The sequence below is a fragment of the Pieris napi genome, chromosome 6 (genome assembly GCF_905475465.1).
Source record: "Pieris napi chromosome 6, ilPieNapi1.2, whole genome shotgun sequence".
In the NCBI taxonomy this organism is placed as follows: Eukaryota; Metazoa; Arthropoda; class Insecta; order Lepidoptera; family Pieridae; genus Pieris; species Pieris napi.
Genome location: NC_062239.1, coordinates 8,837,865 through 8,976,023, shown reverse-complemented (window position 1 = coordinate 8,976,023; position 138,159 = coordinate 8,837,865). Strand labels below are relative to the sequence as shown.

Here is a 138,159-nt window from a genome sequence, read left to right as displayed (position 1 = left end):
AACACTGATGCTTCAACTAACTTTAATATTTTCATATATTACCTTCATGTGCCAAAGTATTTTATAATTATACTAGAAGACTAGGCCAAGCGTTGCTGTGGCTAAGGTTTTTTTTATATGACATAGTAGTAAACTATTCAAGAGAAACGGTAGGAGAACACCCGACATGGGGACCACCATACTTTTGGTGGTTATGCCATTAAATTGTAGCTTATGTGAAACGTTGGTACTTTCAACGCAGCGCCTTCTATTAGAATTGTGACTGTCGAATAATATACAAATAATTTGCAATAAAATAATAATGCGGGTATAAATTGAGATGTAAGCTATCCTATCTTTTAAGTTGGATCAAACTATACACGGTGTGCAAATTTGATTGAAATCGGTTCAGTAGTTTAGGAGTCCATAGCGGACAAACAACGTGACACGTAATTTATATATATTAAGATTACAGGAAATTCACACTTAATTGAGTTATTACATACTGTAATACACACTTTGTATGATATGAACTAGTAAGTACTAAGTACTAGAACACACTAGTGTGGTTGCATATTCCGTAAATAGAACGATCTTAGAGGATAATAAGTAAGAATCTCTCAGGCAAAAATAACTATCTACCTGCAAGCAAAATTATTTAGTATAAGAATCCTTGTTGGATGAATGTGTTAAATTATATTGAACCACGTGATAAATGAATGAGAAAACCTAAAAATATTCAGGTATTGTCTGCTTTTGATGATGGCTTGAACTATTTGTACTAAAAACTTACGATATATTACGATACATTGCAATAAATCGGATACCACTCTCTTTAATGAATGATATTTTTAAATCGTAAAAGGAAACAGCTCGGTTTTAATTTAAAGGTGCATTTTACAGCAAATAGGTATTCGTAATTTAATGAGATAAATCGATAATTCAAATACACTGTATATTCGAATAAGGTTGGCTTCTAATAGCAGGTTTACTTTCTGAATTCATAATTTAAAGTACCTTTCCAGTATTTTAATGTATAGAATTCGTATGTACTGATTTGGTAATAAAGTATGATGATAGTCAAAATAGGTAGCTTATAAATACACGACAAGTTAGTTTAAAAAGTTTTTTTTTCTAAATGTAATACAGATTAAAATCTCTTAGGTTCATTGTGATTCCCGTTTGTCCAATACAAATACGTTTTGGATATATATAATATATAACATTCTCATGTCGCAGTGTTTGTAAACTCCTCCGAAACGGCTTGACCGATTCTCATGAAATTTTGTTTGCATATTGGGTATTTCTGAGAATCGGACAACATCTATTTTACATCCCCCTAAATGTTAAGGGTAGTCAGTCCACCCTAAAAAAAAATTTTAATTTATTTTTTGATTTTTTATGATACAGCATTAAAAATACATACAACCCCTAATTTACACCCTTCTACGATCAACCCCTATTTTTTAATATAAATGATTTACATGGCAAAACGACGTTTGCCGGATCAGCTAGTATATTTACAGTTAAGTATTGACTGGATAGTAGCATAAACTATCACTTTGTTACAAGTTTTCCGAATTATCTCGTTATGAGCTGCTGTACGGTCAAAGTTATAATGTTAATTCAAAACATTGATTAGTTACGGTTAACTATATTTAAAATAAATCACAAATAATATAAATCTGCATAATAAAATACAGTTTAACATAATATCTGACATTCAATCCCTAATTTGTAAGTCGAGTGCCAAGTAAAAAACCAGTTGGCACGACGCCAAATGCAACGTTCACAGAATGCAACGATATTATTCTAACATAGCTCCACTCACTACTTTATAGTTCGTATTGAGAATAAATTGTAGTTTTTTAACCCCTAATACAACGGAGAAAGGAATTATTCGTATAGAATACGGATAAAGGAATAAAAACAAATTTCGTTAACAAATTATGAGGATATTGATATTTTCCACCCCACCAAAGAAGATGTAAGGATATATTTGAAGAGGCGAGAAGACTGACTTTGTATAGCAGTATCCATTAAGTTATTTCTTTGAAATATTAAGTATTAATTTTTATCTATTAATGTACTTACTTGTTTTCTGTTTCATCTATATATTGTTTATCAATGTAATCTATTTTGGCTTTGTAAGTGTTTTGTTTTATAAACAAAGTAAGCTGTAAGATTACTAATAAATAAATATTAATAATATTATAATTTGTTATTACCTCACAGATGAACGCATCTTTAAGAGATCCAACGGTACTTAAATAATAAACCAAATTCATCGTTAAGATTTAATGCAGAGACTCACAATACGCTTTTATATCTTTTACGACCAGTTAATTTTAAATAGCGTTTAATTGTACAACAAAACAAAGTTCTATTGTTTATACATCGTTCAGTTAAATGGAGTTATAATAAATACTAAGGCATATTTAATCAGTAAAGGCTTTAGACCAGTTTGTTATGTAAGTAAATAGTAATAGTAGTAGTGATAACTTTAAACATTTTTTCTTAATTCTGCATGTTTGACGCGTACATTTAATTTTAGCATGCCTTGTATTTCTGCAGTGCTTACTCTCCTGCAGTCGTAGCTTCGAACCCTGACTGTGCACCAATAGACTTTCTAAGTGCGCATTTAACACTCGCTTGAACGGTAAAGCAAACAGATACAGAAATCCGAGGTCCATTCAAAAGGTTTGTATTTATTCGGTGTTATTAATGAGCTCTTCATGTATATGTAGATTTGGTCAATATCAAAATGCATTCCGCAATCTGTACGTGATTTGATCTATAATTGTTTAGTCAAGCAACATTTCATATACCTAATTGAAATATGGGGTACAGCATGCAAAAACAAAATTTCTAAAATACAAACACTACAAAATAAATTAATAAAAGCACTATTTAGATACAATTTTTTAACACCTACTAATAAAATCTACCAAGAAACCAAAATTATGACGATTAAACAACTATATGTTTATAGCACCTGTATCCTTATTAAAAAAAATTTAAATAAAAATTAACTCTACATAGTAACTTATCATTTAATAAAATCAAATACACCACTACACGCAATACTCGTCGAGCGAGTTTGTTTATCTTTTCTTTAGTCGCGCACAAATTATTTAAAGAAATCTATTAGGTATGAGGGTGTGCAATTGTTTAATCAGTTGCCGTCTAAGGTTCGTAACATTTGCATTAGCGTGATTAATCAGTTCAAAAGGGCATTAAAGATACACATCAGAATGAGCCCATTAGACTAAAATTGGGCTAGCTGATGGCGACGTGTATCTCGTTCGTATATACTAAATATTAAATTTCTCATGTAAATAAAAAATATTTTTTTGTAATGAGAAATAAAGTTCTTTAAACATTATTACTGCGAGTGTGTGTGATGTGATGTGTTTTTGTAACTACGCTACGCAGCGGCGCAATCATTGCATATAGAACTAGTGGGAACGATCCCGACTAGATCTTCTATTATACGTTTGTACCATAGAATTCAAATCCTTCTAGTATCCAGTGATCTGAATTTCGAATATGTTGAACTAAGGCCATAATTCCATAATCGTAAACCTCAAATATGAGATTGGCACCTTGCCATGTGCATCATGAGATTAAATTATTATTATAACGTCGCTGCTAAGTACGAGGGAATGTCTTAACCTTTATATTTTGAATATTTTTCTACGTTTTTGTGATAAATTATTTATTTCGTAATCCTACAGCTAACAATCTTAATATATATAAATTACGTGTCACATTGTTTGTCCGCTATGGACTCCTAAACTACCCAACCGATATCAATCAAATTTGCACACCGTGTGCAGTTTGATCTAACTTAAAAGATATTGAGATGAGATAATTGAGATGTATCAATTTATACCCGCAATATTATTTTATTGAAAAATATTTGTTTCTTATTTAATAGTCACCATTCTAACAGATTTCGCTGTGTTAAAAGTACCAACGTTTCACATAATTCTTTCAACGTTTCTACAATTTAATGGCATAACCACCATAAAGCATGGTCGTCCCCATGACTGGTGTTCTTCTACCGTTTCCCTTGAATAGTTTACTACTTTGTAACATAACAAAAACCCTAGCCACAGCAACACTTGGCCGGTCTACTAGTAATATATAAAAACAAACAATTACACTAAAAATATTTTCAACGATGATGTATTCCACATAGTATTAAAAAAAGTTTACAACAGGGAAAAAGCAATAAAAATGATTCAATACATTTAACTAAATAATACCTAATAGATATCTTAAACAAGTCAAGGCTTAAATATTGGTCGTTGTATGTCCGGGCAGCGCGATACAAAACTGTATATTTTGCATTTTGTTTTTGGATCGATATAAATTAGAAAATGTCTTGGCAGTTGACATCGAAATGTATGATGGTTGTAATTTTATACTACAACTAGTATAGCTTCTTTGACTCTAACCATTCCATAATTTATGCAAAAAATATAAAAGTGTCAGTGGTCAACATACGGTGCCTACCATAATTTTCCATTTTTAGCCCATTTCATGATCAGAAGAGCCTTGCGATTCTGTAACTCACTTTTCGAACTCTCACAGCGGTTTTCACAGAGGTCGCGCTCAAATCAGTCGTGAAGCAGTCATTTTACGATTTGCCATTCTGATAAACAATAAACTACAAGCTCCCTCCTTATGTAAATGACGAATAAAGCTGAAATCTGAATTCTTTTCTGACTTAAAGGCAGCATTTTTATAAAACATTTTATTTACGTAGTTAAAGCGTTAAGATAAATCTAAAATACTGCTTTTTTAAGTAAACTACCCAATAGAAATAAACACTGAAACATTTGTTTATTTATATTTATTTATTATTATAGAAATACATACATTATCCTTGCAGCCTAACGGCCAAAATTAATAATGTATCCTCAATCTATGATTATAACCAATCTTGGACTGATTCATATCTAAAGACCGATCTCCAATCTGCATGCCAATAAACATTTCTGCAATACGATTGTTTATTTGACAAAAGATTGACAGCAATCTTTTGCGTGATCCTTCCCTCTCGACCGCGTTTCGTTCAATGCAATATGTTGTGTTCAAGCATACCAAAAGTTTGCTGTTTTTGGAACGAAATAAAATAAGTAAGACTTAGGGTCTGTTTCACAATGTATGGATAAAGTAGCAAATAGCTATGCAACGTTTTTTTTGTTTTTTTGTTACGAACAAATAAAGTTACAAAATTCTATAGAAAAACATAGAACCTTAACCTTTTTGTTTGTCATTTAATATTACTTGTAACGAAACGGGCTGTCATTTTCATATGGTATTTTTGTTTGATAGGTTATTGAGTATTTTAGTACATATTATTACAAATATAAATTTTCTCTGAGTAGTTTGTGTAGGTTGTTTTTGTGATTCGAGGTTGGTTCTTTAACTTAAAAAAATGTCTACGCAAAAACGTGAAAGAAGCGTCAATTTCAGCCGGGAAGAAGTTGACCTTCTAACTTCGCTTGTTGCTGACCATAAAAATATATTAGAAAATAAAAAGACTGACTCAGTCACCTGGCAGGAGAAAGTGCAGTGCTGGAAGACGCTGGAGGCGCTGTTTAATAGCACAAGTGGGGTAAACTTTCGCAGTGCTAAAGCTTAAAGAGGGCTACAAGAAAAAAGTCTGCCTTGATACATGCTAAAACATATCGTACAGGAGGTGGCCCTAGTGCTGCTACTCCTCTTACTCCCTATCGAGGAAAAAGTCAAAGACATGATATTGTTGTATGTCGAAGGAATTGAAAGTCAATTGAAAGGAAGAGCTTCTAAATAAGAGAAAGCAATGGGCATTTGAAGAGGAAGAAAGAGAGCATAAAAGAGAATTATGGTTCATAGAAAAAAATATATTGTTAAATAAATTAGAAAAATAATAGATTTTGTGCCTGGAGCGAGGATCTATTGTATTAAAAAATTTGTATTTTTATTTATATAAAAGCATTGAATTTTTATTTTATTTATCTCAAAAATGTTGTAATTTATAAAATATTATAGTAATAAAGCAAAATAATCACTTATAAGATTACTTCGCACACTTGCATTTCCCACGTTGTCAATTGCGCTTTGATCAGTATCATCAGCTGGTTCATCTACTTGTTGCAGTAGTTCTAAATGTTCATCTCGCATATCAATAGCAATATTGTGCAACACATCACATGCCACTATCACAGCTTGTACACGAGATACTTGAAGCAAAACCTTTTTTGACAAACCGATTTTGGGGAACCGATTTATTCCAAACACCATAATATGTCCTTTCCACCATTCCACATTTCTGTTTCGTATTTGAGATTCGTTATAAAGATGTTCTGCTGGAGTCTTGAGCTTTTGAAGTGGAGTTAGTAAATAGTATCAATAGTAACAAATATTTTTGGTTGTAGCTAATATTTAAAAAAAAGTTACAAAAGTTGATGAAAAGATGAAACCTGCAAGAAGTCATATATGATAGACATCACTTTGTGTAAAAGTGTCTCCAAAGCTTCTTTTGTTAACCTAAATCTAAATGTGAATTCGGCTTCATTCAGGCTCTGGATATAATAAATTCTTGTCTTCTTATGTCTTCTCACAGAAGTACGTTGTCTTCTTCCAGCTTCAGAATTACTATCCCAATAGGATAATTGCATTTATCCGATTGGGATCTATCACTAGAACTGGAAGATGACGAAGATGAATAAATTTTCCCAATGAATATTACGTTAGGTCGCAATCCCAAACCCAAATCATACCAGTTTCACCGATAGCAATCCGAGATTGATTTGGCCAATCGAAGCAATAGTCAAAATGGACAGATAGGTTGTTGGCATGAGTAAACATTCATTTTCATACAGAGGGCAATCTTCAATCTCTTATCCGCCCTCTGAACGATTGGTTGAATAATTAGATTGGTATCTCAGTCCATGTATTGAATATTGGCATGCTTTTCTTTAGAAATGGATTGAATTGTCAGTCTATGACAGCTAAAATTGGATTGATATTGCATATTGGTTTTGGCCGTATGCCAATACGATAACGTCGTGAAACATTAAATAACATATAATAAAGTAGGTACATATATAATATTACACACATAATATACACAACATCGCTACTGTGAATTCACTCTGCGAACATATAAATATGTCGATAGTGTCAAAGACAGCATTCAGCATTCACATAAATTACACGAGTATGTTTATCAATATACACTGAAGCTCTGGCGGATACGCAGGAATAGTTTAGTGTAATTTTAAGTTTAATATAATTAATATACATCACGTACAAGTACGCGAAGTCACGGGTAATAACTAGCTGTTTATAAAGGACTAGCTGACCGGGCAAACGTCGTTTTGCCATTATATCATTTATAATAAAAAATAGAGGTTGATCGTAGAAGGGTGAAAATTAGGGGTTGTATGTATTTTTTAATGCTGTATCATAAAAAATAGAAATTAAAAATTTTGTCTAAAAAATAAAAATAAAAATTTAGTGGTGGACTACCCCTAACATTTAGGGGGATGAAAAATAGATGTTGGCCGATTCTCATAGATACCGGATAAGCACAAAAAATTTCATCAAAATCGGTCAAGCCGTTTCGGAGGAGTATGGCAACGAAAACTGTGACACGAGAATTTTATATATATAGATAGACTGTCTCGCTTTATTGCTGAAACGTGTTTGATGTACCCTCATAAGGAGTTAGGATATCAAACTAACCAGATACACTATATTATATTGGCATCTTGCCAGCTCTTGACTGAAGGAGACTTTAAAGAGTTCTTATAACATTATACCGCTGACTCGTCCCACCCTGATTGGTTGAGCTGTGACGTTTATAAAGCTCAAGTTCACTAATGTGATAATAGTTAAACATATGTTTGTTCCAGCACATAACATAAATTAAAAAAAAAAACAAAGACTTGTCCTCTATCAGCAGGAGGCATGGTGAAATAGGAGTACGCACTTACATTCTCGTGGGAACAACACGCAAACACATATTAATAGGATATAAAGTAAGTTGAAAGTAAGAACATAACACTGTTATCCCATATTGAGCTTGAAATTATCCATATGTGTTATGCTGCCTAATCTATTTTTAAAATTAAGTTATTCTTATATAAAATACTAGTGGACCCCACAGACGTTGTCCTGCATGATATTTCAAGCTATTAGGATATTAAAGTATGAAAGTACCGACTGCAGCGCCACCTGCCGGGCTGATTTGTGAATCTAAACCATTCCCAGATCCCCTTGAACACACACAAAAAATTTCATCAAAATCGGTCCAGTCGTTTGAGAGAAGTTCAGTGACATACACACTCACAGAAGAATTATATATATAAAGATGTATAATATAATCAACAACCAAAAATGGTTTACTACCGTGAAAGATTTTAAAAAGTTAACTGTAATAGATATGCAGAAATCGTCCGTATTTAACTATAGTATACAGCTATCTTAAGACGTACTAATCAACAAAAAATTGAGAGTATTGGTGAAATATACTCGTTGCATGGTATTGGAGATCTATAATTGACATTTACCAATAACATGCAATTACGTACGAACAAAATAAATCAGGATTCAAAGTTATATTAAAGTTATTTTTAGTGCGAAGTGGAATTTTAATTAAATTGTTCATTACGCGTCGCCTCAGGCTGTTTGGTTTTAGTCTTGAGGGCTTAGAATGTTATTAGATCACTGTTTATACTATCTCGTGACGATCTTTGAAATAGTCACTATTTACCTTGAGAAAACAATATTATTAAATTTATTTTAGTTTTCTATGTTTCCATTTTTAATTATAAAATATATGTATACTAATATACTTTGAATAAAAACTTAACAAAAGTATTTATGTTTAAGAGAATCTTGATCTGTTGGTTTAATTATTTTAATTCCGTAATTAAAATAATCTGTTTATTTATTTATCAAGATTTTTTTATATTACATGAAGTTTTTAAGAAAGCGTACTCTAATTTTCTATCCCAATAAATATTTTATAATAGCAGCACTAAATTTCATTAAAAACTGTTCAACACCATAAACGAAACCTTAGAATTAAATTTGGACATAACATTCTCGTGAGACAGACACCATATTAGCGGCTGATAACAATATAAATATAGTTCCAAAAATAATGTGAAAGAAGAACAATACTGAAAGTTATTATTAGAAACACTTTCTAGTCTTCAGTGTTGAAAAGGCTCCTACATTAGAAAGACAGGTAGTAACAATGTGTAGTGACGCCATTGTAGCTCTCGCTCTGAATGCACTTATATCAAGTTTCAATTTCCATTAACGTCATTGTTAGCATGTAACTTTTGAAATAGTTAAGGAAACTATCTTAAATACACTTTGTATGGGAGTAATATCGGGTAAATGTATATATAGTATATATAGAGGAAAGATTTGATTATTTGTTAGCCTATAATAGGCTCCAAAACTACTGGATTGATTTGAAACAAATTTTCAGCATTAGAATCTAATATTAACCTTGATTAATGTAGGTTATAGAATATTTTCAAAAAAGTATAATGCAACCTGTTCGATCACGTATGTTTTAATTTTAAATAACTCATAGTAAAATTTTGTTAAAAGTAAACACGTATTCTCTCTTCACTTCATTTATATTTGTTTTAAACTTAAAGCTTTACATGATATTGGACGTAAACTTCTTACTTAACTTTATACAAAAAAAATAATGCTTTAACTTTAGAATAGTGGACTGTATTCATAAAAACGCATGAAAACTATATTATATCCTTCTCCTTTGGTAACATCAATACCTTTGATACTAGTCCCTTCAATGTGTTGTTATCTTTACATCTTAAGGCATTTGTTACCAAGGCATTACTTCCGGGATGGACTTCTTTGACACAACCTAATAGCCATTAAGTAGGTGGTAAGTCGTCTTCTTTACTAATGGCAATGTATTCAATATTTGGGGCTGAATTAATGTTGTTTTGCCATTTATATCTTTGCTGCATGGTATTGAGATACTCGGTCTTAAATCTTCAAATATCTTGAATCATCTTTTGTGTCTTATACCATCCGGGAACAATCTTCTGATAATCGTAATTAACATCAGGAATGCTTATTAGGGATTTGCCTATTAGGAAATGATTATAGTTAGTAGCGTGAGTGTAAAAATATCTGTACTACAAAAACTAATAAAAATATCGCATACGCTGCGGAAAATCCTCATTACTTGTGGACCCAATCTGAACAATTACATTGTTATAACATAGTATTCGATAATGCTACGAAACTTCGTAGGCTGTCAGCCGTAGCTGATATGCTACAGAATTTGGGTGACTAAAATATAAATAATACTCATCGAAGTTACGTATATTTTTGTATTAATTTATCAAATGTAACAAATACTCTGTATATAAAATCAATTTCATTAATTTTTATTACCTTTTTTTTTACCTTAGACTGCACTTAAATCATTTTATCCGTGCCTGACACAAGTCATAATTTTTTAGGACATGTCAGCTTCCTCACACTATTTGCCTACATCGTATGAAATAGCGTTCAATGTATACATAAATACACCCATTCATGCAGTCATAATGATACTTGTCACAAGGCCAACCTGCGTAATGCAAAATATTATTTAGACAACCGCAACGATTTAAGGGAAAATGGGGAAAGTGAATTTGCATTAAATTTATATTTTCTTCGTATGTACTCTTGATTTCAAAAATAGAATAATAACTCGCTTCAAATGTAGTATACATGTAAAACTAAATCTTGCAGACACTAAAATAGGTCTACTGCGAATGTTTAACATTTTCACAGCACAATGCGCCGCTGACAGCCCATTGTGAAATTGAACGTACTCTTTGTGGCGATATTGGAAGCCTTTTGACACGTTTGACAATAAAACGCAATTGATTGTTACGTCACAAAGTTAATACCATGTAAAAGTAACAAAGCTGATGTGATATTTATTTACAAAATTGGTCAATCACGAAGCCTGATTGAAGACAACAATTTTCCGTTCATTATATCTTTGGGAGCGTTCAAGTATTACGTTACGCAATTTTTGGAAATTTTTGCCCCCCCCCCCCCCCATGTAACGCGCCGTAACGTTTTTCTGTACCCAAGTATAGTAAAACGTTTCGTGACCACCTAGTGACTCTTTATACATAAAAGTTACCATTATGTGGTAAAGTACTGGTCAAGTACTGGAAAGTCAAAAATAATATTAACAATAACGCGTAATTCAATTCTCGCCTCGCAACGTAACGTTTTACAAAACGACCTCCCCCCCAAATTCGTTACGTAATACTTGAACGCTCCCTTTGATACTAAAGGTATTAAAATAATTAGCATTTGATATGTACCATTAGGAACGGTTCGGTGGCCGTCGATGCACAATTCATACTAAAATAATAAGTCCTGAATACATACCTCCTCTTTCAGAATCTTTATTTGAAATTTCTTAAATATTAATAGTTTATTAAATATTGGCAAAAAACTAAATGCCATTTTTTTTTCATCTTTAATTGTCTATAACTTTTGCAATTTTTTATGTGCTAATACACGCTTTTAGCACATTTTTCTAGACGTCATTCCGGATCCAATGAGCTATCGCACATAATTTTAAGAGCAGTATCTCTATTTTGTTCCATTTTCAACTTGTCGACTAGACTAAAAACGTGGTACTTTAATAGACTATTGCAAACTGTCATGTGACAGTGGAAAATGAAACACATATTATTCTGTAACAATTCTGTGAACCTAAATAGAATATTACGTGCAATTTCAATGTCTAGAGTACACAATAGCCAGGTAATATATGACCTGCTTTACATAAATTGTTATTCTCATTGCTCTCGCGAGAAGCCTTAGAGCGTCTCATACGTTTTCACTAAATTAATATCGAATTACACTGATATTGATTTGTGTACGTAACCTACTAACGGCTTTATGTCTGGTGATTCTGCAACCTTTGAACCTTAACGTAGGGTTGTCAACATGTATTTAATAATTATATGAGAGAAAGGTTTTATAAACTTATTGTATGGTGTAACACATTTTTTGTACATTGCTGATGTTAATAGTTTCAATGTAGAGACGTCTTTCAATCACAGTATTTGCTATACGTTTACGTTATTAACAGATCCCACACTCTCTGCCCGGCCTAGATACGTCTATAAAGTTACGAAAAAGTAGCAGATTATAGGTATCTTCTACGCTTAAAAATATCGCTGAATTTATGGGTGTTGAAAAGATAGACAATGTGAAGGAGAGCAGCAAAGAAGCGAGCGAAAGAGGAATGGCAGCTAAGAGAGAGAGGACCACGGTTTATTTTTCCATTGTAGCTTTTTTAAAGTTCTATTTGCAGTAATGTCAAGAACTCGTAAGGATTTATTCATCGTGCTCTTGTCGTAACTGCATTAATTATTTTTCTCATCCTCCATGAAATTAACTTAAAAAGACTTAAGCAAAATACAAGTGTTAACATAATGACACCCCTAGCAGAGGTTTTATTGAGGACTAAATCATGTAAGGCTGTAATCTGGATTACAGCTTCAACTACACCTAATTTTTTAAAACCCCGTACTCAGACAATTATCCACCTATCTTGATTTACTACACTTTAAATTAATTATTATGTTGCTGTAAATAAATCCTTCTAAACTTAATTCAACAGAATAAAAGGGATTGACAAAGCTTAAAAAAATTAAAATAAATATATTTATATGATGACAAAAGTAAATAACAAATGAGTAGGTGTGCATGTAAACCATAAATACTGTGTCATTATAAAACAATCAATACAAATTCTATAATATATTAAAGAATAAGAACATTCATAGAACCTTAATTTTGAATTACGAAAACCTTTGTGATTTGCCCCTAATTTCAGTATGACCGTTGTCAAACTTTGGAAAGGGTTCAACAAAAACAGCTTATATATTAAACGAAGTAACCCGATCCCTTTTCATAATGGCGCAGGTATATGGGTTGGGAGGCTCTTCGGCAATAAAGGTCGCTGACCTCAAGGTCGTGATCGATCGAACCCTCCATTATGTCAGCTGATTTAAATGAAATGGAGTGGAACTAATGAAAAATGTCTATCATCCCATTTGCTTATTAATTACGCTGCGGCTTTTAATTAGAGAATACTGATGGTATAACTTGCCTGTTTTCAATTTATTTTAATATTTATATGTTGTATTTTCATTGAGTGTCCTATTCACCCCGGACCCTTCTTTCTGAATAACTATTTAAAAGAAGAAAAATGCGTTTCAAAGAGCCCAAATTTTATTTTTATACCTGAAATTTGCAATATTTAAATCTTGATATAATAATGGCGCGTCTAAACGGGCCATGTTTTGCTGCAATTGATGGCTGCACTGTTGGCAACTAATTGTCCGGCCATTAGAAAAATATTTTAATGCAGCTGATGGCCGAACAATCTATGGCTGGGCAATGTGTTGCAATATGTCTGCAATAGTATGGCCCATGATGCAGACTCCTAAACGGGCTACACAAACCGGCAACAATGGCTGACGAAATCACACTTGTCCCAGCAGCTTATATTGTTTTAAAAAAGAAACAGAAAAAGAAGAGATTGTGGATTCGACCTTACTTAAATAGGCGTGAAACTGTAGACAATTTGAGTCTAGAAATATGTCTTGATAATAAATTATTCAAGAACTAGAATGTCAAAAGCAGTAATTTTTACGTATCGCCAAATACAGCTGATCGCAAAACACAGAATATAGCAACAGGCACACTTCACTCATAGCAAACGTCATGTCGCGTAGAAAAGGATACACTGTGCCATAACAAAGAGAGTGACTGAAACAACAATAGAACTGGCTGTGCAATATTGCAGTTGAATTCGATAGCCTAGCGATCCAAAACCAGCGGACAATTCCCAAGACGCCTAGAAACCTCGATACTCTGGGATATGCTAGATTGGGATCCATGGCATCTCCGTGCACAAGACCTAAACGAGGACATGCTGCGTCGACTCCGTGAGATGCACATCGAGGATCTAGAGACCCCTGGTGGAGCCTACCTCGGATACGGACAGCACAACCCCCTACTAACTAATACTAGATTAGGTGAAATAGATTATGTATCAAAAAAAGACAGGAGTCGGCTGCTCAGCAAGCGAACGACCGCTCCGCGTCCCCATAGATTATAATTAGCTGTAAGTAGGATAAGACAATATATAACAACATTATAAATTTATTCCGCACAATTTAACAAGCTCACAGCACACACTGCACGACACTTATATAGATCTCTCTGAGACAAACATATGTAGTCTGTAAGTAGCTGACACACCCACAGGCCGAATACACCATCGACCTGTGGACATAATGTAACATATTAAGAACTAGGGAAATAAACATATTTCTATTCTATTCTATTCTATTCTATGCCTAGCGATCGTCCGGCCATTATCGGCCATATGTGGCTATACAAAACATGTTTGGCTATATGGCCGGGACATTACTGCAATATTGCATAGTGTGGCTGCTATTGTTTGCAATGTTGCCGGCCACAGTGTTGCAGCCATCAATTGCAGCAAAACATGGCCCGTTTAGACGCGCCATAAGAGAAACTTGATCTTATCGAAAAAAGTCCCTAAATATCGATTTTTATTCATTAACAATAATTGTAAAGCATCTGTAACTATAACGAATAATCACATTATTATTATTCTACTCAGTACGTGCCAAAAGAGGAGCGTGATATGTGGCACTGCAATTTCTTTATATACATTTCGTTGCATTTAGAGTAGTTAATGGGGGGGAGTAATTTAAAACAAATTATTTATTTATTTTTATTTATTCGCTTAATTATGATTATGTTTGACTGTAACAGGATAAATAAACGTAATAATATGTTGCGTGTCTACTCATTCGAATATAAATGCTGTTGACTACACAATCATACTTTACGTATCCTAAATGTAACGGAACTGAAATGATTTAACAGTTACTCTGACCAGTCTGATTCTAAATAGCAGATTTGGGCGCAAATTTGTAATATGGTGCATACCGGAAATAACTATTGCAGACAAATCATTGCCGACTGTATCCTATTTGGACGTCTGCCAGGCGGAAAGACGCAGTGTCCTGGATACTCGTCAGAATGAAATAATAAATAATACAACTTTATACACCATAATTAATGTAACTAATAGCAATATATGTATTTTAATTAGTTATATTAATAAATTAATCGGTAATAATATATATCCACTGGCGCACACACACATAAACACTAGCGTTGTAGACTGCATTTGTTTTTTTATAATTTATATTAATTAGACATAATCACAACGCCTTCTATGCTATAACATGTCGTAATTTTATGGGTCTAAGACATGATAGTTCACTCACAATGCTTGCTTTTACCGTATCAAGTGTTAATTGTGCAAATAAATCCATTGATTGCGAGATTAAAAGCCTTCGGTTGAATTATAATATGCACTATTGCACTGCTAATATCCTAAAATATATGTTATTTTTATATCATCGAATATCACATATGTTTAATCACATATGTTTGATCACATATAAACAATAAGTTTGGAAGTAATAAGCATTTTTTATAAAGAATGTATTATTATTATTCCTATAAAATGTTAATACACATTTATAGTAACAGATATAATTAAGTATATTTGATTTATAATAATGATCATAATTATTATTATCACGATTATGACGATACTATAGTCCATACAGATTTCTGTTTAAACGTGATATTGGTCCAGTACTGCATCCATAAGTGGGTTACCACCGAGGCGACGGATCTGTAATAAAGGAATATTTTAGTATTGTAGAACAATAGGGTGTACCTTATATAACACGATGGCCCTATATAAAACCAATTGGAGTTCTACCACGGTTACGTTAGTAATGTGAGACGAGATAAAGATCATCCTTGCGATTCTGTAACTTGCACAGCGGTTTTCGCAGCGGCGGTCGCGCTCAAACCAGTCGTGATTTTTACGAGGCATTCTTTTTCATTTTTCATTTCAGATTTCATTCATTTCAAAGATTTACTGATCCGTGGTTTTTAAATAATTTAATTAAAATTAAAAATTCCGATGTTATTCCAAAGCTTGTTACCCATTGTTAATAATAGATATTAAATATAACAAAGTAATAAATACAGACACATAAATACTGTTTTAAGAAATAACAATTTTATATAAACTTACTTCGCTTCGCAAATGGGCTTCCAAGTCTCGAATAAGCTTTTCTGTGTACTCCAAACTGCCAAGATCCTCCAAAACAGACACGCAGTAACGTTTTAAGTCTAAATTAGTTGTTTTCTGTTTAAGTATACCTTGAGTATTAGTTAAGAAATATTACTTGAATATTAGGAATTAGAAATCACACATAGAGTACACATCTATTATGCAATCGTGGTGCGTGCATTTCAATAAATTATTAACAAAGCCTGCATAACTTTAAATTATTCCACATATAATTATTATTAACTGGCAATACTAATATCCATGACAGCAACGCTCTTACCGGTCAAGAAAACTATGTGGCCAGTGACACTGTACTTCGCTGACAGGTGTGCTAGAATCGTTAACATTGTATACTAAGAAGAGTGTTCGGAAGAAATGTTTGGCTTGATCCCTCCTGCCTCTTTTTAACACCGTACGAGCCGTACGAGCTCTAAATTTCACCAACATTATCTTGATGGTTGGAGGTCTTCCACAGTCCGTTTCACAAGACATTTTCTTTTGCGAACTAGCGAACTGTGGAATCGACTCCCAATGGGGATCTTCCCTCAGAGATACGACCTCCAAATTTTTTAAAATCGAGTGTCCTCCCTAAAAGGCCGGCAACTCACCCACTAAAAATGGGCTGCGAAGACTGCCCTTTTTGGTCGTCCTGCAAGCTCGTTTGCCCCCCTATTATATTTAAAACAATAAAAAAATTGTAAGTAATAAAGTGACAGAAATTGTCTGTGACGAAAAAATGTTTGGGCGGCTAAATTATAATCGCCCTCAACATTTGAGGTGAATGATATTTGACATTCAGGCGACTAGAGCTAACCTAAATTCATGTTAAATCCCTTAAGACTGAACTTAGTTTTTTAAATATTTATACAAGATATCTGTTTAATAAGTAATTCGAGTCGATAACTTAAAAGCGAGTCATGGCCAAACAAAAGACGAAACTTAATTAATTAGGATTAAAGTAAGTTTTCGAGTTTAAAATTCTAAACTGTAACTCCTTCGATCTTCGTAGTTAGTTTTAAAAGGATACTCGAAACAGCCTCTCCTTTACCGGTTCTTATTGCGTGTATTATAGGTATTGTGAACTTTCCTTCTGTCAAATCCATGTAATAATCTTGCAACACCTAAAAATATATTCCTTATTTAGTAACATAATATATTATTATCTATAAGCCTATTTTTGTTTGTGATTTGTCTTCGAGATTATTTCTAACTAGCGGACCCAGCGAACTTCGTTCCGCTTAACATTCTAATAATATAGTTTAAACTTTAGTTAAACTTAATTTAGGATTTATTTGAGGTAATAACATTAATACAACTTTTTTCCAAATACAGAAATGTTTTATTGCTTGCCATTGCGAAAAAAGAATGACGGTTTTACACTTTAGGCCTCCTCTCTCTAGCGCTAATATTGCGAGACTGCATGTTAAAGAACTTTTTGATATACAACATTTTTTGTTTTGTTATCCGGCGCAAGAAGAAAGTGATAGGTTTCTTTTATATCCGTAATTTTGTCAACAGATGGCACCACATGCAGTTTGCATTCGTAAAATTAATTAATTATTTTTTTTCTTATTTGATAACTTATCCGATATTTTATTACTTATTCTGCTATTCGGAGCGGAGAAGAATCCACTAAAAAGAGATAACTAACATCGGTCCATCCGTTCTCGAGTTATAAGTGTTGTAACAAACACGACTTTCTTTTATATATATAGATTACTTTTCCCTGACAACCTTTTGTGGTCATAAAATGATAGCCAGTTTGAATAAAGGGTATTTTAGAGAAGAACATGAAAGATATCTTGCGGTGAGAATTTTTCTCCGACTTTTCTCAAAAAACTTCGTAAGTTTACTTGTTACTCTAACATACAACGTGGTATTAAAGTACACGTTATCTTACCTTATCAGGGCATTCTTCTAACTTCTGAAAAACAAAAAAATAAATGTCAATAAAAAAATTCTGTCTATCTAACGACAGTCTATAGACCAGTGCAGATAGCCTTTAAAATAAATAAAAAGTGAAAAAAATACAGTAGGATGAAACCCATTAGAAAAGCAGGGGAATATGATCAAAATGAAAGGAAATATAAATTACGGTCGATCTGAGGTCGGGAAGGGGTAGGGGGTCCCCCCCCCCTACCCCTTCCTTGGTTTCATCCTACTGTAATTTTTTTAGGTTTCAAAAATTATCGGCACTGGTCTACTAATGAATGTCAATTCTGAAAGTTGTTGTTGAACAAACGCAATTTAAAATTCTCTGGGGAGACTCCTGTTCGTTTGCCCTTTCTATAAAAAAACCAAAGCACTGACAGTTTTTATAGGGATTAACTTTAGACTAAATTGGAGTTGAGAGGTCCGGCGTCAATAAAATAATTAGTAAACTATGACATTTAAACCAAAAATCGTTAAGATTTATTTGGACTAAAGTGAAAAACCAGACCAACGTGTTCCGCTGTACCCGGATTTAGAACCCGACTTGTTCTAATAAATAGCAATTGCATGTTACGGTTTTAACAAGTTAGACAAATTAAAGGCACGATTTCAAGTCAAGTCAAAAATCATTTAATCATATAGGTAACACAATGTACACATATTTAATAGTCAAAAAAGAAATGTATATGAAATCCTTATAACTTTACATTTAGTGCCAGTTCTCAAATCAATGGCGTAGAACGGAAGAGAAAAACTGGCAATAAACTCTCCGCCACTCTTTTTAAGATATTTGATTAACACAAAAATCTACCAAATTGTAGGTGAAAGGCACAGAAGCCTGGTCACCTACTGGCCTATATAATATAATATGAACTGATTCAGAAACCCTAGCCTAGTTTTTGTATTCAAAAAGTTTCGTTAAAAGTGTTTGAACTTGCGAGTACTAGGCATTTAAATAACATTGAACGGACAAAAACTGTGACTACATAATATTTTATCAGATATAAAACAGCGACACGTTGGTATGAAAATAATTCAATTCAATTATTATAAAAAGTGTAAAAACATGTGTCTGTACTTATATACACGCGTTAGAAGTAATACTTCTTTAACATGACAAGATAAAAATCTTTTTAAAAATGTTATTTTTCGCCTTATTCTACGTTTGTTGAAAAACTAACAAACAATAGAAAAAAGGTACCTATATACTTATACTAATACATTGAAAGTTTTTTATAACGCATTATCTAGTTAAGTAAAGTTTATTTAAATATCCCAAAAAAATATTTGTACATAATTAAAGAAATGGACGTTTTTTATTTTAAAATGTTGACTATGCTAACTTCAGGGTGTCGGTTTTTTGTGACGGTGTGCGCACGCATCGTAAAGAGTTACTCTCATAATTAAAGAAAACACTTTTAACGGATTGAAGCTATGTATTACACCTTTTGTCTTCAGTCACCGTGACCACGCACGCTGCAAAGCACGCAAAACTTCGGAAAAAAATTTAAATTATGTAAAATATTAATAAGTTTATAATAATACATAGCTTCAATCCGTTAAAAAAGTGTTTTCTTTAAATGTGTAAAAGTTATGTTAGTAAAAGACAATACTATACTCTCATAGTTTTTCCCTAACGCGCCAAACGAAGTATAACTTCAAAAATTACAATTAACATACCTCAGTTTGTCCAATATTGCAGTAGTCATCAATTAATTGAAAATAGTATCCGAATTTCTTCCCTAAATCCGTATAATCATTAGTATCCTCACTGAAGCTCTGCATCAGTCTAACGGCTATGTTCAGCATTCCTCCTGTTTCTGCAATAATGGTACTGGTAATATTATAGATTTCACTATTTCGTACAACCGAATTTAGCAAATATGTTCCATAGTATATTGACATGCACAAAAATATAATAACGGTATCTATTTAGTGTCGCAAAACTTTGCTAGAGGCAATATAGGAAGAATGCATAGAAAAAAAATATGTGTGCGTGTACTAGGTGTACACACGTAAGAAGTGAAACTTCTTTATGACCTTATTTTTCGAAAAATGATCTACTATATGCAACTTTACAGAAATTGGTTAAATAAAGTTAAATTAGATACAGTTTAACAAAAGGCTTTTATTATCATAGACATGAATACAAATACAAATATTTCATTTTAACTTATTACTGTACTACTATGTAGTACTAAGATTATTACAGAATTTCATTAATTGTAATAGAATTATTAGTATTACTATCATTGTTATCGTTATTATATATTTTTGTTACTAATGACTTCGAATCTCTTCGGATCAACCGTGGTAGGGACAAGAAAAAGATGGCGCGTAACCGAAAAATGTGACAAATGTGTGTAAATTTTTTTCCAACGCCGATAAAGAAGTTTGACTTCAAAAAGCAACATGGCGCGTAACCTGCTACAAAATTTCTCCCATTCGTCGATAAAGAAGTTACACTTCAAAAGATGGCGCGTAACGGAAAAATGTGACGCGTAACGAAAAAATGTTACACTAAATTTTTTTCCAACCCCGATAAAGAAGTTTCACTTCAAAAGGTATAAGCAAGCAATACAGCTAGTATTTTATAAACGAAACCTAAAAACCCAAAAATATTAAGCATTAATATTAATAAATTGGCCCATACTTTGTTCTGTCATCCTCCTATACTCAGCTTCTGTGGGGCAGACAAACATGTCTCTCCAATATATTTCTTTACCTTGACCTCTTACTATTTTGAGTGCTTGTTCATTGAACACTTTCAGTGCCTGGTAATAAAAATCGAATAAGTGAAACATGAAATGCTATTTTCAACTACGGGCATATGTGAAAAGAGACCGCTCTCTTTTTTGCTTACGATTGTTTACCTACTGTTTAGATGTTCAGAAGTATTACAACACTTCAGCCTTGCGATTTGTCACTCACTTTTCGATCTCTCACAGCGGTTTTTTCAGCGGCGGTCACGCTCAAATCAGTCGTGAAGCAGTCATTTTACGATTTGGCATTCTGATAAGGAGGGTGCTTGAAGTTTATTGTTTGCGCGACCGCCGCTGCGAAAATCGCTGTAAGAGTTCGAAAAGTGAGTTACAGAATCGCAAGGCTGAACATCTAAACATTCATACATGAATACTTAAACAAATCCCGACTTTAACCAAAGTGAGCCGTAAATTTTATCACACTCTAAAAACTCACAAAGTTACAGAATCGCAAGGAAAAGTCGATTCGCACTCGAAAAGTGAGTTACAGAATCGCAAGGCTGTACAAAAGTGGTTTTTGAATTTTAAGTAAAATACTTTAAATTTTCCATCAAAAAGTCACGTTATTCAAAAACGTAAAAGATTACAGCAAATCGGTAGTAATATGAAATAAAAATACCTCTAGACCAAATTTAGAGCACCTTTCCATAGCCAGGACAATGATATGAAGGGCAGTATTGGAAGCCATGGGAACTCCATACACGCTATGGGCAGCGGGAATTCCACGCCTTACATCTACGGCATCTTGTATGTCGTCTAAACTGAGAGATGGAAATATACTTTTAAGTGAGAAATTGGCGAAGTTTTCGATTAGTTCTTCAAACAGCCGTTGTAAATATTTCTATAAACGTTTGTTAACATGTTCTATTATCTTACTGGTATCCACTGTATTTATCTCCTTCGTGAATAAGGACGCATTTTTGTTATATCATTCACATTTCAGACCATTAAGTAGTAAATAAGTATCTTTCAAATTAATACCCGTTTTTCTCTTGAAAAAGATCGCATGAAAATGTTCCCATAAATATGTAAAGGACTATGGCAGGCTATGGCCTCAAAGAAAGGACATATTCTTAGTACTTTAAGCTTAGAGAAAAATAGAAACAGAATTCTATATTAAGTCTAGCTTAAATAAAAAATGGGTGCGTGTACTTATGTACGCGCGTAAGAAGTTATACTTCTTTGGCATTATTAAAAATAGTTTTTGATTGCATGCAAATAATTAATTACAATTAAATAACCAAAGACTGGAAAAGGAGTCAATAAAGTTCAGTTTACATTTGAAAAATTAAATAAACAAATATTTATTATTCTTCTCTTACACTAAGTGTAACATAAATTCTATTATTATTCGAATATTGTTTTTAAATTATGTCCAATGCCGTAGCATCTTCCGTGGGCAACTTCATTCTGTTAATTTTGTGTCACGGTGCGCGCGCATCGTAAAATTTCACTGTCATAAATTTTTCATAACGTGCCTAAAGAAGTATAACTTCAAAAATATATATAAATTTACATTTATTCATGTATCCTTAAAAAGTCAACTTACATAAGTGTACCATTATGGCACATTGCCATAATATCAATTATCTCCTTCATCTTCTCATTAGGAATCTTTAGCCAATGGTTAAAGGCCTCAGCTATTCGGTTTCTTATTCCTTTGCTCTTCACTTGAATTATATGGGAGTAGGGGAGGAGGATTTCCTGAAACAACGTGCGCAGATTAGATTCCAAAATTACTATTTTCTTTGTACAATACCAAACTGGATTTTAAACGTGACTCTAATTACTGGAAGCGAAAAAAAAGGTTTGAATCTATATACGTTTGCTATAAATTACCTCCTGAAACCTCGAATTTTAAATTCATTTGTACAACAGTTACAAAAAACTACAAATTTCCAAGCATAATTTCACTATCATGTCTATTTCGAAAAATACGATGAATTTATATATATTTTTATTTAAAACCGAATCCCCTTAATAAACTGACTTTTTTTATCTTCAATTACTAGATACACTTAATACACTATTTGCTAAATCATACAAAACTGGCATATAATGTGACATTTATTAATAATATATTTATATTTTTAATTACAGTTGCAATAACATTTGATTTTTTTTTTCTCATGCTCATAAATAAATCCTTTATACCCATACTAAAATCGTCAGAGAACTGATCACTTATTTTAAATGGAAAAGCACTTTTATTATTAACGATATAATTTTTATATTAAAATGGATTCAATATTGGTCAGATTCGTATAATAAGTTATACATGTAAGAAATTGAGTGTTCTCTAAATATGATATCCGTTTGTGTGAACCAGGAACTACTTTCAGCTAATATTACGGAAAGCTTCATCGTTTTTGCCAATAATCCAATTAATTATCGTATCGTAGTCACACCGGCTCTTAAAATAAACTATTTTTTACATTTCAATAAAATAACTACTGATTCACAGTGCAAATAAATGCTTAAATAAAAAATAAAAAAGAAGTTACATACCTCTTCCAAATCAGGAATGTTTTCTTCTCTGGACATTGTTAAAATATTATTACCCACTTTGACAGAATAACTTAACTCTGTTAAGAGTCGAAAAAAAATTTAGCTTATTAAAATATGTTTAAATTTGAAAAATATTGTTAACCAAGTAACCGTGTCTTCACATCAAAGCCTAAATGGTAACAGAGTGTTCAAACGCCACGTATAACTAATTCTTAGAATATTAAAGTTAATTAATAACTTTACTATGATTATACTCGTTACCACGCCAATACATCTTAAATTCACTTTATTCACACGCTATTACAAATGACCATTAAGTGCGACATTTCTTTAAAAACAATCATGTTTTAAACTATGATACCACACCTGTCATTTACGTTTTCAAGGAAAATTTACCAATAAATATTATCGAAAAGTATTAAAAGGCTTTTAAGAAATTTTACTCAATGTAGAGTATAACAAAGTTTAATAATACAAATTGCTATCAGATACACAAGATTTTTGGATCGTTTATACACCAGCTTATTTGGACCAATTTACATATGTAATTTATTTAATTCGGGCGACAAAGACTTTAAAGCTAAGAGATTTTTGATACTGCAATATACTTAGTTTTAGATAAAAAAGAGGAGTAAAGAAAGACTTAGAACTAATTATGGATCCCATATATCAAAAATTTCAAATGATTTTGACGAAAGTCATAGCTATCTATGACTTGACTCTTAATCTTACCCGAAGAAGAAAATCAAGGAACAGCTATCTATAAACAAATCTTGCCAGGCCATTGTTAGGAACAAAACATAAAAATATAGTAAAATATATCTTTAATATAATGATAATAAAGTCTAATAGTATTTTTATTTTATTTAGTTATACAGGGTGGCCAAAAAGTCGTGGATCAAACGCAAATAGGGGATAGATGAGGTCATCAGCGGCAAAAAATTGTTCTACGGGAGGTCTCTAAGGTAGAGGTATGCAGAGTTATGATTTATTTTGGTATTTATATGAAAATTGACTTTTTTTTACTAATTCTTCTTAAAATTCGAAAATATCTACATCCTGTATCTTTCTTATAATATCCACTAGATTGGTACTGATGAATTCTTGCGTTAGACATACTATTTATTGTTGTTTATTGAGTGTATTCAAGATAATATGTGATACGATATAACATTTTTTCAAATCATAAATTTTTGATTGGACCCCACTGTGAAAAAAAATTACTCCACCGAAAAGTGGCCCTATACTACAAGTTTTGGCGCATTTAATAGGGATTCTGAAAAGGTATTACACGTGGCTATGAGTCGCTTTAATATCTTTCTAGGAAGAATTACAAACAACGTAGAACAATTTTTTGCCGCTGATGACCTCATCTATCCCCTATTTGCGTTTGATCCACGACTTTTTGGCCATCCTGTATATGTACAACAACCGATAATTTAGTCACGTGAATATTAATTGTTATGCATAGTCACGAACAGTTAAGTTCGAGTTATGTTGTTAAACTATAAAGGCACAGGGAAACAATACACAGGAAAATGTTAATAATACCTAATAGTCTAGTCGACAAGTAGAAAATGGTACAAAATAGAGATACTGCTCTTAAAATTATGTGCGATAGCTCATTGGATCCGGAATGACGTCTAGAAGAACGTGCCAAAAGCGTGTATTAGCACATAAAAAAATGCATAAGCTATAAACAATTAAAGATGAAAAAAAAATGGCATTTCGTTTTTTGCCAATATTTAATAAACTATTAAATATTTAAGAAATTTCAAAAAAAGATTCTGAAAGAGGAGGAAATTTCCAAAAAAATGTTTAAATAATGGTCGTAATAAATTTATGCTTCGTAGAGCCTTTCTTACATACATACTTAACAAGATCGTGCCATAAAAGTTAAAAAAGTCAGATAATTATCTATAAAAAATGTATGTCACGACACTTTTTTGCTATTTGCTATTGTAATACACCGGTTCTCGTCCGATCACCGAAGTTAAGCAACGTCGGGCGAGGTCAGTACTTGGATGGGTGACCGCCTGAGAACACCTCGTGATGTTGCCTTTTTTGTAGGGATAAGAAATGAAAATTATTTTTGGAATCACTTAACTAAATTAGTCTTGTTGAAACGAAGTTATCGAGCGGTGCGAAAGGGGGCTAGACGGAATAAATTAAGACCAAAAGTTGTAACGACACTTTTTGCTATAGTTGTCATATTTTACGTTTTCGATTTAGCTATGGCCAACGTCCATACCACGTTGAATACACCGGTTCTCGTCCGATCACCGAAGTTAAGCAACGTCGGGCGAGGTCAGTACTTGGATGGGTGACCGCCTGGGAACACCTCGTGATGTTGGCTTTTTTTTCGTCGTAAGATTGGTATCGAGAAAATCTATCATACTGTTATGATACCAATTAACATAAATTAATCGAAAGGAATTTCGTTCCATCCGGGTGTCCCTTGACACCTCTAAAGTTTTTTTTTGTAATTTACACCCCTTTCATCATTTTCAACCCTTGTCAATATCTACAGTTATTCAATAGTTTCAAATTAAACAGAATCATAAAAGATCAGTAGAATAGGCCTACCGGGGAAACCACATTAAAAAAAAAGCGCTAAGTACACTACCTCAAAGGTGGCGTGGAAACGTGTGCATATTATGACGATTACAACTCTTTCAACTTTTTGAATCGTGGTATCTCAAAAACGGTGGCTCTTAGGAAAAAAAGTATTTAGACATTTTTTATAGATAATTATATTCTGATCTACAATTTTTGTCTAAACTAATTTTATTATGATAAAACTTACCATTTTGCTGAAAATCGCGAAAAACCCATTTTTGTGATCTTTGACCCGGAGTAAATTTTTTTGCACGTGCCGGATCGATGAGGACTTTTCACATTTCTTTTATAATAGTGTATTGAGCAATCCTACCAATATTCAGCCAAGTGCGAATTATTGTAACCTTACCGCTAAATTTTAGGCTAATTTGACCGGATTAATTGATTAACGCAATTTATTCAACCACAAATATTAATTCGTTGCGATTTTGTTTACACGAACTGCACTTTATGCTGAAATTACATTTCACTACTGACAACTCTGAGCAGACACTCCATTATATATAAAATTAAAATCAATATACAATTTGTTTGACTATGCAGCATTAAGTATCCGCTAATTATGAATATGTGTGAAGTACCACGAAACTCTTCTCTAGGGGAGTTATATACCTACTTATTATAAATAAGAAATAAGGAAGCAGTTTCTGTTTTAGCTACTTTTATAGTTTGAAATATATTTGTTAGAAGAAAATTCAAACGAAAACCAAATAATATTTCTCAATGAATATTTATACCCATTACTTAGTGTTACAATATTAGATAACTATTAAAATTAATATCCTAACTAGACAACTATTTTATGTGATCGGGTTTCATATATCTTACAGTTTATCAAAAACCATTAAATGTTGCAGAGAACCACCATAAATATATGTATTACAAAATTAACTTTTTAAAACTCTAGTATGCTCTCTTATGTAAATGTAGTTGAGGTGTCACTATAATAACCTAGCGCACTGAAAACTAGTGTTGTTGATATCAGAAACTAAAATGAGATGGGCTCATTTTTTTGTAAGAGTATATGTTTATTATATTGCTTAGTTTAATTAATTGTTTTATGTTAAGGGATTAAACAATCTGTCATCCTATAAAATAGAACTTCCTTGTCTGCTAAAATCTAAAATCATTCGAATGTTATAGGGATCTTCGATTCTACAACTAAATAGCGAAATTATTCTACGACAATGTACATTATTAACATTGTACAATATTTAACACGAGCTACAAGCTAAATATAAACTTATAATACTTAGTTGCACGTAATAATACCAGTATAATTAAATACTGTTTGCTTTCCTACCATCTCTTCACCTTATTTTACTATAATTGAACTATCCAAGTCAAAATATAGTAAAATTCACTACTTTCGAACGAACGGATGAACGGAAAAAAGAGTTAACAGGCGTAAAACACGGTAGCGCATCTAATGAAAAAGGCAATTAAATGAATTTTCACAGTTTTCCACGAAAACAGAAAAGTGTCGGCTCGTGCAGGTATTTGATATGGGGCCAATAAAGTTTTATTATAACCGACCGAGTGGCGCCCGGCTCAGTTCAATGACTTCCTGAAGCTTTTATGACGAGCTTCCGCTTTCGGCTTCACCTGCAGTGTTCGAAGTACTCGCGGATAATGCAGCTAATTGTTTGAACATTCAGCTTTGTCCCCGAATTCGCCGCGAAGCGAATGTTCCTTGAAATTATAATCAATTTAATAATTAGTTAAAATACCTAAAATATAAAAATTGAAGATTAAAATATCAATAAAATTATTAAACGATTATGTATTATTATGACATTAAAATTAATGAAATATAAGACCGAACTTATTGTCAAAATCCATAAACAATTTGACAGTTGAGAGAGTTCACACTGAAACTGAGGCCTGAAGTAATATATATATGTATCACATTTGTCTAATAAAAGTTACGAAATGAAGGAGGAAATCTAGAACTGTTCTTAGGAATTGTGTCTCCAAACCATTGTCAGATAACTTTGCCTCATTAGCCAGCCATAAAGATTTTACCAGATTCCAGGAGCCTATGTACATCAAGTTAACGTATAAGGAATCTTCTAGTGTTTACCTAATCTCAGTAATGGCTGAACTAACATTTCTCAAGTAAACAACAAGCAAACTCACAGCTAACAAAGTTGCTCCCTCAGCTTTCTACTGCAAACTTATACTAGGATATTATAGTTCAAAACCTCAGATTAAAGGCTTCATTATAATCATCAATGTTTAAAACTATAAAAAACAAAACGTAAAAGTACATATTTCTATGCTTGTACGAGTTTGAGATTTGCCGCCAATTCACAAAAACAAATGAATGCAATATACTACATTAGGTTACCAAAGATTTCTATAATTGAAATTCAAAAAAGTTTTCATTAGCAATGTTTCTAACTGGCCAGTCCTAAACCTTTTTAGTGTTACCTAGGTAACTAAAAGACGATAGGATTTGAATACTGTATCCACACGGTTTAATAAAAATTTCCTTATTTTTGGTTACTGCCAAAAATGTATTTTCTAGTCGCGTTATTTTTCCGTAGTCCTTAAAAGTAAAGTAAAAGTCAAAAAGTCAAAATTTTCTCCGCCACTCTTTTTAATCGCCATTTTTTTGTTTAACAAAATGTTTGTAAGGAGCTGCAACCATTACACCATGTTCCATGTGACATTTTAAGTAATTAATAATAATAACATAAATTAAAAACAAAGATTTGTCCTCTATCAGCAGGAGGCATGGTGAAATAGGAGCACGCACTTACATTCTCGTGGGAACAACACGCGAACACATAGTCGAAATAACCAACATCACCGCATACACGAATTCAAGTCCGACCAGTCACCACAAGCAGCACCCGTTCACGAGCATGACGCATGGCCAGCCATCGGCCCCCTCGCCATATTTTAGGGAGAGAGACAACCCGACGAATGGACGCCGCCACAAGCAATGACATTTAAGCGAGCATGACGATCCTTGAAATGTGAACTTGGCATACTTAATCATTGCCTTTATGGAAACGGACAGTGCTAAATTGTGGTCCCAGGTGTCTGTCTGGTCAACTAAATAGTTGATAAAACATGATCCTTGAAAAAAACAGATATGTAGCCGTACTACATTGGAGCCTTTCGGAATTAATAAATTATTCTACTTAGGTGTTGTAGCACAAGGAACGGTTGTAATAATAAGCCCTTAATACACACCTCATTTCGATATATTCTTAACATGAAGAAAGGTACACAATTGTCAGTAAGGATAAGGATAAAATTAGTAAGGGAATAATGAGAGAAGTTAGACTGATAATATGGTAACTAAAACTTTGCCTATAAATAGTTCAAAATACGCACAAACACTCACTAAAGAGTTATAAGGGCGTAACTTATAAATAAAATTTGATAAAATTTAATCCATTTCTAAATGCGTCTAGCATAACCCAAGCGATACAAAAAATAAGTGAATCAAACAGCTCTCAACACATCAGCTCATAGTCTAGCTGACTGATTGCAAGATAAAGAATTATATTAAAAAAATCTGAATCAAATGACAATCGCCAAAGTTTAAATATTAGGGAATAAAAAAATATCTATTTCGGATAGGTGCATAATGTAAGTAATAAATGCGGTTGGGTACACTCAATTAATGTCAATTCAAACAAAAACAAAACACCATGCATATCTCAATACACATACAATATTAAATCTATTTAAACAAATACATGCTATTCAAATTAAAATTTCATGACTTGTTTAAAATCGATAGATTTAAGTTAATGGCTTTTTAATTTGTAGATACGACAACGTTGGTTCTTGGAAACAATACTGCGGTACTGCATTCACCTATTTACTTAGATTTATATCTCAGGTATGCCTTATAACCTTTACAAAATGGACTTGTAGACTGAATGAGACAAAAATTTACGCATAAATAGGTTATATTTACTAGATTAGGAACTTTAGCCAAATCAGGTGTAATAGGGAAATTATTAAATTGGACCTATTGTCATTTAATACATAATGCGACTCTCATCGCTAGGGTCGTAGGTTCGATCCCCGGCTGTGCACCAATGGAATGTCTATGTGCTAATATAACACTCGCTCAGACGGTGAATCGCATCGTGAGTTACACGGGCATGCTTTACCCAAAAAAATAGACGGTGTGTGTCAGGCACAGAGGCTGATTACTTACTTGCCTATAAGAAATGATCACGGAATAGATACAGAATTCTGAGCCCCAGACCTAAATGGTAGTAGGTGTAGTAAATTGATATATTAATATGAAACGCTTTTTTTGGAAGAATCAATTTCGATGATCAAACAACATGTTCAAGAACGAACCTATTTTAAATGATTGGCTTACCATGTGCTCTTCTTGCGAGCCTTTCGACAGCATACAACTGATATGCATCGCTTATTCATACCATGACATCGAAAAACCCAGCCAGTTGAGGTTATCAGATTACGTTCGTTCAATTTGTATGAAAATTCGGACCAAGACCTCGTGACGTTATCTAAATTTGACCGTTTAGCCGTCAAACGGTGACAAAATAACCGGTTCTGAATAAGTTACTATTTATTAAACTTAGTTTAGAATATATGAAATTTATTATTTTAATTAAAACTCGCTAATAAAGTAATATATACCAAGTATAATATACTATAACAGTATAATTTTTAGATTTCGGATATTTAAGTATCTAACTGTTTTATTTTGTATTAAGTGTGATTATGAAGACATAATGACTGATGACGGAGAGAAGAAGAAAGACAGACTCCTCCTACCGACTTCGAAGATGTTAAGTTTATAATTTACTATGGATCAACGTACCAAAAGTCCATTGAAGATTTTTAAGTACCTACAAAGATAAGAAGACATAAATCGCGATGGGCTGGACACATGATAAGAGAGAACGTCAAATGGAATATAATTGTGACACGATGGTACTCTAAGGAAGGCAAAAGGAGTAGAGGAAGACCACAACAAGATGGGAAGACAACATCAGACAAGTGGCAGGAGTGATGTGGAACAGAATGGCCCAAGAAAGACATGAATGGTTGGAGGAGGGCTTTGCAGACTGGCAAACAGATTTGCAGAAATCAAGCAAGAACCAAATATTAGAATACAAACACTTACAAAAACACAGGAAATCCCACAATCCCTACTCCCTCATTAACAACAAACCCCAAACAATAGAATCCCTTCTAAGCATGGTCACTAAAATTATAGACGCTATCAAAGACTAGAATAATCCACAAATAACAGGCTCGTAATCCACTCCAATCCAATCGTTATTTTTGTTATTTTTACTATTACCATATTATAAGCCTTTACTTTACATGTACAATATTCTCCTCTTGCATACATAAAAATATTGTTATTACAGAGTATAATGTACATTATATGTGAAGTTAAACTTATACAATAATTGTTAAATTTTAAAACAACCTTACATTAATACGTTAATCATAAGACCTTGGATTTTTCTTGTATATTTACTTTATCATTGTATTCATTCATCATAACATATTTAATATCAATCTTACAACAAAGAAATGTATTAGCTCATTTATGATTTTTGTAATTAGCTTAGAAACCTTAACGTAACTTAATCAAAATTGTAAACAAATTCACTTATAAAAGTTACACTTAAAAATTTTACTATTATAATTGCTTTCTAAAATATTAATAAAACTTTGTAAATTTAGTTATTTATATTATTAATTAGTTTATAAGACGCGGACTCTACCAAGGTGGCTGTGGGAATGTCATTGTATCAAATAGCAAAACTGACCCTCAACCACCTAACCCGTAATTATATAAATTATAACAACAATAAATTCATATCTCAAATTCAAGTTTCTCATCCACAAGATTTAAAAAAAAAAAAAATATTTGTCGAAGTTCACATTTACTATAGTCTAACCTATTGCAACAACTTTTTTTAGATTCTACCCTCATTTAGTTTTATAAACAATAAAAATATAACCCGCATAAATATTTAATGACAAACAATCTAACTAAATTGTTAAAGACTCTGGAAGGAACTAGCGTTTAAGATACAGGCTAGGCCTAGTTTAATCGCTAGTGCACATAGAATTATTTTATGTTCGAGGTTGACCAAAATTAATAGTGAAAAACAACGCTTCGTTGCATGTTCGTTGCATATTGTATGTTTATAACCTTTAGAATGTAAGTACCAAATGTTTTTCGTCAAATAAAGTGATTTTTATTTTATTTTATTTTATTTTTTTTATGTCCAATTTAAATATATTTTTTAAATAAATAATAAACACACTGTACTGAAAAAAAAATATTAGAATAGTTTTTTCTACCTTCTAATACCTACTTTAATATAATGATCTTTATGTGTGTACCTAAGTCGATCTGAATAAAATTATTATTATTACATACTATTTCACGACGTATGTTTAATTACGTATATATTCAATGAATTAAGTATAGATTGTATAACAAAAACAATTCTTTAAAATATGATGTTTTAATTTAACTAGCAATCGCCCACGTATTTTGCGACACTAAATCAGTTGCGACGCTCCCAATTCTACATCTTACGCGCGAACTCTCTCGATCGTATTGTATGTATAGGCCTGGCTGACCTTTTTATTGGAAAATTTTCTTGTTTTCAAGTTGAATGTGATTGATTTTCTGTAATAGAAAATAAACCCTCAATAAATAATAGGTTATTCAACTTAAATTATTTCAAAAACTAAAGTAATAAAAATTACCAAGATATATTGCTAAAGGGATGGGACTCGATATCACCTAATGCGTATGAGGTGAAATGATATCGCCGCCCAAGGACATTCTCAATGACTAAGGACTCGCGAGTGCGTTTCCGGCCTTTAAAAAATTGGTACGCTCTTTTCTTGAAGGTAAAGGCTTACGACTTTGGACACCAGTTTGTTCCGGTACCAGGGCCGCGCCGACCCCCGTCAGCGCCTGTGTGCGAAACCCATGAAGCGCCTCCTTTTTTTTATAGGGGGCAAATGAGCCTGAGGGACGGACAAAAATGGCAGTCATCGCAGCCCATAGACATTTAGCGGGTGTGTTGCAGGCCTTTGAGGGAACTATTTATATTTTTCGGCCTATTTTTTACCAATCTTCAAGTTTCAATGTATTTTTTATTATTTTTTAATTTTTACCGAAAGGAAAATTTTCTTTAGTTTAATATACTTACTTACTTAAATAACCTTTTTTTAAATAGGTAAAACGTCCGCTTGCTAATTGCCGTGAAAAATAAAACGCGAATTAAATTGTTACATAGTTAATTTATGATGTTATATCGAACGTTTTTAAGGTCAGATTTATGACATATCTTTGTAATAAATCCCATCTTTTAGTAGAGGACGAAAAATATTTATATAATTCTTGCACAATATTAAAAAACCCAATCGTGTATGAGGTTGGCAGCGTCGTTTACTATTAAATTTAAACTATGGCTAGCGCACGGTACATAAAAAGCGCGGAGATTTAGATCCAGCAATATTCTTAACGCGGATATTTGAGTCATTATCATAGCCTTGTCTCCTTAAGTTGTTTATGTCCAAATTAATGTCGTTTAGTTTTTCTATTATAAATGACGTTACTCCAGCGCCAGTTGTATCTATGATTGGACAGAAAGCTAGGAAATGCTCTCTTATTTCCAACTTTCTAGTTTCCTTGTTAAAGTTGACAAATCTTATTATCATACTAATTTGCTCTTCGTGTGAAACGTCAGGAGAACAATCCAGTATTATTGAAAAATATTTATTAATTAGACATAATAGAAAATAAAATGTTGAATTTGGTTACCGAGTATAAAAATTAGTTTATTTTCGATTTTATCAAGGTATGTCGGCATATTATTGAAATCATAAGACATAAACACACTCAAAAACTCACGGCGCAGCGGCCTTTCTTTTGATTCGTTAAGCTCTGAGTAATTAATGTAAACTTAAACCCAAAGCGTAAAATGAAACTTCAAACATACGTAAGAATATTGTAGTTAAGTGTAGTATAAATAATTTCGGTGGCGGCGCCCTTATTGTCTTAGCGCCTGTGTGCATCGCACACTTCGCACACATGGGCGGCGCGGCCCTGTCCGGTACTGATCGACATGTCTGCCTGAGACATACCTGTACGGCCAGTGTAAAGAGTATTCCCAGTGCCATGTCATTTCTATGCAGATGTAGAACTTTTTTCATGACATGTAATAAAGAAATGTTTCATGCAAACATGATGTGTTCATACATTATTTATCTTCTGTTAATCCTTAACATAGAATCTTTATATCCTTTCCCACCATTTATTAATCTTCATAAAGGTCCTCTTGCGAAGCTTTTAACGAAAATCTTCGCTAATAAATTCAAATTCAAAATTCAAATTCAAAAATCATTTATTCACGTAGGTAACACAATGTACACTTGTGATTCGTCATTAAAGAAATAAATATTAATGCTTCTAATTTTACATTTACTGCCAGTTCTCAAATCAAGGGCGTAGAACGGAAGAGAAGAACTGGCAATAAACTCTCCGCCACTCTTTTTAATCGCCATGTTTTTTTTTTGTTTTTTTTTACACAACGTTTGTAAGGAGCTGCAACCATTACACCATGTTCCACATGACATTTTAAGTAATTAATAATAAGAACATAAATAAATAAATAAAAACAAAGACTTGTCCCCTATCAGCAGGAGGCATGGTGAAATAGGAGCACGCACTTACATTCTCGTGGGAACAACATAGACAATTATAGACAAAATATGTCAGATAAGCTAATGGGAATGTGTTACTCTACAAAGTTTGTATGTTAAAAATATGTTTAATATGAAATATTGTGCACTGAGAAAGCAAGCCTAAATGTGTAAAATATATAATACGGCGACCGAAATAAATGAAGAAAAAATAACCAATTTAACATGATATAATGGATACTCATATCAATGAGAAAATCCTTTCTTATACACAAAATTGTAATAATTCACGGTAAATCTAGTCGTTTTAAATCTTCATGAAGGACATGCGCACTGAGATTGTTCAATACGTAGGTAGAGTCCTACTGTGTAATAAATGTATTTTTAGCAGTTTTGTCTATTTTTTTAAATTACGATTACCAACATAATTACAATTTACAAAAAATATAAAAAATAAAGCATTTTTATTAATGTTCAACACTGCTAAGAACTTCCATCTTCCATTGTATGTGTCCTAAATATGTTCTAATTTTTTATCTCTAATACCTTCGGAAATGAATATAACCAATTACTTTCTCACCTACTTTTAGCTTCTTTCTTTATGCACGTTTCTTTAATTAATATAGATATTGCTACACTATGCGACACCAAGCGTTTCCTAACGAAACTAATAAAACTGTTGTACATAGTAAAGACTAGATGGCGCTACGCATGGCATAAATGCGACTAAAAAACTCAAGTGTAATAATATAAACATCGCTTCTTACCATTACATGCAATGACGTTCCGTAGCTTGGCCAGTGTTACTGCTTTTCTATACATTTTTGTGAATTAATTAAATAGTTAAAAATTCGTTACTCCGCCTGGTATGCGAGTGTACTGTGCAGTGTGACCAGATTTTAATTGACGAATCTACTGCTTGTGGAGGTTAAAAACTACTGAATTCTACCGAAAGGAACGAGAAAATCTATTATATTTTTTTGCTGTTGTCTTACATCGTAAAACATGAATGTTTTCTTGATAAAATGATAGAATAATAAAAATAAGAATTTAATTTAAAAGAAACCAAGTTTTTTTTCAAATTAAATTCTAAAAAATGTATAAAATGATACTTAAAGTAAAGATTTTTCGTCTTTATGTTGAGTAACATTGTCATAAAGCAATTTTCAGTCCATTAACTTGAACATACTTCTGTCAGATCTATTGACTGAAGCGGAGTAGTTTTTATAAAATTTATCTTCATAAAGCAACTCAAAATGGAACTCATCATGTTTTGTATGTCTTTTTCAATTTTATGAATAAGGGTCTGATCACTTTGAAAAATAACGTAAAATTTTGTAGATTTACATAACCAACTTTAAATAAGGGATTTTGCTCCTATTCATTGCGATATCCTTGTGTATATTTATGTTTCATTTAAAACTCGATCATATAAATTCTCAATAAAGGAATTCCCACATCACATTCTATGCTCACGGCACGAATGGTAACGAAAAGAATGAACATTAAATAGTTATAATCCAATCGATGAAAGAGGAATACCTCGCTTTTATTCGATATGCCAAAAAAAGTACTAGAATAACTGAAAAGCGTGAATTCTACTAAAATATACCAAATAATTTTTACATACTAAATTCTGTTGACAGTACCTCAAAATCTACCAAAAAAGTAGAAATCTACTAAATCTGGTCACACTGGTACTGTGGCCACAATACTTAAGCCAGGCCGCAAGGCAAAAAGACAACGAATTTGACAATTGACAGTTCATTATATAAAAAATATCGAGTCCATTGTTTTAGAAAATCGATTTCAAAATGAAATTTCATAGGTCTTAGTTTTGTAATAAGGTTTATTAATAAGTCCTCTCTTTTAATACGACACGTTTTTTGAAAGTGGTTTTTTTGGTTTCGATGGTGGCTGGAGAAACTGGATTATTATAATGAAACATGTCTTGCAATGGCTCCGTATACATCGGAACAAAACGAAAGTGTCTTGTAGTTGACCGTGTGTAAACCTTAGAATAATTTAGTCTATTTAAAGTATTTGCGATGGCGCAAACAGTAAGACGTCCCATCGAAGCAAGGTATCCATCCTGCTATGTACCAAGCAGAATACAAGAAAGAAGAGCAAAAGCAAGGGCGCTCAGGTAATTTCATATAAATAATTATTTTGAGATCAATGACACGAATACGTGACCTCATATTTTAGTCGGACCTCATATTTCTTGTATGTCTGTTTAATGAGGATTTAAAAATGTTTCAGATAACATTTTTTAAAAATTACATTTTAATTGCTAGATCTATGTAAGGTATTGATGACAAAATTGCTTCATAATTGATCATCAGATTTTCTGGAACATCTATAAAGTATGTATGAAAATGTACCTACATATAGATTGTTAAAAGTTGGATTTGATATTACATTACGGATACAACAAATATAACATATTTTTTTTATTTGTTTTTAAGATTGGAACAACAACGTAAACCGGAAAAGCCTGAAGATTTTGTATGCTACTCAGATAGTGATAGTGAAGAAGAAACCCCAACTGAGCAACATAAAACACTTTGCACATCATATAACTTTGTTGACTATGTGCGTTCTAGAGAAATACAAGCTCCTGAGGTAATTTACATAAAAAGTATTTTAAATTGGGAAACTATTTTTGACTATATATCGCTGTTTCATTTACAAAACATTTCTTATATCATTTTATATCGGTGACTTTATACAGCTTATAATAATTAAATGCATTGATGTTTATCTTAATTGAAATTGCCTTATCCTTTCAACCATTTTGACTGTGTAAATATGATTAATCAATTATTTTCATTTCTAAATGACCGCTCCAAGGATGACTTTGTCCTTTATTGACATTTGATACCAGCTATAATTGATAAAATATGATGAACTTTTACATAATTTATCAAAGTTTATCTTATATGAACTAAAATTATACTTTCAAAACATGAAGTCTGCTTTTAATTATAAAACAATGCAATAGATAATTTTAACAAAAAAAAAATACCTTTTAGTCTTACATATTATCAATAGATCTTTATATCAACAGCCTCGATCGGTGGATCAGTCGTATGCTACGCGCCATATGCTCACGCACGACATGTTGCGTGAGACGCCAGTCAACCTTGGCACAGTGAACAAAGTGTTCTGCTCACAGTGGTTATCCGATAGACAGATTGTGTTCGGGACAAAGTGCAATAAATTGCTTGTGTATGATGTTCGGTCTCGTTCACTTGACGCCATTCCCACGCTCCGTCCTCGCACTCCTTGGCCCGGCGCTGAATATCAAACTGGCATACACGCGCTGCAAATAAACCCGTCTAGAACACTGTTAGCTACTGGTGCGCGTAACTCATGTGAACTGGCCATCTATCGGTTACCCACTTTGGATCCTGTGTGTGTCGGAGAGGCTCATAAAGACTGGGTAACTGAATTTTTATTAATTTTATCCTTGTAAGTAACTAGAGCCGTCTTTACAAAGCCTATATAGAATGTAGAGGTGCAAAACAAAGAAGTTTTCTAATATAAAATATTATTCCTATAGATTAAACAAATTGGTGTCTTTAAGTTTATATTTTACAAACATTATTCTCCAGTTTCAGCACTTAGTATCCTGTTAGTGAAATATGACTAATATCCACTAACTGAACTTCAAAATTTTTACAGATCCTTGACATGTGTTGGTTAGATGATGAGTTCTTAGTGACAGGGTCTCGGGATTCCAAACTTGCATTGTGGCGAGCACCTGATACACCGATTACTCAAGCTACCCCTCAACACAATTATATATCACCAGTTGTTACTAGGGAATGTAAGGCTGGTAAGTATTGGCTAATTTATTAAACACATGTAGTCTTGTTATTAAACATGGATAAAGGAAGATAATACCATTCTTACATTATTATTTTTTCTTTAGTGAAAATAATGTGTTCCATGTAACTCTTAGTAATTTGTTATCTGCATTGGTTGTCTAAATTCCATTTATGTCAATTAATTGAATGCAAAACATCTAAAGCCTTAACTCTAAAGAAACGGTAAATTAATTTGTATAAATACAAAATAATAGAATGGATTTTTGTAATGAAAAACTTGAACAGCGCTCCGTGGACGTTTTTCGAACTAAACGGACGCATGAACATCGAATAGTATTCATGTGTTCACTGGACAAATCTTTATATATATAATTCTTCTGTGAGTGTGTATGTCACTGAACTTCTTCAAACGACTGGACCGATTTTGATGAAATTTTTTGTGTGTGTTCAAGGGGATCTGGGAATGGTTTAGATTCACAAATCAGCCCGGCAGATGGCGCTGCAGTCGGTACTTTCATACTTTGTTTAATATCCTAATCGCTTGAAATATCATGCAGGACAATGTCTGTGGGGTCCACTAGTTATATGGATAATATGCTTTCAAGCTATAGGGTATAAGGAAATTGACATTAGCCTGATAGCGTATACAAATACATTTAAGATTTTTTTAGAGTACGCCATAAAATAAGATTACTTCCTATTTAGATTTATGTGATCGGTCGAAATCTGTATTCCAATATGGCAAAATCTCTTTAAAAGATTATCTCTCTTAAATCTCTTAACAATCCTATTTAAAATGATAGGTTGATTTGTTACTATTATACTATCCTATCCACAGCATAGATTGTTAAACAATTAGTTTAAGGGTCTGTTTCACAATGTACGGATAAGTTCTACATAAGTTCCAAATTAGCTATTTATTACTTATTGGTAGGATAAACACTATTGTTGCGTTTCACGACTGTCAGATAGCGCTATTCGTCACATAAAGTCCATCATAAGTTATGAGTTTGATGAATGTCAAATAGCACAATTTATCTTCCAAATAATTTATGTGTTGCATAGCTATTTGGTACTTTATCCATACATTGTGAAACAGAACCTAAATATTATAACGGATTGATATATCAGTTCAAAAATGCTGTTTGTTCTTCCAAAGATCGTTTACACAACAGATTAGCTAAATATTGATTGAAATATATCGTTAAAAAATTAAAATTGAGTAGAAAAAGTGATTCACTGGTAAAATCTCAGGTCAGAAGGTCCGGGCGCTAACCTTCAACCGTCGTTGGCGCGAGATCGCCGCGCTGACCCTCAACGGGTACATCCATGTGTTCAATGCAGCGACCTTCAGACAAACCCTTTCACGAAAGTTACCTTCTTGTCAGGACCTCGTTTGCCTCGCCACACAGGTAAGAGATATATATAACAAATTATCTTGCAGTGCATCGTAGTTTCAATAATCTAAACCAGTATTTTCATAAAAATATTTTTTAAGCTATTGCATAGCTTCTATCGCGGGCCTCGAGCGTGGAGACCGAATCCTGAAATTCCGTAACGAAAAAACCTTACGCGTTAGAGCGGGACAGAACGCATACTGCGTATTCACATCTCACTGACGAGACCGGTGCAGCCGGTGCGCGTTAGAGTGAGACAGACTATATAGGCGTGTTAGTGAGTCTGGTAGAGAGATTGAATTAATTTATCAAAGAAAAAACTTGAATTAATATCAAAGAAATAAAAACACTGCATAAATAAATAATTATTGCATAAGTTGAAATAAAAATTATGCGATAGCTTTACCGCGGCAGTCCCCGAGTGCCACATGTTTTTTTTTTCATATTTACTATGATATCCGTACAACATTTTTATGCATTTGCAAAATTTATATTTTTATTACATCTAATGCGTGGCCAAATTTATGCGCATACTATTACGCGTGCAACATTGGTATGCTTTCTATAAAACGCATATAAATCAAAGCAGTCTTATTATTTTACATTTTAAGTAAAGAAATTACGATACTACTATCGATTTAATCAAAAATTTTAATAAGTTGTCTATCAATTGAAAATAAAAAAAAGAGTGTGTGTACTTATGTACACGCGTTAGAAGTTATACTTCTTTGGCGTATGGAAAAAAAATTACTAAAATGCAGTAGTGATTAACGATAAATATTAAAATTAATCATATGTAATACCACAAGAGCTTCAAAATTATCGGGTATTTCCCGATAGGTTCGTTGCAAACAATTAATATGGTCGACCATATTTGTTTGCAACGAATACCTTGAGGGAAATACCAGATAATTTTGAAGCTCGAGTGGTATTCGGGGGATTATTTTTCCGACCCAAATGTCGGCCAATAGAATTGCACCATGAGACGAAATGTACAGTTAACAAATAAGAATTTCATAATGAATAAAACAACTACTTAATACTTTTCTTGAAGCAACGACCAGAGAAAATTTTCACAAAAAATTTTCAGTATAATACCATGTAGGTTGTACCACGTGACGTCGAATGGTGCAATTCTATTGGCCGATATTTGGGTCGGAAAAATAATCAATAAAATTATTATTAGTAAATACTATCACCGTCGTATATGAAATTGATTTAATAAAAACACCAAAATACTTAATATTTATTTATTCACACTGTTTAATTGTACTGTTACGAAACACGTGTTCTAAATATAAAAATACTAGAATATACAACTTGAACATAGTTATTATCGATTTTCATGCCACCTAGAACTAACTTCATTCTGTTAATTGTGTAACGGTGCGCGCGCATCGTAAAATTTCACTCTTATCAATTTTTCATAACGCGCCTAAAGAAGTATAACTTCAAAAATATCGGTTTAATTCATAATTATTTGCCTAGATTCATATTATGCATGTCCCTTACAGACATTTGTAGATGTAGAAGTTCAGACTGTTCCCGAAGTTGAAATATACCTGATTTAAAAACATCAGAATTGAGAATACTAGTTCCGATTGTGTCAATAACAACGCCCCTTTGGCCGGATGCAATCCTCGTCTTTTTTTTAAATCCCACTTTAAATAAATGTATTTTAAAATTTTAGGAAAGCGGTATATACGCGATCGGTTGTAAGTCGTACACGTTACTTCTGGATTGCCGGACGCTACAGTCTGTTAAGAAGATAACGTCTCGTTACAACGGTTGTGGGATAAGATCGGCGACGTTCCGTGGTGACCTACTCACTATTGGTACTGGACTCGGTGAGCAAGCCACGCTTTATTTAATCTTGACACTACACAGACATCATAAAAAATAGAACTTACAAAAATTATATCTAATATATAAAATTCTCGTGTCGCGGTGTGTGTGGTTAACTCCTCCGAAACGGCTTGACCGATTCTCGTGAAATTTTGTGTGCATACCTAATAAGGTATGTCTGAGAATCGGACGACATCTATTTTTCATCCCCCTAAATGGAACAATTTTTTTTTTTAGATATTTTTTTCTGTTTTTATTTTTTATGATACAGCATTACAAATACCTACAACCCCTAATTTTCACCCCTCTACGATCAACCTCTATTTTTTTTATACATGATAAACATGGCAAAACGATGTTTGCCGTATCAGCTAGTTTGTTATTATAAAAGTTGGATTAAATATACGTGTTACCATGGCAACAACGTTTGCATGCAAAATTAATAGTATTATACGGCCGTTCGTATTTGTAGTCTACATATATTAACATATTTGCAGGTCTTCTCATGTTCTACGACCTAAGAGCCGGCAAATACCTCGAGAGCAATATACATTCAACAAAAACTGTAGCACTAAGGGCTTCCAGAGGGTATGTGTTCCCGGACGAAGGAGTGGACGGATACCAACAAGTGAAATATGTACCGGCCATTTATACACATTGCTATGACGACAGTGGGACGAGAATATTCACAGCCGGTGGGCCTTTACCTGCCCCTCTTATAGGGAACTACGCTGGCATATGGCAATAAAATTATAGTATAAACAAATATTGTTGAATGGGACTGATAATCTTACTAATAAATACTAGGCCAAAATACAGTACCAGGCGTTACTATAAAACTATATGAACGCTTGGATCACGGGAAGCAATATATTTTTGGTGGGGACACCAAATTGTGTGTACCTTTTATAAAATTGCATACTTAGCTGGTACAGCAATTCAAAGTTGCAACGAATTGACACAAATTTAATATGTAATCTTTAAAACTTCCTCTTATAATGTTGTTTTTCATAACCAATTGAGACCACATCAAAAATAATTTGACCATACCATGAGTTACTTACAATACATGTATGTATAAATTGAAACTGTGTCAGAGTTAAGAATAAGTGGCAAACAGGATTTTTTAAAATTATTAATCTCTAAGCCAAAGCTTTGCCTAAAAACAGGATTTTTCAAATTTTTGTTCTTGTAATTACTTTCAACAAGATATTGTAGTGTATATTAACCAGAAAATAATCCTAAATTAAAATTATTAATTACTAAATGAATATAGAGATTTTATTGTATGAATCAAGTGTTACAAAGAACCTCTTCAACAATCAAATGAGACTCAGTTGTGCAATAAAACCCTTATTGAAGTTGTGGTAAACAAGTTTAAAATTATGCAACTAAAAGGCCATATTACCTCAACTTGATGTTGTAGACTTAGCTGAAAGTCCAAATGCATATAAACATAGCAGTATTTTCTTTAGCAGTTTTATTAACCATTAAATCCTTTAAAAAAATACTGCACTATGTTAATGCTACTACAGGACATATAATAATTACACATTTAGAAATTAATGGATTGTATGTGATTTAAAGCAAAAGATATATGTCAAGAGTTTTTATAAATCTCTAGCATAAGGTATGGGTTTGAGGTGGATTCTATTAAGAAGTTAAGTTAATATGTAATAATTCAAAATTTTATTTAAAAAGATGTAACATTGACATCCAGACTGCTAAAAACATGGTTAAATCTCGATCAACACATGTAAGAAAAACATTATTTTTCTAGGATTAAGGTTTTTTTTATGTGTGTACAAAAAAATTGACGCATTTAATTTTTAACTATGAAATAATTTATAGATTGGAATATTGTATGTGTTGGTGTGTTTTTACAAATATTTCTTAAAAAATTGATAATATTGAAATACGATTTTGTTGTTTTAATTTGAACCCTGATTCGGAGGTATATTTTGCATAATTTAAGAAGCCATAGGAAAAATATATTATTTTAAAAAAACATTCATCATCTAATCAGTGGTAATAGTTGAAGATGTCTAAATGACAGACAGAAATATTGGTAATGAAACACGATTTTTATAATAAAAATTCTTTAAAGCAGTACAAATATAATGTTATTATTAAATGTACAAAAAGCAATTCAAATGTTGACAACCCAACCAATAGGTAATGTACTTCCATCACTACTTATGTATGCATCCCATTGTTTCCTGAAACAAACATCAAATTAATTTCCTAAGGAATATGCCATATTTCTAATGTTTTTAAGGTTATTAACATTAACCAAAACCACACCTACATAGTGGTTCTAATCACAAAGGTTGTAGTAAATTGATTACTTAGGAAGGCATACTAGAAGGTCTACTCAGGAAGACCTAATATATAATGAAAATTCTGTACATAGAAATTAACTAGAAACTGTTGAGTCAATTAAACTCACCGCACAGCAATAAATCTTTCAACATTTCCCCCAAAATTAACTTGTGGGTTGATCCCTCCAAAGAGAACCTCTCTCCACTCATCTAAGATATTGTCAATATTTGTGGTTTCATTTAACGGTTCGTCTTTTGTAGATGTAAGTTGGCTTTGAAGAGTGCTTTCTTCTTTATTATAGATCTCTAGTCTTTGAGTCCATAATGACTTCAGTTTATCTGAAATTATACATTAGGAAATGTTATGTTGTTCCTACCATGCTATTAGTCTGAAATGTTAGTTCCTGTCTATTCACCAATGGTTCATTCCTATATTAAATCATAATAAAGTACCAATATTTAAAAATCTATTGAATATTCCTTGTTACGAACCACACTACAAAAACCTTTCTCGACAGTCTAGTGGACTTTTTGGTTGATACTAATTGATATAAAGTAGTTTAATTTTTTTTTAAACTTTTGATATGTACTATACATTTTAATTCAAAACAATGTGTTTTTTATTTATTTATTAAAGACATATGTCTTTATATATAAAGCTGGTATACATCTAAATTTACTATTTAAAAACCATGTTGGTTTTTCATGAAAGTGACTTAATATAAACATGTTGCAATGTTGCATGCATATTTTTGTTAACACTTTAAATGTATTAGTTGTCTTTGTGGACCACAAGTAATTCTTACCAATATTCTTTTCAAACAAAATAGTATCTGCTTCTGAAATATTGTGACCTCTGCCTTTAGCTGTGTTTTGCCTTGCTTGACGCAATTTTAACAGGGCTTCTAACTTGTTTAAGCATTTTTTTGCATCATTCTTTTTCCTTTGAACATCTTTAAGAACCAGGTCTGCATTTACTTTGGCCTCTTCTTTCTATAAAATTAAAACCAAAATTGTTCACCTGATAATTTAAATCTGATATGAATGAGATAAATTTAATTAATAAATTGTAGTTTATGATCTTGATGATCAGGAATTATCTTAGAAATAAAATAATTTAAATACCTTCTTTTCTTTGAGATTATAATCTTTAATTTTTTGCAGGTTCTCATCAATTTTACTAGACTTTTCTTTCATTTCTTTGATCCACTCTAATTTTTGTTGTTTTCTTTTATTATTCAATCTTTTCAGTCGAAGCCTCTTTGCTGTTCTTTTTGCTAGATATTTTCTAGCTTGTTCCATATATGAGCCATTAAAGTCTTCTATACTTTTTTTAATCTCTTCTTTCTTACAAGCAACATCACTCATTATGGATGTCCACTCAATATTGGTGAAGTTATCAATATTTTTTGATAACTTCTCATATTGCACAGTTAATTCTCTATGGCTTGTTAGAAGACTCATTAGTTTTGCTTTTAATTTTGTAATTGTGATATTTGGCTTAATTTTAGGTAAGCTTTCATTTAAGTTTCTTTCGAAAGTTTTGAGAAAATCTTGATCTGATATTTGTGAAATTGGGGCATAAGACGGGTGAAATGCTGGTGGAGGAGGTATTGGGAAAGACAAAGGGTTATGACATTGGAATGTAAAATTATTTTCTTGAAAATTGTTATAAAAGTTTTGATTATAAGCCATGATTGTTTATAATAAATGTTAAAGTTATTTATAAAGTTAAATTAAACTGGTTCAGGCAGTTGAGCCTCAGCGTCCTTTAAGACCTGCTGAGCAGTTATATAGTCTTCGTTTTCATTCAGATCTGCCTCTGATTCTAATGTTGTTTTTAAATCAGCAAAAGCTTTTACTAGTCTGAAAAAATTTATGAATTAATTTATTGACATGTACTCCTTGCGAAAATATTATTATTTTCAATCAACACCTTATTTTTGGACACTTGCAAAGACATGTGGCGAGATATAATTGCCGCAGAAATAAATATAACCTTAAAACACCTGTGTAAATAAGTAGAACTTAAAGAAAATATGTAACTATATTTATCCCAAGGCATATATTTTCAACTTGATTGGTAGTGTAACTTGTGATATTAAATATTACTTACCGTCTCTGACAGTCTGGGACCATCATAAGAGACTCCTGCAAGACTTCCTCTTGCTTCCTAATGTTATGTTCGTCTTGGCCCTCGTCTTTTATTTTTTGTATTTTATTCTTTTGCTGCTCCGCTTCCTTTTCGTATGCTACCTTTTCTTTAGCAATGCGTTTAACAACGCCTGTTTTTATTTTTATTTGCCTTATGCGAGGATCCGCCATTGTTTTCTAACGCGCGCTTCTTTTTTTTGTATTCTATTTGAACTTTGAAGTACCTATATATATAGTGCGTTTTCCAATTACAGAGCATTTTGCGACTCAGTGCCGCATAATGCCGCATAATGCTGAAGCTTAATTGGAACGTGAATTAGTTTTCAAATGCATCAGCAGAGTGCGCTAAGTCAGTGTTGAAAAAAAAATGTTCTGAATAGAGTTAGCAACCTCATTAATGTATAAATAATGTGGTTAACAATAATAATTGGTTGAAAACTTTTTACGCTTATTTTAATAATCAAATTATTTCATTAACATTTTTTTTACTGAAATAAGAGAAAACCTTTAAAGAATATAAGGTTTTAACAAGCTAAATTAACAGTAAAGTATATAGTTTCATGTAAGAAGTTTACATCATTTACGTTTTGAGCAATTTTTTAAAAATGATTTCTAAAAAAATTATATACTTTTGCAAAACCATTACAATGTTTACAAGAGTATAATCCTGTAAAATAAATTTGTTTACAGATCCGAATTTAAAAATAAAATTGTAATCATATTTTAAATGTGGAATATAAAAAAAGTAACTATTTATACCTTCATCCATACTTATATTTTTTTTTTTAGCAGTTTGAAATAACTTTAATTATTTTCAAAATTTACGACGAAACAAATTTTTCAACAATAAATAATATTTACTAACGAAAATTTCGATAAATGCCAACTTAAAAAAAAACACTGGTCAATTTTCTGTCACTGTGTTGGTATTTATTACGAGAAGCACGCGAGAGCATTCGTTTTGGGAGTGCTCAATTGTGCGAAGCGTTGCTGTAGTTGGAACATTCAACGTAGAGCATTATGCCGCTAAATGCGCTCTAGTGCTGTAATTGGAAAACGCACATATTATATACAGAAGATTCTAATAAATTGTTTAACAGGTTCGTGAATATACAATATCTACTCTGCAGTCTGCGTTATTAAACGTCAATAAGTGTCAAAGGGTAAGTTCATATTTGACAATTGACACTTAACGGACAGCGGCAGTTGGCAGATCCATAGCAAGGTAATAGGTTTTTATATAATATGTTCCCGCGCGCAATTGGTTATTGGACTTGATAGTTTTTGATAATTCCAAAGACAATTAAACTAAATTAATTATTGTCCCACTTAATTTGTCTTTGATACTTCTAAGTAGTGTTTTTCTAATTCTATTTTTTACTAGATTGGCGGTAGGCTATAGGCTTAATAATTGCCGAAGACGAATGACAAGAAATGTTGAATTATTTAATTCTTTATATAGAGATAACTGTAGTCTATACTAATATTATAAAGAGGAAAGATTTGATTTTTTGTTTGTTTGTTTGAAATGAATAGGCTCCGAAACTACTGGACCGATTTCAAAAATTCTTTCACCGTTGGCAAGCTACACTATTCCCGAGTGACATAGGCTGTTCATTTTCAAAAAAAGGTCGATGCTTACTAAAACTTGAATAATCTAACCCAAGGTGTAAAAAAATAAACAAACAAACTTCCTTCAATCGCGTGCGCTGCGAAAACTATTAATGATAAAACAAAATGATGTATGTATTAGATTTTTTCAGGACACGTCACTATCTATAAAAAATGTCGCGACAGCATGTCTCTATCTTTTATAGTTACGTCGCAATAAGCGTCCTTTTATTCGTTTTTTTTAAATTAAAATACCACCGCTAGAAAAGGCTCTTTATTCGTACCTAGGTATCGATCCTTATCAAAATAAATACCAACGTTTCACATAAGCTATAATTTAATGGCATAACCACCAAATAGCATGGTGGATTGGTGTTCTCCTGCCGTTTCTCTTGAATAGTTTACTACTATGTAATATAACAAAAATCTTAGCCACAGCAAAGCTTGGCCGAGTCTACTAGTAATTAATAATTAGTGCTACTCTCCAGAGCTTCATATCTTATTTGCAGTGCGTGCCCATTATAGACTCCACAGTCCACATCCTAGTTTATGTTTATGCAAATTGTTTTTTTTAGTGTCGCCTTATAGGCTAAGATAGAAATTAATACATGTATAAACTCTCCGGGAATTATGAGAATTAAAATCATTGATCACTTATAACAAATAACCATATTTAAAATAGGTACTTATTACGTTTTTATATTGTTAACACAATGTTTGATTTTTTCGTGAGATGTCATTTGTTTCTTATATAATTGTAATCACTGGATGAGGATGCAAACACTTGAAATTGACGTAATCTAATCGCAAGAGGAAAATAGTAAAAGATCCATGTAAAATATAAATGATAATTATAATAAATAATAAATCCTCCGTTTCTTGACAATACTACCAATCTTATAAACACGTTAATAACTTCCAAATTATTTAAATTTTTAAATTGTAATACGACACAACTTATTTATAAAAGATATCACAAGTTTATATATGTTAATTGTTAACGTAAAATTGAAAAAACCGTTAGATTGTAATCAATCTCGCGAGATTATAAACTGTCGAAAGATTGTGAACCTCAGCGTACTGCTTACAATTTAACGTATTATTATTCGGTAGATTGTAATCTATCGAAGTGAAACCGTCAAATTGTGAAACGGCCATTTTCTACTTTTCTATTGGTTATAAGAGATGTGACATTCTCGTTTTCTATTGGTTATAAGTGATGTGACATTCTCGGTAAATTAATCGAATCGATTATTTCCTCATTTGTTAATTTTAAAGTTAAACCTAATTTAACCATTACTTGTCAAATGTACATACATCATATTAACTTCATGTTTCAATTAGTGTAGGGTTCCGAAAATTTTGAATTATTCAAATATAATCGATTTTTTAAAAGTGAAAATCGATTTTTGTATTCGTTTTTGTATCCGATTTCGAGTTTCAGTTGAACAGTTATTAAAAAAAAAAATTAATATACTAACCTAACCTAACCGAATAATAATACATTTTTGGACAGCTCCGGCGCTACTGGAAATGCAGCCCCTCCACCCTTGCGTACCAAAGCACAGGCAATTTATTCAAGCCTCCGCAGCTTTGGCTTTTTGGTCGCCTTCGGCGACCAGCCTTAGCCGCTACCGCTTGCATAATGCCTGTGCTTTGTTACAGCGGGTGGGGGCTGCTCTTCCTCCGCGCCTCCGATTTTTTATATACACTCTAGGGGTAGGGCAGACAAGACCAAGTGGATAGTGGGGTGCTCTGATTCGGATTTGGGTACTTTTTGAATAATTTCAAAATTTTCGGAACCCTACACCTACCCTATTGAAACATGAAGTTAATGTAATGTATGTACATTTGACAAGTAATGGTTAAATTAGGTTTAACTTTAAAATTAACAAATGAGGAAATAATTGATTCGATTAATTTACCGAGAATGTCACATCACTTATAACCAATAGAAAACGAGAATGTCACATCTCTTATAACCAATAGAAAAGTAGAAAATGGCCGTTTCACAATTTGACGGTTTCACTTCGATAGATTACAATCTACCGAATAATAATACGTTAAATTGTAAGCAGTTCGTTGAGGTTCACAATCTTTCGACAGTTTACAATCTCGCGAGATAGATTACAATCTAACGGTTTTTACAATTTTACGGTGACATATACGCTAGAATACTTGTAGGTATATATAGAAAAGCTCGAATCGGACGAGGTCGCCAGGTATTTTCCGTTAATATGTTTGTTATCAAAAAGGGTGCGATTTTCTTAAACTAGGATAAGAGATGAGATATAAAGTCAATGTAGAGTCAGATAAGGCATGATACCGAGAAATAATAAATTGATCCCTACAGATGTGAATAGATCATATCTTAACAAAACCAAAATGAAGTGGCTTGTCTTGTTGGCAGGTGAGTAATATATTACTTAACAGAAATCGAATTCCTTATAATATTATATAAGAATATTCAACTCTTACCTGTAAGTTAATTTAATAATTATTTAAATAGAAACAGTTTTACATTATCACCATTATATTTTTTAATCAATTTATATGAGTACCTTTAATGGAATCTTAGCTCTATTTGCCAATATTGTTTTTAGGGCTTTAATATAAACTTTTTCTATAGTCTTACTCTTTTATCTATAATAATAGTAAGTGTACGGCAGGTCCTCTAAAATTTTCGCTGTTTAATTTGCGTCATAGAATTAGATTAATTAAACGAGATTTTTGATTCGCTTATATAGATATATATTGCATTTAGCTAATGCCGCATCTTTATTGTCATCGGATGTATTAAGTAACTTATGTGCGTATAGAATCATTAGCAAACTTGTAACTAGTATGATTAAGTACTACTTCTGTTTACAACTTTGTTAAACAAAATTTAATAGAAATGTTTTCGTAATTAGGCCTTTCAGTAGTACTGGGTGCTGCACCCAGAACAACGGTCCTGCGAGATTTCTCAGTTGAAGATAGCGACGATGGTGGCAAAATTTTTGTCGCTAAGCTAAATAGCGGTAAGTTTATTATAAATTAGTAATAAAGAAAACTTTATTCATGACAGAAATATGGTTGAGACAAATTGATATAATGCTAGTCCCCAGTTCAGTGAGCCCCTGTGTTGTGGGTAACTTTAGATTTAAATTTTTCCGTGGTACATGGTGCATGTTTAAAACATTTAAAGAAAAAGAAGCCTTAGTGTTACATTTAATAAAACAAAATTCGTATAAGACTTTAAGTGTCAATGTATGACTACTTGAATGGGTATGTGTGCGTATAATTATATTTAGTAATAAATTTTATGATTAATATTAATCAAGTCAATAATCGTAGTTTAAAACAATGGGAACCATCGTGTAATTGAGGATGCCATCGAGGCCTTCTGGAAAATTTATTTAATATTTTTATTTATTTACAATTAAAAAATAAGTATTAGATTTATATTTATACTAAAGGCATATACAGGGTGGCCAAAAAGTCGTGGATCAAACGCAAATAGCAGATAGATGAGGTCATCAGCTGCAAAAAAATTGTTCTACGGGAGGTCTCTAAGCTCAACCCCTGCCGAGTTATAATTTATTTTGCGTTTTATAAGAAAATTGACTTTTTTTTACACCCTGTATCTTTTTCATAATATCTACTAGATTGGCAGTGATGAGTTCTTGCGTAAGACATACTTATTAAAGTTGTTTATTGAGTGTATTGAAGATAATATTAAGTTATACGATATAAAAAAATTTTATACGATATAAACTTTTTGTTTACTTCGGCCCCCACTGTGAAAAAAAGTTACTCTACCGAAAAGTTACCCTGTATTACAAAATTTGGCGCAATTAATAGAGATTCTAAAAAGGTATTACACATGGCCATGAGTCGCTCATATCTTTCTAATATGAGCGACTCATAAATATAATATAATATCTAATAATGCAACTTTTACAGATACGAAAGAAGATTTTGTTGGGCATATTGGACGCCAGGTTTCCGGTGATGATGATGTTTCTTTTGATATGACATCAGAGTATCACGAAGATGTGAATGGCTACAAGGTGTCCATTTCCTGGGATGGACCGAGTAACAAAGTCTTTGAAGATTGCTTTGAATTTGGTATGCTTTCTGCTTTTTTAAATTCAAATATTAATATTCTGGATAGTTTATTTTATCGTAATATGTATTAATTTCTTTTAAAATATCTAGGAAAATCCAATCGTGATCCAACAGGTCTGTAATTCAATCATTTTCCATAGGATCTTCACAATGGTTCGGCGGACCAGAACAAAAAGAGCAATATTGGCCTATACAAAAATCAAAACTTGAAAATTACTCCATAATTTCAAAAGAATTAGACAATGCCGCTGTAGCAGAGAGATATTGGCTGAATTCTAACGGTATATATATTTATGTCCACCCCGAAGCTCCACTGTTTGTCGACTATCACAACATCTTGGACAACCACATATGTTTAATCGCTAACGTAGCTGACCCGTACTCCACGAGGAGAACTCACAACGTCCTTAAATACGATATATGGTTCTTTTCGGACGCCAAAGTTGCCCACCAACATGCTGTTGACACGTATTTGGGAAAGCCTTCAGGCATCCCGGACTACAGAATGATTCAGTACCCAATCTGGTCTACTTGGGCAAGGTATTCCAGAGAGATCGATCAGGAAAACCTATGGGCTTTCGCCAATGAGATCAAGGATAGTGGCTTCCCAAATGCCCAGTTTGAGATTGACGATTTGTGGGAGATTTGCTATGGTTCTCTTACTGTCGATGAGAGAAAGTTGCCGAATTTAAAACAGTTGGTACAAGATATTAAGGGACTTGGATTTAGAGTTGCAATCTGGGTTCATCCGTTTATCAACAAGGATTGTGAGCCTTGGTACTCTGAAGCTTTAGGAAAAGGGTAAGATCTCATTTATTCTAAGAGATTCCTTCTTTCTACTCTTACGTCTGTACATAAAAAGAGTCCCTCTAAAAATTGTGGTCGCTACCTGATAGAAGATAGAAGAACATAATAAGCATAATATCAAATTATTTTAACGAATTCTAATTTTTTTTGCGAAATTAGTAATAAAACCCTAAAACACAATATTTTTGTGTTTATTACAATAAAGACTTTTGCAGCTACTTGGTTCTCAATGAAGAAGGAAGTCCTGACTCCTCGTGGTGGAACAACAATGGATCCATTCCTGGATACATCGACTTTACAAACCCTGAGGCATCTGCATGGTACACATCTAGAGTCCAAGAAATTATTGACACCTATGACATTGACACTTTAAAATTCGATGCCGGAGAATCGAGCTGGTCTCCACAGGTAAACAATACTATTCTAAACTCTATGAATGTTAAGACGGCTTTTTAATAATCTGTGTGGATTTTGATCTCCTGATTTTAATTGGATTATTTAAAATAAAATAAACTTTCGTATCCCAAATCAGATCCCAGTCCAAAATGGCGACATTGATCTTCACCCAGGTCACATCGTTCAGTCTTATGTGCGGGCTGTGGCTGAGTTTGGATCTATGATCGAAGTTAGGTCTGGAATGAGGTGCGTATACCCTTATCAGCCACTTGGTAGAGCGGTCGCGGTTGACCTTGAACTGATGATCCTATGTTCCCTATGTGTTATCATATTCTTAATTTCTTCCGACTTTTTACATAATTTACCCATAATACAACGACAGTGAGATTTATGCACTTTAAGGTATTTCCGAATCAATTTAGCTTAGCTTCTTTCAAACTAGCCAAAAACTTATAGGTTGGTAACGTACCCGCGAGCCCTCTGGCCCAATGTGACAGTATCACGATGACGTTATCGCTTGACATCAAGAGACCCTTTTGCTCTATAAAAAAAGACTACCTATTGCAATCTTGATGTTGTTTAAAGATTTTGAGAAGTTTAGATAATGCTTAAAAAGGCTTAGGCTGAAACTTGTTATGGTCTAAGATCCCGATATACAACGACCTTCACCGAGATGCTTATTTAATGAAACGTATTTTATATTTAATTGAATATGTCAATAAATTAAAAAAAAAATATGCAAATTATAAAAAAATATTTTTTATAATTTACAACGACCTTCACCGAGATGCTTATTTAATGAAACGTATTTTATATTTAATTTAATATGTCAATAAATTAAAAAAAAAATATGAAAATTATAAAAAAAAAAAAAATTTAAATATTAAATTAAATATAAAATACGTTTCATTAAATAAGCATCTCGGTGAAGGTCGTTATATATCGGGATCTTATACTATTATAAGTCTAATAAATATGAAAATTTCTTTAGAACCCAGGATCTACCCGTATTCGTTCGTATGGTTGACAAAGACACGTACTGGGGCTTTAACAATGGCCTCCAGACCATGATACCGACCCTCTTAGCCATGAACTTGAATGGCTACACCCTGGTTCTGCCAGATATGATTGGAGGCAACGGTTACAATGACAAACCAAGCAAGGAACTGTTCGTGAGGTGGCTCCAAGTCAACGTGTTCATGCCGACTTTACAATACTCCTTTGTGCCTTGGGATCACGATGACGAGGTATTTAATTTATATCAATTGTTAAAACCAGACTATTTAGCACTTAAAAGTAAAAAAAGTTCAATTGTACATATTTATAATAATACATCCGAGATTCGCCCAATCGTGGTAAGGTTTTAATTCAATAATTTGTATTTTGTTTCACTATCATAGACCATCATTACATATTATATATCTCTTTCTAATTTTTCATGATAAAATATATGCCTTAATTTACATAGCTATAAATACCACATACCAAAATTCTTCATAATCGCTTCCGAAATTAAAAATATAAATAAATTAAAAATATAATAAAAGAAAATTTTCTAATATTGTTGTCATACATGACAGAAGGGTTTGATTCCTGGCGACACAATAATTGTTTTGTGTAAGCAATCTGGCCATTAAAATCAATGATATAAATGAATATGGCTTGTACCCTTTTGACGGATGATGGGAGTAGAAACCCACATGCTTATTAATGCTCTGTATTTAAGTTTAAATAAATATATCGTTGTCAGGCTGTGGAAATTTGCCGAAAATACACACAAATTCACGCTGATTATGCTGATGAGATCGTCGCAGCCATGGAAGCTTCCGTGAAGGACGGCACTCCCGTCAACCCTCCCATCTGGTGGTTGGATCCTACTGATGAACAGGCTCTTGCAGTGTGGGACGGTTCGTATTTCGCCTATACAAACGAAAAAATTATCTTAAATCTTAATGAATTCTTTTGCAGTGATGTCTTTCCTTTATTAAATTATCGTAACGAGAAAATCGATATATTTGCGTATATGTCATTTCCTTTCTTTGCAATAATTATTCGTATATGGCGGTTTCCAGTTTTTGACAGGCAAATAATATTTTTCCATACAATTTGTGTACTTAGTTTTACTACAGCTAAACCATTCGATACATGTTTTTCATGCAAGCGTCTATCGTTGCTATTAGGATATCTATTTTGAGAGTTTATATTAAGACTAAAATTTAAATTTAAATTAAAAAAAAAATATAAATTCCCGTTAATAGAGTCAAGGGGAATAAGCATTAAGGAATGCATAGCGATATCTTCGGTTAAAATAAACTACTACGAACTTATACCCTGAATACATGAAATATACAAGTACCTACCCAACCTTCGCTATTTGGACCTTCGGGCCCGGGGCCAGTCAGGTAGATTGATCCGCTGTGTACACATCTTCTCTTCTTCTTAATTGCAGAGTTCCTTCTGGGCGAGCGGATACTAGCTGCCCCAGTTGTGGAAGAAGGTGCCGTGTCACGTGACATTTACCTCCCACGGGGTACATGGAAAGATGGCAACACTGGTGACATCTACACTGGACCCACGACGCTGACAGCCTACCCAGCGCCATTGGATATCCTTCCTTACTTCATCTTAGAAGAATAAATTTAATTATATTAAGTCAAAATAAATGTTTCATCCTACTATTTTGTTTTTAAATGTGATAACGTTCCCTTTTTATTAATTACCTACGTTATAAAAACCGCACTAAAAAAAAAAAAAATTATCTATATTATGTACCTAAGTACATAACTATAACTATAAATGTTTAACTAGTATGTAACCAGTTACATGATATATGTGTGTGTAATTTCGTAGCAGATGTCGAGAAAATGTGATTTTTTTCTTAATTAATCAGAAGCTGAAATATTAATTACATATATATATATACCTATAGTATTTCCTGAATGGTTTTTAATTGACACTGTTACACACACAAAGGCACACCAACGTTTTCGAGTTCTGAATCGGACGCCTAATGGTGGTTCGTAACGGAACTAATGTAAATCTAAATATTCCATTCGAATAAATAAATTTTAATGATCAAATGTACCATATTCAACAGACAATATAATCCAACAACAGATTGTGTTTTGTATTTAAAAGGAGAGGCGCCACAAAATGTAGTCATTTTTAAATTATAATAAAAAATTGATTTGGATCGAAAAAAATGGTTTACTAGAGACACTCATTAAGGTGCAGTTTAAGCGGCTTTAGGCTTTTGCTGACCTGCTGTTTGCAGAGGCGCAGGTCATCTTTAATGACAACAGTGCGGCTCTCCTTGGATCAATTGCAATTAATAAGTGATGGAGTGAGATTTCCGCTGCGAACCTCGCAGGTTTGCAAAGCTCATTAATATCATGTCTTGTACTTCTTTTGCATTCAATTCACACTCGACGTGGTAAGCGGGCGCAATTTCATGCAGAGCCGCGAGCGCGTACAAATTTAATCTCTGAAGCTCCATTTCCGTGTGTCTTGCGCACCCTGAATATTATTGCATGTGAGACGGATATATTTAGTTGCCCACTGGCTGAATTCACAAGAATTGCATGATTTATAAAAATGTTTAGGCTTTATGGTTTCTTGTTTTGTTTATAATATGTTCTTTGTTTAATTTTTATATTAATAAGTTTTCTATTGTTATTAAGTTAATGTAAGAATAGAAAATAAGGAAATAAATAAACATAATATGTAGCTTTTAATAGGTACATTAATCAACAGACACTATTGTCTGATGTAAAAAAGTAATGATAGGTTATCCGTAATGGATTTTTGATTAATCAAAATTAAATCAATAACGGAATCGAATCGAACACAAAGTCAACAGCAGAATAAATTCATCAAACTGAAAATAATTGTTTTATTGTTGAAGATCGTGTGCAAAATATGCAATTTTCATTAAAGTTCTAATGATACGAAGTTCTTAAAAATATCTTAACACATACTATGCTAAAGAGAATTTGGTATTTTAGGAGCTTAGGCTTACGTAATGCTATCTATATCTTTACAAACGATGATGCAGGCGTATAAAATTAAATAAATACAAATATGTTAATTACAATCGACGTAGGTTATGGTCTATGTGTAGAAGTATCCCCTAGATGTATAATCTTCCTCAGACGGAAATCATTACTACCTACACTAAAAAATTAATACCTTTCAAAAGTTATTTTTTGTTTCAAGTACGTCTTGAATCCCGTCCTATCTCCATCGATACTGTCAACGGTAGTTTTGACTTTCGATAAATTTCGAGAGCATTCGATAAGTTGTGAAAGATAAAAATCACGAGGCAGTTAGTTGTGCTGTGAAGATGGCAGGTCTGACTCTACTCTTCGGTATGTTCTCTATGTATTTATCATTTTAAAATTTCACATATTATATTGATATATGATTCACAATCCGAGTAGAAAATCGGATACTAGTGACTACATTGGTTTTAGGAAAATGCACGCAAATGCATTACAATTCCGATACCGATTCCTAAAAGGCCGGCAACGCACTTGCGAGCCCTATGACCTCCTGCCCCTTTTGCCCGCTGTTATATAAAAAAAAAGTATTTTTACTACAATTTAATGGTTTTAATCTCGAATAACTCATATTCCTTAGAAATCGTCATCGTTACGTCGTCACGTAATCTATTTCGAGTTAAAGTAAAACAAAAACTCACATCTACTTACATGTATTCAAAGTTCGTTACTTTAAGATTAGATATAGTACTTATGGGCGAGGTCTTTTCAACATGTTATTTACATCTAATTTATAAAATTCTCGTGTCACAATGTTCGTTCCCATACTCCTCCGAAACAGCTGGAACGATTCTTATGTAATTTTATATTCATATTCAGTAAGTCTGAGAAACGGATACTTTCTATCTTTCAAACCCCTAAGTGATAAGGGGTGTCCAGTGTCCACCCCAAATTTTATGTTTTATTTTTTAGATTTTTATTTTTTTTATTTTTTTATGATACAAAAATACATACAACCCCTAATTTTCACTCCTCTACGATCAACCCCTATTTTTTATTATTGTAGATAGTTATTTTTATGGAACTAAAAAAAAGGTTCCTAGAAATAATATAGGTACATGGCAAAATTACGTTTGCCGGGTCAGCTAGTACATTCTATAATTATTGCATTATTGAGTAAAATTATTGAATTGTTTACTAGGAGTCCTAGCCGTTAGTGCTTTGGGACAAACCCAGACCATAGAAGTACGACATGGAGTCGTTGAGCTTACCTTGGAACCGCAAATCACTGGAGGTTTCTTACTGGCGATGACCGAAGGTTAGTTGTATTCTTATATCCAAAATATAGGCAGTTGTATTTTGCTATGTAGAATGGAGGGCAAGTGGCGGCTCCTTATGAAATATGTACGTTTTATTTGGATTGTAGGATAAAAGCATTTTATTTTTTTGGTTTCTGATGATATCGTAGAACAATGTCGGGTTTGAAAAAAATCCAAGTTTCACTTTTTATCATATTTGGATACTACATAGACTAAATATAACAGCTACATTAAAAAAAATTGAATGTGTTTTAAATTTCAAATTAATCAGTCGGTAAAGTAACGGATTTGATAGAAACATGTGATTTTTCTAGAAAACTGTGTAATTTAATGTTATTATTTTTATTTTGTTTCAAAAAAAACCTTCTGTTTGCTTGTATGCCAATTTTCATAATAACAGAATATGAATTAAAATAGTTATGACAAAAACGAACATGATTATATTATTTTGAAATGGCTGCCCTGTAAAGTTTACTATTTGTCAGATCCGTCACTATTCTACGACTATGACGATATGTTCTTTACTAAATAGCTTTCCAGTAAGGGGGCGTCCATAAATTACGTGAGGTGTTTAAGGGGGGAGGGGGTCGAGTCAAATCTCATTTAATCTTACGATGGAGAGAGGGGGGGTCTCGGCAAATATCACGCAATTTTCTTTCTGGTTGAAAAAAAAATAAGGAAAACGGTTGACTCTAAAGGCCATCTCTGCAACTTCCCGCTAACTCCATACCTAAACTCTCAACATTTCACCAAATTTTGAAAAATCTCACGTGAGATTGGGGGTTGGGGGAGGGGGTTGAATAAAATCTCACGACATCTCACCAGGGGGGAGGGAGGTACAGAAAATTTAAAAAAACACCTCACGTAATTTATGGACGCCCCCTTAGTAAAATGAGGTGGAGATTGTTTTAAGGACTTTTGTCGCCTATTTTAAGCATTTTCTCTTATGTATCTATAAATTAAGTTAAAACATACATTCTCTTAATCTTTGAATTTGTAATCAATTGTTTTATTTACAGGGAACGATAGAAAAGTTTTGGGCCAGATTGGACGTACTCAATACTCCGTATATACGTCTGAGGAGATAGAGGGCGGAGTTCTTATTCGTATTGGGTCTGCTAATCTAACTGTTCGAACCTTATACGACGATGTAATAGATGCAAGAGGCATTAAAATCAAGTGGGATACTAAAGAGCCACTCCGTTTTGAAGATTGCTATGATTTTGGTAGGGAATATTAATTATATAAGAAAATATAAATTATTATATTTCTCTTTGGTGTCTTTATCTTAATAATCTAAATAATCTTTAAGATTAACCTTCTTAAATCTTTTGTAGGAAAGAGATATAATATTTATATATAATACATATATATATTTATAATTTTATTATTGCGTGTTGTTCCCACGAGAATGTAGGTGCGTGCTCCTATTTCACCATGCCTCCTGCTGATAGAGAATCTTAATGTATTATTATTAATTACTGAAGATGTCATATTGAACATGGTTTAATGGTAGCTCCTTACAAACATTGTGTAAAACAAAAAACTCGGCGATTAAAAAGAGTGGCGGAGAGTTTATTGCCAGTTCTTCACTTCCGTTCTACGTTCTTCATTAGAACTGGCTGTAAATGTAAAATTAGAAGCATTTAATGTATATTTCTTTCTTGACGTTCATAAGTGTACATTGTGTTATATGAATGTTTTTGATTGATTGAATAACACTTTGTAATATTTTAGGCGACAAGCATTGGTATGGCGGACCCATGCAAGAGACACAAATATATCCCATACAGGATGCCAATCACACATACACGGCCTACGTTACTCGAGAAGCCGACAACGCCAACATAGTCGAAAGATACTGGCTTAACTCCGCTGGAGAGTACATCTACGTACACCCACAAGTACCACTATTTGTAGACTACAACCAACTGAATCCGAATCACATATGCTTCGGCGCACAAGTAGCTGAACCTTACTCATCTAAACGAAATCACACTGAGCTCTCCTACGACATCTGGTTTCTATCAGATGTTAAAGCAGCGCACAAGCATGCTGTAGCAAATTATCTTGGGAAACCGTCAGACTTACCGGATTACCGAATGGTTCAACATCCGATTTGGTCGACGTGGGCTCAGTATTCTTATGACGTGTCTGGACAAGATGTTATCGATTTCGCTGAACAGATAAGGGCGTACGGTTTTAATGATTCACAGCTGGAAATCGACGATCTCTGGGAGACATGCTACGGATCTCTTGAAGTGGATACAAATAAGTTCATGAATTTAACTCACTTGGTTGAGGAAGTAAAGGCGCTCGGATTTCGTGTAACCATTTGGTTGCATCCCTTTATAAATAGTAACTGTGAGCCTTGGTATAGTGAAGCTTTGGAAAATGGGTAATGTATATTCTAAATATATAATTTGTAGCTATCCTATTAATATCTTTATACTCTTCCAATTTAAAATACCTTCCTTTGATCACAATTTATATTAGTCTAAGATCCGGCTGCAAAATCTCTACGTTCATCTATATTATTCCAGAAATAAAGAATTAAGAAATCTGATACGTAGCCAGTTATCTTATAACAATTTATTTCAGAAACTAGATGATATGCAAGATAACTATTATATTTTTCAGCTACCTGGTATTGAATGAGGATGGCAGTCCAGAAGGAACATGGTGGAATACAAATGGAACAAGTCCTGGACACATCGATTTTACAAATCCCCAAGCAGCTAATTGGTGGTCTAAAAGAGTTAAGAATCTTTTAGAAACCTATGGCATTGATAGCGCCAAGTTCGATGCTGGACAGAGTAGTTATACGCCTCAGGTAATAATGACTTCATACATCTTGGTAAGTAATTATATGATCGGTCTTAAGATCTTAGTTTTTTAGATACCGGTGCAAAATGGAGACATAGATTTGCACCCACACCACATAGTACAGGCGTTTGTAAGGACCTGTGCTGAATTTGGAGATATGGTAGAAGTCAGAGGAGGATTTATGTAAGTATATGCAAGTGAACATATACCGTTAACATATTCCATTACAAGACCATTCCTACTTACGTGTAATCATAAATCTATTGAACTAACAAATTGAAAATTCGCTGCCGTTGGTTGGTGGTAAAGAAGTGCTGCCCTGCAATTCTGTAACTCACTTTTCGAACTCACACAGAGGTTTTCACAGCGGCGGTCGCGCTCAAATCAATCTTAAAGCAGTCATTTTATGATTTGGCATTCTGATAAACAATAAACTACAAGCTCCCTTCTTATCAGAATGTCAAATCATAAAATAACTGCTTCACGACTGATTTGAGCGCGACCGCCGCTGCGAAAACCGCTGTGTGAGTTGGAAAAGTGAGCTGAGTTCCATTCCCGGCGACTTTTTCGAATTGGTAAGAACCGTAGATTACATTTTAGCAAAAAAGAAGACGATATTATTATCTATTTACTAAAAAACAGTATGACTGCCCCATTTATAATAATAATAATAATAATAATATAGCCTTTAAATTCCGAAACTCTGTCGTTTTATATATCTGAACTTTAATATATTTTCACTCCAGTATATCTCAGAGTTTGGTGTGCCTCTTGGCAAAGGCCTCCTCTAACTTTTAAAGTCCTAGTATTGAGCGATGCTATCATTATATATTATGTTTTTTTGTTAGAGGGTGGTGGTCTGATCTTCCCGCGGCGACCAACCGTGGTGGGAAGGCTTCTTGATTAGGTTGTTTTAGAATGTGTTTCTTCCATATTTGTTTTGCTTTTCCGGTTTTAGTTGTTGTTGTTTTTGTTTTGATAGGTTGCTCGCGTGTGTTTGTTAGTTTTTTGAAATGTCGGAGGTCGAAAACGATCTATCTCTTCCTATATATTGTAGTATGTTTGGTTGTAATATTTCTTTTTGTCCTACATTGTTAGTTTTAGTCGATGTGTTTTCAAACTTGTTAGATGTGTTCTGTTTTTTCTGTGTAGACAAGTTGGGAGATACAGTTTTATCTCTCTTCCTTTTTTCGCGCTGGTTATCCTGCAGTTTTTTAATCACCAATTGGTCTCCTCTCAAAAAAGATTTGTTTCCCTTTTTCCATTCTTCCTCTGCTTTTGGCTGTAGTTGTTTTCTAGTTTCTAGTACCTTCTTGGTGGGGTTCTCTTTTTCAAATGTGCCTTTTAATACTATAAGTTTGTCGTATCTTATGAAGGCAGTATAGCCTTTCTCTTTTTCTTTCTGTAACTGGACTTGGAGTTCCTTCCGCCTGTTAAGGACTTCAATGGGATAGTCCTCCTTAATGTAATACTGAGTATTTTCTAGACAGGATTTTTTTTTCAGAATATGTATCTTGTAACTCATGCTGTTAAACGTTATAACAACTGGTCTTATGTTATCACCTTTCTTTCCCAACCTTCTGACAAGTTCAATGTTATTTTTGTCACATTGAAATTCAAAGAAATTGTTTATTATATTTACTATAATATTCTCTAATTCAAAATAAGTATTCTCACTCTCTTCTACTCCGAACATGACAAGGTTCTTTCGTCGTGAATGCCTTTCTAAGTTATTTAATTTGACTTTTTATTCTTCAATAGTTTTTTCTAATTGTTCGTTTTTCAATTCAAGGTTTGCAAATTTCTCGTGAATGTTGTTAATTATTATGTTTTTTAAATCCTCTTTCATGTCCAACATATCTAGTTATACAGTCACAAGACATATTTCCTAATCTTTAAACGGAAACGCCCACGCGTGTTCTCACGGAATATGCTGACGGACTGTCTAGCTCCCAGTCTCAATTATTAGATATTAAGTTAGTCTTAAGCTAATCACCAATGTAACCGGTTGATTAAATATTAATTAAAAATAAAATTTTATTCTTTTTAAAAACGCTCCAGCGCGACCTCGCGTTTTGACTGGCGCAGCCGGTAGGATTTTCACATCCCGCGAGTATATAACTAAATTGAAAATACTCAAATCGATTTTCATAGTTCTTGAAATACCGTGGACTGTCTAATAGCAGAGTGAAAATCCGCGAATCAAATAAATAAGTCAAATAGAAGAGCATTAAAATAATATCCGGTGCAGTGTGTGATTAGTGACTCAGGAAGAATGGAATTGGGCTGGCGGTGAGTAAACCTTTTCACTTCCCGCTAAAAATTTCATTTTATTCCACATATTATATATTATTACATTATCTGATTTTGTTTCGTAACAAATCTACGAATAAAATTGTACTCAGAGTGTAATTAGATTAGGAACTGTAGTTTTAAAATTATATTGCACAAGAATAGGCAATATAATATAGATTAAATATATAGATAGATAAAAAAATTATATTGCACAAGAATAGGCAATATAATATAGATTAAATATAGAGATAGATAAAAAATTATATTATTAATTAGTACGGATTTATTGCAAATTCAAAATTATACAAGTAATTTAAAGAAGTGTAAGTGATTATATTGTATTCTTATATATAAAAATTAAAGACTAAAAATGTCAATGGAAACATTTAAATTTGTACCAAGGGAGGTTTTGTCCTTGATTCCCAAATATGATGGGACAGAAAACTTACTAAATTTATTTATTGCAAAAAGTGAATATGTGATAAAAGAATTTAGAGTCGAAGGTAATGCCGCCCAAAATTTATACTTATTTCATGCAATAACTAGTCGCTTAGTGGGTAAAGCGGCAACGCTATTAAGTGAAAATCAAAATATTACATCATGGGATCATTTTAAAGATATATTGACTCAACATTTCGGCGACCCGCGTTCAGAAGAATGTATAGCAATAGAATTAGAATCATTAAAAATTAAATCTGGAGAATCATATATAGAGTTCTGTCAAAGAATACAAAGTGTTAAAAGTTCCCTAACCTCAAAGGTTAATAGGTTAACCGATGAGAGTATTAAAGCAGCCAAATTAATAATTTATAATAATACGGCTCTTAATGTATTCCTTTATAATTTATCTGAAGATCTTTTACGTATCGTTCGCCTAAAGGGCTGTACTAATTTAGAGTGTGCATTAAGTGTTGTTACTGAAGAGGTTAATTTTCATTATCAATATTCTATTAAAAATAAATTGTGGAAGAATAGTGCACCCCCTCAACAAAATAATTTTAAACCTGGAATTCCTTCTCAAAATAATTTTAAACCTGGCATTTCTCCTCAAAATAATTTAGCATCAAATGTGCCTCCACAGAATAGCTTTAAATACGGAATTCCCCCACAGAATAACTTTAAATACGGAATTCCCCCACAGAATAATTTAAAATACGGAATTCCCCCACAAAATCACGTTAAGTTTGGAATGCCCACACAAAATAACTTTAAATTCGGGATACCACCACAGAACAACTTTAAATTCGGGATACACCACAGAATAACTTTAAATTTGGAATGCCCCCGCAAAATAATTATCGGTTTGGAATTTCGCCTCAAAATAATAGTCGATTCGGTATACCTCAACAAAATTATAAATTTGGTTACCAGCCACAGCAGGGTCCTAGGTTCGATATACCACATCAAAAAGAGAATCTACAACCAGTTAACACAGACGTTTCTATGCGAACCGCACCGATAAGACAAAATATGATTAATGACTCTGAATATTATTACGAACCATACTATTACAATGACTATAGCGATTATGATAACTATGAATCAAGCGAAACAACCGTGTGTGAAAATTTTAATTTGTTAGAAGATCAAGAAAATTATAAAGATAACAAGGAAATAGATTCGCAGCAAGTAAATTTTCAGGGAGAAGCCTCGAATCATATACCGAAATAATAAATCTTAACTATTGTGATAGCATTTTAAAATTACCACACATATTAATTCCGGAACTAAACGCAAAATTTCTTATAGACACTGGTAGTAGTCGTTCGTTTATCAGTCCTTCTAAAGTAAATGAATTTCTTAATGAATATAAAAGCTATGAACCATTTACAGTGGTTAGCACTCATGCTCGAAGTACAAATAACGAAGTAGTATACATCCCTTTGCCGTATATTTTTAATAGCCCTTTAATGCATAAATTTTATGTATATGATGTAGATGCTAGATATCATGGTTTAATTGGCTCAGATTTATTAAAGGAATTAGAAGCTAGTATTGATATGAAAAATCAAATACTGTATACAACTGGTTCTGCCATACCTATATTATATAGTCCTCCATACGAAGCTATAATTGAACCCAGAACAGAATCAAAAATTAAAACCCCTACTAATCTACAAAATGGAGATGACATAGTAGAACAGGACAATTTCAGTAATGGCGTTCGTATGCCAAATGCTATCGTAACATGTGAAAACTTCTTTGCAACCACCGTAATACAAAATACATCCGAGAAACCATTTAAAATTACTTTGAAAGAACCTATTAAAGTCTCAGTTTTAAAAAATAATGAAATTTGTAAAACTAATTTTATAAATGAAACTTTAACAAATGATAATGTTTCAAAAGAAAATTTGTCCAAGCTTCGTTTAGATCATATGAATAGTGAGGAACGTAACATAATATCTAAACAATGTTACGAGTTTCGTGATAATATATTTTATTCTGATAAAATTCCTTTACCATTCACCAATCAGATTAAACACAAAATTAGAACAGTTAACGAAGACCCCATTTATATTAGACCATATAGACATCCTGCTTCTCAAAACCAAGAGATAGAAAAACAGATAAATAAACTCTTAAAAGATAACGTCATAAAAAAATCATTTTTCCCTTATAGTGCAACGGTTCATTTGGTACCAAAAATAAAACATTTCCGGTCTTATTTATATGGTATAAAGAAATCAAATACTAAACTAACACGTTGGAAATTTCAAAAATGGAAAGAAAAATTCAAACGCAGACTCATCATCTAGAAAAAGAGTTAACACGCGACGTAGTAAGGATAAGGCTCGTTATCATAAAGGCTCGAGTATCGGGTCCAATTCATAGAAACGTTATTCCAGTGATAACTCTTAAACGAAAAACTAAGTTACATACTAAAGATTTAAAACGCCCTTCACAGGTTGTTACTCCTGCTGGTACATCTGACCCCAAGCCAGGCCCTTCAACTGCAAAAGATTAATAGAAATCCAGGCCTCCTACCCATTAAAGAAGGTCAAGCAGTAGTAGCTTACGACAGATGGACCGTGATAAAGATTTTAGATTTTAAAGCTATCAACAACGAACTAAAACTAAATACAAATAACTTCTTAACACTTAAAACCGAAGTCCAAAATTGTTTCGACACTAGCCTATTCAATTTGCATTTCCAAGAAGTACAGTTACAAACTAGTTTCATAATGAATATAACAGTGGAAAAATATAAGCAATTAGTTCCGACTTCAAAATCTAAACGTGGTTTATTGAATCCTATTGGAACATTCATTAAAGCAATAACAGGCAATCTTGATAATGAAGATGCTATTAGATATGAAGATTTAATTAATAAATTAAAAACTAGACAGGACGCTATTAGTAATAAAATAACCATTGTTTCCGAAATGATGAGTACTGTAACAAAAATTATTAATGTAACAAGGAATAATTTCATTCAAATTAAAGAACGTTTTGAGGACATAGATCTCAGGTTAAACAATTCTAAAATGCTACAAATGAGCAATGAAATTATTCATTTTTATAATATTTTTACCCATAACTTTCAAACTATTTACTCAAGACTAAATGAAATTGAAACAGCTCTCGCTTTTGCTAGGATTAAAATATTACATCAATCTATTATTGATACTAAGGGATTACTGTCAATTTTAAAAGAAATAGAATCTATGTATAATTTAGTATTTCCAGTGAATATTGAAAATATTGTAAAAATTGAACTGAATATTGAGATGGAAGCGTATATCAAACAAAATCAGATAAAGTTTATTATGCACATACCCTTAATTAAAAATGAACTTTATAATTATTATAAATTAATACCTTTACCAGTGCATAGTAATAGTAATAATATATCTAACATTATCCTTCCTAAGTATCCCTATGTCCTAGTGAAAGGGTTGAAAGTCGAGCCGCTCTCACAACCATGCCAAGAAATAGACGAAAACCGATTTTTATGTCCTGAATTTGAAACTGCACCGGTATTGAAGGATGAATGTATTACTACACTAATGAATTTTTCCCCCAACACATCTTCATGTCGTCCTGTGCCCGTTCTAATCGAAGATGTCAAGATTTATTTAGTACAACAAAATCATTGGATAATATTTTCTAGAATAGAAACCATTATATCTAAAATGTGTGACAACGACGTTTCACATGAGCCATTAATGGGCACTTACCTGTTAACCCTAGATGATGATTGTTCGATAAGAATCAAGGATTTCAACTTGAAAAGACACGAACACCAGGGAAACGATATCGCGTTTACCCGATTCCCAATTGTAAACCTACCGTTAATCTCCAGCGAAATTAAGTTACAGAACAAGCGTCTGAATTTAGATGGAATTGACCTTGCAGACGTTCAACTCTTAAACCTTTTGGTGAAAAATAGTGTTCCTACAAGTGTTAGTGAAAGTGAATTAAATCAATGGTTCTTTGGTATAATTAATATAGTAATAAGTTTTTTACTCATGACATGTGTCATTTTATTAGCATTTAAAAATAGAATTAAGAAAATTATGTTTAAACAGAATATTCGAGATCATCCAAACCCTGAGGATAATCTCGATTCTAAGGAGAGAGGAGTTATACAGTCACAAGACATATTTCCTAATCTTTAAACGGAAACGCCCACGCGTGTTCTCACGGAATATGCTGACGGACTGTCTAGCTCCCAGTCTCAATTATTAGATATTAAGTTAGTCTTAAGCTAATCACCAATGTAACCGGTTGATTAAATATTAATTAAAAATAAAATTTTATTCTTTTTAAAAACGCTCCAGCGCGACCTCGCGTTTTGACTATCTTGTTTTTGTTGTTTGATGTCTTGCTGTAAGTTCAGTAACATTTGATGAATTTCTTCCATAGTGTATCAGTGCCCTCTATCCGAAGAAATATGAATTTTTCAACGAAGTTAAAATTATTATCGATAAATTTATATTTTCCTAATTCTAGAAATTTTACTAGATGGCGGTGTTTTGACGTATTTATCCTACAATATTTGTTCTGCATGAGCAAATAAAATCAATAAATAGTGTAAGTCAGATTATTCGAACTTGGACCGCTTGTCACGTAGTCGATACCCTTATATAAGTGGCTATCTGAGATTATGATGAAATGAACCAATGTTTGGTATAGTAGATAATTTTGTAACCAGTTCATATGGATGACTAATGTCTGTTTAATATTTGTATTTCGTTTTGCACTAAGATTTTTCAGAAGACACTTTAGTCACTTTTAGCACTAGACGTCACAACCTCACAAAAATGCAACAGTGTCATGAATCCGTTTGATTGTTGAAAGCGTGGCACGTCAGTTGAAGCCTCGTCAAAACACTTTAAAATCCTGATGTGTTTCGTTCTCTTGAGAACTGACTATACATTTATCTATTACTTTGTAGTATTATTAGACGTTTTAACACTTATTAAAGTCGCATTGATCACAAGTAGTATTTTTTAAAAGAAAGACAGCACGGAGCCTATGTAGGTAGTTGCGCCGCGAGCAACCGTCACGCGAGTACTCCGACTGCCCCATTTAAATAATATCAAATCTGTTATCAATCAATGCAATTCAAAATTAGATTAAAATCTTAATAATTTTGTAGTGGTTATAAAAAATGCGACCACGATTTATTAGATATCATTTAATTTCCAGGACTCAAGATCTTCCAATATACGTCCGCATGGTAGATAGAGACTCTATCTGGGGGCTTAACAACGGTCTTCCAACCCTCATCACCACAACTCTCCAAATGAACCTGAACGGTTATCCGTTCGTTTTGCCTGATATGATTGGTGGAAACGGATTCAATCTTAACCATACACAGGCAGATGTGCCGTCAAAAGAGCTCTTCATACGATGGGTGCAGGCTAACACGTTCCTACCGGTGATGCAGTACTCTTATGTACCATGGAATTTTGACAACGAGGTGTGTATATTGTGAACGATTTTGGTCTGGATTAAAATTGGTAGTTTTTTGAAATACCATTGTACCAAGTGATAATATATCTATCATGACCTTATAGGCCAGATATTATCAACTTCCTGAAGGAGGTATGTGCCAGGATTTTTTAATCCTTTTTAAGGAAAACGATTTTGAGGAGAACCTTTTTGTTTTGAGGGATATGTACAATATAACGCAACACAACATTTTAATCAAACAATCACACTAGCTATTAATAAAGAAAAATAACGACGCCTTTTAAAAACAGTTTAGGTTAGCCAGTTAAGTGATTATTGCGTGTACCTGAAATTGCATTTTACGTTGTGTTATTATATTTGCGAAAATTATTGATTGATTGATTTTTTTACATCCTTAACTACCGCAGTCTTTACGTCGTCATTTATTTTTCCGCAAACACATAATTATAAGTTATTGTGTGAGACAATAAATCGTTATCAAATTAGATCCTGTATCAATGCGCAATTAATCACGATAATAATTATAGTCACGCTTTTTTTATATTCAAGACGTTTCTTGCAACAATGAGTGTTTAAGTGTAATGTAATGTAAATAATGCTGTTTTACAAGTTAGTTAAAAGGGGAACAGGGGAAGACATATTTTTGCATCTGTTCTTTTCGCCTTTTTGTAGGTTAAATCATCTTTTTTGACAAACTATAGATATCTGAAATCTAACACGAACGAATAATCAAGCAACGTTTAATTTTCTATAGACAAGGTCAACCAGAGACTATAGATACATTCAAAAATTATTTTAGACAATAGAAATCAGCAAAAAATATACTGATCTTCATGCCGCTTACGCCGATGAAATCTACGCAGCAATGGGAGAAGCTGTGGAACACGGAAGTCCAGTGAACCCGCCCCTCTGGTGGATCGCGCCTACCGACCCGGAGGCACTCGTTATATGGGATGGTAACATACACTACATATAATAATATAACAATATGTATAATGTTAAACGTTTCTCTTAATATAATTCATAACTGAGAGCAATGGCGCCAACGAACTGTTAATAAGCCTCCTAACAGAATATTATATATTACTCCTCTATTACTTTGAAATTGTAATTATTTTTAAATACGTGATTGGATGGATTGATTCTATGGGTTCCATATTTAAAAGCGTCAATTGAGTGATAAACATGTTTCACAATTGTAAATTTATAATAAATCATAACTTCAAATCCGTTAAAAAAGGGGTTTTCTATGCTTAAAGTTATGTCAGTATAAGACAATACTATGTTTCATATTTTTTTTATGGGAAGTCGTCTCTAGAAACCCGAAAATTGTTTCGGGTTTCCTAGAAATCGAGCCTAGGTCATAGATTATATGCTATATCAAGCGATAGAGGCTTTCTATAATTACCTAACGTTCCACATTTCCCAGAATACCTACTCGGTGAAGAAATCCTCGTAGCCCCAGTTCTCGTTGAGGGTGGGAGATCCCGTAACATATACCTTCCGGAGGGCATCTGGTACGAGGAAGGGGATATGGATAGAGCTCACGTGGGGCCAATATGGCTGCAGAATCACCCAGCACCCCTGAACTACTTGCCTTACTTTGTTAAAGATCATAATGAACCTAATTCAGCTATGACGTTAAGTTTTAGTTTTGCTTTAATAGTATTGTTATTAGCAGTTAATTTGGCTTAGGGCTTATTAAATAAAAAGAAACCAAATTAATTATATTTTATTTCTATGTATAACTATGCATTTATTGTTAACCAGATTAATATCTCAAATACGATTTCAACGCCGGAATGCTTAAACGGACCTTAATGATCGATTTACATTACGTATTAACAGAAAAGTATTATTTAAGTGGATATGCTGTCGAAATCTGTATTTGTGTAACTATATGATAGTATTTTGTCTTTATCATTCCATTGTCACGTTGCATAAAAATAAAAGTGACAAAATATTCATTAAATAATTCATATTTTTGAGCTTTAAAAATATCACCGCATGGTCTCTGATGGTAAAAATACATATAAATCTGTTAATTAATTATAATAAAGAATATATAAATCGCAACATGTTTAATTACTTCCTTGCCATCTTCGATTTTCTATTTATAAAAGTCGAGCATCTGGTAAGTAATATTTTCACTTACTTGTATGTTGAAAACGATATAATACACGTCGAACATAATCGGGTTTTTTAACCTAATTAAAATCTTACTCACCTTTAGTTATTGCATGTAATTTATATATGCACAATCAATTATTATAGCAGAAATGCAGTGTAACAGTTAATTGATAGTATAATTGCTCTCAATGATATCCAGAAAAACAGATACAAAGCGAATAATTCTGTCGATTAAATGCAGTTTTATGTTGGACATACGACATGGATTACACGTTGTTGGGTGAGTAGTTGTCCTTTAAGTTGTTGTTCAAAACCGACCGTAGGAATTTTAATTTTTTTTTCAAATAGAATAATTTTAGGCGTCACTAACCTATACCCAATAACCTATCTCAATCCATAATCCACCATCTGCGGTAGTAATTTTAATCCAAATTTTGTAACAAACCAGCCAATAACCAATCGACGGATTGTAATAGCCATCTGTCGATGTCATTGACGAAAGCTCTATTTAAACAGTTAATTATTTTAACAGATTTTAACTTACACCAGTTTTTTAAATAATTAAAAAACTGTTTGTTTTGTTTTAAACATACACATGTATATTTTAATGTTATTTGTATGGTTTCATTTACTTTATTTGGTTTACATTGATTATCAAATATGAGTGAAAACTGGGTAAAATGGAACCACAAAGAGCATTTTATCCGTCGCCAAAAATGGATTGTCTTCGTAGGGTTTGGTTATTGGGATGCAGATAGGAGATCGATCGACTGTCACGGTCTAAGATTGTTTTCAATCTGAGATTGTGGATTGATTATTGAGATCGGGCGTAAATGGGGAATAATTGTTGAATCTGTGGAGTTTTTACAATTGTTGCCCTCAAATTCAAGACATCCGGCTAACTTATTGAAACAAAATACCGCTTCTCAACAAACTAACTAAGTCATTTAATATGTAATCTTATAGTAAACGTAGGTAAACCTTACATTTTCTATTAAACAGTGGTGACTCTGCTAACTGCGTGTTCAGCGTTGAACATTAAACTAGTGGACAAACGCGAAGTAAAAGTGCGACTCGAAGACAATTTTCAGACGGGTCTTAACATAATATTAGTCCGAAGTAAGTACAAAACTCCAAAACATTTAAAAATGGTCAACATTTTTATTTTATTTATTTATTTTTTATCGAGGATAATTAATTAATAAACTGTAAATATGTTTGTGTAATAATAAAAAAATGTGCGTAATGAACTTAAAGAACAATATTTTTTTTTTCTAGATTATATGTATTTGTATTATAATTAAAAACCTCATTATATCAGAAAGAACAACACAATCTAAAAATGCACTTACCAGCATTGAGATCTAATTCATTGTTACTTAGACAACATCTCTTATACATAAAATACCTATGCTAATACAAATACAATTTCAATTTATCTCTTACATCATTTCAAGGGGGTATTCGTCAGGTTCTATCCGTAATAGGCCGCCATACTGGGGTTGTCAACGAAACGTCCGTAGATGGGGATGTGGTTATTCAGTACAATAATGGTACAAGAGTAACAATCAGTTCTAAGGAAGCGCCTACTGGTCATGTCATCACATTCAGATGGAAGGCATCTAAAGGTCAACGATTGGAGGATTGTGTCAATATAGGTAAGATTATAATAAATAATGAGTGGTAAAAAGTAGTATTTTATACATAATTTTTACATCCAAAACATACACAGAAATGTACAACTAAGGTAAATTGAAAAAGGCTTGGCGTGGTTTTAAATATAATGTAAAAACTAAAAACCAAAGTATGCAAGCAAGTTCATTTGCATTCAGTAACAATGCAAGATTGTAGTTGTTTAGTCCGTAAATAGACTTAATCCATCAAGGATTGAATTATTTAATAAATGATAATATATTCTCATGGAAAAATCTCAAATTTAAATCCTAGCGTTATATTATTTTATCGGGTTCGATCCCCGGCTGAGACGAACATCGATGTGATGAGCATTTGGTGTTGTGCTTAGGTCTTGGGTGTTTAAATATGTATTTATATCTATCTATCTATAATAATATGTATGTATATCCGTTGCCTAGTACCCATAACACAAGCTTCACCAGCTTAGCATGGGACTAGGTCAATTGGTGTGAATTGTCTTAAAAAAAAAAAATTAATGCTATTTCTTTAGGGAGTCACCACTGGTACGGAGGTCCAGAACAAAAGCGACAGTACTGGCCTATAGAACGTCTGCTTCTCCAAGATTATTCCTACGTCAGCAAAGAGGCTGACAATTGCGCTGTCGCCGAACCATACTGGCTTAGCTCTGATGGCATCTTCTACTACTTTGACAAGAAAGTTCCACTATTCGTTGACCAGAATAATATTAACAAACAAGCTGCATGTTTTTACTCACACATCAAACCACCATACTCAGATAAAAGAGAAGTAAACGAGTTAGTATATGCCTTGGGAATATTTGAAAATCCTCGCACTGCACATGAATATGCAGTTCAGAGGTATTTAAAACATCCAAGTGGCATACCCGATGAAAGAATGCTGACATATCCAGTTTGGTCCACTTGGGCTCGATATAAGAGGGGTATCAACCACGATACAGTTATGAAGTTTGCCAGTGAAATAAAAGATAACGGTTTCCCAAATAGTCATATAGAAATTGACGATCTGTGGGAAGTATGCTACGGTTCACAGACTGTCGATGCACGGAGATTCCCTGATATGAAAAATACGGTAGACAACTTGAAGAGTATGGGATTTCGAGTGACCATTTGGACTCATCCATTTATCAATAAGAATTGTGAGCCTTGGTATACGGAAGCTGTTAACAAAGGGTAAATTTTGGTTTGTATACGAGTTACGTAGCACAATACAGGGGTTCAAAACTGGTTAAGTACAAGGTAAACAGCGTTGCGATTCAGTAAATCACTTTTCGAACTCTCACAGCGGTTTTCGCAGCGGCAGTCGCGCTTAAATCACTCGTGAAGCAATCATTTTACGATTTGGCATTCTGATAAACAATAAACTACAAGCTCCCTCCGCTTGTCAAGACGTAATGTGAAATTGCTTAACAGAATACCATGAGATTCCAAAAATGACGTGACTGAGGAGGTGAACTCACGGTTTAACAGAATCGCACGGCGGTTATCTCAATTCTAAAGGAGGAAAATATTGTTGAAAGTGTTATTGTTGTTTATTATTACAAAAAAAATATTTTTTTTATATTCTGTTTGTTAACAATATATTATATGATATATCTTTTCGATTTATTACTTTATTAACAGCCGTTTGTGTTTCACTTCTAATGCTTTCAGGTATCTAGTTACATCTGAATACGGTTCAGTAGAGACGAGCTGGTGGAATGATAATGCCACAAGCACTGCTTATATTGACTTCACTAATCCTGAAGCCCGTGTTTGGTATACGGAGAGGCTGAAGAGTCTTCAGACTGAATATGGAATTGACAGCTTCAAGTTTGATGGCGGGGAGAGTGGCTGGGCACCACAGGTAAGTTTATTTTGTATAATATGCTTTAAATAATAATTCCAGAACTTTCCAATACTAAACCCCTAGTTGCCTAGTAAGGGAATGTTTCAGTAACGGCCATAAAACACTTAGGAGCTGTGTAGTATAGTTTATAAACAATTAATTTATTATCAGTTATATCAATCATTAACAGTAAGGTAAGGTTCACACGGCATTGTCCTGCACGTTTTTTTGCAGTATACGTCTTAACGAATAAATAGTGGCACATGTATTGTACATAGACCCATTCACACGGCGTTTGTACTGCAAAATATCGTACACCGTTTATACATTCAAACGAATACTCAACGGACTTGTCAAGCAAATCGAATGAACTTTAACACACACACATAATATAGCTCTGTCTCGTTCTCGCTCACTGTGACAACTGTGTGAAGACTGCGGCTATTCGTATTTTACACGAATGAAAATCTACCATGTGAACACTCGGGTGAAAGTACGTTAAAAAAATATTGGTTGTTTGTAAAGTAGGTTTACGATCGAGATGTTTACGTGATAACGTCTTATTGGTGATATAAGTTTTTGGGAAGTAAGGAATTAATAAAGATAACAATTTTTTCAAATTTTAAATTACATCTATCGTTTTATTCACACTTTTGATGATAAATTTCGGGTGTAAAATGACAAGTTTACTTATTCGACTATGATATACATTTTTCTTCATACATTCACGGAATGACTGGCAGCGCTCGAGATGAGACGGGAGATCGGTCCGTCTCTCTCTCGTTATACCTGCGATCGCGCTCGTGAGGTTTTGGTGTGACACAAGTTTCTGAACATATCACCCGACTAAAACGATTTTAAAGACGTTATCACGTCAAAAAACGAATACAAAGAAAACGTGCAGGACAATGCCGTGTGAACCCAGTCTAAGGGTTATACGTTCTAGAAACATTTAGTAATACAGATCCGTTTGTTCAACAGATTCCAGTATTAAAAGGCGACATCAATGACCAGCCTGGCGTGATTACAGCTGACTACGTGCGGACAGTCGCACAGTTCGGTCCCTTGGTAGAAGTCAGGACTGGTTATAGGTAACTTCTAAGCGCTAAATAGGTCATCCGTATGCAAAAACATATTTCAACCGATATACGGGAGTCACTACTTAGTTAGTATGGGTTCGCGGATTGCATCATTTTCTTTTTTGCAACATAGCAACATACGGTTATGGCGTGTTCAAATTCGTGTCTGACTGCCGTCGTGGTGACTGGTCGTACTTGAATTCGTGTGATGTTAATTATTTCGACTATGTGTTTGCGTGTTGTTCCCACTAGAATGTAAGTGCGTGCTCCTATTTCACCATGCCTCCTGCTGATAGGGGACAAGTCTTTGTTTTTAATTTATGTTATTATTATTAATTACTTAAGATGTCATGTGGAACATGGTGTAATAGTGCAGCTCCTTACAAACGTTGTGTAAAAAAAAAAAACATGGCGATTAAAAAGAGTGGCGGAGAGTTTATTGCCAGTTCTTCTCTTCCGTTCTACGCCCTTGATTTGAGAACTGGCAGTAAATGTAAAATTAGAAGCATTAATACGTATTTCTTTAATGACGTATCACAAGTGTACATTGTGTTACCTACGTGAATAAATGATTTTTGAATTTGAAATTTGTCACTGACAGTAAATCTACTATGAATTTGTGGCAAACCTATGAGAAAACTACATGATATAACGCTAACCGCTGAGTCTATGCCGCTATCTTTATTTAGATTTTAATATAGCTTCCATTTTATTATTAGGACTCAAGACCTACCCGTATTCATCCGAATGATAGACAAGGACAGTTACTGGACATTTGAAAATGGTCTACCAACGGTCGTCACTACTCTCCTTCAGCTGAATATGAACGGATACCCATTTGTGTTGCCAGATATGATTGGTGGAAACGGGTATAATGAACGTCCGTCTAAGGAACTCTTTATACGATGGTTGCAAGCGACAACGTTTATGCCTAGTCTACAGTTCTCTTATGTACCATGGGATTTTGACGATGAGGTAATAATAATTTTTATGAAAGCCTGGTTAGTAACTTAAAATATTTATTTGATTAACTAAAATATTTAAATGTAAAGAGAAACTTAGCCAATGGAATTTCTAAAATAATTAGCTAAATAAAAATACTATGTTTTATTTCATTGATATAATTTGCAATAATAGTATCTAATCTCACAGACCGTACAAATAAGCCTAAAGTTTGTAAAACTCCATGAAGAATTCGCACCAAAGATCATAGAGGCGTGTCAGAAAGCATCGCAAGACGGGTCTCCAGTAAACCCTCCCATATGGTGGATTGAACCTAATAATACTGAGACTTACGATATTTGGGACCGTGAGTATTATTAATCACCTATTGTCAAACTATACACTGACCACGAGGAAGTAACTCCAGCATCAAAACTAGGGTAATTCGTAGTCGAAACTTAGCGCAAACTCCCGAATGTCAAACTTAAATTTTTGACATAATCCACATAAGTTCTGTTTTTTTTTCATTCGCGCATAATCTGTGACTTTACTTAAACGGAATAATAAGATAATTTCTCTTAAATGTAAGCTCAAAATCACGCAATACCTACTGTATTTGATGAGTTTGATAACCTTACAGAATATTTACTTGGTGAAACAATATTAGTAGCACCTGTAATAGAACATGGCGCAAGGCAACGTGACGTATACCTACCGAAGGGTTCGTGGCAGGCGCAAGGCGACCCTTCTACGATTTTCGAAGGCGGTGATTGGATACGAGGATATTCAGCACCATTGGACGTCTTACCATATTTTATTAAGGCTTAAAATAGATTTATATGTTATCTTAAGATTTTTTAAATCGCCAGCGCCATCTATTGCATTAAAAATATTTTTTGAAGTTATACTTCTTTAGGCGTGTTATGAAAAATTGATGAGAGTGAAATTTTACGATGCGCGCGCAGCGTGACACAAAATTAGCAGAATGAAGTTGCAAACGAAAGATGCTACGGCATTGGACATAATTAAAAAATAACATTCGAATAATAATAGAATTGATGTTACACTTAATGTAAGAGAATAATAAAAAATAATTAATTTTTCAAATGTAAACTGAACTTTATTGACTATAATGACTCCTTTTCCAGTCTTTGATTATTTAATTGTAATTAATTATTTACATGCAATCAAAAACTATTTTTAATAATGCCAAAGAAGTATAACTTCTTATGTGCGTACATAAGTACACGCACCCTTTTTTTGTATTTAAATCGTTTTGGGAACTATTCAGATAATTTATAAAAGTAACTTGACTGACGAGTTGCTAGTGAATAAATTGTTTTGCTTAAAGTATAATCACCCTAAGAATATTTATAGTATGAATTTTGTTTTATAATCATAATATAAAAATTATTAAAATCTACTAATATCTAATTTAGTCACTAAACAATATATAGAAATTAGTCATTTTTTCTTACAATTAATGTAAGGTTAAATGAAACAAACTATAATACATAATAAACATTTATTAAGAATTACTAAGCACATCTTTAACAATTCCTTCTCCAAGGATCTTGAAGTCTTCAATAATAGCTTCAATATTTACTTTGAATTTCTTGTCACTGCCTTCAATTGGCACTAGCGCGTGTGCGTTTGTGATCTGAAAAAGTTAATTGTCAAATATATAAATTTAAAATCAGGGCAACACATGTCCAATGGTATTAGTAAATTGTTAGTAACTTAAAAATCATACTTTCCATTAGGGAGCGTTCAAGTATTGCGTCACGCAATTTTTGGAGATTAATGACCCCCCCACCCCCATGAAACGCGTCGTAACGTTTTTCTGTACCCAAAAGTAAAACGTTTCGTGACCACCCAGTGATTCTTTATAGGTACCTAAAAGTTTACCATTATGTGGTGTAAAGTACTGGAAAGTCGAAAATAATATTTTACGCGTAATTCAATCCCGGCCCCGCATCGAAACGTTTTACAAAATGACCCAAAAAAAATCGTTACGTAATACTTGAACGCTCCCTTATTATTCAAAAGAAGTTACATGCAAATTAAAATTTACAAACAAAAATAATAGTTCCTGCGCTCTTACGATAGCTTTAATAGCGCGGTTGTATTAAAAACGATTTGAATATTCTTGTAAAGAATAATAGTGATCATCCTTCGAAGCCATGCATTTCTTCACGAAGAAAAACTGTATTGTACGAGCGAATGTTAAATGAGCACATAGAGAGAAAGGTGCGATATCAGAGATGAGAGTAGTACATCACACTAGGCTAACATTGCAATTTCATAGTAAAAAACTAAAAATATCGGTTGTCTGTAAAGTCGGTTTACTGACGATAGTTGAACGTGACAACGTCATAAGAAAATACTGATGAAATGGTTGCATTCTTCAAAAGAAAATTTTAATTTCATTTGTTAGATAGATATTTTATACGGATATAGAGAAGGAAGTAAATGGAAATCACAATTGAATTGATCAAGTTACATTTTTTTGTACGCATAAATACAATCATGTAAATTTTTGTGTGCAAGCGAGAGCGCGGAACGAGTGCTCTCGCTTGCACTTCAAGCCTTAATGGAACGCCTCAGAGCGAGGTAACGCCGCATGAGTCATGTTTTTTCGTGCGTGCAGCCGGCTCCATCGAATTATAAGACGTTGTCACGTCAAAACTAATAAATATTACCTGAAACTCTCTGGTGTCGTTGACATGTGGTTTCCATAAGACAGCGATAACGTCACCACCATAGGTATCGTAGAAGAACAGAGCGAACTCGTCATACGCGCTCTGAAATTAACCATGAATTCTAATAAGTTTTGTATCACAATCGACTTTTTAAGCGGTTTCAAAAAAGGTCATAATTTGACCAACATAATATTGCTGTAATTGGATACAGTTTCGGTTTAATGCATGTAAGCTCCGAGGGATATTTGTTAAATTTGGTAAGTGTTTTCGAACAATCAATCAAATCATTTATTTCAATAAGACCACCTAGAACTTTTGAACGTCAAACAAAATACAAAAAAGATTCTAGTTGCCCCTTCCAAAAGGTAGTTTCGTGTGGAAAAGAATGGGCAAGAAACTCAAACACGTATATTGCTTTAGGGCAGTCAAAGTTTAATTAAAATCGGTTCATTAGTTTTTTAAAACATACGTATACGTTTTCGGGAGGGGCATTTATAATTTTAACCAACGTAAAGGTGTGGACTGGTATTTGAAATTTGTTTAATTTTGTTAAATTAATAATCTATATTTTGTCAGAACATCTTATACAATAAAAACAGCATAAGGATATCGATCCGGGACCGATTTCACTAAAAAACTAACCGTAGAACTCATATAAAAGACAGTGGTCGTCAACCAATTACAAAGTAAAACTATAAATAAAATAAAACATTCCAGACTTTTTCGAATAGGGTAACATTATTGCACAATATGGTATATTCGGAGAGAAGCGGCTGGTCTTAATAAAGTTGGTCATTTTTTAAATTAAATATTTTGGATTAACTCAGGGATAATGTAGCAATATCATGGTCAAAGAATTTATTCACTCCAATAGTTTTGAATTTATTTACATCTTATATGTTAAGCTTAATAAAATAACAATAAACTCACCCGCAACACCTCCAAGTATTTCTCGACCGGATTAAATTCAAGTACGGGTATGACGTCATTCGTTACGTCATTTGACGCGCGGAGTTTAGGGCGCGCGTCTACGCGCTCGTTAAAGTACGGCACTATTGTAGCGTTCAAGTGGATTAATACGTCATATCCACTGTACGACGGTACGAATGCTGGCTGTAATTTTAATAAGATATTAGTTTTAATTGAAACAATAAATTAAATACACCAACATTTTCGGCCTGGGAGCGTTCAAGTATTACGTAACGCAATTTTTGGAGATAATTGACCCCCCCCCATGTAACTCGCCATAACGTTTTTTAGTACCAAAGTATAGTAAAATGTTTCGTGACCACCTAGTGACTCTTTATTTACTATTATGTGGTGTAAGTCGAAAAAAATATTAACAATAACGCGTAATTTAATCCCCGTCCCGCATCGTAACGTTTTACAAAAGGACCCCCCCCCCCCAAAATACGTTACGTAATACTTGAACGCTCCCACATGCAAATACAGTTCCTGGATTCGATTCCCAGCCAAGCAATAATTATTATGCCTCATCATTGGGGTTTCGGGTAGATTGTCTTGAATTGAGGATTAGTGCTTCGAACTTGATATAAAGCAACAGTTCTTTAAATATTGCAAATTTTTGTCAACTAAAAGATAACATTTACAGTATATTAGTACTGAAAAAATAGTAAAACATTAACACTTACTAATAAATTATCATTCGTATCCTTTAATAGAGCTTTTTCCACATAAGCTAAGGTAGCTTTAGCTAAAACTTGCGCACGTGTCGCCACCTGTTTACTTGGCGCAGAACTACTCCAGATTGAGGGCATGGACCCATCATATGACGTCACTATACACATTACCGGATCCTCTTCAGTACGATTCGAGAATTTTTGCTCGATTTCCATTATTTCTTCACCTTAAAATCAAAATAATTTCAATATAAACTTAAAGCTTACAAGTCTTTTATTTATATTAAAATTGTTTTTAGGTTGAAATAAAAGGGTAGCGAGGATTTCTAATAATAGTGTATAAAATGTTTATTTTCCTTTACATTTTAAATAAATTAATTGAACTTATTATTTTAAATATAAAAAATAAAATAAATCAGTGGCGCTACAACCTCTTTAGGTCTTGGACTCAGATTTCTGAATCTGTTTCATGGTGATGATCATTTTTAAATCTAATAGGCAAGTAGGTCATCAGCCTCCAGTGCCTGACACACGCCGTCGACTTTTTGGGTCTAAGACGTGTCGGTTTCCTCACGATGTTTTCCTTCACCGTTTTAGCGAATGTTAAATGCGCACATGGAAAGAAAAGCTGGGGATCGAACCTACGACCTCAGGGAGACGCCACTAGGTTAACTCTGCTCTTATTATTTTTAAATGCCAAAAGTGTATAAATATTACTAAATGTCAAAGATTAAAATAAAATTCTCTAACACCAGCAAATTTAAATAGGAATAGAAACTTACGCGTCATATCGCCATTGAAATCAAGAAAGACAATTTGCGTAGCCCAATCGGTTTGCACCAAGAGTTGCAGAACTCTGTACAGCCCCACCGTAGGCTGTGTAGGGGGTGTTAATGGCTCGGGTTGGAGGAAGACAGTGGCTGTAAGCAACTCAGCAAGACTTTCGGGGAAATGGGGGGGAGAGAGGAGATGGGAGGACAGCCAGCGTTTGAATAGACACGCGGTTGGCCCGAAGGCAGAGTGCCTTTGATGTAAACTGAAAATTAGAAAATTCATTTGTTTTAATTTTCTATTAGGAAAATTTTAATTACTTAGAAACACATTATTGAAATAACGCCTGTTTTCTATGACATCTGACCTAACACCGCGGTTAGCGAAATTATTAGGTCAGAGTACCTATAGAACAATATAAACCTTTCTCTTCATACTGTCTATAAACATCTTGATTTTCTAGAGCAAAGATATTTCCAAGAGCATGTAATTACCTTATCTCTAAACGAATATATAGTCGAATCAAGTAAATAAAAAAAAATCAGTGGCGCTACAACCTCTTTTTTAACGACTTTTTCGGTCTAAGACATGTCGGTTTCCTCACGATGTTTTGCTTCACCGTTCGAGCAAATGTTAAATGCGCACATAGAATGTCCATTGGTGCACAGCCGGGGATCGAACCTACGACCTCAGGAGTCGCACGCTGAAGTCAACACTGCTCTCGAATTAAGTAAATACTATAATAAATACGCGTTTCAGTGAATAATTGTTTTACATACTAGTACATAGTACTAACAGTATTAACACACAACTCACCCATGTAGTGCGCCTCTTAAACTTGCCAAGAGAAATGTATCCCGCTGGATCCTAATACTTTCCTCACTTTCCTTGAACTTTACGACTCCATCTTCCACTTCTCTTCTCAATAACGTTACTTCTTTTGGATGAAAGATCTCTAGGCGGTATGACAAGCCATTTTTAATGACGTCAATATGAGTGGGATATGCCTGGCTTGGTAAGGAATATTGGGATGTGAGCCGCTCTGATATTTGCAAATGAAATGCGGCTTTTAAGCATCGGAATGCCTCGATTTCACCCGGCCATTTACCGCTGTGCGCTGGAAATGTTAATTTTAGGTTAGCGAAACATCCTTTGTTTCTTAAAGGAATACATTTTGTACAACGTGGTAACACTGATCAACCTATGAAGTTATAATAGTAGTTTAAGCAACTCTTATATAATAGAGGGTATTAAAATATGAGTAAAGTTTTTGTTTTTTTTTCAAAATAAGATTTACACGACTGTTTTAATACCTAATTATATGCAGTTGTATACACTACTTTATTTTTCTCATGGCTATAGGTACATTAAATAAAATGCAATATGAAAGCAACAAAAGTCTGTTATTGGTCCATTGGCTCAGAACCAGCGCAACCTCCTTGGTCGGGACATATTATACTTTAATAATTAAAAAATTGTTTTAAAGCATTGTTTTGTTAGGAGAATAATGATTTAATTTAATTTTTTAATTTTCTTAAGAAGTATGTAAATAAAATATGCCAATAAAAGTCTGTATTTCATTTCATAATTAGAATATTACCGAATGAGATTATATAAAAGAATATAAAATTATTTTAAGCTTTTAAACAGGTACATAATATAAAATATCTTACTTAGTAAATAGCTATAGATTATAGCATTATTTATAACAGACAATTATTTTTAATGTCCATTACAATTATAACAGAGTATTGAAATGATCTTACATAACTCAATGACAGCTTTATTGGCCTGTGTATACGGGGGCAGGTACAATTTCTTGCCTTCTTGGGGCGGTTTTATGAGGCATGTGGAGGCACGTCTCCAAGCTCTAGGGTCTGATGTACTGGGCAACGGAGGAAGTGGATTGCTATAGCTAAATACAGACGAGGTACCTGAAACCACATCAATTCCATACAAATACACTAAATTCGTGGCTTTCGAAGCCCACACGCCCTTAGGTGGGAACTTGAGGTGAGGTCGTTTGTGTTTGTTTGGAGATTATTGAGACACCCCCTCCCCCATGTTACGAGCCGTAACGTTTTTCTGTACCGTAAAGTACTGGAAAGTCGAAAATAATATTAACAATAACGTGTATGTCAATCCCCGTCCCGCATCGTAACGTTTTACAAAAGGACGACCCCCCCCAAAATTCGTTACGTAATACTTGAACGCTCCCTGGCATGGGTGGCCATGGAGTGCGGCAACTGGCGGTTGTTTCGGTAGGCTCAATTCCCCCCCCCCCCCCCCATATAAAAAAACTGTACATTCCATTTATATATATATTTTCACGCATTTGTTAGCATAATATGACTTACCATATACAGCGCTAATTTCCAACGGCAGCTGAGTAAGAGCTCGCATATCTCTACGTAGTTCTTCAAACGTTTGCAACACTTTGACAGAGAGCTCTTCGCTCTGTTCGCAAGCCGCCATTTTACGAGCTGTCAAACTGTCAAGCTGATTGCAGATATGGAATATCTCCGATTGTGGTATGTCTGAAATGATTTTTTTAATGTACTCTGTTATTCCTTTTTTATATAATGTGTCTCATCGCTCATCTATCGCGCAGCCCGAACACACGACTACTATTTAAGCCTTTACTTGTTTAAGCTATCGCCTAATATGCGCGGAGTATTAAGAATATCCATAGCGATAAATAACCTAAATCATGTGCACACCCTACATACTGGTGTATGTACTCAAACAACACAGCCGAATTAAGTATTACTTATTTAAGTGTGTTTGATAATTTTTATTTATGAATTGTACACCATCTTTCGCTATATCTTTAGCATTTTATTATATATAATTGCGAAATAAATAAATAAACTTAAAACAAATGATATATGATTATATGATATTTGTACCAGTATAAGCTTTTTGATAAAGAATACCATGATTCTATCTACATATACCACAATGATTTTAATCACTAACCGTATTTTAATTTCATCAGATAATCCACAATTTGGGTAGAAACGGCCCGTCGTTCTGAGAACGTGTCCGCATTCCAAACGCACGCCTCTACGTGCGACCCGTCACCGAAACGACGCAGCTCTGATTTGTCTCCCCAGAACAATCTATAAATGTTAGATATGTGAATTAAAAAATGAGATTTTTTAATTAATTTTATAGATATAATAATAACATAATTTTAAATAAATATTAACGAATAGTAGCAATTACGACTCGTGTTTTAATATTGAACAGTTTGCGAAACTGTGAAAACACAGAGGTGAATAAAAAATATAATTTATAATGTTACCGAAATTGTTCTGCTTCAGGAAGATTGGCTTGGGGTCCTTTATCAACAATTTTGATTGCATTCGCTGAATTCAAGATTAGACCAAATGACAACTTTTTCTCAAATCTGCAAAACACAAGTTAAAATTACTTCAAATATAATTGAGGGCTAGTAACACACTTTTAATATTATATTATTAAATGATAAATGATAAATTATTAATATTACTCATAATACTACAATGATGATTTCATGTGTAGATTAATCCTAAGGACATTGGGACAAAAACACATTTCTGAATATTGTCAGTAATAAACAAATATCATTGCAAGCTTTCTCTTCTTTAGGTTTTGAATTTATTTATTTTTCTAACCTTATAAAGTGTTACTAATCCTGGCAAATAAGTGTCATACCTAATAATTAGTGCAGAAGTCATTTTTTTTTTAATAATGAAATTTTGTAAATCTACAATTTTTATACTGCATTTAAGGCAGTTTAATTTTACTTTTAATAAGAATGTTGTCTATATAAAACTCACCCCACATCTTTACATTTCTCTGGAGTCTTCTTAACTGGCCATGAAAAGTCTGCCTCTACCAATCGTAGAATCAAATCGGCTCTATCTGTTAGCCCTTTTGTAAGTAGTTTATAAATATTATTTACTACTAACGGTAGTTCATCAACACCAAAGTTAATTTTGTCTTCTTTTGGCACTCGTTGTAACACTAATGTTTTTAATTTTTGTAGGTTTTGAAATCTGAAACATGAAAATACTATATACAGTCAAACCTGAGTAAGTGAGAACTGGCCATGTGAGAAAACTCTATAAGTGAAAGTAATAGCCGGGACCCGTCATTTTAAGCTCCCAAAACCTCTATTAGCGAGAAACAGAAACCTCTGTAAGAGAGAGTCGTTTTTCCCTCAAGGACCTCCGTAAGTGAGACTGCTACTTATATATACCTCTATAAGCGACAGTCGAGCTTGATCAAGCAATATTCGACAAAATTTATGAATAAGAGAAACACATTCAAAATACAAAAGCAGAAACCCAAACGAAATTGACAGATTTTTTAAGTGTAAATAAGTTCTAAATAAAATAAAATATATATGAACATAATATATGCTGTGCACATTAAGCACCATTTTATCATATTACATATTTACTACATTCATACTTGCTGTGACTTATTATTGCTGCGTACATCTATAAGAGAGAAACCCTACCCATGTACCTGCATTAGCGAGAAACTCGGGTTAGTGAGAAACCTCTATAAGCGAGAATGAGATTGTGCTCCCTTGAACTCTCGCTTATCCAGGGTTGACTGTACTTCCATTTATCAAAGGTCAAAGACATAACTAGAAATGATTCAGGCTAATTACAGTTTAAGCCACTAGCCTCAGTACTTAATGTGTTAAGAAGATAACACTACACATAACATATTATATAAACTCACCTAACTATATGATCAAACTGAATTAAATTAGATATTGGAACCATGAATAGTGGTATAAAGCTGTTTAGTTTTGTACTGTCCAACATATCAACGGCCAATTCACTCTCACGCCTCAATGCATTGTATGTGCCATTACACATTTGCCAACAGATGTTATAGTATCCAGTTTTATCAAGAAATACAACAGGAAAATGTTCTAAGAACTGTTCAATGTGCGGAGAGTCTTCAGATTTAGATAGCGAGAGGCCTTCTGTTTCCCATTTTGATGTTTCTGACAAAAGAAATAAATTTTTTTTATAATTGGTTTTAAAAACTTATTACTTCATTTTTAATCTTGTAGATTGTCACTAAAGAACTTAATAACATTCTTGTTAAATAATTAAACAAAGAACTTACTCAAATATATCCATACATTTCTTATAATTTGATAGCTGCTCATAATATTATTGATTCTTTTCATCTGCACTAAACAGCACACCAGCAAACTTATGATATGGCCTGACACACAGAGTTTTCGTTGTCTAAGCCAGATTTTTAACAAAATGATTGCTTGCTTTAAATTTTCACAATTTGATAATGTTTCTTTAACAAAATTGTTATTTATATTAGCTGTTATATCACTCAAAACACTGCAATTATAATAAGGTGTTGGAGGGCCAACTTCAGTAACATTTTCTTGCTTTTCTGACAATAACCATGATTCACGTAAATTATTACGACCTGGTGAAAATCTATGAAGTTTGTATGCCTCCTCTTCACAGACAAGGTTTAGTCTCACTTTCAAGTAGTTACCAAGTTTACCACTAGGTTTTAGATCAATTACAGGTTTTGTGACACACATATTGCACCAAGAATACTTCAACTCCTCTACTAAATTTGATTTTTGTAAATATGAGGCAATAACAGCTAAGTAAGCAGCACGCTTTTTATGAAATCGATAATTAATTGAATCATTTTTTGTATATGTCTCAGCTGGTACTGATATTTGTAAATCTACTAAAAGGGATGCATTTATGGCAGTACCGGTGTCATATGAACCAACAATGTTAATATCTTTAAACTTGTGAAATTGGAATATCGCCTTTGTTTTATTAAGTTTCTCACAAACTGGAAGACTTGTCTTTAAATGCTTTGTTAAGGTCTTTTCAGACAGGTCATATTCTACATTATCTTCAGTAATAGACAGTAGATATTCTTTAAAAGAATTAAACCATACAGTAAATCGCTTTGTAGTCTTTTCTGTAAGCTTAACTTCTTCCAAAACTTCATCGATCTGTAGTCGAAACAAGTTAGAATTAAATAAATTTTCTGTTTCATTAAGTCGATTTAATTCTTTAGCAGTAGGTTGACGATATAAGTTTTTAATGCGGGTGCGTTTTTTGTTTTCTTTACTAGCATCTTCTGCGGGACGTTTTCCATTTTCATTCAAAATATTTATTTCACCACCATCATCTGTCGTAGATGATTTCATTTGCTGAAAACAATAAGAATATATCAATAATCAAACAAAAACTGTTAACTATATTTTATTGTGATTTTTTTTATGTTTAACTTACCCGTTTTACCATGACGTTAAGTATTTTCAACTATATTATTTTATATAATATTTTAAGGTTATAAAGATGTAAACAACACGAGTTTTTAACTTTGAAGTTTGAAATGCTCGATTGGGATTTAGGAATTAGGATTGCTCATTGATCTTTCAGCTTTGCCATCTTCGCCATATGAAATGTCACTCCAGATGACATATTATGATATTTCAAAGACAATCAACATATTATCATATCATATTTTAATATTTTGAAGTACATATTCCATGGTTTAAACTTATTACATATTTTCTAATTTCAATTCTTTCTGTGGTGATGAGAGAATTCATAAAAAGTAATTGCACTTTCGTTAGTACGGTTGGACGGAATGTTTACAATAATTTAAGTTAAATTGTTATTCATCAACTTCCAATGTAAATTTAATAGGCATTCTAGGGGAATATTTTCATCTCGCTTCAAAGCCGATCGCAAAGCGTTTTTGTAAAGCCGGCTCGGGCTTCTCGCGAGACTGCACGAGTAGTAGCCCTGCCATCCACAATTCCACACAGGAGTCAGCACACTCGGTTGATTCAATTGTTCGTTAATTCTACTACAAGATGGATGTGATTGGAATGACTACGTTAGCTTCTTTACGTGTCTGCCAATATTGTAATGCCTTGGGTTTATATCACAAATACAATCATATTATCATAATATCGTGCTAATCAATACATATAATTTAAGCTTTTTAATATAGGTACTTTTTTAGGCGCGTTATGAAAAATTGATGAGAGTGAAATTTTACGATGCGCGCGCACCGTGACACAAAATTATCAGTATGAAGTTAGTAGCGCATGTTGGCACGCACGCCGCCTCTGTTCACTACACACGTATTTATATTTATAATATTTATCCACATGCTTTGAGTTTCTACATTTAAAGCACGTGTTTTCATTATACAAGTGCGAATTTTATATGTGCGTCTGAATTATAATCAGAAGTGATTTAAATTGATTATTTAAATGAATTATTAATTAATATTAGAAAATAATAATAAATATGTAGATTGTCTTTATTGACTATAATGACTCCTTTTCCAGTCTTTGATTATTTAATTGTAATTAATTATTTGCTTACAATCAAATACTATTTTTAATAATGCCAAAGAAGTTCTTACGCGCGTACATAAGTACACGTACCCTTTATTTTTTATTTCTTAGGTGTCCTTTAAAAGTCGGCATAAATTAGTTTTAACTTCTGTATTTAATTCTTTTTATTAATTGATACGAGCAAGGCGATACGAGCGCATCGTCCACTCTCGGGATAGTATGGATAGGCAAAAAGAGATCCTGTCCATTTATTTGATAATTCGCTCAGTGCGAAGTAAATATATGACAGAGGTGGGCAGATTTTAACTTTAAAACCCTTAGTGCCCTGCCTCACCGGGACGCCATGGCCACGTTGTCGGCTACGTAGCCATGGCTACCTCCTCCTCCTTCGGATGCCAAACGGAGAAGCCAATAGCAGCCATTTACTGGCCAGTCAGTTCTCTCGGCTGATTGACGCGTTGTCAATAGAACGTCGTGTTTTTCTTGAACCGTAATATAATCTACTTATTTAAAGATATCTACTATTTCTTCCGAACATTTAATTTTCATATTACGATCAGAATACTCAGATAACGAGGCATCCCATAAACAGGGACGATTCTGAATTTCTACGATAAATCTCTCAGTATCGAAACTCATTTTCCGCTATCTTATTGCAATGAGCGCGAATTTGGCGTCTTGCTTGGCGGACCGTAGGCTACCGAGTGAGTGAGACGCAACTTGCTCGCATACATTTTGTTGGCGACGTCGCCAGGCTGCCAAGTAGTCTCCACTCAAGTGACCCGTCGTTGTGGCTACGCTTTCAAATTGGCGACGTTGCCAAACCGTCGCCAAGTGAGTGAGGTGCCATACTATGGATATGTAGCCATGGCCTCCCGGTGAGGGAGGGCACTTATCTGACAAGAACTATACGGATGTTTGAAATAAAACATGGTATTATAGTAGTAGAATTTTATCAAAGACAAAAATCAGAATAATAAATCATTCGAATTACGGGACAATAAATACCTAAATATTGCTTCATAATGTGACTATATTTATAACATTAATGTAGTCTTTGGAAATTTTTAAATAAATATAACATATTATTTGAGAACGGGTGAACTGCTAATTACAGTTTGGAAATAATTGCATTCGTGTACTCGCTACATTTAGCGGTACCTCCCAAATCTCCAGTTAGCGTCTTGCCTTCCGCTAATACCGTATAACAAGCATGTTGGACCTTATCAGCGTGTTCATTAAGCTGCAAGTGCCGTAACATCATAATGGCAGATAGAAGCAATGCTGTTGGATTTGCCATATCCTTACCAGCAATATCTGGAGCAGTTCCATGTACCTGTAATAGCAAGATTGAATTAAAAACCAGTGTGCAAGATATCAGCTATAGCCAGGATATGATTATATTTAACATATACAAAAGTATTCATATCACGTAGAATCGGGCTGGACTACAACTCGAGGCAAATGCCACTAGCCTTGTTTCGGAAGAAAACAATTTAAAACTTCAAATAAACTACATACTATATTTTAAAATCCATCACAAAAATTCATACCTGTGCGCATTTCTAAAATATATTATATATACGCTCTACACATATGGAAATATATAGTACATACCTGAGTATACCTTTAATTGCGTACTATGTTTTGAAATCAATAGGCTAGGATGTTAGGGAAAGTTGAGAAAAATAAAATGACAATTTCCTTTGCATTTTTGTACTACATAAAATAAGATTAATCTACAAAAACATCATAATTAATGCATATCGGTTTTATTTTCAGATTAAATCTGATTTTGAACTTGATTAAATACAATACTGTAAAAATAATAAAAAATACATAAATCAAAATGCATTTGGAATGAGCCAAGGAACAAATTAAATAAGTACCTAATCTTACAGAATAGCAATATTGTAAAGCTAAGTTAAATTAAAATTCACTAAGGCATATAATATAATGGGAACAAATGCCGCTAATTACGCGTAGTAAACAATATCATTATCAACACAGTTATAGTTTCGTCATTATAATGATAAAAAATATTTTGCTGTTTTTCTATCTTGGTGTTGCCATCTTTTATTAAATTTGGTCAATTACTGTCAAAGTGTGTGTTTACTAGCGTCAATAGGCGACAATTGTTAATATTAACCTTAACAACATCACAATACATTGAAACAGCCATTTCTCACTAATATTAACTGGTAACAGCAATTAGCTCACAAGCCTGGCAACATTATTATATTATCTGCAATTGAATTTTAGTAAAGTTGCCATTCTTCAGAGTATTTCAATATTAAAATAGATAAAACATATTACAGATATCGGCAGTTTTATATTCAACGAAGGAGCACTTCATATTTTTAATTTTTTATCTTTTAACTCTCCGTCGTTGACTATTGTCAAAATTTTTCTGTATACATTATTTTTTGTTAAAATTATTTAATCTTTAAATTTTTCTCATAAGACAAATCTAGTCGAATTATAATTTCAAATACTCAGCAGATCTTACTAACATAATACTCATTTGGTTCAATTTGTCCTACTTAACTTAATATTAAAATTAAACTGCATTTGATGAAAATGATGAGTTAAAAATTAGCAAAATAACGAATAAATTCACAAACTTATTGCTATTGTCAATACTGTAAATACATGGCTGAAACTTTCATAATTTCATTGATTTCTGTATAATACATTAAAATTAAATTACATTTAACATTTCTGGGTTAAACATATCTAACAGCCGTCACAATTAAACACACATGAAGTGACCAAAAATAGTCTGAATTAATTAATTTCAGGAAACATACATACATAAAGTCTGATTATCGACGAAAATCAAACGACCGATAGACCACTAACTTTAGCTACCTAATAGACAATTTTAGACAAATCTAATCAAGGTTCTTTATGATCTCTTGTGTGAACGCTGAACAAGTGCTGTTGCCTCCAAGATCCTCAGTAAGAACCCTTCCCTCCTTTAGGACAGTAAAGCAGGCATTTTCAATTTTATCAGCTTGTTCCAATAGACGCATGTATCGCAGCATCATAACACCGGAGAGTAGCAAAGCCGTAGGATTCGCCTTGTCTTGTCCCGCGATGGCTGGCGCTGTACCATGCACCTTAGTAGATGGTATGAGGTTAGTACACAGATTTAAGCAGTCTATGCCCTTATTATGCATTTAAAAAAACTACTTACTGGATTTGTATGAACGAATACATTGATATACAAAAAAACCAAGATGCACACTTAACGTCTAAAAGACGTCCTCAAAAAATGAGCGCAACATTCTAAATTGTGCGCTCATTTCAAATAGTCTCGCGTCTAATAAGTGGAGTCGATGTTATTTATTTGTGTTTTTTTTTATAAATAAATTTATATACTTTTGAACTTTTTTGTGCGTAGTTTTTGACAAATATATTTACGCTATATAAAGTGTAGGTCAGGAGGTAGCCAATTTAACATTTTTTTTTTAATTTAAAGAAAAAACTTTTTAACCGGATTAAAGTTATGTATTATTATAAATTTACAACTATTTAACATCCAACACCTTTTGTCTTCAGTCGCCGTGACCACGCAGGCTGTAAAGCACGCGAAACGTCGGATAAATTTAAAATTATGTTAAATAGTTGTAAATAAAAAAGTCATGTTCGACTCCACTCAATACCTTGTCCTACCGACCACGTGCGTTGTAATAACAACTTTAAACAATTTGCGTAAGGTTGATTTTGCAATAATCTATGCTTGTAACTTATAGAAAGAGACAGAAATAGTGTTTCGGGACACTTTCGAGCGTTACTTTTATTCGAGATCTTGGGTTTTTTGTATATCAATGAACGAATACAACAAATTTATCAAGAGCCAAGTCAAGACAAGGCCAAATATAATCTAAATAAGGGCATTAACTTAATGAATACAAGGACATATTAATACTGACTGCATTTTATTAGTCATAAGTAAATGAGCAAGGACTTTTATATTATTTTACCAGACATAATATATATGTTTATATTATTTATGTTAGGACATATTCGGACATTCACAAAGCATATGAAACATCTATTATACGTCACCACAGACAATAATCCCTTTAGGCAGAGTTGGAAATTTTATTTAATTTTTAATATTCAAATACAATCAATAAAGACAATATATTACATACATATTTCAGCATGAGTTTTTCTTTATTTTTTATAATAATATGATATGATTATTTTTTAAATTACATGTGTAACATATATGCCTAGAGGGACACTTAAAGCTTTTTGTTATTGGAAGTGACAAGTGGATAGTTTCATGCGAGTGTCATGCATGACCCCACACCGGTTTACTGATTTATAAAAACTTACATTTTATGATGAAAAAAACACTGTTTTATCAATCACTTGTCATTCAAAATGGTTTCCCGGTGTAATAGTGATTGGCTTTATGTTTTAAAAAATATTTAAAAGTTGTTTTTTGTGTCGAATAACGGTAATGGTGTCTTAGTTTAGTTAATACTCAATATCCTATTATTTTACTATCAACTAAGCTGCCCTACACTTTTTTTTAACATAACATTGTCATTAATTTATAGATAATGTACCATAAACTCTAGAGTTCCAAAATCAGAACACAACCTTCCAAACTAAAATTGTACTCTTTTTATTCCATTTGAAATTACTATATACGAGAGAAAATTTACTTTAAAATCACTCCGTTTATTTTTAGACTATTTAGAGAGCTAGTACTCACAGACTCAAAGAGCGCTCCATTCTTGCCGATGTTTCCAGAAGGAGTCAAACCTAAACCTCCGACCAGACCTGAACACATGTCCGACATGATGTCTCCATACAGGTTGGGCATCACCTGAAATAATTGGTTCATCAATTATTCGATAATCCGTTTATAATTAAAAAATATTACTCCGTATAAATTATTTCACTATTGTCCTAATTTATATCTATATACAGTGTAAACTCCATGTAACGGTCCGCGATTACACGACAAACCCCCTAGAGCGTTGAAATCACTCGGCATTTGTTGGTTAAGCTTGTCTTCCATACACTCTACATAGCATTACATGAGGATGGCATTAACGACAATTAAATAGTAAAAAGTACTTTTTAAGTTGCCGAAATTAGTTTAAACTGCGGAGCTATTTACGTGCTTTTGTCGCTTTATTGTCCTAGCCCGTAATAAACACGACTGTCTGCATCATAAGTACGTAAGAAATCCGAACTATTGTTTACAATTTGGGATTGTTTGCATGTGCTTTATCACGAAGATGAAAAAAATGTAAAAAAAATACAACATAATTTTTTTATTTTTACAAATTACTGTTGATGATGAAAATAACAGGCTATATGCAATAGCGTTCAAATAAGAATTGTTTTTTTATGTAATTACTAGTCTGAAATAAACTTTTTCTAATACAGATTTTTCTGTTTTCCATTTAAGGCCCTATCCCATCACGAATTGCTGTGTCAGTGTCTCGGGGTGGACTGCGGGGCGCAGTGGAGAGCTGGAGCACTGATGCGCGCCGGCCCGTAATAACAATTAGTTATGTAAATCATAAAATTACTGTAATTTTATCAAATTTTTTCTCAAATGGATTACTTGGCTTGCGATAAAATATAGCGTAAATTTCAAAATCACGTTCTATATACATTTTCGTCATAAATTGAATTCAAAGTGTCAAAAAGTGGCTGTTTGGATTTTTTTTCTATCGAGCGAAGTTATTTAAATCGTGTATAGATCTTTAAAAATGGATACATAAATTACTCAACTCAACCATATATTTTTTCCATTCGCGCTACTTCAAGAAACGATGACGAAAAATAGAAAGAAACTGTATAATAATGTGCTTTTTTGGAGTTTGGCGACCAGACCGGAGGTCCTCAACGACAGCTCGTTGTAACAAAATCAAATATATATCAATCAAAATAAGCACATTCCTTTGAGTGTCGTTATATGGAGTTTACACTGTTTATGTTGTAGGTTTATGGTTTTGTCATAAAAAATATATTTAAAGGGTTAGTTGTAAACATATGTATGTTCAATCAGGCTAAAACTGCATACAAATCAGTTCAATGGTTTATTAATTATATTTTTAATTTCTATTTAAATAAATTTCACATAAGTGATATTTCTTTCTGTTAATTACTTAAAATTTAAGTGTATACTTACCAAAACATCGAACTTTGATGGATCTTGGACCATATTAAGACATACAGTGTCCAGGTATCTCTCCTCAAACTTGATATCAGGGTACTTAGTGGCCATCTCACGACAACACCGAAGGAAAAGACCGTCTGACATACGCCTGAAAATGTCAAACTTTATTGTAAACGATATTGTTAATTATTAAATAAATATGCGCAAGGTGGGACGCCACAATGGTCGGGCACGACGTCTTTGTGGAACTACCTGCCAGTAGAATTATTTTCAAACCGATACGACAAGAAAAGTACCTTTAAGTTCGGAATCAATTTGGCATTGCAGGTGCCCATGGGCGCCGTTAAGCACTTCTTTCTAAGTGACCCGCTCTATCTTTTTTTTGTAGTAGGGGCGCGTCTACGTGACGTCCAAAAAGGGCAGTCATCTCACCCATATTTAGCGGATGCGTTGGTCGGCCTATGAGGGAGGAGTCTTTCTTAAAACTATTGGAGGTCATACCTCCTAGGGAAGACCATCACCGAGAGTCGATTCCACAGTTCTAGTTCGCAAAAGAAAATCTTGTGAAGCGGATCGCGACAGACTTTCAGCCATCAAGCCGACGCTGATTAAATTATGAATTAATAAGGCTTGTAAGGTATTGAAACGAGGCAGGAACTCTGCAGAACACTCTCCATAGTACACTTTTTAGAATACGCATAGAGACGCAATGTCTCTAGAGATTAGAATTTCGACAAGGCCTTCGTTGAATTTGGTCAAAAGAAAGAAGCTGGTATTTGGGAACACCAGCACAGAGATGTGAGCAGTATTATAAATCAGGTTATACTTGAGCCTTGCAGAGCTGTATACGTCGGTTGTCATTTTTTTTAAATTGTTTGTGCCATAAAAAAAGGGTGCGTGTGCTTGTACGCGCGTAAGGAGTTATACTTCTTTGGCATTATTAAAAATAGTTTTTGATTGCATGCAAATAATTAATTACAATTATATAATCAAAGACTGAAAAAGGAGACATTATAGTCAATAAAGTTCAGTTTACATTTGAAAAATTAAATATTTATTATTATTCTCTTACATTAATTCATGTAACATAAATCCTATTATTATTCGTATGTTGGTTTTAAATTATGTCCAATGCCGTAGCATCTTCCGTGGGCAACTTCATTCTGTTAATTTTGTGTCACGGTGCGCGCGCATCGTCAAATTTCACTCTTATCAATTTTTCTAACGCGCCTAAAGAAGTATAACATCAAAAAAGAATTCCGCAAAACGATACGATACTGTTCCGTCGAATTTATGGATAGTCAATGAATCACTATCAATATATTATAAATTAAATAGATTGTATAATAAGTATATAGTTTCTAAGGAAACCTATTATAACTAGTCTATACCAGTTCATACAGTCTACGAATGCTACCGACTTCTACAATTTGACGTAACAATTTAGATATGAGGTGTAACATACACCGATTAGCATCAATAAAAGTCGTCATCCAACACCTAATTCAACTATACATTGCTATTTATCTTGTATTTGATTATTGAATTAACGTCATACATGATAACATATTTTTGTTATCATTTCTTACAGCATTTGTTACAGTTATGGTGATATTAATTTCCCTATTAGATAAACTCCGTCATTGTTTGTAACAAAGAAGGTTGACGACTCATTGGTCTAGTGGTTAGTACCCCTGACTGCGAATCCATGGATCCCGGGTTCGATCCCCGGCTGAGACGAACATCGATGTGATGAGCATTTGGTGTTGTGCTTAGGTCTTGGGTGTTTAAATATGTATTTATATGTCTATCTATAATATGTATTGTATGTATATCCGTTGCCTAGTACCCATAACACAAGCTTCACCAGCTTAGCATGGGACTCGGTCAATTGGTGCGAATTGTCTTTAAAAAAAATAATAAAAAAAGCTTTTTCTGAAGTAGCAAATCGATATACAGCGCTAAAAATGCGATTAAAAATACTTATAAGTACATTCTTTATAATTTTCTGTTTTATTTCATTTATATTTTTTTTCTTTTCAATCGGAAATCTACTTTAGTCGTTCTGAAACTTACATAATGTTAGCCTTGTGTACTGCAGTGACCTTCTTCCTCTTGTTGTCCTTTGCGAATTGGAAGGCGAACTCTGCAACTCTCTTACTGGCTTCCTCAGTAATCAATTTGATGGATTGGACGACTCCATCCACGATTTCGTGCTCAATACCTGAATATTCACCCTCAGTGTTCTCACGGATGGTTACTACGTCCACGTTATCGTATAATGTCTTGATTCTAGAAGAAATTACATAAAAATTTCAATAAAGTAAATTCTGATTTTTTAAAAACTTATATTAGTAAATTACCACTTATAATAATATCATACAATAAAGACCATAAAGTTATTGAGAAGTCACTAAAAGGCCATGGCTAGAGGCCAGAAAAAGAACTGAGAATTAAAAATAATAATATAATAAACTTAATAACAATCAATTAATGATCACTGATTTTCAGGACTTTCTTAATGTAAATAATCAATTTCGCGTTTATATCAAAAAAGTTTTACTTAAATACGTAAACCAAAAAAGTATGTAACACATGTTACATTGATTAAGCGTTATGATAAGCCAGTGTGATAATTTTGTCCGAGACATAAAAATTATGCACACAATATCCATGACATTCTTCTGATGACATCAAGTATATATTAAATGTAAATGTTACAAGGACAAATGTTTTGTGTTAAATAACAGTATGATTAGATTTATGACTGAAAAGTGAGTTGTACATTGTTTATTCAAATGGTTGGCAGTATTCCATTGTAGAAACATTGTTGTAGTCACTTTGTAATTTGTTATTGAAATATAACTTTTTCTAATTACATTTTTATATGCAGCTTTGGCAATTTTTTGTCACCATAGTAACCGAGATTAGACCACTTTCTTTTTAAGTAGGTCATATCTTATTACTGAAGGCAGTGAAAATGTTAAGGATTTAGTTTGTGTGGCTGCAATTTGATACTAATTTTGAACTTAAACATTAAATCATAAAATATAGATCAATGAGTTATCTCTAGCTATTACTATAAATTATCTAATAATATATAATAGTAATTTCTTGATAACTTATCAAATCAGTTTTCCAGTTTTTTATCAAAAACCTTGATATTACATTCTACCGGGATTACTGACATTTAATTCTTTATCAGCATTAAAACTTACGTGACTTATCTTTGTACTTGCCCTCTAGAAATTAGATAAATTTTAAAACAAATAATTTAAAAATGCTTGAATACTTTAACACTCTTGAGGAGAAAATTATGGAAGAATGTTAAAACATTTCATTTTATTGATAAAAAAAGATTTGATATTTCTCATTATTTCAATTTACAAATTATTGACAAGGCCAACAATGCCAAAGCTTTCCATCTTGAATCATACCAAATCAGTCACTGATAACTGAGAATTCTTTGACACACCTAGGATTAAGTTATGATTAATAATGGATTACTTAATAATCTATTTGTTAGTTTCTGCATATAAAATTTAAATCTGTATGAATTTAATACAATACAAAACAAATAATACCTTGCAATCATCTTAAATAACACTAAACACTTAAAAGTCATTGAACTTGTTTTACCTTGAATAATCTAAATTACTAAAACACTATGTATGTAAATAAGTCCGTAATAGTTACAAAAAATATTAACTAAGAGATAATTTTTAATTACATACCCATCTAAACTTTTGCAAGGCCGCACATTAGCATATAAGTCAAACTCCTTTCGTAGAGCTAAGTTAAGAGACCGGTATCCTTTACCAACAGGGGTCATTAAGGGTCCTTTAAGACCAATTTTGTTTTCGTTTACAGAGTCAATTGCTCTTTGAGGAATACCAAACTTGCCATCTGGACCCTAAAAGTTTGAAAAATACCATGTTTTAAATAATGGTTTAAGACAAAATATATTCTTAGTAAAGTAGATTAGTCATTGGAATATAATTTTGATTAAAGGTACTTACCCTAACAGCCGTAACGTCCACTTCATCCCATTCAATAGGCACTTTGGCGGCTTCGAATATTTTTTGTACGGCTACCGTGATCTCAGGTCCAATTCCATGACCAGGGATTAATGTAACTTTACGTACTCCGGTGCTGTACTGGGCAACACCCGCCCTGCTCGCCGGGACCTAAGTAAAACACAAATTTAAATCGAACACCGTAACCTTCAAGACATTTTACTAACTTAAAATAAAAATCATGTTAACCTCATTTTTAACAGTTCCAAACGCACTAGAAGACTTATTTGACCCGGAATCAAACAATTTTAACAAGCTTTCTACAACTTTACTCTCACGAAAAGGCTTCAAAAGCGCATTTATGTAATTCTTCGACATAACTATAGTGTCTATTTTTGGACAATTAATGATACTTTATAAACGGTTTTAAGAGTAACAATGATAGAGATAGCATGCAGATAATAACACAAAATAGTTATGGGGTACACTAATCACACACTTACGATTTTTTTGATAAATCTTGCAGCCATTTCACTTAAATTTTATATTACGACGACGAGTACTCCGCGGCAAGAGGCGGAGGGGAGGAAATTGCGAAGAAGAGAACTACGCATGACCGGAAGACACTAAGCGAGGCCAATCATATTTTGACTTTGAGTTTCATCTAAGTGACAACTTTGCAATGACATTACACTGTACAGACAAAATTGCGAAATTGTATAATGTTACGTCTATGATAATTTTGTCAACACGTACGTCTTACGCCGGCTCCACATGTGGGTCCCAACGCTCGTACCAACGTTGGACTGCAAACTCGGTGAGGCGTACACACGTTGGCTAATAAACTAGTTTTGTCCCGTCAGGGCCAATGTGAAGATGTCCGATACAGAAATCGAAACTGCTCTGAGCGCGTTTATAGTAATGATGAGTGCACATTTATATTTGTTACTGAGAAAAAATAAATAAAATAAATATGTGCTTTTTTAAAATCTTCAATTGAGAAATTTATTCCCATATTTTGTTGAATGGTGCGCCATGCATCAGCTATTAAATTTTTATTTTTATGATCCTTTCGAGTTGCGTCCCATATTATTGGATGTGCTTGATAAAGTTCAATAAATTCTATAACTTTTTCATTTGTTCATGCCGGTGGCGATTTTGTGGATGAGGAAGCCATTCTCGCTCGACGTACGCACTCGCTGCGTGTTGTAACAGAACTGAGCAAAGCACCAACGTGTGGACATAGATCGCGAGCGTTGGCGCAGATTCCTTTGATGAAACCGACACGAGCCGGCCAACTACCAACACTCGCCCCAACGTTGGGACCAATGCCATTTTCTAGATCCACACGTTGGACGAATAGCGTTGGGGCCAATATTGGGGCCAACGTGTGGAGCCGGCCTTAACGTATGGTGTCCAGTGTTGCCAACTTAGTGGATATTCCACTAGATCTGGTGGTTTAGATATATGTTTTAGCGGGCGAATTTTGGTTTTAGTGGCTAGTGGATTTTTCTAGTGGTTTAGTTTGTTTCATTCAGTGGTATGCTACGACATTTAACCACTAGCACGAGTGATATCTTTACAGGAAAAGACGAAAACGTTTACCTTATAAAGGAATTTTTTGTCATTATGTAGGCAACTCTGTAAAATTACGTTCGTTATTTTCGGGAATTTCCCGAAACAAGTTTATCAATTTCTTAAATTATTTTGATTATGGGCTTTATTCGTATGACTAATGGGTCAAATTTGATTTGAATTAATGAGATTTGTATGTGTCCGTTTCGTATGCATGCACAAAAATAGAAATACACAACACAGATACTTAGTAGTTTTGGTTATGCTATGCATCGGAGCGACCTTGTTTGTTTGCAAATGTTTAGTTTATTTTTAAAACAAAATGCCAAAACCGCAATATACGCAAAAGTTCCGGGATTGTTGGTTACGGGACTCCCAATTAAAGGACTGGCTGGAAGTGGTGGAAAGTACAGCTGGTGGCGGCTGGAATTTTGGTACGAGGTGCTGGATTTCGAAGACATTGCAGGAGAAAACCGATTTGAAGATTTAGCCACGTTTGCTATATCTTTATTAGTTTTACCGCACTCTAATGCGTAGAGCGATTATTCAGCATTATGAATATCGTGAAGACAAAACACAGAAACCGAATGAAGCTAGATCTACTGTCATCTATTATGACAATCCGCGCAGGTTTAAAACGCGAAGGAAAGTGTTGCAATAATTACATCTTGCCAAATTATGTAGTCCAGAAAATAGGAACGAAAGAAATGTACTTAAAATCATAAGGTGCAGAGGAATCCGACTCTGCTGAAGATGATTTTTAACGATTTTGTATGTCTTCTATAAGTTTTTTTGTAATGAAAATAAACGAATTTTATAATTCAATTTACAATATTGTTCTTTTATTGTCAAAAAATATATCCTAGCTGTATGCTATCCATCTAAAGTAAAGAGTGACATAGTCCATAGACTACTGTTTACTTCAGTAAAACATGTGTTTCCCGCGGTAAAAACAAAAAAATAGTGCTCGCCGGCTGCTTGCCTAACCCCCTCCTATCTGCGGACATAAAAATCACATCGATCCTATATTTCCTTTCGGCGTGAAAAAAGGATAAATAAACAAACACACTTACATTTATTTTATTAGTTAGTGTGGATTTTAGTGGTTTTCTGGTGGGTTGCGACGGCAAAATTGGTGGGTTCGTTAAAATTAAGTTGGCAACACTGATGGTGTCTGCACTCTGCAATCGCCAATCATGTCTATGGAAAAATTGTCAGACGTGAGCGGAGAGACCGTGAGACGTCAGATATAAAAGAAACCTACATGGAAATATAGAATCTGATATTAATAAATAAATAATAATTCATAATATTATAAGTTCCATTAGAATGATAAATTAATCACTATATGTATACTTTTAATAATGGATCATCCATTATCCTTGAAATTGGCTTCTCTAAGCCTCGTTTCTCAGCACAAACTAGAATGTATTTTGTCTACATGTGGAAATAAAATAGATTTTATTATTGATCCAATGCTTATAAAGCCTTTAGAAAGGATTTGTGGAGTTACTTGGCTTAGGTAAGAGCTACCTGTAGCATTTGCACTGGCTCTAGCTTTTGGACTTAGCATGAAAGCCAATATATTGCTACTGAGTACAAAATGTAAACATTATATATTTAAATTTTTATTATATTTCAGACAACATGGGGTGGATAAAATCTACAAAATGGATCCACAACTAGGTGCAACAGCCAATACTAAAAGAGCATACTTAATACCTGCATGTATTCAGAAGTATAAATGTGTACTAGACCAGATAGCTTCAGTACTGAGCCTAAATCCATCTCTTTCGGAAACCAAGTGTTTTCACATTATCATAGTCCCTAAAACTATGTCTACATATGACTCTATACTTGAAAGCAAAGGCTTATATGATATTGTTCAACTACATTCATTTTCCTGGGAACTATTTAATTTAGATGACCAATTGTTAAGTTTAGAATTACCTTTTCTTTACAAGCAAGTTTTTGTTGAGCAAAATCAGTCACTGTTGAGTAGTATTGCTATGTCATTGTGGAGTTTGTTTCATGTAACAGGCCAACCTAAGTGTATTTTATCTCTTGGTAAAGTTTCATCAAGTGTTTTGGATGTTTTGGAAGTATATAAAGAAAGTTATCAAAGAGATTTCATAAATGTAGATAAAAATCAAGATTTTGGGTCATTAATTATTATGGATAGAGATCAAGACTATGCATCTAGTTTGCTGACACCTGCCACATACACTGGCCTTTTAAATGAGATATTTAGTATTAACTGTGGACAATTAGATCTTAATGTTAAGGAAACAAAAATAAAGAAAGGTAAGGTAAACTTCACAACGGAGGAAAAATCTGATAAAAAAACTGTTATAACATTAGATAGTTTCACTGACACCTTATATGGGGAAATAAAACATAGACACTTCTCAGAAGTTTTAAGTGTGTTAAGTTCTAAAGCAAAGCTCTTAAAAAATGAGGACATTAAAGCTTTAGGTATTCAAGAAATGAAAGATTATGTCACTACAAAATTACAACAGGTTACGCTATTTAAACATAATTTAGTTAACCATGTATTAGCTTGTGAAACAATTATAGCAGAAATGAATAATAAATTTGAGAATTTGACACAAACAGAATGTGAAATGTTAAACAATCGAAATAAGAAAGGAAATTATACATAATATGTAGATGAGCATTTTGGAACGGATATTCATGTCTATAATAGCTTACGTCTTATGTGTTTGTTAAGTTTAACCCAAGGTCTGTCTTATGATGAATACAATTCATTAGTGAGTAAATACTTATTAGCTTTTGGATATAAGTTTTTGTATGTTTTTAATAATTTAATTAGTGCTGGACTGTTAGTGCAGCCATCTAGTCCCAAATTATCTCTCAATATTAGCCATTTAAGTAACCTAAGTGAGAGATTACCCAAATGGCAGACTGCATTTCAGAATACTGCAAATAAACTCAAGCAACTACCACAAAATGAATCTGAAAATTCTCCTGGGTATGTCTTTAATGGTAGTTATATTCCATTAGTTGCTGCTTTGTGTAATACTTTATTGACATCTGAATCTCTTCTTGAAGTACTAAACAAACTATCTCCATTAAATGATTTAAAAGTTGGGGGTGCTGTTATTGATAAACAGAAAATAGGAATGGAGACATTAAATGAGAAATTATCGAATTTGTCATTAAATAATTTGGAACTTAGTTGTAAAGATGCAAAGACAATTTTGAAAATATTAAAAAGTGACAGTAAAATGAATGGAGGAATTAATATAAAGCCAAGGACAGTATTGGTGTATATTATTGGTGGAGTAACATATGCAGAAATTGCTGCTTGTGAGGTGGTACAAACTATTACAAACAGTAAGATATTCATTGCCAGCGATTGTGTATCAAGTGGTAGTGATGTTATGGCTGCAAATGTTTAAGCAATGAATCAGTTAAAATTAAGATTTAAAATTTAGATGTACATATAATTGGTATTTATAGAGAAAAGAACAAATTTTTAATTATTTGAAAATATATATTTCCATTATCACAGTAGAAAATTATCTTATATTATTATAGTATATTTAAAAAATATTTTTTACTCACATTTATTGCTTAAAACAAAGAGTGCTGAAATGTAGAGTACTCCAACAGTGTTACAAATTATGAATCAGAACTATATCATTACAATATGAAGAGCAGTATAAATCAATAAAAATCCAGCTGGTATTTGTTTATTGCGTTTTATAAATACAAAAAGACAGGACAAGGAAACGCCATAACATTTATTAACGGCACCTTTTCCAATGTTTCCTAACTCTAACTTGAAATTTCAAGAAATGGAACCAGAGGTAAGGGAGCGTTCAAGTATTACGTAACGTACGTTTTGGGAGGGGGAGGGAGGGGTCCTTTTGTAAAACGTTACGATGCGGGGCGGGGATTGAATTACACATTATTGTTAATATTATTTTCGACTTACACCACATAATAGTAACTGAAGAGTCACTAGGTGGTCACGAAACGTTTTACTATACTTGGGTACTGAAAAACGTTACGGCGAGTTACATAGGGGAGGGAGGTCAATAATCACTTATAATACCACAAGAGCTTCAAAATTATCGGGTATTTCCCGATAGGTTCGTTGCAAACAATTAATATAGTCGTCATGACGACTATATTTGTTTGCAGGGAACCTTGAGGGAAATGCCCGATAATTTTGAAGCTCGTGTGGTATTCGGGGGATTATTTTTCCGACCCAAATGTCGGCCAATAGAATTGCACCATGAGACGAAATGTACAGTTAACAAATAAGAATTTCATAATGAAATAAAACAACTACTTAATACTTTTCTTGAAGCAACGACCAGAGAAAATTTTCACAAAAAATTATCAGTATAATACCATGTAGGTTGTACCACGTGACGTCGAATGGTGCAATTCTATTGGCCGATATTTGGGTCGGAAAAATAATCTCTAAAAATTGCGTTACGTAATACTTGAACACTCCCTAATAAGTAAAACATTATAACAAAATATTTATAAGTGTATGTTTTTATTATTTATATTTGATTACTGTTTGCTTTTTAAGTATTTCTAAATAAATTGTTTTTTTGACAAAGCATTGATTAGGCCCATATCATGTTAAATTAGCCTTTCCATGATAATACATTAATATCGAACCAGCCATTCCGGAAAACTTTTCATCTTTTTAATACGTAATTTGAGATTGTAGTTATTGTAAAACATTGCAGTGTTAAGTAATCAATCAGTCGTACTATTTATTAAAATGAATGAAATCTATTTGCGCCAATATTGCGCAAACTTGTGGAAGTGTTCGACTAAAGCCGCCATTACAGCTGTAACAGACATGTCCAATAAGTTCTGAAGATAATGTACGGCTTCCTCGTCGCCCAGATCCAACCTGAAATATACAAAATATATTACAGACATTGTATATTTTTTATATCCCTTAAATTATTAATGATATACAGTGTAAACTCTTTATAACGAATTTCAAGGGACCGGGCATTTTATTCGTTATAGGGCGTGAAGAATTAATGTACGGGTATTGGGTGGTTTTTTACGTTATAGAGATTTTTCGTTATAAAGAGTTTACAATGTAATTAAGATGTACTTTATGTAAAACTGAATAAATTGACTTAACCAAAGAGCAAATATTTTACAAGTTTGTACGTTAAATTTATTGTACGTTAAACTTAGCGCTTGTCAAGACGACAACTTGAAACGATCGATCTTTTTTTTATTACTTTTTAAAATAAAATTTGATGGCATTCACTGTAAAAAAATCCTGGGCGATTTCAAAGACTAACGCAGTGTTTCGGAGATAGATAGAGAGCCAGTTCTTCTTGCCCGTTCTACGCCTTTGAATAGAGAACTGTCAGTAAATATAAATTTAGAAGTATTTTTTTCTGACGTTCATAAGTGTTGTATTAATTATATTTTGATTTGAATATGAATTGTTTGATATCGGAAAGATGATTAATTAATTATAGTAAAGATAGAGATGCACGAATGAGTTTTCAGCTCTCTTGAATATTTTATCTGGTTAGATTTTACCAAAGGATAAAACAAGAAAGTTTATAAAAAATATAAATTTGACGAGGCATTTTATTTTCATTATTTGCCGTCTCACCGAATTCCTCATCATGAAAACAGACTGGTATTTCAAAAAAGGTTATATTATTATTAGAGAGTACTTGCCGTAGTTTATCCTGAACTTTCTTGACAGCTTTGTCAGGCTCAAGCGCGATATCCGGCACTGACGCATCCACCATAAGCGAGAATAGATTGAGCATCAGGTTTGCGTGTCTGTAAAATGATTTATTACTTATTTATCTACATGTAACATTAGAACGTTTTTGAAGTTATACTTTAGGCGCTATAAAAAATTGATGAGAGTGAAATTTTACGATGCGCGCGCCCCGTGACACAAAATTATCAGTATGAAGTTGCCCACTAACGAATTCTTTATAAACCAGCAGAGATGGGAATAAGACAATCTAAAGTAAAAAGAAATAGAATATGCGTGAAGTTAGCAGCTATGCCAAGAATTTTGAATAACCTTTGTAGTAGCTTTTAAACAAATAAAGGAGTTTTAATTTTTTTTTTATTAATACTATACTACAACGGATTGTGTTACATATATATATATATATGTATATATAAATGTTATAATTAATATTGGTTTGTGTACGCTTCAAAAACTCAAAAAGTTCACACAAATTTTAGCATGATATATAATCCGCATCAAGGATTGTTTTTATCTATTTTTTTTTCTTTATTTTTTTCCACAAGTATTCAAAATTAAACTTATATGAAATGTGTTGTGTCTTTGTTTTGTTACTCATTTCTCAACCATTCAATCACAATGTGCCACAGCGAAGCGTGGAACAGCTAGTATAGTGATATATTTTATTTGTATCCCATAAAACCACGACACATTAGCATCGTTTACCTGCGCAAATGTAAAAATGCTGTATAACATTGTTTTCGGAACTCATGGTAATGTTCTGAATGGACACCACCCATAGCTTCAACCATTTCTTTACTAAGTTTCATAGGTGGTGGTAGCGGCTTTGGATCCCGACCGAGAATATAACCAAAGTCTATATGGAAGAGAGCCCCCGATTTTGTAAGGAGTAGGTTATCCAGATGACGATCACCGACACCTGAAACAAAAATAAGTTAGAAGAAAAAATACCAAAATGAAAAAAAAAATTAGCCAGTTCTTTCGATGAATCCAAACTATCGACATCTTAATCGATATAATTTCTACCAAAAATTGCATTAAAATAGGTTTATTTTCACTTAAGAATAACTCAAGAAGGTTTGCAGGCCTTAGAAATCACACTATACATTATATAAACTTACCCAACAGATACGTAATAACACAATAACCCGCGCAACTCCGTATATACGTGTCCATCGTGTCAGGTCTGATGCCATACTGAGCGCCTTCGCAGGGATTATGTTTGCGGAAAAAGTTTTGTATACTACCCTCACTAGCGAGAGCTTCAGCTACCGTCACAGATTCAATGAATTGTAAGAATCCGTGCTTCGAACTTGTTGCTAATACTTTGTATGGTGTAAGTTTTAGGTCTAGATTCTCTCTAAAAAAATATTCATAAATTATTTACTACGACGAAAATATCAAAATATATAGAAATTATCGAATCAAGTGTAAGAATTTTTAACAAATGTGTAATTTGATTGGATGAAATAAGAAACAATCTTTAACATAAAAATCTCTTTGCGAACCATTAAAATATGTCAATGACGGTAGTTGAATATTAAATACAACAAAGTTGTACGAAAACCAGTTGAATGATTTTAAAAAGGATTTTCCTCATATTAGTGACGTTTTCAGGAAGGTGATGTGGTTTATGACCATTTCAAGAGAGGCTCTATCACTTACTAGAAAATTAGAAGTTACATAACCTTCGTTTTCAGGAAGTTGAAACATTTGATCATTATTTATAAACACATTTTTAGGCGTTTCCAGGACGGGTTATACCGCTTTAGTAAAAGAACATTCTAGAGTAATCTGGTCTAGGATAAGGAAGGAATGATGCGCATGAGAGAGAAAAGATCCTTCTCGAAGCCAGTCAGAATATTCTAGAACGCCGTAATGTGTGACCTTAGTTCTTACCTCCTAAGCAATTTATCCATTAGGGTAATCATCTGAAGAATAAGTTGGTCCTGACGTAGATCATCTCCGTGTTTGAATATGGCTTCGTACTCGCTCCCTTCTGACGTTAGGAAAGTTAGCTTACACGGCATTAGAGCCGATTTGAAAAGGCTAGCCTTTTTGGCTACTATACCCTTAAAAATTAATTTAATTAAATTTTATTTAAAAAATAATTAGAATATACTTAAAACGTGTTTTTGCTTTATTACAATATTTTATATCGTCTAAAGAACATTGCATTGCTTTCGCCCACCGGACCTACGATATCCGGTTATTTATAGCTTAATTTTGACCGGTTATTAACATCAATCAGTGTAGCATATTTTTGAAGTTATACTTCTTTAGGCGCGTTATGAAAAATTGATGAGAGTGAAATTTTACGATTCGCGCGCACCGTGACACAAAATTAACAGAATGAAGTTGCCCACGGAAGATGCTACGGCATAGGACATAATTTAAAAACAACATTCGAATAATAATAGAATTTATGCTTACACTTAATGTAAGAGAATAATAATAAATATTTATTTAATTTTTCAAATGTAAACTGAACTTTATTGACTATAATGACTCCTTTTCCAGTCTTTGATTTGTAATTGTAATTAATTATTTGCATGCAATCAAAACTATTTTTAATAATTCCAAAGAAGTATAACTTCTTACGCGCGTACATAAGTACACGCACCCTTTTTTTATATTTTTTACCTTTATTGTAACAGTGGGATCCAGTGGGAACGGCATCGGTTCAAAGTTAGCAAAATTAAACTTGAACGCATCCGGGTCAGCGAGCAAGTGTTGCAATCGTTCAGCTTTTCGATTCCGGTTGCCACTTTCTCTGGCCACACTTTTTACTAACTTTACGAGCTTATCTATGAACACCTGCTGTCGTGCGAGGAAATTTCGTACACGCTGGTAATCTGTGTTACCTGTGTATAAAGATAAATATTTTTTAATTTATAATTAAGTAAAGACCATGATTATTTTTAAAGGAATTACGTAAAGGTATGTTCGTCAGTTTAAGTCTGCCCTATAAATGCAACTATAAATAAAATAGTACATAGCTTTATCTTAATTACAATAACTGTTTAAAGAATATATTATTTTATAAATATTTTTGTTAAAGTATTTAACATTTGTGGCGTTTTACTCAACTGGGGATCATCAAAAATATAAACATGGAATATAACATTATCTATAGCTTTAAAATACATATTTTTTATATATGTCACCGTAAAATCGTAAACACCGTTAGATTGTAATCTATCTTGCGAGATTATAAATTGTCGAAAGATTGTGAACCTCAACGAAATGCTTACAATTTAACGTATTATTATTCGGTAGTTATATGAAATTGTTGGAAAGTAAAATTAATCTGTAATTGACCAAAGAAGTTTGAATGATAACTAAGTTAGTGTAGTACAATTTACCGAATAATAATACGTTAAATTGTAAGCAGTAAGCTGAGGTTCACAATCTTTCGACAGTTTATAATCTCGCGAAATAGATTACAATCTAACGGTGTTTAAAATTTTACGTTAACATATATATGACACATTTTACATTCATAAAATTGAAGATATTTTATATAAGCTTCAATTATTAAAATTCTATGTTATTTCTCCCTAGATTTAGATTAACATTCTGTTTTTTTTTTGTATTACAAACTAAGAATATTTGGCATGTTTACGTTCTTGTTGTATAAAAAAAAACTATATGTGAAGATTTGTAATTGGCCCATAATGGTATATATATATATATAAACATCTATATCTCTATTGTGCTGTGAATCTTCTGAATAAATAAATAAATACTCCTGATCTGGGCTTTGTACATAATCGTACAGATATTGTACAATTACTCAGGAATGTACGAGTTAAACATATTATGGAAATAAATATCCAGAAATGTTAGCATACCTTTAGCAAGTTGTTGTGAGAAGCTCCTCATAACAGCAAGATACATCCCCCTTGTTGGCATATCGCGTGGGCCTGATTCAGTATCCGAGCACTCAATCAGCAAATACCAGTAGAGGTAATTGGCTAGCACCAGGTTGTTACAGGCACGACTGATCAGAAAACTGGCAAGACTTTGTTCTTCTGGTTCCGGATTTTCACTGGAAACAAAGAGCTATTTTAATTGCTTCCAATGAAAATATTGAAGCACTCTAACAAGTCAACACGTATATCATATTTTCCTGGGTCGAATTTATAAAGACAAAACTGTCCGATTGTAAGAGATATATCTTCTAATATATAAAATTCTCGTGTCACAATGTTCGTTCCCATACTTCTCCCAAACGGCATGACCGATTCTTATGAAATTTTTTATGCATCTTCAGTAAGTCTGAGAATCGGCTACTATTTATCTTTCAAATCCCTAAGTGATGAGGGATGTAAAAAAAAAATTGTTTCTATTTTTTAGGCAATTTTTTTTTTAATTTTTTATGACACAGCATACAAAAATACATACAACCCCTAATTTTCACCCCTATACGATCAACTCCTATTTTTTATTATAGTAGATAGTTATTTTTATTAAACTAAAAAAAAGTTATGCCTAAAGCTATTAGCCTTCTGTGCCTGACGCCGTCGATCTAAGGCATACCAGTTTCCCCAAAATGTATTTATTTTGCCTTACAAGTGAGTGTTAAATGCGCACGTAGACACAAAAATATGTTCGTGACAGACACAGTCGTAGAGGTTTAAGGGTCGATTCGACCAAACAAGAGTAAATCTTAATCTTAGAATAAATCGTCAGTTAATCGAGAGTAAATCAATTTTACGTTTTACCAACTACAAATTCTAAGAATAGTGGGCTTATTCGGGAATTGCTACTATACCGCCGTTACGCACGGAATAACAGCTATTCCTAGAATAATTTAATGGCGTCAGTCAGTCCAATCAGCTGATTTCTATCATTTCACAAATATGTATTCTGTGTTTTAATTTCAAGTCAACGCAACGCACTAAATTAATAGTCTAGCATTGTATAATGAAACGTTTAAACAATTTATTATTTATTTATTTGTTTTTAGATTTTTTATTTTCTATAATATTAGAATGAAATTCAACTGGGCTCAACAGAAGTTCTTTTTTAGACGAAAGCCTCAAACAAACAAGAAATAAAAACTTTTTGTTGTCGTTTGACACTTGTTAAAAGCTACTTTTTCACACTATAATACGGCAAAATCGAGTTGACATGATGTATGCTCTTACACTGTCCCGTTGTAGAACAACATTTATTTGCCGAGTTTTATTTTCGTTCACCATTCTCTTGCTATTCGCGTATTGTTATTCCTAGCACAATTATCCTATCGATAACGTGGACAAACGACTATGGATTTACTCGAGATTAAAATCATGGAATAGATTATTCTTGGTATAGTTACTCGTGTATAAATTGAAGTTTGGTCGAATCGACCCTAAGAGTCATAGACTCAAGCTACTATCTATAAATAAGCAAAACATATTCTTACTTAAAGTCTGTATTATTGTCGAGTGTCTCCGACGTGCCTGTCTCTGAAATCACGCTTTCGTCACCGCCATCTGATTGTCTGCTTGTCATCGATGTTGACATCTCAGCAGACATACCTACTGTTAATACATACACACGATTATAAAATACTCTAATATTATAGTATCGGACGTCCCGTATTGAAAGGCAAGTCTGTATTGTGCCCTAATACCTTAATAAAAACTAAATCAGTCCTATTACATACATTTTACTAATCCACTGATGTCTCTTTCCATCACAGCATAAAGATAATTTATCAGAAAGAAACGAATGAGCACTAGTAGTATACATTCTGTAGGCCTTTAGGCAGATAACCTGACTTGCATAAATATACAAAATAAGTATAACATGTACAGAAAATGCAATCATACAATACCAAAGATTGAATAGGACCTGGTTTTAAGATAATTAAATCACCAAGGATATGCGACTAAAGGATTTTGTATACCAATAAATATGCAAATAAGTTATAAAATTTACATATCGTGTTTATATGTAAACAGTTTCTGAACAAAATAAGTTCCTCTGTTGTGTTTTTCCGAAATTATTGCATAATTAAAAAAACATGAGTGTATATAACTCGAATTATAAGCGATATTTCAAATACTGCGCTAGCACTCTGTAACTTCCAATAGGGGACTTCAATCGACATTAATGTTGAGTTTTTTGTGACGACATCAGCGCTACGGATATTGTAAGAACTACATCAATATTTCATAGACAATTCTCGGAATCTGTATCGCTACTGGAAGTTACAGCGCACAGCTACAACAAGTTTATTTTAATATTAATTTATAAGCTATGGTAAAAACTGTTTTGTAGGTTTTTCAACTGTAGGCAATATAGGTCTGTCAGCTGCCTTAGGGAGCGTTCAAGTATTACGTAACGAATTTTGGGGGGGAGGGGGTCCTTTTGTAAAATGTGACGATGCGGGGCGGGGATTGAATTAGACGTTATTTTTAATATTATTTTCGACTTGCCAGTACTTTACACCACATAATGGTAACTTTTAGGTATAAAGAGTCCCTAGGTGATAACGAAACGTTTGACTATACTTGGGTACAGAAAAACGTTACGGCGCGTTATATGGGAGGGTGTGTGTGTGTGTGTGTGTGTGTGTGTTAATAAGCTCCAAAAATTGCCTCACGTAATACCTACTTGAACGCTCCCTTATGCAGAGAAAATATATTTACGAGATACTTTACGAGGAGTGGTGATATTAATATTATTATGATAATAGTAGTAATTAGCGTAAAAGTTTGTATTGATGACCTTTATAGAGATGGCTTGTAGCTTTGAATTCGCTGTCATAATAATGTGTGCAATTTATTAGCCTGTTAATAAATATATTTTATAAACAGGTCCTTATCCTTGAAGCTGTTTCATCTCTAAGCCTCTGTCAATATTTTTTTGATACAATTGTATAAGTAACTCGGATGGTATTACAGTACAATTGGATTTCAAATTCTTTATGGTTTTGCAATCATATATAATAACGGACTCATTGTTCTTTTGTCACGTTTATGGTTTCATAGAGAAAAGGAACGCTACAGAACGCGAGTGTTCTGTCAGCATTTTATGAATCTATACAATACATTAACATATATTAAATATGATCTATTGAAAGTGTTTAGTTCATACTTTAACATTGTTAAGTGAAACTTGTGTCTATCAGGTACATAAATATTAAATTCAAAGCTACTAGCACATTTTAATTGATTATTAACAATGATTAAACTTGACTAATTTTTAATTATCTTCTAGATCTCAAAAGTCCCAGTCGTTTTTGTTTAAAACAAATATATAAGCCTTACCCGAGGCAGAGAGCAAAGTAGTTTGACTAGCCCGTTGTTGTGGCTTTCCTTCCCCATCCGAGTACATCGCAACATCCTTGCCACATACACGGACGTATTCTGAACACATACATATATATAATAATAGATAATACTAAATATTATTGATATACATTGTAGGAAACAGTTATAAAGGCTTATTGGAAAACCTTTAAGGTTTAATGAGTCACACCAATAAAATGATTTTTATAAAAGTAGTTTAATGCGCTCGCGAAAATATATACTTCATAGAGGAGAATTGGTTTAGTGGCTTCAGCATGCGACTCTCATCCCTGAGGTAGGTTCGATCCCCGGCTGTGCATCAATGGACTTTCATTCTAAGTGCGCATTAAACACTCGCTCGGAGTAAACCGGCATGCCCTAGACCCAAAAAGTCGACCGCGTGTTTCAGGCACACAAGGCTGACCATCTACTTTCATATTAAAAAGCAAATAATCACGAGGATATAGGTATCTGAGGCCCGGATCTAAAAGGTTTTTTTAACTATCATCGAAATCGGGTCATAATTTCCAAAGTTCTAAAGAGTAACTGCTTTGCCGAATCATGAACGCGAGCGCCGACTCGAAGCGTGACGTCACACGTTTGCCGGAGGCCGTACTTTAATATCTGTAATTTCTGCAATATCTGTTTTTAACTTTCTTTGAAAAAACCATTGGCATGACTCATTGTTCAAATTAATTCGTACAGGGATGGAGCCGTGGAACGGACATTTGCTACATTTTGTTATAGACAGGTCAAGTGGCGGGAACGACCAAAAATAAAGTTCACAGTATGAAACTAATTACATATTTATAAATAATTAGGTATCATGACATACAAATACACATAGTTTATACGATTACAACATTTATACTTCCTTTGGATATAAGCTACTTTTCGTCTATATAAATATAACTATTTTATTAAAAAATATTTTCTAACTGCTTTGCGGACATACAAATTGTAAAAAGGTTTAAATTGAGTTTATTTCCTTTTTATATAAATAGACATATGCATCCCACTTGATGCAGTCACGCATGGCTCAAAAAAGTATTGCACAATATCATAAGGTAGTTTAAATAAAACCTAAAAACGAAGGTAGGTTATTATATTTTACCCCTTGGTTTATTTCATAAGCTTAATTGTCTACTATCGATCCATATAATAAGTATAATATGTTCAATGACACGTATTGATTTTCAATATCTATTAATTTTAACTTACCTTCATGTATTTCTAGGAAGTCTTCATACTTCAGAGCTTGTACTAGTTGCAATAAGTACAGTAGCAAATCTTCATCGGGCGCTTGTTTTAGTCTTGATATCGCGTACCTAAAAATATAAATAAATTCCATAAAATGATTTTATTTTTGCGGGTATTTGACAAAATTAAAATGTGGGTAACACAATTGTACTAATGGCAGGCATTAAATGTATGTGCAAAACCTAAACACGAGCTTAATCAAAACATAATTAAACAATACAATGACGTTGACGCGTCATATATATATTCTTTAAGTAATTTGTTTTATAATGAGGAAATAGTCTTACGTATTAAATTAAATTTCATAGTTAAAATTCATATTTTACTTACTTCCTAACAGCGGGGTGAGTAAACTTTGGAGTTAGCAGTTCAAGGGCATCTTCCACGTCCATCGGTGCCCATTGCTTCATCATAGATAGTGCTTGGCGGACCTCGCCTGAAATCAAACCAGACCAAATAAATACACAATAAATTAAAAACTATTGCTTAATAGTTATAGCGATTAGACATAGACAATTAACGCTTTAACATGCTGGCCGCTTCAAAATAAAACGTTCTGAAATCTTTTTGAGGTTTTAACTGAAATTCTAAATTTGAAAAATCAATTTAACTTTTAGTAATTTTATTCGATTTTTAAAATAAGGAATCTTTGAAATAGAAAGACAAATTTGAAATATCAGTTCCATGAAAGGATTGTTTTGATAAAATCCTAGTTATAATTGATACGTCACAGTTTTCTCATACAGTCCGTACGGGAACCTTTTATTTAAAAAAAACATTAAAATTTGTACCTGGTCGGTTCCAATTGACGCATTCTAAGAATTTGGTTAACGCTCTTCTATGTGATGACAAGTAGAATCTGAAAGTGAATACATTTCAGACTAAATAACAGAAAAACAAATAGAGATAGCATTAATTTCATCTTTCAATCCAATAGTTTGTCGCTTATACTAGCTGTAAAGCGCGCAAATCGCTTGAAGTAAGTCAGTCCTCAGTTAAACTCTTGAAATTATATTTATTTTATTTATTTATTTATACATTCAAAAACAATGTGTATGCCTAAAAAATACAAGAAAATATGACATCACAAATTTAACACACATACACATCAATTACATTAGAACATAAGAAATCTATCAAAGGAATGAATTAAACAAACAATCACAAAATAAAAATAAAATAAAACAAAACAAAAAAATAATAAGAATAACTAAAAATTAAAAATTAGTAATAATAACTAAAACTAAAAAGATAAAAAATAACAATAACAGAAATAAACAAAACTAAATGAAAACTTAAACCACATCAATATTTTCATCAATGTTTGTAATTAAGTTTTAAGAGCGAGATAGCCTATTCTTTGTGTGTGTCGTTTAATCTCCATAAACGGTGGACCATGCGTAGAAGATGGTTTAAATCGACGTTTAATCCCAATCAAAGGCATTTTCGGAAAAGTAAATTTAACCTTTTAAAAGTGTGATACTCCTAGCATGAGGCAGCGATATCAATATCATGTGTTTGGCCATGGAATTGACATTTGGAAGGACGTGGTCTAATGTACTTAAGCCCTTGTCACTCAACTGTCACTTAATATAAAGTTTGCTTAAATTCAAATTCAAAAATCATTTAATCATAAACACATTGTACACTTATGATCGTCAAAAAAAAGAAAAGAAATGTATATGAAATGCTTTTAACTTTACATTTAGTGCCAGCCCTGCGGTTCTGTAACTCACTTTTAGAACTCACACAGCGGTTTTCGCATCGGCGGTCGCTCTCAAATCAGTCGTGAAGCAGTCATTTTATGATTTGGCATTCTGAAAAGGTGGGAGCTTGTAGTTTATTGTTTATCAGAATGACAAATCATAAAATGACTGCTTCACGACTGATTTGAGAGCGACCGCCGATGCGAAAACCGCTGTGTGAGTTCGAAAAGTGAGTTACAGAATCGCAAGGCAGTTCTCAAATCAAGGACGGAAGAGAAGAACTGGCAATAAACTCTCCGCCACTCTTTTTAATCGCCATGTTTTTTTTTCACAACATTTGTAATGAGCTGCAACCATTACACCATGTTTCACATGACATCTTAAGTAATTAATAATAATAACATAAATTAAAAACAAATACTTGTCCTCTATCAGCAGGAGGCATGGTGAAATAGGAGCACGCACTTACATTCTCGTGGGAACAACACGCAAACACATAGTCGAAATAACCAACATCGCCGCATACACGAATTCAAGTACGACCAGTCACCACAAGCAGCACCCGTACACGAGTATGACGCATGGCCAGCCATCGGCATAAACACACGCTTTATACTTGCGATAAGCTTGCGGTGGCTACCATTCGGTGTATATATGATATCCTTATGTTAAAATGTATTTAATTTTTGACGCGCAGAAGTCATAATTTAACCCAACCATATTAAATCATCATTAGGAATCAGTTCTATATCCAATATACAAATCGTAATTAATACGAGCCGTTTTGTAGAATACGCTCTAAAAAATATCTACGTGTAGCAATTATGATTTTAATAAACGGGTTTAAAAATAAGTTTGTTGACTAATAAATATTGTTACGAGCTAGGGGATCGGATAGAAACGCCGTAGATTTCTTCAAGGGTTTATTTTCTAATTAAATTAACGAGGAATTTGTTAACACTAAAAAACGGAATTTACGCACAAAAATTCACTAAATACACACACAAAATACTGTCACTAATTACTTTAATACACGCACTTCACACAGTACTTGTATTCACTTGTCTTCACAATATTCGCACTTTGTCGCTTCGATGTTTATCGCTTGGTATCGCATTCAAAACTGAACTAATCGGTCGCGTTTCGGCTCGCTTATATATCCCTGGGAGCGATGTTCGAGAACTCTCTAGGCGGCGGCGCAACTGAGTAGCGATCGCACAATTCTAGAACGTGCGTACTAGCTATCTCTTTCGCACATTGCTCCGTCCTTGTCGTACGGCGTTCTAGAGTGCTCGGTCTAGCTTCGAGAAGGTTCCGATCTTCCCTCTCTCTCGCATATCGTTCCGTCCTTGTCCCACACCTAGAAAATTCGTTCTAGAACATTCCTTCATCAAAGGGGTATAACCAGGCCTGAAAACGCCTGAAAACGGGTTTCCTGAAAAGTGTTCCATTCGACTACACGTGCTCTGAAACGGCCTGAAAAAATCTTTCAGGCTCCTGAAAACTAGGGTAACATTATGTAAATTACGATTTTCTAATATGTGATTGACCCTCCCCTGAAACGGTCAGAAATCACATTTCAGCCTGCTGAAAAGTTCTCTAAGTAGTGGAAAAATCTAAAAACATTGTAGTCGACCCGGCTTCGTAACACTACCCCCTCCTTAGACATGCTCGTCCCGAGCATCATTACTTCCTTTATAGGGAGCCAATCGATTTATGTGAACGACTTTCGGTTTGCTTCTTAAACCACTCATTTTCTTTATCCGGTAAGTAACGTCATTAATCTTCGTGATTATCGTGTATGGACCATCCCAGTCAGCTTGAAGCTTTGGTGATTTGCCTTTGCGTTTTGTTGGGTTATGGAGCCATACTTGCGAGCCTTCTTTAAATTCTATGTGATTCGTCTTTCTGTCATACCTAATCTTCGTAGTCCCACTTATTTTGCTTTGTGATGCTCGTACGTGTTCATGGATTTCATGCAGTTTATTACGCAAATCCGCAGCATATTCTGTAACACTCTCCGGGGTGTCAGGTGGTCGTCCCGTTACAATGTCTGCTGGTAATCTAAGTTGTCTCCCAAACATGGCTAAAGCAGGTGTAACATTCGTGGTTTCATGAACCGCAGACCGGTATGACATTAAAAATAATGGAATATACTTGTCCCAGTCTTTTTGATGGCTGTCTACCAGTTTTGCCAAGTGCCTTTCCAAGGTTTGATTAAAGCGTTCCACCATTCCATCTGACTGTGGGTGATATGGAGTAGTCCGCGTCTTATGAATTCCCATTAGTCGGCATACTTCTTGAAACAATAAAGACTCAAAATTTCTTCCCTGATCACTGTGAATCTCCAAGGGTACTCCGAATCTAGAGAATACGTCATTTACAAGTATCTCAGCTACTGTAACTGCCTCTTGATTGGGAATAGCCAACACTTCGGGCCACTTCGTAAAGTAATCCATAACAACCATGATGTACTTATTTCCTTTTTCTGTTAACGGAAATGGTCCAGCTATGTCAACGGCTATCCTCTCCCATAGAGCTCCGACATTGTATTGCTTCATACCAGCTCTAGTCCTCGTCTGTGGGCCTTTGACTGCTGCACAAGCCTTACATTTCCGAATCCAGTCTTCAACATCTTCACGGCAATGTATCCAATAAAATCTCTCTTTAATTTTCAGAAGAGTCCTTTTTACGCCTAAGTGTCCGCCCGATGAGCCATCATGAAACATCTCCAAGATGTTGCGAACCTTGCATCTCGGCACAACTAACTGTAGATGAGATGCATCCCCTCGAGTGTTTTCCCATTTACGACATAACACTCCATTATGAAGAACTAAGCTATCCCATTGAGCCCAGTAACTCTTGGTCGTGGTGCTAGTAGGTGCAACATCATTCCACCGCGGCTTGATAGCTGAAGATTTCATCCAGTCCAGAATTGGTTTAATGTCAGAATCTTGTTGTTGCTCTTCCTGAATTAATTTCCCACACCAATCTGGACTAATGGTGTCTGTCCTTAGTATCCTTACATGGGCTACCTCTCTACCTTCGTGTCTTGTACAATGTTTGCAATCCTCCTCACATGGCCTTCGAGACAATGCATCTGCGTTCCCGTGGGCTCTGCCCTTGCGATGTTCAGTAGCAAAGTCATACTCTTGCAGTTGTTCGATCCATCGAGCCACTTGTCCTTCCGGATTCTTGAACTGAAGTAGCCATTTTAATGCAGCATGATCTGTCCTAAGACGGAACTTGCGACCTAGCAAGTATTTACTGAAGTGCTGCAGCGTCTTCACAACAGCCAGTAGTTCCCTCCGAGTGACACAGTAGTTCCGTTCTGGTTTCGACAATGACTTGCTGAAGTAGGCTATTACTTGCTCGTGCTCACCTTTTACTTGTGATAGTACACCTCCAATGCCAATTCCACTGGCATCTGTATCTACCACATATTCACCATCTTGATCCGGATAGCCTAGTATTGGAGTCTCACACAGTCGGTTCTTGAGCTCATTAAACGCATCTTCACACTCTCCATCCCATGTGAATTTCCTCTTCTGTTCGGTGAGTCTGTGAAGTGGTTTTGCAATATCCGCGAAATTTTTCACAAATCTTCGGTAGTAAGAACATAAGCCTAAGAAAGCGCGGACTTCAGTTTTATCTTTAGGTACTGGCCAATCCTTCACCGCAACTATCTTCTCAGGGTCTGTTCGAACTCCGTCCTCTGATATAATGTGACCCAAGTAGCTCACTGCTCTTTTGAAAAATAAACATTTCTTTGCACTTAGTTTCAGGTTGGCTTTATGCAGTCTGGAGAGCACCCGTTGCAGATTCCGTATGTGATCATCAAAATCCTTCCCAATGATGACTACATCATCCAAGTACACTAAGCAGGCTTCTCCTATCAGTCCTGACAGTACTTTTTCCATTAGTCTTTCAAAGGTGGCAGGTGCATTGCAAAGCCCAAACGGCATAACTTTAAACTGCCATAGTCCTTTACCAGTTGAGAACGCTGTTTTCTCTTTATGACTTGGGTCTATTTCCACTTGCCAGTACCCACTTTTCAAGTCTAAAGTTGTAAACCATTTTGCCCCACTTAAGGTATCCAAGGTGTCATCTATTCTAGGTAACGGATAACTGTCCTTCTTCGTGATATCGTTAAGACGACGGTAGTCGACGCAGAACCTTAAACTGTTATCCTTTTTCTTGACTAAAACTACTGGAGAGCACCAAGGGCTGGAAGATGCTTCAATAACATTATGGTTTGACATTTCTGCAATCATCTTGTCGATATTCTTTTCATATGCGACAGGTACTCGTCGCGGTCTTAAACGTATAGGTGCTTCGGTTCCAGTCTCAATTCGATGTTTAACTACACCTGTCCTTCCTAGATCTCCATCGTGTGTAGCAAACATGTCAGAAAATGTTTTTAATAGTCCCTTTGCTTTCGACATTTCTTCCCTCGTCAAGGTTTCCTTACAGTCCTCCAGTATTGCTTGAACTATATCTCGTTGTTTACTAACTGTACCATCTTCAATGATAGCTCTATACATGTCGTACCCGTTCTTCATTGTGTTATCTTTTAGGGAAACTACTTCATCTCTACACTTGAATGTGCCTGAAAACGGGTTTCCTGAAAAGTGTTCCATTCGACTACACGTGCTCTGAAACGGCCTGAAAAAATCTTTCAGGCTCCTGAAAACTAGGGTAACATTATGTAAATTACGATTTTCTAATATGTGATTGACCCTCCCCTGAAACGGTCAGAAATCACATTTCAGCCTGCTGAAAAGTTCTCTAAGTAGTGGAAAAATCTAAAAACATTGTAGTCGACCCGGCTTCGTAACAATATATTTTTTAAATGCTTATATATACGAAAGATTTTTATCGGCGTTGAAATAAAATTTACCGTCACATTTTTCGGTTACGCGTCACATTTTCCGTTACACGCATCTTTTTCTTGTCCCTACCACTGTTGATTCGAAAAGATTCGAAGCTATTAATCACAAAAACATATAATAAATATAACAATGATAGTAATAATTATATAACAATTAATGAAATTCTGTATTAATCTTAGTTGTAAAAAGGTAAAAGAAATAATTGTATTATTTGTATTAAAGTCTATGATAATAAAAGCCTTTTGTTCAACTTTATCTAATTTAACTTTATTTAACCAATTTCTGTAAAGTTGCATATAGTAGATCATTTTTCGAAAAATAAGTTTCACTTCTTACGTGTACACCCATACATTTTTGAAGTTATACTTCTTTAGGCGCGTTATGAAAAATTGATGAGAGTGAAATTTTACGATGCGCGCGCACCGTGACATAAAATTATCAGTATGAAGTTGCCCACGGAAGATGCTATGGCATTGGACATAATTTAAAAACAACATTCGAATAATAATAGAATTTATGTTACACTTAATGTAAGAGAATAATAATAAATATTTATTTATTAAATTTTTCAAATGTAAACTGAACTTTATTGACTATAATGACTCCTTTTCCAGTCTTTGATTATTTAATTGTAATTAATTATTTGCATGCAATCAAAAACTATTTTCAATAATGCCAAAGAAGTATAACTTCTTAAGCGCGTACATAAGTACACCCCCCCATTTTTTTTATATACTTTTCATACTTTTATGCAGTAAATAAATCATGTACCGATATTTCCATATAAGGTCTTGCTCATCCGCGGACAACGGTGCGGCGGGTGCACTAAGTATGGCAGCGAGGCGATCCCGTTCCGCCGCTGAGGGCTTCGCGTCTCTTGCTGGTGCTACACCACGCACTGAACGAGCCAGGCGGTGCTGCTTGCTTTCTACCAAGTTTTCCTATGAAGAAAAATGACTCATTGCTCTATTTCCTAACGTGTGCATATAAAAATTGGCTTTACAACGAATGCCATAGATAAAATTCTCGTGTCACAATGTTAGTTTACCATACTCCTCCGAAACGGATCAACCTATTTTTATCAAATTTTATATGCATATTCAGTAGGTCTGAGAATCGGCTACTATCTATTTTTCATACCCCGAAGTGTCCACCCCTAACATTTATTTTTTGGTCTAAATTTTTTTTTGTGTCATTAAAAAATACACACAACCCTAAATGTTCAACCCTTTACGATTAACCCCTATTTTTTTATAATAGATCGTTATTTTTATTAAACTAAAAAATGTCCTAAAAATAATATAGGTACATGGCAAAACAATGTTTGCTGGGTCAGCACAAACACATTTTTTTTAAATAAAGAACTCGGCAGTAATTGTAGGACGGCACGTATTGCTATTGTCTACGGCTGATCATTCGATACTCCGATTCCATCGATCTATGAGATATGAATTGTCTATGATTTTATTCGACTGCTTCTATAATATAATCGAGTTTGTGTCTATGGAATACACAAAGCTATATTATAAATATAAATGTATACCTGTAATATTTCGTAATCAGGCACGGTAACGACTTCTGCCTGTGCACGGAACTGGTACATGTCGTCGCCATCTTGCTCGTAGTAAACAACTGCATGCTATAAAAAAAATAACAGTACTACGTTTGCTTAAAAATAAAGGTTTTACTTAAGAGAAAAGAACCTTTTTTGTAAGAAAAAAAATAAGCCGAGCATTTGCTTTTTCTAAATTTGGAAGCCGTTAAAGTTTTGTGAAGTAAATGTTTTTAATTTATTTAGATTAAAAAGATTTATAAGATTCAGACAGGTAATGGTATGGTTTTAAAAATGTTTGAGTGACGATGAAAAGATCTAAAGAATGTGAAACAAAAGAGTATGGATAATCACAATCAAAGGAAACGCGTCATTGTTCGCTTTATTTAAGAGCATATATTATCTCTTGTAGTAAAAAAAACTTATCACAAATGCTAATTTCTCAACCTTGCCAACCAAAACCAACCAAAAATATTTTTCAAAAAAGCTTTACAATTTCAAGGATTTCGTTATTACAATATTTAATTCAAAAATGCATTATCTTTGTTTATGTAACGATATTTTTATTCATTTTATTGGCGAAAATTAAATTAAACCAGTTATTAAGACTTTCTTTACCTGATAACAAGTCTAACCATATAAGTGTGTCATTAACCCTTGAATAAATAAAGATTATTTAAATTCTTCGTAATAAAATTCATACAATATTAGAATATTATTTTTAATGTAATATATATTTACGCCCACGAAAAGTCGAAACGATGGCGCGTTTCGTTCCGTAGCGATTGTCGCGTATCTGTGATTGTGGTCTAGCGATACTATTAAATTTATATTCTCATTTTCGCCTTTATGTATCATACATATTTATGAGCATACAAGCAGGCGCCATAACCATTTCTGTATCTGTTTCGTGATCATTTGTTTTTTCTAATTAACTAATCAGCCTTCTGCGCCTGGCACACTCTGTCGGATTTTTTAGGTCTAAGGCAGTGATTCCCAAAGTGGTCTATATCAACCCCTAGGGGTCTATGACAACCTGCAAGGGGTCTACGTCAGTGAAAAAAAATTTGGGGGTCCATGAAATGAAAATGGGGGTCCACGATAGTGGATCTCAACACATACACTGATAGGACCCTTTTTACTTAAATCATACTATCTTATAATATCAAAACATATACATTATATTGACTTATTGCTTATGTTATTTTATTTATAGTTTATTTTATGTTTATTTAATGTTACGTATATTTTTCATAACAGATACAAAATTTTATTTTGAGTAGTTTAAATTTAAATTCAATTAATAAATGTATAAATTAACATGTGTTTTTACTTTAAGTTTTTAACACTAAACTAGTGAAGTTTAGTGTTAAAAAGAGTTAGAAATTTACAGGAAATATCTCAGGTAAGTAGGGGGTCTACCCAACACGGAAAAACATGGCAAGGGGTCTACGACACAAAAAAGTTTGGGGAACTCTGGTCTAAGGTCTACTACAGTTCACGATGTTTTCCTTCACCATATGACTGTTAAATGCGCATATAGAAAGTAAATTGGTGCACATCCGAGGTTAGGTCCTCTGACCTCAGGGATGAGAGTCGCACGCCAACACTGCTTAGGTACACACTAGCTCACGCAACATTTATTGAAGTTATACTTCTTTAGGCGCGTTATGAAAAATTGATGAGAGTGAAATTTTACGATGCGCGCGCACCTGAGACACAACATTATCAGTGTGATTATAGCCGGCGCGAGCGAGATGGGAATAAGACAATCTACAAGTAAAAAGAAATAGAATATGCGTGAAGTTAACAGCTATGCCAAGAATTTTGAATGACCATAATGACATTTACCTTTTAAACAAATAAAGGAGTTTTAATTACAAAAATAATTTTTGCAATACTGCCAAAGCTACAACATACATCTTAGTGGTAGAGATGTTCTAAATATATAATAATATATACTTTTAACTTAATAGAATTTATGTTACACTTAATGTAAGAGAATAATAATAAATATTTATGTATTTAATTTTTCAAATGTAAACTCAACTTTATTGACTATAATGACTCCTTTCCCAGTCTTTGATTATTTAATTGCAATTAATTATTTGCATGCAATCAAAAATTATTTTTAATAATGCCAAAGAAGTATAACTTCTTACGCGCGTACATATGTACACGCACCCTTTTTTTATAGATACATCTAAATTGAGCCGACGAGTATTCCCTTAAATATTAACATAATGACAGCGTGCTTAAGATTTAGATTACTTACATCGACGCCATCTATCTGAATGGTGGGAAATTCAATCATGAGGTACATATAATTAGAATTTCTTTTCTCCTTCTCATTTATCATCTCAATCTCCCTGAAGGTTAGCCGGTCGAGCCAGTCCACCTGTAACATACACGAGTTATATAACTATTTCTTTAGCAATATTCTGTACTATATTATTAGTATTGTAAGACACTTTAATTTATGCAGTCATTAATATATCTTTTGCATTATTTTACGCCATTACAGTGGTTCTAGCTAGCTTACAATAAACAAGTTAAATTGAGAATTTTCTAGAATTTAATAACAAACAACTTTTACTTAACACTTTCAAATATATAGGTTAATTGTTTCTGGTATAAAAATAATAAGCCTTTATATATTCACATGTTATTTTCATATAATATAAAAAATAAACAAGTATCGCAATACAGCGAGGAAATGCTGCCAGCGTTAAAGGTACACTGCCACAGGAACCAAACTTTTTCAATTTGTTTTAATTTTCTTTTTTATAATTATTAATTTAAAGTAAAAAAATTTTACTTTAAATTATACTTTAAAGCTACTAATATAATATTTAGGGCAATGTTAATTTATGCTAAATATATTTAATCGCACGAGTTTACGAATGAAATTATAAAATATATATATATATAGGGTATTTCAACAAGAAGTTTGTTTTTCAATTGTGGCAACACCGAGAACGTGATAGTTTTGACATTTAGTTTTTGGCGGTATTCGTAGCAGGTGCTTTGGCAATTATTACAATGAATTCAATTTCGCTCGAAAATCGCATTAAAATAATTCAAATCCACTATAAAAATGGTGGTTCTGTTAAAGTTACATTTCGTAAAATTCGTGATATTTTCGGCCAGCATAATCGTCCTTCTGAGACCGCTGTTAAGAATTTGGTCGCGAAATTTGAGTCGACAGGCTCGGTACAAAATGTGCCAACACCAACACGTGTTCGACCGGGTCGTTCAACAGAAAACATCGCCGCCGTGAGCCACAGTGTTGAAGAAGATCAAAATTTGTCAATTTCACGACGTTCTCAACAATTGGGGTTATCCAAAAGCACAACATGGCGAATTTTGCGAAAGGATTTGGCTTTGAAGCCTTACAAGATTCAACTGGTGCAGGAATTAAAGCTGATCGACCATTCAAATCGCCGCAGATTCGCTCAGTTCATTCAGGAACAACCTGCTGGTTTTTCTGAAAAAATCATTTTTTCAGACGAAGCCCATTTTCATTTGTCAGGGTACGTCAACAAGCAAAATTGTCGCATTTGGGCTTCTGAAAATCCTAAAGCAATTATTGAGAAGGCTTTGCATACTCAACGTGTTACTGTGTGGTGCACTATGTGGTCTGGAGGCGTGATTGGGCCGTTTTTTTTCGAAGATGAGGCTGGAAATGCGGTAACAGTCAATGGATCACGGTATCGCGAGATGTTAACCACTAAATTTTGGCCTTTTATTGATGACATGGATATCACTGAAATGTGGTTTCAACAGGACGGTGCCACATGTCACACAGCCAATGAAACGATCAATTTATTGCAAACCAAATTTCCCGAGCGCATAATTTCGCGAAATTCAGCTGTTAAGTGGCCAGCCAGATCGTGTGATTTAACACCACTGGATTATTTTTTGTGGGGCTATGTTAAAGACAGAGTCTATACGGAGCCAATCGAATCGATTGCAGCCTTAAAACTCAAAATCCGTGATGTCATTAACGAAATAGACCCTCCATTTTGCCAAAAAGTGATTAAAAATTTTGATGAAAGAATCAACATCTGTCAGCGTGGTCGTGGTGGACATTTGCCAGATATCATTTTTCATTCATAATTGCCAAACTTTTCTCTTTGTAATACTATAAAAATTTTATTCATTTTCCTCTAAATTCTTTGTTTTATTTTGTTTTAGAAAACAAAGTTCTTGTTGAAAAACCCTTTACAATTTACTATTCTACGACTGACGGGGTCATCCGACTTTTTTATATGTTTGTTGTATAGGCCGATAGAATAGATTTAAAACACATATAAATTACCGTTTATTCAGAACATATAATTTTAATTTAACCAAAGAAATACAATTAAGATATTTAACAGAAATGCGTTTAACAACATTCACGTGTGACATCACGGAAACTCGTTTTATATTGATGACCTTATAAATGTTTATAAACATTGCATAAGCGACCCGTGTGGTCCCCTAGAATATATGTACCGGAACCACTTCCTATATACTTTCGGGAATGTGCGACTGCGTTATAGATCTTAGTACGATCGTAATTTAAGTAAGATGTAATAGTATTATTATGTGAATTTATCAAACAAATGTTCTGAAAGGATTTCAATGATACCAAGGAAATCCTAGGAATCTGTACTAATTTAATACAATAAAGCAGTTAGACGACTGGAATTCATCATAATATGACACACACTAGCGCACATCGTTAATTCTTTTAAAGATATTAATTTTATAAAATATCAAAGGTATTTTTGTCCTAAGGCTGTTCAATTGTGAATGCATGTCCAATAATGTGTAAGACGCAATTATCTTTAAGTGTTACTTTATTTTTATTCGACATCTTTAGGTTTATACACTTTGTATACCTTTTTTTTTACAAAAATTCCTTAAATAAATCTTTCTGATCTCTTAAAAAATCGTGTACCGCGACCACTACTGCGTCATACACTTCCTTTGGTCTTTCTTTAACTGCGGAAATAGGTAGATCATTAGGAGCTAGGCTCGGTGAATATATATTTATAATATGGAGGATGTTCTATCAATTTGAAGTCAGCTTTTGAATAGCAAACATCGCAACTCAAAACTTTTGCGCTGGGTGATATTTTTGATACGTTTGATAATAATGGGACTGGGGGCCCTTTGTATCCCCGGGGCCTTGAGCTGCAGCCCAAAAAGCCCCTAAGTACATCCATCCCTGCGGGTAATAATGGTGAAGCCATGTTTCGTCCATAATTATAAATTGAAGTCAAAATCTTGTTGTAACAAACAAACAGCTTTGTGAAATTCTGTCTCGGTTATTTCTGAACAGAAAGCATTATGGAAACCCAACGCACTGACACTTTTTACATACCGAAATGGTTGTGTATAATATTATGGACAGTTCCTATATTTTTTATTTCTTTTTGTATAAAACAAATATGTAGTAACACAACGATCCAAAACAATTGTTTGAACTTTTCTAATCATTCGTTCAGTCACTACCGACTTAGGGCGTCCCGTTTGGGGTCTTCGCTTGAACTTAGCACACTAACACGCAACCGAAGAATATGAAGAAGAATTAACTTTTAATGTTGCTCTTAAGTATTGATTTACAAACTCCGTAGTCAAAGTTTTCCAGCAGAGATATTTTATAACCGCGCGAACTTGAATTTAATCGTGTTATAAGAACCCGTTCCGACACACATTTTTTTGCGTCGTGTTTTCAATTTTTTAATAAAAGAGAATTGATTGCTTTTGTTATTATTATTTTGAATGTCTCAGTCTCTCATAAACATCAGGCACGCGCTATGCCCAACACCATTCTCTAATTCTTTTTGAAGTATTCCATTTGGTTTCATGATATTTATTTATATCTCTCCTACCATTTTATAGTTTTCATTACTGAACTACAAGAACAAAATTTGGGTAAGGATAGTCTCAAATATTTAAGAATAATAAAAGAGGTAAAGAAACTACGAAGATATCAGAATCATGAATACTTTCTCGAACTCCTATTACTTTAGAAATCACTCGACGTGCAAGCGACATACTCTCTCCTAACTTTGAGGATACGATGACAGCTGCTAGATACATGGTCAAACATTTTGTATAATTTGGGAACAATACACATCATAGAATAAATATAGGAGCAGCCAAGATGTAATCGTTGTAAATTTGAAATACAACCCGAATTTGCCACAAAATTGGATATTGAATCGACTTTGTATACGTTGAGAATTTTGGTACTTCAAGGATATGCTACTTTTCATTCTATATTATAAAAAATCATATTTTAGAACACTGACCTTAGGAATATGCCCATTGCGATGTTTTTTGGCCAGCTTTGCCAATCGCTGCATCTGCTCCTTGCCCCTATCCGGTGCTTTTCCTGGAGTTTTCTCACTTCCTTCCATCCCAGGCCACACACGAAGATCAAACATACCCTTTGAAATAGACCTCCACACGCTTAGCCATCTCACGAGTTGTAAATAACATCTTTTGCACACTTTTAAAGTACTACCAGCGTTACCCATCTTCACTAAATTACAGTTTCATTTTTCATCTAGAATAAAGGTATCTTAATATTGTGCTTAAAACACTTTTTGTTTTTTCCATACATTTAACGGTCTCTTTGAACGCAAGTGAAGAACTGACCGAGAGCTAATGATAAGGAAGGTCAGGCTAAAGCAATTAATATGGGCGTGGCCTTATCTTTATACTAAACCTTTGTATCATAAATGTTGCTACAGAAGGAAAATTTTCAGACATTATCCATAAATAACTGCCATTTTCCCTCAAATTTTACTTCATAACGTCTATATTTTTATATCAATATATTTTAGATAGATTATTATACTTTGGTGCAAAATTAACATAGAAAGGGTGCTATAATTTGCTGTTAACTGTTCGCTAGGTACTTCGATGTTGAAATATGTTAAATATCGATTATGTAGAGTATTTAAAAAAAATTTAAAATCTAATAAAATAAGTAACTTAAAGCTGTTCGAAAGTAAACTGTAAGTTGTAATGTCCAAAAAATTTACTTAAGTTTACTTATATTATTATGTTCGGATGTATAACAATATTGATAGACAATAAAGGTAACAATTAACATTTTCATCTCACTAAAAACCAGTTAAGCCATATTCTATCAGCTATTTTTGTTGTAATTTTAGAAGTATTTTTTATATATAATATGTATTAACGAGAATCTACCCGCAGCTTTAACCGCGATATCTTCATGTATTTATAAGACCGATTACGTTCTTTAATAAAACCATAGTAAATAATACACCTAAACCTTTCTCAGACTATAAATTGGTGCCGAACATCTAATTTATATTATTTAGGTTTCTCGATGTCATATAGATAAATAATATTAAGGGATTTAAGGCCCATTTAGATGGGGAGAGTTTCTCGTACGTTTTGGTGCGAGAAATCGTAGGCGACTATCACCAGCAATAATTGCCATAGCTTTATCGTATCAAAATGTTTACACACAGGCAAGAACTACATTCTCACCTACGATTATGTCATACGAGAATCGCCAGTGATTTATCGCTAGGCGATAATTTCCTGCGCCTGTTTACACATCGACATTTCAGTAAGAAGATTATTACTTACGAGAAAATCGACTAGTATAAACACGATCTCGTATGATATTTTTTTATGTCCATGCGAGTATCGTACAAATCGGTTTGAACCGTTTTGAGTGCGAGATGTTTCATAATTTCATTGGAGTTTAGTAGGGTCTTCGTCTTAAAATGTCACAAAATTCCTTTCATTTTGGGATAATATTAAGTTAATTGACCTTTATGGAGTTACTAGTGTTTGTGGAACACTGAAAAATTATAAAACCCATTTTTTAACACGAAATCTTTTTTCCGTTGCCGTTTAATTAATTCTTGTACTAATAATTAAAATACCCTCAAGCACTGCATGGTAGCAACTGGCACAAAACCTCGAAATACGATTATTGCTTTTGAAATGCTGTTTACACGGTCACAATAAACTTTCCATTGCGAGGCAATTCTTGCCAAAGAGGAAGAGCGAGAGGTGTGAATGTTTAGACGAAGAAACTTTTTTATATTCTTTCGATAATCTCTCTCTCTATCTAAATGGGCCTTTAGTCGTATTAGTATCGACACGTTTCATGGAAAGGTTTTTGCGTCGTGGTGGCCTTAATAACTCTAGTGTCACATTGAAGAAGAAAAGACGCGACCAAAGATGCTTTTATAATTTATAAATTAAACCCGTAAGACTACCTATTTACAAGTTTTGCAAAGGAGCAAAAGAGCCTTGGCCATATTATTCACGAGTTATTTTACTAAAACGGAAACTAGTGTAAACATTCCCTAATTTTGTACAATAATAATATTTTTAATTATTCCAATTTTTTTCTCACTTTCAAATTATATCTACAATGTAAATATTTTTAAAGTATATGCCTTTCTTTAACTAAATACTGACAAAATTACACACTAACTATATTTTCGTTTTCTTATATATTTTTTTAGTTTTTTAACATTTTAAGGATTAAGCACAGTCGAGTGCATCGTATCGCGGCGACATAAATACTGACGCCCGTTACTTAATAAACTTAATAAATGCAAACTTAATTTAATACTGGTTTGGAAATTAGTTTGCATAATGATAAAGAGATCCTTCGCGAAGCTTTCTGCTTATTTAGTAGTGATCTATGGATTCTCATGTATTTAAAATGCACTTAATAGCTAAACAATAAAACAATATAGAAACTTTGAATCAGTCTTCGTAAAATATACTACCCTCTAACTTCTCGTAATTAGAAATTTATAGGGTAGAACGTGAAGAACCTCAAATAAATACATCATTATAACCTTCAATTACCATTACTTAAAGTTTTATTAAGATTTCTAAAGTACCATAACGGGCAAATGCCCACGTAATTCAGAGATAAAGTTTCGTAAAATAAAACTTTTAGTTTTAAAATAAAACGTTTCCGGGAACCTTGGAAAGAGCTTTATCCCAAAGATTTGGCTACACCAAATTAGTAGATACATTGATACATGAATCCTTTCTGTCAAAAATATTTTATTTATTATTGCTTATATATTCTATTTATTATGCTTGTCCTAATCAATGTCTCAAACCAAAACTACTACTAACTACTTGAACTTTACATGAAAAATTTATCAGTTAAGAGAACTATAGTTCTCTAGTTCACAAACTAATTAAGCCAACACGTTATCAAGTTTGATAACTTGCAGTTACAAATTTTACATAAGTTGAGTTGATCTTAGAATTGAGCATTTCATGTATTGTTGAAGCATTACAACAGCTTAATGATAATTCAATTAAAATTTAAACATATGGAGTTTTTAGAAACATACCTGTCGTAGCATGCCATGTTTCCCAAATAATGAGATGGTTGTACCTCCCACAACCATAACCTTCCCAGGTCCAGCGCAATCATAGATGGTCATTGCAAGTATAGCATTCCGTGGTAGGTCACTGTAGTATACTGGAAGAGTTACCCATTCATTCCAGCTGTAAAGAAAAGATAGTAAGAACTAAGAGTAGAAGAGTCTACTACTCATTTGTCCAAGGAAGAAATAAAAACCAATTTTGCAATAGTTTTAGTATTTAGTAATAAAAAAAAGTTTACTCATCAATTTTGATTTTGCAGTAGCACAATTTTTAGTATTCATCTATCTAATGTTAAAAATTAAAAATTAGGATAGATATTTCGCAATCATGACAATATAATTAAGATGTGATTTGGTACCTGAACATTTCCATAAACAATAGTATACAATTGGTAATCAGTAACACTTGATCAGCATAGGCGGTAAGTTTATATACAACTAATTCAGAAACCGATAGACAGAAACTCATATACTTATGAAGATCTTAAGACTTACTTCCATCTATTTGTAAAAGCCTTGTATGATGTTGTGACTGGCAATGCAAGAGGTACTCCTTCACAGAGTACTTGACATGTTACATACAAGTCTGAGCAACCTTCTTGATAAAGCCCAGAAAATTTGAGCATTGGATCTGATAGAAGCATATCATATTCTGGTTTTGCACGCTTTCCTTCAAGTGTCCCACTTCAACAAAATAGGTTTTCAAGTAAAACCGAAGAAAAGTTAACAAAAAGTGAATTAATATAGCATAGAAAAAATAATTAGACAGCAAGTTGATTTCAGCTTTAATTAAATTAGCGATTTATGATTTACAGTAATAATAGAAAATAGTATCAAGAGCATTTAGAAAAGGTAAACTTACATCTTTATTTCCACTTTATGATCTAATGACGAGCTATACACGTAATAAAATTTATCGTCTATTTCGTTCATTTTAATTGACTACCTAAATATATCCTGATGAAAAATGAGTTGAGCCAAAACACCAGAAATCGAATTTTGCAATCATGAATTTTTTACATTAGTACATTTCATCATCTACGAGTCTTTAGAATAAATTAATTATCACAATTTTCCCAAAGTTTCTTTTCTTGTTTTCAAAACAATTTATTCACTTTGATCTTTGTTGACATTCCTTAATGTTGAAAATAATGTGACACTTGACTGATTTCAAACCACAGTCTAGCAACTGGATTTTAACATACGGGAGTCATAAGTCTCATTCCTAAATCTCATGCTAAATGTTATGAATTATACAATAAATCATTTATTCTAATATTTCGATTTGATTTTCCTAAACCATTGGACTTTTTTCCTAGTGGGAGTGCCATGCTGTTGCTTTCGGGCTTCAGCCGAATGGGCAGGCACGACCGGGGCAGTACCAATGTCTCACAGAAAACCGGCGTGAAGTGTTACAATAGGTTCATCTTTTTGTACTCGCGTTTCGTGCGGTGAGTGAGACAATAGACAACTGGGCTCTTTAGAAAAAATCACTTCAACAATAATTGGGATCCAGTAACGCTAAACAATTTTGTATGGGAATAACATTAGCTCACGCTTTGTCATTTTTATACTACATTTTATAAGCTAGTCGTATTGTAAAATTCTTAGCACATAATTCTTTGTTTTCATGTTTTCATGTCTGTGATCTGTCTACGCATCTATACTTGACAATAATTATCAATAATAAAGTTGAATTGGGGGCCTTATAGCCTAGCGGTCTTATTAAGTGGCAGCTAGGTGAGGGGTACCGGGTTCGATTCCCGGTTCGACGGCAAGTTTTAATTTAATTTAAATTTGTTCTGGGCCTTTGGGAGGGTTGTGCGGTACCGGGCCTAAACCGTACATGGAGGACACGGTCGAAGTTCTAAGGCAAGCACGAATCATAAAAAATCTTATACTTGACGCTGGCTAATGCACAAACCGTGCCAGACTCATAAAAAAATAAAGTTGACTTGGCCTTAGGTTATGGCCAGGCCATAAACTCCAAAAAAAAAATCAATACTATTAAAGTTCATAATGTCAATTATCAGCTGTCACTAAATCCCAGTATATATTATTTCTCTATGCACTACATAAACTACATCTTTGATCTTATGACATTGACAATTGACATTATATTGAATATTTATATTTAAATTTAGTGTTTCAACAGCTTGGTAATTGGGTTTTTCAATATTTAATAAATTATCTTTTTAAAATCTCATGCAACAAGTTACGCTATTGCAACGTTTAACATAGTTTTCACTAAGTGCAATTTAATATATAAACGCACACGTTACATATAAATATTTATATTTAACAAGATTTTAATTATGTATCGTATTGCTTAGGCATCGTATGAGTATTTCGATTAAAATGTCATATTTGCGAAACAATCTCAAAGTGTGTTATCTCTTCATAGGATAATGACGAAGTTACTGGAATGGGTGTATGCAGCATCAGCATTCTTTGCAATATGGTACTCCTTGATTGGTGGATATGTGAAACATCCAATGATTGAAAATAATATGGAGCTTATTCTTATTTCACCTATTTTCTTTTTAATACTTTTTGGGGTTTATGCTGTAACAGTTGTTGTATACCGAGTATTTACTTTTAATAATTGTGAGGCAGCATTTTTGGAACTACAGAAGCAGATCAAAGAAGCTAATACAGAACTAACTGCAAAAGGACTGAAATGGTAGCTTGTTAAATAACGACTTTACCCAAATCTTTATACTCTTTCACTTTTTCTAAAAGAAATGTTAGTCATTTATTTTAAAAATCTGCTGTTGAAAAGTTGGGCTGAAATTAATATTTTTCATAAATTTACATGGGAAACTTTTAAGATTTCATAAATTGTGCATTCAATACATTTTTAAAATCAACATAAAAGCAGTCAAGTGTTCAACTGGTCAAATTTGATTACTGACTTTAAACCTATGCATTTTGTGTACCTTTCAACTATTAATATAATATGTATTGATTAGAAAATGGATTTGGTAAATAAAAAACCTAAGTAACAAATAGCTAGTGTTTTATTTATCAAGCTAATCATAAGATTTATTTACAATATTTGTATTGTAACTTAATAGTTAAGCGCTTTTGGCTTTACAAAATGTAGGTAAACTTATAATAAACAATATAACAATTATATATTTTATTAGGTCATGTACATTTGATTGTTTATAATTTAATTATATTTCAAATTTAATCTAAAAGCCTATAAATTATGTAACTGAAATTAATGTGTTATTCCATAATAATAGCACATGGCACATTAATAATTATAATTTATAGTCTTGTATTAAGTATTCAATAAATTAATATTATACTTAGAAATAAATAAACTGTATGTACAATAATATACAATATATAATTTTAAATCTTTGTGACATATTTTAAAATATATTAAAAGAATTTAAAATATTTATATATAATCATATTTTATGTATTCATAATCTTAATAAATATTGTTTTTTCTAATATACTGTAGTGCAAAATAATTTAAGTATTTTAAGAACTTGAAATAAATAAATTATTTTTAATATTATACAATTGTAAAACAGTGTGTTATATGACTTATAAATAAACACTGTAATCTTAAAGCTGCATTATGCCACACATTGCAAAGGATCAGGTATGCTTATTGCCACAAATGGACACTTGCTACACCAGAATGCCTGAAAGCATGGTGCCAACCTTTAAGCATGTGATACACTGGTTGATGATGACATGTGTTTATAGATCCAAAGAGCCAAATCTCCAAAATTATTTTGCACTTACAAAACTACAGGCATTTTAAAGCTATTTTTAAATTTCAAAAGTATCTATCTACGCGTAAATTATTGAATGGAAATTCTTTAATGCATAGAGATTGAATAGAATGAAATATAGTTTAAATCCGATTACTGGAATATTCTGTCCTTATTTCGTAGTTGTCTATTGTTTTTTTTTTACAAATCAATTTAACCACATATACATTGGACATGAAATTTACTAGTTTTAATTCATTTTTAATTAGTGGGTGGGTACTTCTCGAGTTGGGTTATTGTTAAACGGTTTTATATTTAGCTCACCCCGTTTGTTTTATTTATTCTTGGGTCAAATTTAGTAATTCAAATTTCACCCTCTTCCTGTCAACCGATTAATCTGAAATTTTGTATACACTTTGGATTTTGGTGACAATACAATAAACTAAATAAATAAAATAAAAATAAATAAATATTATATAATATATAAATATATATTATATATATATGTATAACATTATATTAAAAACTGTATCTATTTTATTAATTAAATATATATTATATTTATATTATAGAATTGATTTATTTATATAAACTAACGGGCAAGGAACCTTGCAATAACGAAGCACTAAATGAATTAAACAGAATGCGAAATAAAAACTAAAAACTAGAAAATAAAAATAGGTAAAAAAACTTTTTAAGTTAAACGGTTTTATGTTAAACATACATTGCAATGTTTAAGATAAATGTACTAAAAACCAAAAAATAATAAAATAGATACAGTCGTGGGAATTAAAAACATATGCATAAACTAGACTAAAATAAAACCGTAGGGCACGTCAATTGTCTACAAATTATCGACTTAATGTGCGATAGAAGAATCGTTTCATTCGTCGTTAAAATAGGCAGTTGGCCCGCAGACGGTCAGGAAATTACTTACTATTTTCTTATTGACGTGCCCCACGGTTTTATTTTAGTCTAGTTTATGCATATGTTTATAATTCCCACGACTGTATCTATTTTATTATTTTTTGGTTTTTAGTACATTTATCTTAAACATTGCAATGTATGTTTAACA

The 138,159-nt window shown here is 33.2% G+C and overlaps 12 protein-coding genes, 1 long non-coding RNA gene and 1 other non-coding gene across 20 annotated transcripts; 8 read left to right on the top strand and 6 right to left on the bottom strand.

Moving 5' to 3' along the window:
- Positions 1-15,691: 15,691 nt before the first annotated feature.
- Positions 15,692-23,646, bottom strand: LOC125050648 (geranylgeranyl pyrophosphate synthase-like). The gene is made up of 9 exons (XM_047650620.1): positions 23,455-23,646; positions 22,496-22,650; positions 21,566-21,707; positions 20,838-20,958; positions 19,865-20,004; positions 18,153-18,176; positions 17,280-17,373; positions 16,214-16,341; positions 15,692-15,802 (listed from the first exon to the last, which is right to left on the bottom strand). Exons 1-9 carry the CDS (start codon positions 23,488-23,490, stop codon positions 15,743-15,745), a joined length of 900 nt encoding a protein of 299 aa, XP_047506576.1. The 5' UTR covers positions 23,491-23,646; the 3' UTR covers positions 15,692-15,742.
- A 2,045-nt stretch (positions 23,647-25,691) lies between these two features.
- LOC125050734 lies at positions 25,692-25,810 on the top strand. Its single transcript, XR_007117188.1, has one exon. It is a non-coding gene; the product is annotated as a 5S ribosomal RNA (ribosomal RNA).
- A 10,712-nt stretch (positions 25,811-36,522) lies between these two features.
- Positions 36,523-43,072, top strand: LOC125050644 (DDB1- and CUL4-associated factor 12 homolog). The gene is made up of 7 exons (XM_047650613.1): positions 36,523-36,910; positions 37,233-37,389; positions 37,835-38,209; positions 38,452-38,605; positions 39,852-40,009; positions 41,685-41,841; positions 42,337-43,072. Exons 1-7 carry the CDS (start codon positions 36,813-36,815, stop codon positions 42,585-42,587), a joined length of 1,350 nt encoding a protein of 449 aa, XP_047506569.1. The 5' UTR covers positions 36,523-36,812; the 3' UTR covers positions 42,588-43,072.
- An 849-nt stretch (positions 43,073-43,921) lies between these two features.
- Positions 43,922-45,855, bottom strand: LOC125050647 (U11/U12 small nuclear ribonucleoprotein 59 kDa protein-like). The gene is made up of 4 exons (XM_047650619.1): positions 45,286-45,855; positions 44,967-45,153; positions 44,289-44,499; positions 43,922-44,058 (listed from the first exon to the last, which is right to left on the bottom strand). Exons 1-4 carry the CDS (start codon positions 45,853-45,855, stop codon positions 43,989-43,991), a joined length of 1,038 nt encoding a protein of 345 aa, XP_047506575.1. The 3' UTR covers positions 43,922-43,988.
- Positions 45,825-46,536, bottom strand: LOC125050650 (tubulin-specific chaperone A). Its single transcript, XM_047650622.1, has 2 exons — positions 46,277-46,536; positions 45,825-46,026 (listed from the first exon to the last, which is right to left on the bottom strand). Exons 1-2 carry the CDS (start codon positions 46,483-46,485, stop codon positions 45,897-45,899), a joined length of 339 nt encoding a protein of 112 aa, XP_047506578.1. The 5' UTR covers positions 46,486-46,536; the 3' UTR covers positions 45,825-45,896.
- Positions 46,537-50,216: 3,680 nt separating this feature from the next.
- Positions 50,217-55,913, top strand: LOC125050639 (myogenesis-regulating glycosidase-like). The gene is made up of 9 exons (XM_047650609.1): positions 50,217-50,335; positions 50,838-50,945; positions 51,871-52,035; positions 52,176-52,836; positions 53,058-53,250; positions 53,375-53,484; positions 54,230-54,485; positions 54,989-55,145; positions 55,688-55,913. The coding sequence occupies exons 1-9, from the start codon at positions 50,245-50,247 to the stop codon at positions 55,873-55,875; spliced, it is 1,929 nt and encodes a 642-aa protein (XP_047506565.1). The 5' UTR covers positions 50,217-50,244; the 3' UTR covers positions 55,876-55,913.
- A 1,600-nt stretch (positions 55,914-57,513) lies between these two features.
- LOC125050638 (myogenesis-regulating glycosidase-like) lies at positions 57,514-71,346 on the top strand. The gene is made up of 9 exons (XM_047650608.1): positions 57,514-57,605; positions 58,438-58,554; positions 59,575-59,781; positions 60,293-60,953; positions 61,196-61,388; positions 61,455-61,564; positions 69,332-69,605; positions 70,398-70,554; positions 71,028-71,346. The coding sequence occupies exons 1-9, from the start codon at positions 57,581-57,583 to the stop codon at positions 71,291-71,293; spliced, it is 2,010 nt and encodes a 669-aa protein (XP_047506564.1). The 5' UTR covers positions 57,514-57,580; the 3' UTR covers positions 71,294-71,346.
- On the top strand, positions 63,241-67,287 carry LOC125050651. The gene is made up of 2 exons (XR_007117164.1): positions 63,241-63,673; positions 66,585-67,287. It is a non-coding gene; the product is annotated as an uncharacterized LOC125050651 (long non-coding RNA).
- Positions 71,347-71,883: 537 nt separating the features above from the next.
- Positions 71,884-78,101, top strand: LOC125050640 (myogenesis-regulating glycosidase-like). The gene is made up of 9 exons (XM_047650610.1): positions 71,884-72,008; positions 72,731-72,847; positions 73,186-73,386; positions 73,914-74,574; positions 75,055-75,247; positions 76,211-76,320; positions 77,028-77,283; positions 77,461-77,617; positions 77,891-78,101. Exons 1-9 carry the CDS (start codon positions 71,990-71,992, stop codon positions 78,076-78,078), a joined length of 1,902 nt encoding a protein of 633 aa, XP_047506566.1. The 5' UTR covers positions 71,884-71,989; the 3' UTR covers positions 78,079-78,101.
- Positions 78,102-78,758: 657 nt separating this feature from the next.
- On the bottom strand, positions 78,759-88,776 carry LOC125050636 (nucleolar protein 6). The gene is made up of 14 exons (XM_047650602.1): positions 88,660-88,776; positions 87,500-88,577; positions 87,104-87,374; positions 86,188-86,406; positions 85,671-85,775; positions 85,343-85,485; positions 84,721-84,900; positions 84,130-84,297; positions 83,180-83,480; positions 82,375-82,628; positions 81,605-81,819; positions 80,883-81,065; positions 79,953-80,054; positions 78,759-78,910 (listed from the first exon to the last, which is right to left on the bottom strand). The coding sequence occupies exons 1-14, from the start codon at positions 88,669-88,671 to the stop codon at positions 78,779-78,781; spliced, it is 3,363 nt and encodes a 1,120-aa protein (XP_047506558.1). The 5' UTR covers positions 88,672-88,776; the 3' UTR covers positions 78,759-78,778.
- A 1,901-nt stretch (positions 88,777-90,677) lies between these two features.
- Positions 90,678-100,578, bottom strand: LOC125050646 (probable isocitrate dehydrogenase [NAD] subunit alpha, mitochondrial). Of its 4 annotated transcripts, none has more exons than XM_047650618.1 (7): positions 100,418-100,577; positions 99,918-100,085; positions 99,633-99,811; positions 97,975-98,190; positions 95,911-96,046; positions 94,477-94,590; positions 90,678-91,077 (listed from the first exon to the last, which is right to left on the bottom strand). In XM_047650618.1, the coding sequence occupies exons 1-7, from the start codon at positions 100,442-100,444 to the stop codon at positions 90,853-90,855; spliced, it is 1,065 nt and encodes a 354-aa protein (XP_047506574.1). In that variant the 5' UTR covers positions 100,445-100,577; the 3' UTR covers positions 90,678-90,852. The 4 variants fall into 4 exon arrangements, with proteins under 4 accessions (XP_047506574.1, XP_047506572.1, XP_047506573.1 ...); XM_047650616.1 differs by lacking the exon at positions 100,418-100,577 and adding an exon at positions 100,164-100,308; XM_047650617.1 differs by lacking the exon at positions 90,678-91,077 and adding an exon at positions 91,442-92,863 and having other exon boundaries at positions 100,418-100,578.
- A 2,174-nt stretch (positions 100,579-102,752) lies between these two features.
- Positions 102,753-104,152, top strand: LOC125050645 (vacuolar protein sorting-associated protein 33B-like). The gene is made up of 2 exons (XM_047650614.1): positions 102,753-103,011; positions 103,132-104,152. The coding sequence occupies exons 1-2, from the start codon at positions 102,854-102,856 to the stop codon at positions 104,150-104,152; spliced, it is 1,179 nt and encodes a 392-aa protein (XP_047506570.1). The 5' UTR covers positions 102,753-102,853.
- A 54-nt stretch (positions 104,153-104,206) lies between these two features.
- LOC125050649 (vacuolar protein sorting-associated protein 33B-like) lies at positions 104,207-105,037 on the top strand. Its single transcript, XM_047650621.1, has one exon. The coding sequence runs from the start codon at positions 104,207-104,209 to the stop codon at positions 104,909-104,911; it is 705 nt and encodes a 234-aa protein (XP_047506577.1). The 3' UTR covers positions 104,912-105,037.
- Positions 105,038-105,966: 929 nt separating this feature from the next.
- Positions 105,967-134,493, bottom strand: LOC125050637 (phosphatidylinositol 3-kinase catalytic subunit type 3). Of its 4 annotated transcripts, XM_047650603.1 has the most exons (19): positions 134,210-134,493; positions 133,843-134,031; positions 133,312-133,468; positions 130,246-130,383; positions 126,213-126,335; positions 123,929-124,024; positions 123,157-123,326; positions 116,579-116,646; positions 116,118-116,223; positions 115,749-115,855; positions 114,507-114,605; positions 112,655-112,772; positions 111,096-111,292; positions 109,885-110,105; positions 109,141-109,313; positions 108,363-108,601; positions 107,947-108,160; positions 107,193-107,300; positions 105,967-106,392 (listed from the first exon to the last, which is right to left on the bottom strand). In XM_047650603.1, exons 1-19 carry the CDS (start codon positions 134,278-134,280, stop codon positions 106,269-106,271), a joined length of 2,718 nt encoding a protein of 905 aa, XP_047506559.1. In that variant the 5' UTR covers positions 134,281-134,493; the 3' UTR covers positions 105,967-106,268. The 4 variants fall into 4 exon arrangements, with proteins under 4 accessions (XP_047506559.1, XP_047506560.1, XP_047506563.1 ...); XM_047650604.1 differs by lacking the exon at positions 114,507-114,605; XM_047650607.1 differs by lacking the exons at positions 133,843-134,031; positions 134,210-134,493 and having other exon boundaries at positions 105,968-106,392; positions 130,246-130,502; positions 133,312-133,329.
- Between the last annotated feature and the right edge of the window lie 3,666 nt (positions 134,494-138,159).

Excerpts from the sequence above, each read along its gene's own strand:
- LOC125050648 (XM_047650620.1), bottom strand. The coding sequence starts at position 23,490 with ATGTCCAGAGAAGAAAACATTCCTGATTTGGAAGAG. Across the intron at positions 18,177-19,864 it reads GCAATATTGGACAAACTGAG|AAGTTAGAAGAATGCCCTGA; the intron begins GTATGTTAATTG and ends TTTGTTTTTCAG. Across the intron at positions 15,803-16,213 it reads AAGCCCATTTGCGAAGCGAA|ATCCGTCGCCTCGGTGGTAA; the intron begins GTAAGTTTATAT and ends CCTTTATTACAG.
- LOC125050636 (XM_047650602.1), bottom strand. Across the intron at positions 85,776-86,187 it reads GAGAAATGTAAAGATGTGGG|ATTTGAGAAAAAGTTGTCAT; the intron begins GTGAGTTTTATA and ends TGTGTTTTGCAG. Across the intron at positions 82,629-83,179 it reads TTAAGAGGCGCACTACATGG|TTTACATCAAAGGCACTCTG; the intron begins GTGAGTTGTGTG and ends TCTAATTTTCAG.
- LOC125050644 (XM_047650613.1), top strand. The coding sequence starts at position 36,813 with ATGGCGCAAACAGTAAGACGTCCCATCGAAGCAAGGTATCCATCCTGC. Across the intron at positions 36,911-37,232 it reads GCAAAAGCAAGGGCGCTCAG|ATTGGAACAACAACGTAAAC; the intron begins GTAATTTCATAT and ends TTTGTTTTTAAG. Across the intron at positions 40,010-41,684 it reads TCGTTTGCCTCGCCACACAG|GAAAGCGGTATATACGCGAT; the intron begins GTAAGAGATATA and ends TTAAAATTTTAG.
- LOC125050640 (XM_047650610.1), top strand. Across the intron at positions 73,387-73,913 it reads GGAGGATTGTGTCAATATAG|GGAGTCACCACTGGTACGGA; the intron begins GTAAGATTATAA and ends CTATTTCTTTAG. Across the intron at positions 77,284-77,460 it reads CATGGGATTTTGACGATGAG|ACCGTACAAATAAGCCTAAA; the intron begins GTAATAATAATT and ends CTAATCTCACAG.
- LOC125050637 (XM_047650603.1), bottom strand. The coding sequence starts at position 134,280 with ATGAACGAAATAGACGATAAATTTTATTACGTGTATAGCTCGTCATTA. Across the intron at positions 115,856-116,117 it reads ACTCACCCCGCTGTTAGGAA|GTACGCGATATCAAGACTAA; the intron begins GTAAGTAAAATA and ends TTATATTTTTAG. Across the intron at positions 111,293-112,654 it reads GACAATAATACAGACTTTAA|TGAAAATCCGGAACCAGAAG; the intron begins GTAAGAATATGT and ends CTTTGTTTCCAG.
- LOC125050647 (XM_047650619.1), bottom strand. The coding sequence starts at position 45,855 with ATGGCTTATAATCAAAACTTTTATAACAATTTTCAAGAAAATAATTTT. Across the intron at positions 45,154-45,285 it reads ATAATCTCAAAGAAAAGAAG|AAAGAAGAGGCCAAAGTAAA; the intron begins GTATTTAAATTA and ends TTAATTTTATAG. Across the intron at positions 44,500-44,966 it reads TTTGTTTGAAAAGAATATTG|ATAAACTGAAGTCATTATGG; the intron begins GTAAGAATTACT and ends GTATAATTTCAG.
- LOC125050650 (XM_047650622.1), bottom strand. The coding sequence starts at position 46,485 with ATGGCGGATCCTCGCATAAGGCAAATAAAAATAAAAACAGGCGTTGTT. Across the intron at positions 46,027-46,276 it reads GTCCCAGACTGTCAGAGACG|ACTAGTAAAAGCTTTTGCTG; the intron begins GTAAGTAATATT and ends AAATTTTTTCAG.
- LOC125050649 (XM_047650621.1), top strand. The coding sequence starts at position 104,207 with ATGTGTTTGTTAAGTTTAACCCAAGGTCTGTCTTATGATGAATACAAT.
- LOC125050639 (XM_047650609.1), top strand. The coding sequence starts at position 50,245 with ATGATACCGAGAAATAATAAATTGATCCCTACAGATGTGAATAGATCA. Across the intron at positions 50,946-51,870 it reads TGTCGCTAAGCTAAATAGCG|ATACGAAAGAAGATTTTGTT; the intron begins GTAAGTTTATTA and ends CAACTTTTACAG. Across the intron at positions 52,837-53,057 it reads TCTGAAGCTTTAGGAAAAGG|CTACTTGGTTCTCAATGAAG; the intron begins GTAAGATCTCAT and ends AGACTTTTGCAG.
- LOC125050646 (XM_047650615.1), bottom strand. The coding sequence starts at position 100,292 with ATGTCGAAGAATTACATAAATGCGCTTTTGAAGCCTTTTCGTGAGAGT. Across the intron at positions 99,812-99,917 it reads TGGACGTTACGGCTGTTAGG|GGTCCAGATGGCAAGTTTGG; the intron begins GTAAGTACCTTT and ends TCAAACTTTTAG. Across the intron at positions 96,047-97,974 it reads GTACACAAGGCTAACATTAT|GCGTATGTCAGACGGTCTTT; the intron begins GTAAGTTTCAGA and ends TGACATTTTCAG.
- LOC125050645 (XM_047650614.1), top strand. The coding sequence starts at position 102,854 with ATGGATCATCCATTATCCTTGAAATTGGCTTCTCTAAGCCTCGTTTCT. Across the intron at positions 103,012-103,131 it reads TGTGGAGTTACTTGGCTTAG|ACAACATGGGGTGGATAAAA; the intron begins GTAAGAGCTACC and ends ATTATATTTCAG.
- LOC125050638 (XM_047650608.1), top strand. The coding sequence starts at position 57,581 with ATGGCAGGTCTGACTCTACTCTTCG. Across the intron at positions 58,555-59,574 it reads CTTACTGGCGATGACCGAAG|GGAACGATAGAAAAGTTTTG; the intron begins GTTAGTTGTATT and ends TTTTATTTACAG. Across the intron at positions 69,606-70,397 it reads CATGGAATTTTGACAACGAG|ACAATAGAAATCAGCAAAAA; the intron begins GTGTGTATATTG and ends AAATTATTTTAG.